General features: G+C 40.6%; 1 protein-coding gene and 1 pseudogene across 1 annotated transcript; both read left to right on the plus strand.

Moving 5' to 3' along the window:
- Positions 1 to 1,135: 1,135 nt before the first annotated feature.
- On the plus strand, positions 1,136 to 64,812 carry LOC126471631 (ATP synthase mitochondrial F1 complex assembly factor 1). The gene is made up of 7 exons (XM_050099867.1): positions 1,136 to 1,364; positions 11,586 to 11,739; positions 18,538 to 18,600; positions 47,668 to 47,766; positions 48,305 to 48,400; positions 58,531 to 58,635; positions 64,334 to 64,812. The coding sequence occupies exons 1-7, from the start codon at positions 1,216 to 1,218 to the stop codon at positions 64,487 to 64,489; spliced, it is 822 nt and encodes a 273-aa protein (XP_049955824.1). The 5' UTR covers positions 1,136 to 1,215; the 3' UTR covers positions 64,490 to 64,812.
- An 8,131-nt stretch (positions 64,813 to 72,943) lies between these two features.
- Positions 72,944 to 78,114, plus strand: LOC126470913 (uncharacterized; annotated as a pseudogene).
- Positions 78,115 to 144,179: the final 66,065 nt, after the last annotated feature.

A 144,179-nucleotide genomic window follows, 5' to 3' on the forward strand; every position in this document is an offset into this window, starting at 1 on the left:
TGTCTCGAGAGCTAAAGCTTTCAGGCACCAATTAGTGTTAATGAAATGACCAGTTACAGCAATATGTGCCTCACTATTGAGTCAGGTCCAAATATCGGTCGTTAAAGAAACAGATGTAGAGTCTTCCACAGCCAAGTTTACAGCCTCTTTCTGTTTATGGTAATCAACCTCAATGATGAGGCGCAACTTTTTTCGATTTGGTATCGAGTATTATGGGTCCAACAGTGAAACAAAACGTCGAAAACCAGTGTCCTCGACGATTGAAACCGGATGAAAATCGTCTGTTATCATGGCCACTAGTGCTTCATTTAGCTGCTGTTGTTCTCTATGAAGAGAAACGTAAGATTTAGATCAGTGCTCCTGCAATGGGATACATTATGCTCGACAACTAGTACAATAAAATTACATATCGTATCGTGCAAAAACTAGGATAGTATAGGTTTGATTTTGGGGTATGTTGTATGTTATGGGAGTACGATTAAAAAATCAATGTTTTTTAAGCGTGGCGGACCGCTTTGGACACTATCCGAACTTTTGCACGGAATTCACCTTTTGTACCATACGTACCTGGATATTTTGTCTCCCTCGCACTATTGGAAGAATGAGCCTCTGTACCCATGGACATCGCTGTTTTATTGCTCGATAAATTGTGCAGTTTAAGATATCTAATAAATGCCCGTTGTATTTTTTGATACATTACGGAGATTTTTACGACAAATGTTGCAAGTAACGTTATCTCCATCCTCTGCAAAGTATTGCCAGCACCATGATGTTCGTTTTCGAGTGTCCATAATGATTTGAATATCAACTTTACTCGAATGAAACCTGAGACATACTAGTTACGAGCACAGCGAGCATCGAGCGTGTTTGTCTAGCGGCGGCATTCGGTTCATAAAACAACAGCGGCGGGGCGTATGTTGCAGCCAACTGGCGCGCAGCGGCACACGCCGCCGAGCCGTTTCTCGTGAGCTTCTCAAGAATTGCTTGAGAGCTAGAGGCTCGAGGAACTCTCGGTGCGCTCGAGTCGCCGCGCCTCGCCATCCCATCACTGCCTATTGCTGCCTTCGAGAGGGCCAGAGGAGAGCCACTCTTAGAATATATAAATAGCGACGCATATTATGAATCTATGGACCCAACTGCTAGCATATAATAACTTTGATGTTGTTTGTAAACTAAATCTGAGGTGCCCTTGATGCACTGGGCTAAGGGCTTGCAATGTTGGTGTTGAAGCGACTGGAGAAATTAAGATTTGGTGCTTTTAAAACTTTTTTTGCGAGGACTATGGCTGATGAAAATTCGTTGGGTAGCCTGAAATCCAATCCTCACTATCAAAAATATGCAGAAAAAATAAAAGAACTTCAAAAGTAAGTTACCGGCAGTTTTTGTAACTATTGTGCCTCATTTTTTTTAAAGTACGTATTCTGCGGGCTTTTGCTGACTATTATTAAGACTTGTTCGACAGACACGAAGAATACTACCGGAAAGGCTATGCTAATTGTTCACTGGTTCAACTATCTATGTTGTTCGGAAGTAACATTTGACAAATTCTTCGCCTTGTAAAATCCGCAGTAATTGCAGTGCAAATAATGCGGATGTTTAAATTGTTCGCTGTTGATTGATACTAACCACGTATATATATTCTAGGGAATAATTTTATTTTTGTGCGTTAATAACTTACTAGGATCACTCTCATTTGCCAAGTAATGTAGGTTAAAATATTTTTGTAGTTTTAATCAGCTGTAGAGTAGCACACTGCGATGAACTGTTATGGTATAATCGTGTTCGTCCATAAAAGCTTAAGAACTTGATTTCTAGTCAATATTCTGTCACTGTAAAACGAAATCATAAGTTTAGTTATTGAAACGGTAGTTAGTTCTGATATTAAAGCCTAGATGATGATAATAGCTTTAAGACAAGAGGAAAGTGAATAGTTAGTCAGTTATAAGGCTGTGGCAGGAGAATTAATTTCCAGTGGCAAAGTGTTAGTAGTCCTATAGGTCAATCATGTTGCAGTATTTTTGTCCTTTCAACATTTCTGAAGACATTTCTCAACAAAGGAATTCGCTGAGGATGTTAGTTCTCCCTTGTACAAACAGTACAGTTATTGTTTAATATAATTTGGGATATTGGAGTATATGCAGAACTGGAGATACAGTTGCATTTTCCATGCAGCATCTCCAAATGAAATGAAGAGGAAGAGAAATAATACACCCATTATGTAGTTTTTGGCGTAGGCTCTGTGTAACAGCTGATGAAATGTGAGTGTAGGTGTTCGTGACACTAACATGAAGCAGTTTAGAGGGAAAACCTAAATCTAGATGGCTGGATATAAATTAGGACCCAGGTCCTTAAGCAAGAGCTCAGTATCCTAAACTTCGTGCCAGTTCAGTGCAAATAGTGTCAGTCAATACGCTGATCTATGTGTAGCTACCATTTTTAAACAAAATTGGAAACAATTGTATATCTGGACTTACGTTAGATGAGTTTCTCTGTGAGATTTGTATTTGTTCTGTATAGTGTTGTATCTAGCATGAACACACATTCTTCAAGTTATCACATGGCAATATATTGTTACTTGGGGTACCTTACTGTACCAGCATTATTTGCAACTTGTCCATTTGCATTCATTTTATGTGAGAGAATGGTTTTCTTTATGTTTATAGACGTGCCTGATATATTCACAGGAGGAGTGGTACATGAAGATAGATACTTTCAATTTAAGAAAATGTCTTCAATACTCTCTCCATCTACTCCAGCTCCATATAGATCTAGTGAACAATATGATCTAAGCCACCAACCACAAGAACTAAACAACACTGTAAGCAAAGAGCTGAACTGACTTCTACAGCTGGAATATACATACAAATAAAAACAGTAAAGATACCATCCACTCAACGTCCGATGTCACAGTTCGGAGAGTATACTGTTAGCTCGTGTTGTTCACTAACTGCCTCATCATGCATGGCTGTAAACATTGTATGAGAAAGCACATTGACATCTGGATACAGAAAGATGCGTTGGTATGTAGAGCTGTAGTGGAACTAGTTCAGTTGAAGGAACCCATTTGCAAAAATAGACAAAAAGTAGAATTTCCTCTACCATGAATGTTGTCAAAAATTCAGATTTTTTTTTTTTAGTTGAATTATTAAATAATTGGAGAAGATGCAAGCTTCATAGGATGATGGTGCAATTTAGTAAGTGAGCTCACCAGTATTTTCTTGTTTGTCATTTACATAAGGAAATTACATTACTCTTCTTATGCACAAGTTCATTTGAGCAATTATGTACGGACTACCTTTCTCATGACTTGGAATATGTAATTTTTTCACGTGAATGTTGTCCTTTGTGGTCAAACTACTATAAATTAAGTCCTTCATTTTAAGTAAACATAATTTTTAACCAGTGAAGCCTGACATGTATGGGGGCAGAGACACCGGAAATACGGAAGCGTCCGATTCCACCCGTCTGCTTTGACCCATGACGTCACAAATATGGCGGAAACAAAAACAAACACACACACTTTCCACAAGAAGCTTAATGACACTAACGGGACAAGTGCGGAAAATGGGGTGTTTTTGGTGGGGGGCAAACTAAATATAAACAAATTTAGACGCCTTGCGTAGCTACAACGTGTAAGTGAAGACAGCTGTGCATGAATACCCACCCACCTCCCCAGGGGTCGTAACCCCTGCAACCCATAGAAGATAAAGATGCTTCAGTAGCTGTTTAGTGTTTTTTGCCTTTTAAAAAAAAATCTCACGGGATAGAACGAACAGATCAGAAAGATAAATATAATAAACTAAAACAGAAATTCGAGGAAACAGATAATTAAAATAAGTAATAAGTGTTTTTAAATTAAAAAAAAAAATCTCACGAGATAGAATGAACAGACCAGAAAAGTAAATAAAATAAGATAAAACAGAACTGGAGACAGCCACACTCAAACCAAACTCCGTGCCGTCTTGACGTCACACACAACACCCTTACGTCACGGGTCAAAGCCGACGCGTGGGATCGGACGCTTCTGTCGACCCAAGACACCAGTCTTAGTGTGGTTTATTATTATTTTTTTTTTTAATGTAAAAACTTTTAATGGGTAGATTGCAATTTTTCTATCACAATTAAAGTTTGGTAACTAGTTTCGGTTGCTATCTGCAACCATCTTCATGTTGTTGAAAATAGAAAAAGGTTGTGAATAACCATTGGAAAGCATCATTAGCTGTGTTAGTGCATTCGTAAGTACCAAAACAATAACAGTATGTAGTTGGAAATGTCACCGCAAGCAGGCCGGGTTGTAGACGGTGATTTCACAGGTTGACGGTCATATAGGAAATTGTCCAGTTGCACAAAAAGAACTTGGAGCAAAACTCATTACTTGTGATAGTATTATAGGTATTATCGTGAGAACAGTATGTGCAGTGGTTCCAAAAACTGTCAGCTGTTCCATAGCCTGGGTTACATTTTTTAATTAAATAAACAGTTTTTTAATGTCGAAACATTTCCTTATTGTTCCACCATGAAACTTGACATTGCATCAACTGCAAATACTGTTGTATACAATTAAAGAGTGTTACAATAACCTGTCTGATGATGTGGCAGGCAAAGCACTTGAAGAACTACCAAAGCACAACTTTCATCACAGCTGGGGGAAAAAAAACTTTGGCAGTTTTTAACTCATTTTCCTGTAACATATTTTCAAGATTTACATCCCCTTGTATGGTCAAACTTTTCCCAATTTCTGCAAAATTCTGACAGCTTGGACAGCAAATATCTGTGCATTTCCATATGAGCCTGTAGTTTCAATGGCACCTATAAATTATTAACAGTATTGTTGTTAGGGAATGCAGTGCTAGTGTTACCTTGCCACTATTGTGCCAACCAGAAAAACTGAAAGTTACACTTATTGTTTCACAATAAACACCAGCTATGTAACATAACACTGGACCTGCATTCGGGAAGACGATGACTCAAATATGTGCCTGACCATCCAGATTTACGTTCTCTTTTAATTTCTGTAAATTGCTCCAAGCAAATGCTGGGATGATTTCTGTGAAAGGGCATAGCCGATTTCCTTCCCCAGCCTTGACACAATCTGAGCTTGTGCTCCATCTCTAATAACCTTGATGCCAGTGGGATGTTGAAGCCTAATCTTCCTTAACATTTTTGGCCATGTGATATGCGAGTTTCTGTGGTACTACCGCGGGCGCTGATGACCATACTGTTGAGTTCCCCACAAACCAGTCATCATATTTTTGTGGTACATGGGTCTCATTGATAAATAGAATATTTTAGTGAAAAAATACAAGTACACATGCTTAGTCACATGACCCATACATCGCAATTAGGAAGAAACTTTTTGATGTGAAATATGTTGATGGCACAAAAGTTAGACAAATTTCCTAAAAAATAAATATATTTATGTGGAACTGACAATTTCTGTGCAGTGAGAAAAGAGCTTTAAGGGAGAAACAGTGTTAATTTACATTTGAAAATGCCAATACTATGTGATGCTCTAGCCCTAGAAATGTCTGTCAAAAGCTTTGTTGCTATCTATTCAGTCCTCTAACAAAAAAGTTGATTGTTTGCTGTTGTTAGCTGCTGGGAGACCCCAAGGGATAAGTTCATGTACTTAATTGGGAAGTTTCGCATTGTTCACACATGTTGGCACCTTGAATCAGTGGTGACGTGTGTGTTGTGTTGTAGAGGCACCTGTTGAATGTTGGTAACCACCACGAGTGTGTACAAAACTTTAGTATTGTATGTGCATTGTTGATTATGAGAAAGGGTGATATCCAGCACCACTACTTCATATGCACCTCAAAAAATAGCACCCAGAAGACTGTTGAGTTTAACAATGAGAAGGAGGGTTTGTACACTGACTACTGTAGTACCACTGCCCATAGTGCTCCTTGTAATGTGATTTCACATTACCATCTAACATCGTGACTGTTGTCAGGTCAACTGAGAGAAGTTCTGCTTGCAGTACGTCAGTGTAAAAACTCTCGTTTGTTGCCGAAAGAGTGACCTATTAGCAGGCATTGGTTTTTGTAACTTCATGACCTCTCCTCTCATATCTGCTGCTCTGTGGGAGGTGGCTGTGGAACTGCACTTCATTGTGTATTTTTATATGTGAATACTACTACTTCCTGTAGTAATGCCAAATAGTGATAGAAACGTAAACTGATCCTCAGCAAAGCCAAGTTGACTAATGACGATATTTAACTGTTTTCTAATATTGAAGTAAGTTATTAACTTATTATTACCTCTTCACTCATTTTGCTACTTTAGGCATCTATTCCTAACTTGTTCAGTTACTCGTGAAATCGATCAGTTTTGTGGCAGGGTGAATAATTTAAACACAAGCAGTCGCTGGCATGCTGTGTTTACTAAACCTTGAATGTGGCTCTCAGTCATAAATTTTTTCCCCCTTTAATTTTTAGGCCAAAAGTTAGATGATACATTAAAAAGAATATTATATGGTTGTGGAAGGATTATCTGAGTTTTGTGAATAATTCAACTCCATTATACTGGAGTATTAGAATCAATGCAGAGACACTCAGATAAGGGTAATGAATTCTCCACAGCTGTATAAAATGGTGTCTTTCAAATGTCATTAGAAGACTCAGTGCAAAGGATAGTGGTATTTTTTATGCAACACTACCAGGGCATCTCACCCACAAACTCAGACTTTGAGGGAACTTGGCTTATTTATTCTCCATATGGATCTAAGTAACCACACTATATTTTAGCATTATATATCTCTCTGATTCCATTTTATGGCACTTTAAAATGTGGAAATTTTGTTTTTGATGTTGTGGTGCCACAAAATGAAACCTGTGAAAATTTGGAAAATAAATGACCATTTATTTATTTACGATCCAAACTGCATGAAGTTACTATTTATTACAAGGACTGTAAAAATACTTAATTAAAACCATGAAAACATGGAAAATGTAAACTCACTTTTTGTATTTTATTTTGTAGAAAAAACATAGTTCACCATTCCATCAAAGATCGCGTAAAAGAAAAGTGGTAACCCGTAATTTTTTTGCAAAATAATTCTCAAAGCATGGGCTGTAACTTGGGAAAATAAAATTGATGTTTTTTTTTTTTGTTATAGTTGTGAGGGGAAGTTAAGCAGGACTAATGAAAAATATATGCCATAGAGGATACTGCCACAGAATGCAAAGTCTTTGGAGAAACCTACTTGCAAACTACAAATTTGCAGAGAAAGCTAAAAATACACTGTAAAACAGTGGTCAGAGGAATGCAACAGGCAACACAGCAAATTCATGAAGAGATTCTGGGAAGAGAATAAGAAAAAGAACTGTCAGAACAGTCTAACAAGTTCAAATGCACTCTTCAACTGTTCATAATGGAGAAAGAAAGAAAGAAAGAAAGAAAGAATGGATGAATGACTAAGAAAGATCCTAACCAATATACTGTGACAAAAATGAAATTTTAGGTGGTTCTAGTAATAAAAGAAACATTCTTAACCAAGAGTATTAAAGAAAGGGTAAAGTTATTTCAATTAAGAAAAACCACATATGTGGTAGATGTAATTTACAACAGTAACATTTATTTTTCTGAATATAGCACTTGAACTCTTTTGACAAAATTATGAGTGTTGCTCAATGATATTTTATGAGTGTTTCGGTATAAGGGACGTGTGGTATCCAGTAGCTTGCTGTGGAGTACTAAAGTAGTTGTGTTTTATCCAGTTTGATACCCTGTCATCTTTGTTTCTGTGAAAATACATCAACAACAGTGAAATAGCATGAAATATGCAACTACCAAAGTTAAGGCAATATGGAGTATAGAGAAACAAGAGACAGGACAACCAACCACAGAAGAGGATAACATTACTATTGAATTGAGTGGAAGGGTTATAAATGACAAGTCACAGGTAGCAGATGTATTTAATAATCATTTGTTAAACACAGTAGAGAGCATAGGGACCAACAGTTCAAGAGAAAGATCCCAAAAATATGTTGAAGAAGTAACTCTCATAAAGTTACATCATATGAATGAATGAACCACCAACTTCTACTTCTGAAATTAAGAGGGCCATACATTCTCTCAAGAATAAAAGCTCTTCTGGTTTTGATGCTGATTCCAATGGAGTACTGAAGATTTGTTCCCATATAATAAATCTGGTACAGTCCGAAATAAACACTGCATCACTAAATCAAGGCATTTCTCCAGAGAGACTAAAATATGCCATTGTTAAGCCCCTCTTTAAGAAAGGTGATAAGGGAGACATCAGTAACTATAAACCTATTTCACTGCTGACATCAATTTCCAAACGTTTTGAGAAGGTCATGTATTCTAGAATAGTATGTGATGTATTCTAGAATAGTATCTCACCTTGTCAACAATAATATCATCAGCAAATCACAGTTTGGGGTTCAGAATGGTTGCTCTACTGAGATTGCCATTTACGTGTTCACACACCAGATATTACAAGCATTAAATAACAAAATAACACCGGTAGGTATTTTCTATGACCTGTCCAAGGCATTTGATTGTGTGAATCATAGTATACTCCTAGATAAATTGAAGTTTTATGGGATTGATGGTATAGCCAACCAATGGATCAAGTCATATCTAACCAAAAGAATGCAGAAAGTTGTACTTAGTAGTAATTCAACTAATAGAATCCAGGGACATAATTCTGACTCAGGAGAAATCATGTCTGGGGTTCCCCAAGGCTCAATCTTAGGTCCACTACTGTTTCTCATATATCTAAATGATCTACCGTCTAATATACAACAATCAGAATTAGTTCTTTTTGCATATGACACCAGTATGCATACAGAAATGGAAGAAATGGTGAACAAAGTTCTCCAAAGTGTCATTCACTGGTTTTCTGTGAATGGTCTCACCCTGAATTTCACAAAGACACATCATATTCAGTTTTGGAAACAACTTAGTTCAGCCACATTTGCATGTAGAATCATAGCAAATTTTGGGGAAAGAGAAATCAGTAAGTGGACATATTTTGCTTATTTTGATTCAGTAATGTCATATGGGATAATGTTCTGGGGTAACACATCTTTAAGAAAGGTGGTCTTCATTGCCCAAAATTGTGCTGTAAGAATAATATGTGGTGCTCTCCTGCGATCATCTTGTAGACATCTGTTTAAGGAGTTGGGCATTCTGGCTACTGCTTCACAGAATATTTATTCCCTCATGAAGTTCGTCATAAATAATCCACTACAGTTCAAAAGGAACAATGAGATACATAATTACAATACTAGAACAAAAAAATGGCATTCATTACTCAACATTAGGGTTGTCTTTGGCACAGAAAGGGGTGCACAGTGCTCCAACAAAAATTTTTGACCACTTACCCAGTGATATAAAATGTTTAACAGACAGCAAGGTAAAATTTCAAAATAAACTGAAAAAGTTTCTCCTTGACAACTCCTCCTATTCTGTAGAATTTCTATGTTTGTAATGGATAAAAAGTGATGAGTTGAAATTGTTAACTCAATGTGTATATCTTGATCTTATTTCAGGGAAAAAAATAATAATTATATGGTGATGCTTAGAGTACAAATAGATGTACAAATTAATGTGCAGTATGAATCTAAAATGAGTCATTCCACATCATGACAATTTATTATGCAAAATGATCCATAGTACATGAAAGTAAGTAACTAACGTACAACTGAGAACACAGAGTAATGCAAAAGTACTGCAATGTGCGTTGTATGCCACATAACTACTGCAGTAGATAAACTTGTAATGCCAGTGACTGTGAAGCTTGATTGCTCCATTATATGTCTGTATTGTTGAGTTCTTGAGCTCTGACCCCAAGGATTGCCATTCTAATGGGTGGGATTTGTGCACCATTTGAAGATGGATTAACAGCTGAGGCTGTAAAGTAATTGAAAGGGAATGAAGAGAAGTTCTATACCATTCCGTGCCAGCCAGTGTGATAAAAATTACCATTTGGACTATACATCTTGTCACTCAGCATAGCAATGGAAGCATTAGTGTGCCCACTGCATCTTGGGCATCTTTGGTTCCTAGACAGTGAAAGCAGGTGCAATGGGATTCATGTTACCAATCCATCCTGCAGCAGACAGGATTAAATTATTATGACAGACAGGCCTCTCATTTCTCCATCTTTTAGTCACCATTGTGAATGAAGTCTCATGGTCCTTTATTGTTATACAGGAAAGGTGCATGTCATTCTCTGGTACAATCATATTTCATTACTCATCTCAGCTTATGGCTTTCTTTTGTACTCTGGTTCCACACTCGAACTCATAATTATCGTAGACATGTTGTCTGTATCGCCAGAATGATGTGGTATAGAGGCCCAATACATGCAGACTGATATTCTGCTCTGTTAAAACTCTGACATGCAGGTATAGCACCTTTTGAGTTTTTTTAGGTATTTTCTCTTATGTTTATATATTGTTTGACAACTCTTCAGTGATTGAGTTTGATTTAACACTGAACTTTATTGTTACACAAGAGGTAGTGCTATGGAGCCTATCTGTTGGCCATCTTCTTGCTGTGTTAATCAGTTATTGCTAGTACACTCTTCATGTCCTCTGGAGTTGGATTTGTTTGTACTAAAGAGACTGCCTGCACTACACTTGTCTGTCCTCTGCTAGTGTATTGGGCGCAGTGTGAGATCTGCATCAAAAATAAGGGCAGCTCATTTTTTATTATTGCAAAGTAGGGGAAAGTGTGTCCTGGATATGATATGTGAGTTCGGGTGGCAATTGTTGAAACAAAGGGATTTTTTGTTACGGTGAGATCTTTTTATGAAATTTCAATCACCAAGTTTCTCTTCGGAATGTGAAAGTGTTTTACTGCCGCCAGCCTCCATAGGAAGAAATGATCATCATAGTAAAATAAGATAAATCAATCTCCTCCTCTCCTCTCTCTCTGTTCATCTCCCCCACCTCCCTCCCCCTCCCCCCTGTCTCAGTCCATCTCTTCCTCCCCGTCTATCTGATGCCAAGCCTTGTTTATTGTTATTGCAAATGAAACTTTTATTGGGAGTTGGAGTCACTTAAAATGAATGGGTAAATCGGTTGGGATCATTGGTGTATGGGGTTATGAGAGAGACCTCTCCAGCTGCTGGATCTGTGAGGGTAGTAGGTTCAGTGGCAGTATTTCACATTGTTTAAATCTGTGTACATGTAGTATTACAAAGTCTCTGACAATCTCTATTCCATAGTAGTATTTTAACAATAAGCTGATAAGCCATAAATATAACTTTCCTGTATTCTGTTAAAACTGTCTGCTAGGAAGAAAACAAAACAACTCATTTTGTATAAAATGTTTGTTTAGAATTATACATAAGGGGAAAAATATATGTGGGAGAAGCAGTTTGTCTAGTGGTTTAAAGTCCCTGCTATCACAGTCAGAACTAACTTTCACAAAGTCATTTTTAATGAAAAACCTGTAAAAAACATGTAGCTTATGTCTGTTGAATGTTTATTAGAGTATCCTGTAAAACAAGAACTTTTGACATTTTTGCTAACACCGTAAAACAATGTTTTGTCTTTGTGTAGTAGTATAGATTACACATTTTTTTCTAATAAGTTTTATTGTTGTAGATCATCTCCCGATGAATTTCTTGAGCGAATGGAAGCTCTTAAAAGTAAACCTAAAAAGGTGAAGGATGCTGTTAAAGGCAGAGAGTTCTCAACTGTTTCATCGCCGAAAGAAACATTGGATAGCACTGGTGCAGTGACCACACATAAACAGAAAGTGAGCAGTTTTATAAACATTGGTAAGCTAGTCAGCAAATAGTTTAAGTACTATTTATCTTGTCCTACATATTGCCTGCAACAATTAGACAGGAAAGATAAAATTAAATGGCTACTACGAGCACTTTAGTTTTTGAGTTTTCAAAAAAAGTAGCATGATTTCTTAACCAGTTTACGTATGCCTTCTCAGTGCTTATGTGACACGTAATTTGATCACAGGAGTGATTTTCAGTATTTTGCAAAATTCTTGTAGTTAGGCATTATTCACTTCTTTGTCTTTAGTTATTGCTCACATCTCTACTTACTAGTTACATGTTCCATATCTAATTTTACTGCCTCGTTTGTCAAAATGATGTGGAATGGGACAGTTTTTAGTGTGTGTATAAGTGATCAGTGTTAACATTAATGAAAACATTATTGTTTAGTCCTTCTCTTGCAACCTGAGGTTTCTTTCCACTGCAGCTGCCGTGGCACTTTTTTCCCCTCTAATCTTAAAACCACTACTCTTCAATCACTTTCTTTAGATTAGATTTAATTTTCATTCCATAGACCCAAAAATGAGATGATTCTCGTAGGTGTGGACAAGTCAGAAAATATAACATAAAAAACATAAAACATCTGAATGTAAAACTCACTACCCTGATAATTTTCTAGGACCTTGTCAAGATAGGTGAATACATCACAGTAAACTGGAACTGCTAATATTTACAGAATTAATACACTGTCAGAATGAAACATAGTTATGCACTTTTAACGGATTTATCATACAGTAAATACCTAATCTTGACTGTTGTGACCAAGTGCTGTCAAAACTGAAATCTAACACACATTTTTAGTTAAGCTCACCTAACAGTCCCTGTTAAGATATTCATGTGTAAAGTAAAAGGAGTTGCCTATCAAAAAGTCTTTCAAACTCTGTTTAAACTGTGCTTCATCTGAAACCAAGTTTTTTATGGTTGCTCACAATTTACTAAAATGTGTGTTCCTGAATATTTGACCCCATTTTGGACCAAGGTCAGTGATTTTAGGTGTTTCTATATATTGTTCTTATTCCTAGTATTGATACTATGTATTGAGCTATTGGTTGGAAATAGAAATATATTACTGACAACAAATTTCATTAAGGAATAAATATACTGAGACACAGTGGTTAGGATAGAAAGTTCTTTGAAAATGTTTCTGCATGATGTTCTTGAATGTACACCACAAATGAGTCTTATTACATGCTTTTGCATGCTTGGTTTGATGAGTTGCCTCAGAATATGACCCTCTGTGACGTAATAGAATGAAAGTAAGTAAAGTCTGAAAGTTTTTTATATTTATATCTCTTACATCTGACATCATTCTCACTGCAAAAACAGACTTGATAGACGCTTCAGCAATTCTGTGGTACGCCCTTCCCAACTGAATTTATTATCAAGTTGTAATCCCAGAAATTTAACACTGTCAACTTCTTTGCTCTGCATGTCTTCACATTTTATACACATGCTGGAAGGAAATACCTTACAGGTTCTGAACTGCATATAGTAGGTTTTTTCCTATCAGCTATCTCCTCCATGGGACCATATTAGTGGGTGATTGCACCCAGATGTACAGACATCATCACAGACCCAGATCCTGTGACTCCAAGATTAAAATATTAACCATATTGCAGAGGTGATAGTAGAACTTTTTGTGATGGTCACTGTGCTAATGCGGGCATGGAGGGGCTCCAGTTCTTATTTAAAAATCAGGCAGCCAAGTTTGAAAGCAAGGCATCCTCTTTTATCCAAGGTACCAGTTTTCAAATAAAAATTTGTTTGTGGAATAGAAGTTGCCCAGTGTAAATCATTTTAGGTTAGGTTTAAAACTTTCTTTGCTACCCATCAGAAATTTTGTGTTACTGGGTAAATGTTCAAAAAGTTTTTGTTGCTGCCTATTCAACTATTCAACTCCTTTCTGAACCACTGACTGGATAATACAGGTCATTTTGTCCGTTCTTTTACTGTCATAGGTGTGGACCTCACAGCTCTTTTCAAACTTTAAGGAATTATTTATTATGAATTTTGTTAACAATTCTATATGTATTGTGACAGCGCAGTGAAAATGCCTAACTCCCTGAAGAGGTACCGACGTGACAACTGCAGATGACCACCACTTATTAGTCTTACTGTTTGATTTTGTGCAATCAGTATCCTCTTTCTGAGTGATGAGCTACATCAGCAAATTATTGCATAAGATGTTATAGGATGGAAGTATCCAAAATATGTTCGGAGGTTGAGTCAGTTGTCTCCAAGGCTAACAGGTATATGAAGAGCAAAAGTGGTTGAGCTTAATAGTTTCAGAAGCTTGGTAATATGCTTCTCCAAGTTCAAGCTGTCATCAATGTGTTCAGTCAAAAGTTGATAGCATTCTACCCTATTTACTGACTCCTGTTCATATGATGCATCAGTTTTTGGCATGACTCTATTTGTTGTACATAATTGAATATGGTGTATCTTCTCAAAATTGAGGACCGAGCGAGGTGGCGCAGTAGTTAGACACTGGACTCGCATTCGGGAGGACGACGGTTCAATCCCGCGTCCGGCCATCCTGATTTAGGTTTTCCGTGATTTCCCTAAATCACTCCAGGCAAATGCCGGGATGTTTCCTCTGAAAGGGCACGGCTGACTTCCTTCCCCATCCTTCCCTAATCCGATGAGACCGATGACCACGCTGTCTGGTCTCCTTCCCCAAACCAACCAACCAACCAAAATTGAGGGAGAATCCATTTTCAGAGAACCACTTAACAATTCTGTGAAAAGATAATTAACAATCCCTTCCATTGCTTCCTCTCAATGGGATTCATTGTAACACTAATATTTTCTGTGAAAAGAACCAATTATTCTTCTTGAATGTTAAGAAGAAGATCATTCACATATAAAAAGAATTGGAGCAGACCCCCAACATTGAACCCAAAGGGACTTCTTTTTTGACTTCTCCCTGTCCACTAAAATTTTTTACCCTTCCAACATTGCTGGACTTAATCGTCACAACTTCTTGCATTTTGCTCAAGTATGATTAAAACCAGTTGTGTGTAAAGCCATAAATTCCATAAAACTTGAGTTTTTCAAGCTGTCAAATGCTTTGGAAAAATCACAAAAAGTGCCAATTGACAACGTTTTATTATTTAAGGCTTGTACTGTTTGGTGAGTGGATGTATAAATAGCATTCAATGTCAGGCAACCTTTCTGAAATCCAAAAAATTATATGCTATGAGGGTGGCCTGGAAAGTTCTCAGAATTGCCATGAGAGGTCAGTGCTAGTACAACGAGTTGTTCACGTGATATTCATTGGACTGTTGCCTGTAAACTCGTGCCACGTCAGTGCTCTTGGAAGAGAGCTGTGGCAATGATGTGGCTCTGTTGTTGTTCCCATATAGTGATTTGCGAAGATGGAAAAAATCGAGATTTGAGCAATGATTAAGTACTTCGTATAGAAAGGTATGAAAGCAAAGGACATTCATGCTGATTTCCAGAATACACTAGGGGACTGTGCTCCTTCATATTTAACTGTTGTCAAGTTAAGTTTGGTTGGGAGAGCTTAGATGCTGATCTGCGCAGCGGTCGGGAAATCATTGCAAAGTGCACAAAATGATCTTGAAAGATCGCTGATTCAAAGTGCGTGAAATTGCTCACGCTTGCCCGATGTAATCTGAAAGGGTATATCACATTTTAACTGAAGAATTAGAAATGAAAAAAATTATCTGCAAGACTCTTGATGCCGTTGCCATGGCAAAATTACACGAACTAGGGTATGAATTGTTGCCACACCCACCTTATTCACCTGATATGGCTTCGTCAGACTTCTCTCTCTTCCCAAAGCTGAAAATTTTTCTTGGTGGACGAAGATTCACTTCAAACAAAGTACTGATAGCCGGAGTTGACAACTATTTTGCAGGCCTGGAGGAAACTCTTTTTCGAGATGGGATCAAGACACTGGAGCATCATTGGACCAAGTGCATTAATCTAGGAGGAGACTACATTGAAAAATAAAAAAAAAAAAAAAAATCAGTGATGTAAGTACTTTTTTTCTATTCCGTTCCGAGAACTTTTCAAACCACCCTCGTAACGTAAATTGTTTCAGCTTAAATGTGATACTAATCTTGAGTACAGTATATTACTTTTTTGAATGTTTTGGAAAAAGATATCAGTAAGGAAACTGGATAATAATGATACAAGTCGGTCTTTTCACGTTTCTTGTGGAAAGGTTTAACACTTGTTTATTTTAATCTGTCTGGAAAAATTCTCTGTGCCAGTGATGGATTACATATCTCGCTAAGGACATTATTTATTTAAGACAGAACAACCTTTCATAATTCTCTGTGAAATTCCTTCAACACCATATGAACTTCTGGTTTCTTTAGAATGTTTTTAATTTTATTACTTTTAATGATGGATGTTGGTGCTACTACTAGCTGCTTAAAATTTTGTGGCGTGACATTTTAAATACATTCTCTGGCTTCTCAACTGAATCTCTTAATCCTGTTTTTGCTGCTACATGTAGAAAGTGATTGTGAAAAGTACTCACAACTTGTGATTATGAGTCACAACAGTGTCATTTAGTTTAATTGTTATGATATCTTGTACTCTGACTGGCTGTTTTGTCTGTATCCCATATGGTTTTAATCTTATTGCCTGCATTGTTAATTTCTGTCAGAATGTACATACTTCTTGAAATTTTGGGGGCTTCCCTTAAAATATTACTGTATCCCTCATAGTATGCAAGTAGTTTTGGATCTCAATTTATTCTGGTGATTATATAATTTCACTCTTCCTCGTACATGAGATTTTAATTTCTTTAGTTCTCAGAGGCTTACTTTTTTAATGGATTTTGTGTATAACCTTTTGAGAAAAGCAACTTTCAAATAGTGACACAAATCTGCTGCAGAATAAATTGAATTCGACATCACATCTTTCTACAGGGTGAACCAGAACTCGACGAACATGCTTTCAGAGGTTTTTCAAGGTTGCTTTTTGAGTATTTTGGTGTAAGGGACCCTTGGCTTCACATGGCTCATTGCAGAGTAGTAATATAATTATGATTGTTGCCCCATTTACCTTGTTGCAGGTGCTGTCACAACAATGAAAAAGACTGTAATATGCAATTACCAAAATGTACAACACATCCAGTTTCTCATAGATACCTATGTATAGATGCAAAAGAACTGTGATGTGGTTGTCATCACAGTGAGAACAGCACAACATAGGCATTGTTGTGCTGCTCTTTGACTGCATTCTGCGGAACCTAACATGAAGCGCATATCAGTCATCTCTTCGTCAGTAAACTAGTCCGTACTGCTGTGTATCACTGATAACGTGCAACTAACACTGTCAGAAAAACAAATCTGAGATAGAATAGTGCAGTAGTGAATGCAAGCTTGAGAGTGAAGAGTAAAGGGAACATAATTGTTGTCAACAGCAAGTACTGTGAGTACAAGTTTGTTTCCAAACAAGACACACAGCACATAATGTTGACTTTTGCACTGTTGTGCACTATTTTCAGTGCCATACAGATACAAATCCAATTGGGTCAAGGAATCAAATGAATGCAATAAATTTGTAATGAGCTACTGAAGATCATGGTCCCTTATACCATAATACTCAGAAGGTATCCTTGAACAACCTGTGAGAGTTTGTTATTGGAGTTGTGGTTCATTCTGTGCATATACCTCCTCCCATCCCACATCTTTTAAGTTACTCTTAAACACAGTTTATTCTGTTCTCCTTAGTAAACCTCTGCCACCTGGCTAAGCTTAGCACTATGTTTCATGGTACTTGTTATCTGGTATTCAACACCTAGGTTTTCCTGTAGCATTTGGCCATACCCTGCTACGGTGCAATAGGACTCTTTTCTTTCTGCTCTACTTTTCTACTGACCTAATGAACTAGTTGTTACTATGAGGCTGCTACTCTTTGTTTTGCTCAAAAACTTATTGAGGCTCTTCTGCTATTTCAGGTAACAAATCAAATGGATTGCTAATCGGAGTTTGAAATTTGGTTTCTGAGGTTTACTCCTTTTGATTATTACTTGTCACCTTTTCCCAGCTCCCATTCTCCCATCAAAACGTGCCATTTCTAGTTCCACCCAAGTTGCATTAATTTTTCTTCCCTGTTCTGTGATTCTCTTGTCTTGACTCCATATCCTACAACTCTGTGTGAGAGCCTCAACTTACGTTTTACTGGATTTCCTAGTGCAGTAATCCCAGTGGAACATCAACCTACTTTTACAGTAGACTAAAAAGCACTATCGTACATTTAAACTGTAACAAAGTAATAATTCGTGAAAACTTATATTTCGGTGAGTTGTGCGACTAACTTCCAGGCTGCAGGTAGATGTAGAAACACAAATGTTCTTGACCTTTATCATCTCTTTGGAGAACTTTCTATTAGTTTATCAGTCAGTGATGATATAAAATTGCACAAGTTTCACAAAGAGCCATCGTGGGGCATGTCTGATACATGTCAAACCATAATAAGGATCCATGTCTGGCTCAAATTGTGTGTGTGATAACTGATTTCAACTCTTACAACTTTTGGGACCAGTTATACATGTGAAGGAGGATAGTTTAGTATTGATTTCTGTTCAAACAATTAACGTGTTAAGACTTTCACACCTGAATAGTGTATTTTATCACACAATGTTTTCTCTCTCTATTGGAACCAGTATTTACATAGTTATATCTTTCTGCAGTATGTACATTAATATTGTTGAGTATTCAACACTTTCAGAGATCTCCACTTGTTTACTTTTTTTAACAGTAAAAAATCTGTTGTTTCAGAAATTATCCGATATTATGAAAATGGAATTAATTGAGAACAAAACTGCAGATGAAGTGAAGCATGTAAGTATAGTAATAATAATAGTATTCTTTCTTCAAAAATACTTTTAAAAAAACATGTGTATGAGTACTGTTTGAATGACATTCCCTAGATAAAGAGTATAAATTCATTGCAGAAAGTTTCTAGAAAAAGACAATGCTATGTAATGTAGACTCCAGTGCAGTAAAAAAAGGTCTTACTGCCTTTCTCTGTGGTGCCCTGATTCTAGCCAATACCAGTTTTGGACTGGTATGATTCTTTTTGAGTTTAATGGAGAACCAACCTTACAATGTGTGGCATTATGAAATTTATCACCTTCAGTGTGCTCTCCTCACCAAACCATTCAATGCTTCATACAAATTTTCCATTGTTCCTAGCAGCGCTGGAAGTTTGCTTTTGCTAACAAAGCTTCCACGCTGTCATATCTTGTCCCTTTAAGTGCCAGTTTGACCTAAAAAAGTCATAGGGGGCCAGGTGGAGTGAATAGGATGGGGTAGTCCAACCTGGTGATGCCATATTTCACAAAGGACACCTTTGCAGACAAGGCAGGATGGAATGGTTAAATTGTCTTGGTGAAGCATCCAGGATTTGGTGTTCCACATGTAGAATGTCTCTTCACTCATTTACGAATGGCAGTCAGATTCTCAATGTAATAATGTTGATTGACTGTGATCTTTGAGAATGATTTTAAGGGATCAGTTTATCAATTTTGTCAATGTTGTTTTCTGATTTTGATGTTGGAGCTCGTCCAGTATGGAGATCATATACAATCGTTTCATGTCCTTCCTTAAACCTTTTGAGCCACTCAAAAACTTGTGTTCCGATAATCATCCACTTCCATACATAACTGCCATGAGCTTCTGATGCAAGTTTCTTATGAAAATTGAGGTTAACTTTTTGCTCTGTCAGAACACTTTGCATTTTCTGTGGAAGGACTTCAATGGATGATTGCTACAGCGAGACTGAGAGACATATAACCATGCCCGTTGATCTCAGGGTGGGAGAAGCATCAGCTCACATGAACATGTTCAAACCAGCTGTGCCACAGAATGAGATTTTCACTCTGCAGTGGAGTGTGTGCTGATATGAAACTTTCCTGGCAGATTAAAACTATGTGCCAGACCGAGACTCGAACTCGGGACCTTTGCCTTTCGCGGGCAAGTGCTCTACCATCTGAGCTACCCAAGCACGAGTCACAGCCTGTCTTCACTGCTCTGCTTCCACCAGTACCTTCATCTCCTACTTTCCAAACTTCACAGAAGCTCTCCTGCGAACCTTGCAGAACTAGCACTCCTGGAAGAAAGGATATTGCAGAGACATGGCTTAGCCACAGCCTGGGGCATGTTTCCAGAATGAGATTTTCACTCTGCAGCGGAGTGTGCGCTGATATAAAACTTTCCTGGCAGATTAAAACTGTGTGCCGGACCGAGATTTGAACTCAGGACTTTTGCCTTTCGCGGGTATGTTTTAATCTGCTAGGAAAGTTTCATATCAATGCACACTCCACTGCAGAGTGAAAATCTCATTCTGGAAACATGCCCCAGGCTGTGGCTAAGCCATGTCTCTGCAACATCCTTTCTTCCAGGAGTGCTAGTTCTGCAAGGTTCACAGGAGAGCTTCTGTGAAGTTTGGAAGGTAGGAGACAAAGGTACTGGTGGAAGTAGATCTGTGAGGACGGGCCATGAGTAGTGCTTGGTAGCTCAGATGGTAGAGCACTTGCCCACGAATGGCAAAGGCCCCGCTTTTGAGTCTCGGTCTGGCACACAGTTTTAATCTGCCAGGAAAACTTTCAGCTGTGACACGTTTGCTGGGTGAAGGAGTGGGTGGGGGCAGGGGGGATGGTGGAATCATAGTACCTATTCTGTCTTGATCTAGTGTAATTGCATGATCTAGTGTGACATTATGTTTTGAAGTGTTTGTACATTGTGCGTCTGATGTGGGATGTAGGGAACAGCCTGGTATTTACCTAGATGGATGTGGAAAACCATCCAAAAACCACATTCAGGCTGGCCAACACACCAGCCCCCATCATTAATCCACAAGGCAGAGTTAATACAGCGATGGTGTGCCTCCCAGTGTCCTGGAAGCAAGCACTTTAATGCACTTGGCTTTCCAGGTAGGTTAGAATACTATGTGCACAATGTCTTAGTGTTTAGAGGATATAAAAGTGGCCGTGCAGTTCTGGCGCTGCAGTCTGGAACTGCGGGACCGCTACGGTCGCAGGTTTGAATCCTGCCTCGGGCGTGGATGTGTGTGATGTCCTTAGGTTAGTTAGGTTTATGTAGTTCTAAGTTCTAGGGAACTAATGACCTCAGAAATTGAGTCCCATAGTACTCAGAGCCAGCCAATTTAGAGGATATAAAAAGAAACAGTTTGTTATGTGACAAAAATGCCATAGGCGCTCTGTTTACCCTCTAGGGTTCCATGAAGGTTTTGACATTAGTGATATTCAAGTTGCTGTGTGATAAATATTGTTTTAGAGATGTTGCTGACCTCCAGTGGAATTCTTTTTGTGGCGAGAGATGAAGCGTTTGGTGTAGGAGACATAAATACACACTCCAGAAGAGCTTGTTGCATGTTTGGCTGAAACTACAGCCATTATTCATGAAACACCTGGCTGTTTTGAGCATGTTCGACACTCATTAGAATGTAGACGCCAGTTATGCATTAATGTTAACAAATTACATTTTTAGCAGCATCTCAAAAACCGTATTCATCATATGGCAGTTTAAACACCATTCCTAAATGTCACTAGTGTCAAAACCTTCAGTGAACGCTAGCAAGGAAATGGCGTGCCTGTGATATTTTTGGATATAAAAAGGGTGTCTTTGTATTTTCTCTAAAAACTCAAAAATTTTGTACACACAGTTTTTACACCCTTTTTATAAGTCAGTTTCATCTATATTAAACAGAATTTTTTAAATTTCCATCTCAGTGTATTATTTTAGCCTCAGTATAAAAAAAGCAGACTGACATGAAAAGGCTTCGTGACTCTTAGAAAATTTCATGTGGCATTTCATGAGGAATTGTTTTAAGAAATCTTGCAGTGTGTACTAATGGAAGTCCAATTTTTCAATAGGAAAACAAAATCAAGAATGCAAAGTGACTAGACATTACATATGAAATTTGATGGGGGATTGGGTGGGAGGGGAGGTGGGATGAATTGATAAACTTTCCCACTTTTTCCAACATTTTGTTGCAGCTTACAGTCTACTGGTATTATGAGACATAGGCATTTGATGCTGTAAACTGTGAATCGTAGTGAAGTCAGTTTTGTGATGGTACTGAAATTGTGTCCTGTTACATGGGGTTCTCTAAACATTTTAGGATTGTGATAGTTTTCAACTTGTCAAATGGGAATCTGAATTGTGTAAGCATGTAATGTACAGCTTTTTCCTGTCTGAGAAGATGGTCACTACAACTGAAACCTGTACGAAGTAAAGAATAAATTTTACAGGTGATGGCAAATTTACAGTTCATAAAAATTCCTAAGGCTGTATCAAGTCACTTCATTGAACTGTTAATTATGGAAGTTTTTCTTTAACAATTGTACAGACGGTTGGAGAAACGTACAGGAGAAACGAAAGGAAAAGAAAAGCCGTTCTCAGTATATGGATGAACCATGAAATCCCCCACTGTTCCCAATAGTGGCAGATTCACTTCACCAAGTCAGAGAGAAAAGAAGGAAAAAATCCTTATCAATAAATGGATCCTATCCCACAGAGGAACGTCAATGGATTCAGAAATTACACAGAGGAGCTAAAACTTGTAGCAGTGGAAAGACCATCGGCATGTGCCTACTCCTTAAAGAATCTAACTCTCCTGTGCTAAGAGGCTTTGCCCACTACAGGAGAGAGAATGAAAGACAATGTTGCTGTGTTCATCAGTGAGACGTTCCACTCCAGCCACGCTATCTTCACCACTCACTCTAAAAAGTTCATACTGTGGCTATTCACATAATGCATATCATCACAGTATGCTGTATGTACCTACATCTATACCTGCAAAACACCTTACTGTGTTTGTCAGAAGGACCTTGTGTACCAGTGTCATTTGCCCCTTTTCTTGTTCTATTCACATATTGTTTGTGGGAAGGACTAGTGCTTGTAATACTGCATGTGGGCTCAGATCTCGCTGATTTTATCTTCATGGTCTTTTCCCAATTTATCCATAGGAGAAAGCAGTATATTGGTTGACTCTTCTATCAGCGTACGCTCTCAAAAGTTTAACAGTAGACCAAACCGTGATGCAGAAAACCACTCTTGCAGCATCTGCCACTGGAGTTGACTGAGCGTGTCCATGATGCTTTCATGCTTATGAAATGAACCTATAATGAAACATGCTGCTCTTCTTTGGAGCTTCTCTATTTCCTTTATTAATGCTGTCTGGTACAGAAAATAGACTGACTAGCAATGTTCAAGTATTGGTCAAATGAGTGTTTTGTAAGCTATTTCCTTTAGTGATGGACTACATTTCCTGAGAATTCTTCCAATGAATCTGTCTGGCATTGGCCTTAGCTGCAATTAATTTTGTGTAGTCGTTCCCCTTTAAATCACTCCGTATGCATACTTTTAGATATTTTATGGAAGTAGCTGCTTACAGTGATTATGTGCAGTCGTGCAATCAAACAGAATAGGATCTTTCTCTCTATACGTTCACAGTATATTACATATATATTGAGGGTCAATTGCTACTCCCTGCACCAAGTATCGATCCTCTGCTGGTCTTGCTGCATTTTGCTACAATTTTCTAGCATTGTGACTTCTCTGGATACAACAGCATCATCCAAGAAAAGTCTCATGGAACTTCTGACATTATGTACTAGGTCATTTTTATTTATTGTGAAAAGTAATGGTCCTGCAACACTCCCTTGGGACACAACCAAAGTTACTTTCAAGTCTGAAGACTTCCCTCCATTCAGGGTGGCATACCATGATCTGTTTGCTAGAGATGCTTCAGTATGGTCACACCGTTCGTCTGATGTCCTATACGCTCGTATATTGTTCATTAGGTGGCAGTGCAGAATTGTATCAAATGCCTCCTGGAAGTCAAGGACACAGTAACTATCTGGGCTTCTGTATCTACTGTTTTCTCGGGCTTGTGGATGAACAGAGCAAGGAGTTTCATAGGATTGTTGTTTTTGGAACCCATGTTGATTCCTAAAGAAGAGATTTTTGGTCTCCAGAAATGTCATAATATGAAAACATAAAACATGTTCCAAAGCTCTACTGACATCAGACATATAGGCCTGTAGTTTGGTGCTTTGGTTGGATGACCATTCTTGAAAGTGGGAATGAGTCTCGCTTTTTTCAATCTTTAGGGAAACACCTCTCCTCTAGAGGCCTATGGTACACTGCTTCTGTAAGGGGAGGAAATTCTTTTATATATTCTGTGTAGAATCGAACTGGTATCCTGTTAGGTCCAGTGGCCTTTCCTCTGTTGAGCGATGTCAGTCGTTTTTGTATCCCTTGGTTATGTATTTTGATATTTGTCTTTTTGTCATTCATACAATGATTTAAAGAAGGAACTACAGTGTGATCTTAACCTGTGAAACAGTTTTGGAAAAAGACATTTAGTATTTCAATCTCTTCTGTGTCATCCTCTGTTTCAATCCCATTTCATCACAGTGTCTGGACAGATGGCTGGCTTCGATCCATTTATTGATTTAGCATAAGACCAAAGCTTCTTAGGATTTTCTGTCAAGTTGTTAGACAGAATTTTACTTTCAAATTCGTTGAAACTTCACTCATGGTTCTCCCTACAGTAATTTTGGCTTTGTTTAATTTTTGTTTATCTGTGAAGTGATGCTTTCTTTGCTTTCAAAGCAATTTCCTGACATGGGTGTCAAATCACGGCAGGTCTTTTCCATCCCTCACAATTTTTCTCAGCATGTACCTGCTTCAGCATATTGTATAATGCTCTTGGACTTTGTCCATTGATACTCAGATTGTTAGTGCTGGAGATGAAATTTTTGTGCTGAAGATGAAATTTTTGTGCTGACTGCACAGATAAGTTGATATTTGTCTCTTGTTGCTCTTGCTAAGCAGAAAGAGCTTGACATGTTGCAGCATATAGCCCTGGTTCCATTTGTGTTTGTTCGTCCCAATAGTGGATCCTAAGGAGTTAGTGGGTACAGAGACAGCGCACAAAATAATAAGGTGCACACATAGTGTTTAAGAAACTTCTTTTACTTAACTTGAATAGCAACAAGTCCAGAGCGCAGCCCAAAGTAAGTCCTTGAGAGAGGCCAGTTCAGTATCTACAATAACAACAGATACTGAATGACAATGCATGGCCTACATAGGCAGAACTGAACTGACTGCCAGACTAGACTTTTGTGCAGCATCCTTTATATTTGCTCTGTGGCAACACTGGCCGCATAGAATGAGGAGGGTGTGTCATGGAGCCAGCTGCAGATTGGCAGTGAAATCACACGGGCTACCACCAACTTCTATACGTGGACTGGCACAGCATGGTATAGCACAAGATACCATAATCTGCATTGATTTTCCCGGAAAAAAATCTCTGAGAACAGGTGCAGCATCTCTCCATAAACCATCTTTGCAGTAGATGCTCCAATTTCTGGTTTAAGGGCTGTATAAATCTGCAGCATTCTGGTGCACTGGATATATGACACTGGTAAAAGTTGACAATCGCCAGGAATATTTTTAATTTCTGGCAATACATCAGCAGACGAATGGTCTTGATGACCTCTATATTATCTTAGAGAGGACAAATACTGGCAGCTGAGACAGTATGACCGAGAAATGTCAATTTGTTTTTGACGCAGAACACTTTTTTCCTCATTTGCCACCAGGCCATATTTATATATACTGTCGAACATTGCCTTAAGGTGTTTGTTTTGTTATTCAGCTGTCTTTGAAAATATCAAAATATCATCAAGGTAGTTGAAGCAGAAATCCGAGCCCCTTAGTATTTCTCTACGAACCTCTGCTGTGACTGAGCTGCATTCTTTAAACCAAATGGCATGATAGGTATCTGAAAAGACTAAAAGCCATTATTACGACAGGAATATTTTCTTCTGCAACTTGAGCCTGGTTATAAGCCTCCTTACAATCCACCACACTGAATATTGTAGCTCTGGCTAAAACATTCATGAAACCCCTTAGGGTAGAAATGGGAAAGCAGATGGGGATTGTTTGTGGATTTAGAGTGCGGTAACCTCTGCAGGGCCTCCAGATGCTGTCTTTCTTTTTAGCTAGTTGTAACAGTGATGCCTGTGGGCTGTGGGATCTTCATATGATCTCTTCAAATTCTGCTTTTGCTATTGAGAAATGGTTGGGTGCTAGTCTTTGTGGCCATCTAGAAACTGGTTGGCTGGGTGTTGTCTTAATGGGATGCACCATGGTATGCAATACTTTCTGTGAAGTGGCTGACAACCTCTTGTCTAGCTTATGTACCAACCAAACTACTCAGTGAGGCCATGGAATTTTTAGCACTTCTGCGTGTAGTACCTATTACCACTTCACTGTACACCTTAATTCATACCATTCTTAACTTTTCCAGTCCTTGGTGGGGTATGAAGTCTGCACCTAATATCAGTTCTCTACCACCTGCCAGTGCGAACCTTTATTTGAGCTTTTTAACAAAGCCCAGGTCCACTGTCGATTCACACTGACCGTAAGTTGTGATGGGTGAGTTGTTAACTGCTGTAGGTTGAGGGTGCACTCACCACTGCAGTCCATCTTTGTATCTGAGCCCGGATTAGTAAGGTAGCACTGATCTGTGTTCCTGTCTTTTACATACAAATGGCATGATAATGTCAGCAAGCACACTTGCTTTGCTGTATGTGTGGATGTGGTTGATCTGATGCAAATAACGTGGCCGATTGTGAGTGCTGGGTCTTGGCTATTTCTGATAACATTGCTGTTGGCATCTGCGGGAGTAGTGGCAACTCACTCATCAACGCTTTCACACCTTTGTGGAACTTTATGACCGGTTGTGCCTACTGTAGGCTGCTGGGGCCTGGAAATTCAAAGTGAGATGTGCATCTTGTGGCCTGATCACCATGGCCGTCTGTTTGATTCTGATGACTGGGTGGATACCCCTCTTCTTTAACTTTTCTTGTGCGGGTCCACTTATTCATTTCAGACTTCTGAACTGCTTATTCATGTTCGTCTGTTGCTAATGTCGTATAGCTGCAGTATACCAAGTGTTGACGTCACTACTACCTGTTTCGCAGCTGAGGTACTTGTTTGCTCCACTATAGTGTGCACCTTGTCTGCAACTGCAAGAACAGAATTGATATCACACTTCCCACACGTCACCACTGCCATTTTCACTGAAAGTGATAGTTGTATTAGCCGTATGTGCTGTAGTGTTAAATCTCACATTGCTTCCTCTTCCACAGTGATCCTCAGATGTTGCCAGAGTTCAGATGGTGTTCTATTGCTGATACACTTGATCTGAATTACTTGTTGGTTCAACAAATCCGTCTGACTAGTGTCTCCTTCAAGTGAGGGTGTTTTCAACATAATATCCAACACCATGTTGACAGCTTGGGCATCAAAGCTGTTAACTTCTACAGGAAACATGGAATAATTGCTAGTAATGCTATTTTGTATAAACACCAAATCCAGCATTGTGAACCACAGCTCACGCTTCTCCGACAGGAATGCTGGTGTTTGTGTTTTTATCTTCATAGTGGAAACCACATTAGGCTCAGTGGGCAAACTGTCTGTCATATTCAACACCTGTTCGTGTAAATTCATCTCATCTCGATTTTGCAGATCCCTAATTTGCTTCTGCAGGTCCTCTTCTAGGCATAAGGACTGCCCTTGTATCTGACTTCACGCAACATCACAATGCGAAGTAACTGTTTCACTCTGTACATTGCTTCAGGTGTCTCCTGTCTTTTGTAATTTTGGGGTCACCAATTTATAGACAGCGTCCATCATTTCAGTCATAAATATGCAGAAACACACACAAACTTGAGTTAAAAAGATTTAATTACTTGATTGTAGAATTTTGGAACATGTATTATGTTCGACTATAATTACTTTTCTGGAGACTAGAAGTCTACTCTGTAGGAATGAGCATGGGTTTCGAAAAAGACAATCGTGTGAAACCCAGGTCGCGCTATTTGTCCAAAAGACTCAGAGGGCCATAGACACGGGTTCCCAGGTAGATTCCGTGTTTCTTGACTTCCACAAGGCATTTGATACAGTTCCCAACAGTCGTTTAATGAACAAAGTAAGAGCATATGGACTATCAGACCAATTGTGTGATTGGATTGAAGAGTTCCTAGATAACAGAACGCAGCATGTCATTCTCAATGGAGAGAAGTCTTCCGAAGTAAGAGTGATTTTAGGTGTGCCGTAGGGGAGTGTTGTAGGACCGTTGCTATTCACAATATTTATAAATGACCTTGTGGACAACATCGGAAGTTCACTGAAGCTTTTTGCGGATGATGCTGTAGTATACTGAGAGGCTGTAACAATGGAAAATTGTACTGAAATGCAAGAGGATCTGCAACAAATTGATGCATGGTGCAGGGAATGGCAATTGAATCTCAATGTAGACAAGTGTAATGTGCTGCGAATACATAGAAAGAAAGATCCTTTATTGTTTAGCTACAATATAGCAGGTCAGCAACTGGAAGCAGTTAATTCCATAAATTATCTGGGAGTAGGCATTAGGAGTGATTTAAAATGGAATGACCATATAAAATTAATCCTTGGTAAAGCAGATGCCAGACTGAGATTCATTGGAAGAATCATAAGGAAATGCAGTCCGAAAACAAAGGAAGTAGGCTACAGTACACTTGTTCGCCCACTTGAATATTGCTCGCCAGGGTGGGATCTGTACTAGATAGGGTTGATAGAAGAGGTAGAGAAGATCCAACAGAGAGCAGTGCGCTTTGTTACAGGATCATTTAGTAATCGCGAAAGCATTACTGAGGTGATAGATAAACTCCAGTGGAAGACTCTGCAAGAGAGACGCTCAGTAGCTCGCTACGAGCTTTTGTTGAAGTTTTGAGAACATACCTTCACTGAGGAGTCAAGCAGTATATTGCTCCCTCCGACGTATATCTCTCGAAGAGACCAAGAGGATAAAATCAGAGAGATTCGAGCCCACACAGAGGCGTACTGACAATCTTTCTTTCCATGAACAATAAGAGACTGGAATAGAAGGGAGAACCGATAGAGGTACTCAAGGTACCCTCCGCCACACACTGTCAGGTGGCTTGCAGAGTATGGATGTAGATGTAGATGTAGATTGATCAGGATGGCGCTTGATAATCAAAGTAAGCAGAGAACTGTCAAACTAGAACTAAAAGTAAAAATAATGATGCAACTCTGGCCAATCGACCAAAGAATAATATGTGTGTTCTCAATCACTGTCTGAAATTGGCATTTCCCACAAGTTCCGTGCATAATATCATTTATTAACCTGGTTTCTAGTGAAACTAGATACACTAATGGGATCAGAGCATTGAAAATAATAACCTGAATGATAAATGCAGATGAGGCAAAGTCTGATTTATGTTTCGGTAGATTCAGGTACATATTTCGTATTGACTGCATAAATAAATGAAAAATCAGTAAAGAAAAATATTAATTGTTAGCAGGAGTGCAATCATAGCAGGTGATGTAGTTCCAGCTTGCTATATTATGACCTGTCAGTCTTTGTCATAGCAAGGGCAAAGGCTCAGTGAAAAATTAAAGAATGTAGAAAGGAGTCATGACAAGAGTTTCTGAATTTGATATGGAAGGAAGGGTAGTATTACAGTAGCAGCTGTGCAGCAAAATTGTGTACTTACAGCATTGCCAAACATTATTGTGCAGATAGTGATGGATTATTTTTATACTGTAATGTCTACCACAAGATAAGATTCTACCTGCAAATATCATTGTGTAGCTGTGAAGAATGGGAGACCAGATTTAGAAAGTCCACTACACAGGTTTATAATCACTCATTTTCCATGAGGGAGTTAGAATCTGCCTTGTTTGTAGCAAAGAACTCAGAGTCTGACCCAGACAGATTCTGTATGAAATACCACTGTTGCTGCTGCTGCTGCAGCAGCTGAGTCCCAAATCAAGAGAAATCCTCCTAGAACTTCTTAACTTACTTGGGTCAATATCCCTGTTCCAGGAGTGAAGCTATCTTGAGCATCTCCTAAAGTGAGGGCAGGATTGTTGCTGCACAACTGTTGATTCCACTGGCACCTCCGATTTTTCATGTGATCCTTCCTAAATGATAGGTATTTTATGTACAGAATAGGGTGCATCTACTCAGAGCATTTTTTGCAGAATAATGTTGTCTGCAAGGCATTATTTTACTTGTTACCCTTTTTGCTGTTTCATGCAATAGTATTTCGTCCATAACAAAAGTCTTGTTTAGTTATTTCTGTATGGGGAAGGTTTTTCTATTTTCTGCCCATACTCTGTCTTGCAACTACTTGTCATTAACTTCAGCCGACACTCAAGAGGCCAAAGAAATGTGCAGAGAACACTGATTTCAAGTTCTCTGCAGACAAAAATGTGTGCATCAATTTCAGTTGCTCACATTGTGTTTTTAGTATCCCTCTTGCCTGTAGGACGTCAAAAGGGCCGACTTGGAACAGGAGAGACATCACAGAACATTTTAATCTCCAGTGTCTATACTTTTACAAATAAATTCATAAAACTTTGTCAGCATCACCAGGAAGGATTCAGAATTCACACCCATTGCAGTGGAAGTTAGAAAACATAACAAAATAAATTTTTTTATATGCAAAATTTCATCATTTTTTCAGTTACTAATGGCTGCATTTGTTGCTGTAGATACACTTTTCTTCATAAGTTAGAGAGATTCTTCGATGAATTTTGCACAGCATACATACCATACTTACAGGTGTATGAAACTCTAGAATTTATTTAATTTATGAAAAAACGAATGAGTTGTTGTATTTTAAACTTCATGTTTAGATAAAACACAAATTTTGTAGTTCATTATCTCAATTTTTACCACAGTTTTTAATAGATTTGGAAAATTCTAGAGTTTCATACACCTTTAAGTATGGTTATTATGCTGTGCAAAATTCATGGAAGAATCTGTCTTGCTTATGAAGAAAAGTGTACCTATGGCAACAAATGCTGCCATTAGTAAGTGAAAAAAATGATTAAATTTCACATGTAAAAAAAATTATTTTGTTATGTTTTCGAACTTCCACTGCAAAGAGTGTGAATTCTGAATCCTTCCTCGTCATGCTGACAAAGTTTTATAAATTTATTTGTAAAAGTATAGACAGTGGAAATTGTAATGTCCTGTGGTGCCTCTCCTGCTCCAAGTCAGCCCATTTGACGTCCTACCCCTCTTAATGTGCTTTTCATTTTAGTGAGACTTTGGCCACCATAATTGAAAGGCCTTACAGCTAGATCAGTAGGAATAACTGACATATTAAAATGCCTGAATGCCAAAACTGGGAGGCAGGCAGAAAACCTCTGTTGCAATTATAGAAACTTTGTTCATACCCCATCTGTTACAGTTGTAGCATATATTGATCTGCACTATTGTCACATCTAGAGATGTTAGATGCAGTCTATCATGAGGGCATTAGGTTAGCTTCTGGATGCAGAGAATAAACTTCATTTGCAACCTCTGCATTGAGGCTGCAGCAGCTTCTTCCTCATGTGAAGTGGCTACAAATTCCATTCCATTTCATTGAGCTGCTGGTCACCTGCATGTCAGTCTGTTGCCCATCTGTGTATGCAGCACTTATATGTGTGACATCCACATTATGCGTGGACATTTATGACGTGAACACTCCAGACTCTGACAGACTTAGATGTTACAAGCACAAGGGTTCTAGCTTAGTACTGGATTAGGTTTCATTTCTGGTTATTTAAAAGACCCAGGATATTTTTAAACTTAATGAAGTTTGATAAGTCCTGTGCTTTATATTTAAAAAATGACAATTTAAGTGAGAACAATGATTTTAACATTATGTACACAGATGGGTCGAAGAAAGGTGATAACCTAAACTGTGCAGTCACTTTCTGTGATAATATGTTGTGGACTTATTTCCTGAAGGAATTTACTACCTTAAACACTAAACACTGTAAAATCCTGTAGACACTGGAGCAGTTAAGATGTAATAGAGACACGAAATTTTTTATTTAGTCTGATTTCATAAATGGTGTATAGTTCCACCAGTACTTGTACTTAGCAACCAAAACTGTCTGTAGAATCCAGATCGCCATGTACCAGTTACATCAGCTAGCAAAGGTAGTGGCAGTCTGTTGGGTAACTTGCTGTGTGGGGAACCAGGGAAATGAAATAGTGAATACAGTAGTGAGAAGCCCTATGCGGAACTGACAATAGGGCAGTGCCCCCTGCACACTACTGCTGTGCTGGTCGTCTTTATAGTGATACTCATGTGTAAGTGCTTGACTGGCTGTGAGTGAGATAAAGCTGCAACGTATGAAGCCCACAAGACCACAATCAACCTCCATCCAGCCATGAAGAGCAGCTGAAATTTCTTTTTATGTGCTTGCATTTTGGTCGTTCTGCTTTAATGTATGGAACCAACTGTTTGTAATGCTTGTAAACATACTCTCTTCAGTGAAACACATTTTAACTGATAGTATTTTAGACATTGTCAGACTGGATACCCTTAGTTTAATTGAGGTCTTGCCTGCAATTTGAGGTAATGACAGGAGGAATGTAGTTTGTATTTTAAACTTTTGTCAATTGTCAGAACTCTGAAAACATTAGGAGACTGAAAGTGCCACTGTATTGAGGTTTCATCTTACGTGTTGCATGATCAACAAGCTACATACATCTGCATGTTTAATTTTACACAAATTCTCTAAGATTTTAGGCATGTCAGAGAGAGAGAGAGGGAGAGAGAGAGAGAGAGAGAGAGAGAGAGAGAGAGAGAGTGAGTGTGTGTGTGTGTGTGTGTGTGTGTGTGTGTGTGTTTGCGTTTGCACCCAGACATTTTATGTAATATAGTGACTGGCTCTTACCTGTTTGGTTATTTATTTATTTTTGGGAGCTGCATACATCTAAGAGACACTTCATGTGCAGTGTATTAATGCTGATTTGAGATACTGACACAAAGTTTTTACAAGTTCTGGACTCATTCGTCCAAAAACAATTTTGTACATATGCTGATGACCTCAGTGTTGTGCAAGCTAACCCTTAATAACACCACCACCATCATATGTGTGTGCACGTACACATCCCCCACCCCGCCACCCACCCACCCACTCACCCACACACACACACACACACACACACACACACACACACACACACGGCTACATTAAAAACCTTGGAAACAAAACTATTCCCCAGATCATGTTGACATTTTATTTACATTATTATAGACACACAAAAGACAGAATGCCTATGATATTGATGTTTACTTTGTACCAGGGCATTAATTTTTCACTTTGACTTCATATCCAGTGATAGCAGAATACTGAAGTATTGTTCCACATATGTTGGCTCAGTACTTAGCCATATCTGTAACTTTTCCTTTAGGAGTGGTCGGTTTCCTGACCGATTAAAGTACTCGGTAGTGAAGCCACTTTATAAAAAGGGAGACAGGGATAATGTTGACAATTATAGACCTATTTCTATGCCATCGGTGTTTGCTAAAGTTATCGAGAGGGTTGTATATACAAGGTTACTGCAGCATTTAAATTCACATAATTTGCTGTCAAATGTACAGTTTGGTTTTAGAAATGGCTTAACAACTGAAAATGCTATAGTCTCTTTTCTCTGTGAGGTTTTGGACGGATTAAATAAAAGGTTGCGAACGTTAGGTGTTTTCTTTGATTTAACGAAGGCTTTTGACTGTGTTGACCACAAAATATTACTGCAGAAGTTGGAACATTATGGAGTAAGGGGAGTAGCTTACAATTGGTTCGCCTCCTACTTTAAGAACAGAAAGCAGAAGGTAATCCTCCGCAATATTGAGAGTGGTAATGATGTTCAGTCCCAATGGGGCACTGTTAAATGGGGCGTTCCCCAAGGGTCGGTGCTGGGGCCACTGCTGTTTCTTATTTATGTAAATGATATGCCTTCTAGTATTACAGGTGATTCAAAAATATTTCTGTTTGCTGATGACACCACCTTGGTAGTGAAGGATCTTGTGTGTAATATTGAAACATTATCAAATAATGTAGTTCATGATATAAGTTCGTGGCTTGTGGAAAATAATTTGATGCTAAATCACAGTAAGACTCAGTTTTTACAGTTTCTAACCCACAATTCAACAAGAACTGACATTTTAATCAGACAGAATGGGCATGTTATAAGCGAGACGGAACAGTTCAAGTTCCTAGGCGTACAGATAGATAGTAAGCTGTTGTGGAAAGCCCATGTTCAGGATCTTGTTCAGAAACTAAATGCCGCTTTATTTACCATTAGAACAGTATCTGAAATAAGTGACATTTCAACACGAAAAGTAGTATACTTCGCATATTTTCATACGCTTATGTCATATGGTATTATTTTTTGGGGTAATTCTTCTGATTCAAAAAGGGTATTTTTGGCTCAAAAACGGGCTATTCGAGCTATGTATGGTGTAAGTTCGAAAACCTCTTGTCGACCCCTATTCAATAGTCTGGGAATTTTGACATTGCCCTCACAGTATGTATTTTCTTTAATGTCGTTTGTTGTTAGCAATATTAGCTTATTCCCAAGAGTTAGCAGCTTTCACTCAGTTAATACTAGGCAGAAATCAAATCTGCATGTGGAATGCACTTCCTTGACTCTTGTGCAGAAAGGAGTGCAGTATTCTGCTGCATCAATTTTCAATATGCTACCACAAGAACTCAAAAATCTTAGCAGTAGCCCAAATACTTTTAAGTCTAAACTGAAGAGTTTCCTCATGGCTCACTCCTTCTATTCTGTCGAGGAGCTCCTGGAAGAGCTAAAAAATTAAGCAAATTCCAGTGTTACATTCTTGATTTTCTTTATTTAAACTAACGACTTGTCATCTGAATATGTTTCTTATATTTCATTTTATCTGTTTCTACAATCGTGTTATAATTTCATGTATTGACTCGTTCCATGACCATGGAGACTTCTCCTAAATGTGGTCCCACAGAACAATAAATAAATAAATAAATAAATAAATAAATAAATTAACCAAATGCTGATGGCAAACAATTACTGTCTGCACACTGCTTCTGAGCCATTTTCAGAAGGGTGTAATAGGGAGAAAAAATAAGTAATCTTCAACTTGCACAATAAGTCCATAAGTGTGTGCTAAGAGGTAAGTGTGCACTTCACTACCTCTTTGTAATATTGGCAACAAACCAAGTTTGTACTGTTTTTTGCTTCCACTTACTGCATTAAAAGTGAGATACTGAGGCAGTGCACAGATAAATACTTTAACAAATGAAATTCCTCTATGGAGGAGTTGTGTAAGGACCAAAAATTGCTTCTTGACCCTTTATGTGCAATGATTATGGTAATTTAAACACAGCCCAACAAATGAAATACAACCTTCAACAATGACCCTATGGGACCATTTACATCATAATGAAATGGTGTTAAAGGCAAGTGAGCACATTATTGTTAATAATAATAATGATAATGATGATGATATTCCTATTTCTACTGATACAGGATTGGAGAGTCAAGAAGTAAAGGAATGCATGCAGGTGCTAAGTATAGTTTAAATTCGCAACCTCATTCCTTGTGTCTCATAATAGTATGTGCTACAAGACGGCTGTGTATTAGGCAGAATGAAATGGTGCAATGGTTAAAGTTTAATACTTGCTTTCAGTTGGAGGAGGATTCATCTCTGTTCCATCCATCCAGGTATCCCATGATTTAACACAATATAACAAAAATTTCCAAGTGAGTTTGCATGCTGCCTCTAATGACCTCTTTAGTGGGATGTTGAACCCGAATCTTTCTTTTCCTTCCTTTGGCTGGCCGCGGTGGCTGAGCGGTTCTAGGCGCGTCAGTCTGGAACCGCGCTGCTGCTACGATCGCAGGTTCAAATCCTGTCTTGGGCATGGATGAGTGTGGTGTCCTTAGGTTAGTCAGGTTTAAGTAGTTCTAAGTCTAGGGGACTGATGACCTCAGATATTAAGTCCCATAGTGCTCAGAGCCATTTGAACCTTCCTTTGTAGTGTGTCTGAAGAAGTTTCGCCTGCTAATAAGTATATATCTTCAACATCATTCCATCTGTTGTAAGAGTTATTACAACTTCTTTCTTTTTTTTAAAAAAAGTGGGGTGTAACAGAAATGAAATGCTTGAAACAACATTTCAAAGAAGTGTAATTTGATATGACTTTCTAAGTTAGTATGCTGAAGGCTATTAAACTTTTGCAAAGTACTAAGAATTCTGTTGAAACCTAGAAGTAATGGAAGGTTTTCAATATTCAAGAGGCCAACTCACAGGTTGATCCAGGCACCCTCATTTAAGCTACAGTATTCTAAATTTACATAAATTGAGATAGTTTTATATATGAAGCATTACAGTTTTGTATTTCCATTGCGTAAAAATTGATCTTCTGTCTGAGTTCTAATGATTGTGCTGGCAGCTTCACGTTAAAACATAAACAAAAGTGCATCCTTAGTATCTTTGTGACTGCATTGTTGTTGTATTTCAGCTTAACTGCAATAAAATATTCTGTTGATCACCTGCATTTTAATTTGCAGATGTGAATGAGAGTGATGTTTGTAAGTAAAGGATGGAAGAACAAAGCCCAGTAAAATCAGTTTCATAACAGAAGTGTTAACATAATGTTATAATTGATTTGAGCAGGTTCAGGACTCCACTTCTTAGACTTCGTTGCACAGTTGAGGCAAAATTTCCAGCAAACGGAGTGACACTGTTAAAAGTAAACTTCTAGTAACTTTATAATGTGGTCAGTGAAAGGAAGCCGGCCGCTGTGGCTGAGCGGTTGTAGGCGCGTCAGTCCGGGACCGCACGACTGCTTCGGTCGCACATTCGAATCCTGCCTCGGGCATGGATGTGTGTGATGTCCTTAGGTTACTTAGGTTTAAGTAGTTCTAAATTCTAGGCAGGGGACTGATGACCTCAGATGTTAAGTCCCATAGTGCTTAGAACCATTTGAACCATTTTGAGTGAAAGGAAACTGATGCAAAATGTTAATTATGTAGCTAATTAGACACTATAGATTTCATGATGACTCAGATACTGCTGTTATTACCTCATTGAAACCACACACACTTTCTTTGAATTCTGCAATGCTGACAGTGATATGGGAAGCTGAAAACTGTTTCATGTTAAAATAATAGTGTTGCAGAATGCTAAGAAAATTATATTTTATTATTGTGGTACACTGAAGTTCCAAAGAAACTGGTACAGCTGCCTAATATCATGTAGGGCCCCCGCGAGCACCCAGAAATGCCACAACATTACATGATAATGGACTCGACTAATGTCTGAAGTAGTGCTGGGGGGAACTAACACCACAAATCCTGCAGGGCTGTGCATAAATTCATAAGATTATGAGGGACTGGAGATCTCCTCTGAAAATCACATTGCAAGACATCCCAGATATGTTCAATAATGTTCATGTCTGGGGAGTTTGGTGGCCAGCGGAAGTGTTGAAACGCAGAAGAGTATTCCTGGAGCAATTCTGGAAGTGTGGGGTGTCGCACTGTCCTGCTGGAATTGCCCAAGTCCGTTGGAATGCACAAAGGACAAGAATGGGTACAGGTGATCAGATAGGATGCTTACGTACGTGTCACTTGTCAGAGTCATATCTAGATGTATCATGAGTCCCGTATCACTCCAGCTGCACATGCCCCACACCATTACTGAACCTCCACGAGCTCAAACAGTGCACTGCTGACATGCAGGGTCCATGTATTCAAGAGGTTGTCTCCATACCCATACTTGTCCATCCCCTTGTGGGGCGGCAGGTGGAATAATTGTTAATAAATGTGTAGAATGTAATGTAGATAAGATGCATTCCCGGCCGATTAGCAACATATGTGGGGCGGCGGGTGAATATATTTGTTAATAAAAATGTTCCTATTATTTATTTAATGCTGTTGGTTGCCGTTCTCAACACTGCCTCTCTAACTACAATATTGGCAACCAGAAAGTGATTAGCAAAACGTGAAGCCTGGAAAAGCCTGTAATTAGAATTCCTAGTGCCCACTTCATCTGAGAAATACACTTATAGCTACAGCTTATAGCTCTGAGGAATTAAGAGATTGTCTGGGATTCATAATCAAAAACAATTCTCTCTAAAATGTTCACTATATTCTGAAAGTTACAGACCAAAAAAGAATCCACACAATTAGACTACCAGAGCAGTTCAGAGTCTAATGTGCTGATGCAACTATAACTGTTCAAATTAAATGTTTAAGTGAATGCTTGCCATAATTTGACAATAATGTTCATCAAACGCCACACTAAATAATGGTAGAATGTCTGTCCCGCGACGGCACATGAAAATACGACATACACAAACTGAAGATAGATCATTACAGTCATCCCAGAATTAACACTTCACTTGAAAACGATTTCATGGTTACGCGTATCCCGAGTAACTTATTACGGCATCCGAGGCTGTTTATAGCAATGATACAGACGCGACGCGACTCCCGGCACAGGTGGTGCGCTAATCAGCGTCTGGAGAGAACTGGGGCCTTCTTCTCTCGCGCAGCGTTCTTATATATAAAGCCGCGGTGCGGACGGCTAAGGGAACGCCTGATCAGATCCGCTCTCCCGACTAGCCGCTGGGCTAGTAATGCACCACTTTAAGTTATCGAATAAATCATTGCTTCCTTTGCTGATGGCCGATGAAGCTCTCAATTTAAATGTGCAATCAGCACACAGGTAAGTAATCGTAATAAAAGTCTGACGTGGCTAAGTCAAATATTTTGGGCGAGAGAATTAATGTAATTACACTACACGCAGTAGACGAGCTCTGAACTTGCCCTTTGGAGATACGCTAGAGCTATAGTTTTATAGTTGTTCTGTTGAAACTTCTCACATCTTTATGATTATAGCGGATCTCCCTTCTACTTAAATTTAAACATCCTAGCCTTATTTATTCACCTACTTAATCTATCTTGCTTCCTCAATTTCTAAGACAAAAACCAGAAAATAATGAATTTCAACTAAAATTTTAATTTGTGAGATCCAGAATACTGTTTCTACTAAATTATTATGCAAAAGGAATCTAAATATAAATTTTTAAGTTTCTTGCTCTTTTCTGTTGCGCCAATGATTTTTACAGAAAAACGTCCGAATTTCGAAAATGGTTAAAGTTATTGAACTGATATTCAACACATATTGATTTAGTATTACTCCTGACATGCTAGAAACGTTTCAGGTTATTTACTTGATTTTTAAAGTATTGCCCAACATGTATGACGTCAGAGCTAGTTACAGCGGACTGGCTGGCACACAATGGAAAGACTGATGTGAATTTTATACGGCGTGAGTAGGCTGCTTCCCTACATCACCCTCTACTTAATTTTTTTTTTTAAATGTAAATGGAGAAAAAAAATTAATTATAAAAAGGGAAGCAAGAGTACAGCTTAACTCCCTATGAAAAATTAAAATTTTAATGTAAACCTATAGAAATATTAAAAGAAAACTTATTACCTACTTCAATTATTTAAATTGTTGGGATGTTCACTGCCATTTAAGCAACATTATCACTCAAAATTTAAGCAAAATCAATGAAACACGTGCCTTAGACAGACAAACACATAAAATATGTAAAATTATGAAAATACATTTTTGCATACACAAATTCAAAGAAAATAACACAGTTATTCATGATACATAAACAGATAATTATATCTTAGCAGTCTTTTGTAAACCTGAAAGAAAATTTCACAAATCATGACAATTTCATTTTTACGCACGTGGTTGTAGCCGCTTTGGCTGGCGTTCTACACTTTCATTCACAAGGGCAGAGGAGGGGAAGTTGATATGGTGTGTGTCCTTCAAGTTCACTCTAAATTACATGGGGAAAGGGGAGGGGTCACTGTAAGTTGTGTCCAAGTCACTCCACGCTTTCTCGCAGCTACCAGGCTGCCATTATCTGGTTTGTCCTGTAGAATAAACAAAAAGAGTGCCTCAGACTCTGTTCAGTTAATATCTAAGGGTGGGTCACAATGAAATGGGGATATGTACATTTTTATCTTTCAATATGTTACTGGTTACTTAACTGTCATAAAATCGGTAAACAAATGGTCAAAACGCCGTTAGTCACGTACTAGAGAAAATTTATGCTCAAGGCATACAATCATAAATCCTATTTAATTTCAATTATTATTTCTGGGCCGGAACACTGAACCAATGCTCGGTACATTCCTGATACATTTGTATTTTATTTACTTAGCTGACTCATCTTCGATTACCTTATTCTTAGAGATAGTGTGAGTATATTTGATTAGTAGTAGTCTTCTCAGCTTCTTTGTACATGTGAGTAACTTGTGGTAATAGTACAGTTCTGAGTGTTCAAAACACACTACATTTAGTTGACTACTAAATCCACTTATTTGTCCTCTGCTGCTGTGTCAGTTCCACATCTGCAATTATGTACCTACTTCATCGAAGTGTATTTATGCTGAACTATAAATAATGTTTCACGTCTGCCATCATGTTACTCAATTATGTTGCTAGTGTATGTATTTATTTAACACTCACTCTATTAACATTTAAAGCATAGGATAGCACATTTATTTCATATCTATAGTGTATTGCAGCTGATTAGTTTGCTCACGTGGCAATCCATTTCCACTCGATCGGATGCTGAAACCACAGGTAGTCTCTCTCGACCTACCACTAAAGTGCATTAAGTAATTATGGACGAGTGTAATGCTAAATTCCTTAAACCTATAGGACACCATGAGCTGCTCTGTCTCATCTAACATAAGGGTGCCTATGGTCGCATTCACGCCTCCAACTCATAACCTCAATAGATGTAGGTGTGTCCTGTCACACACTACACCAAATAACGGCCAGCTCCAACCTTATAAATATTTCAAGGACGTGTCCTTCACGTCTCAACCACAAACACTGTTCAATTCTATCACACTGCCATTCCTTGCTATACAAGGTGAGTTCATTCTTACAACTTATCTGCATATTTTTCATAACACTAAGCAATCTCTTTTACTATTAATTAGTTAGCTCAACAGCATACAATAGGTTTCACTGCCACTTCAGATCCTGCTTGTACACGACTTTGTATATCGTTTTAAATTACTGTTGGTGGACCATTTCCAATAAAACAACAATTTTGTACTTATAATATTACCAGGGTTCTATACATACTTGTTACTCAAATACATTTGTATCTTAATTACATCATACTTCTCTGTTGTTTATGTCACTTAGGTTTGTCACATTAGGTATTTTCTTTACTAATCGGTGGATAGAATGGTTACAGAACTCATGGCTTGATAGCCATGACGGAAAATTTTTGTGTTGCAAAGAAGGAGTCGAAACTTTGGTGGATAGGAAAGATGAAGATTGAGTGAGACCTGAAAAGGAAAGAAGATCTCACACAGCTGTGACTGCACAGCTGCCACACTGTGTAGAGGTTACAGAACAACATCCTCCCTACAGAATTCATTAGCTTAATGCTGGCTTGATAGTCATACCGGAAGATTTTAGTATTTGAGAGTAAGAGCCGAAATTTTGGTGGATAGGAAAGATGAAGAATGAGTGAGACCCGAAAAGGAAAGAAGATCTCACACAGCTGGGACTGCACAGCTGCCACACTGTGTAGAGGTTACAGAACAACCTCCTCCCTACAGAATTCATTCACTACCTATGAACTTCTTTAGGTCGATCACGTTCCTGAGACCTAATAGCTTTTTACTTTTAGGGTACTCTAGCCTATATGCATTGGCATGTGGTTTACCTATGATCCTGAAAGGTCCTTGGTATACGAACATTAATTTCTTTGTTTATGCATTTATTTTCTTTGATTTTTCCTTGGTTTTGACAAGGACTAACTGACCTATTTCAAAACTGGTGGGTACAGCTTTTGCGTCATGACGCTTCTTCATTTCCAATGCTCTTTTTCTTATATTTGCCCTAGCCTTTAACTTCTTCTCGTCTGTGGTTAGCTTACTTTTACTAAGATTAACACCTTCGTCCCAATATCTCCTATTTTTCAGAACTCGTATAGGCAGCTCCCAAGTTTCATCATTAGTTACTACATGTTTATCAATAAAAGGTACCGTAATTACTCCGGTTATCGGCAAGACCAATTTTAACTGGCTTCTTTCAAAGTCAACAACACTCTGATATTTCGACAAGAAATCTATGCCAATTAAAACCTCAATACTGAGATTGTTTACAATTAAGCATGGATGTTGTTGTTGTGGTCTTCAGTCCTGAGACTGGTTTGATGCAGCTCTCCATGCTACTCTATCCTGTGCAAGCTTTTTCATCTCCCAGTACCTACTGCAACCTACATCCTTCTGAATCTGCTTAGTGTATTCATCTCTTGGTCTCCCCCTACGATGATCAATTAAATTACCATTAATATCAAAGGCAGCAAAGCTTCTTGCTTTACCATTTTTGACACCTTGCCAGTAGCACCAGTTACTCTTAGTCCTGATACCCTCATTACGGTAAGCTTGTCTTTACCAGGTAATGCATCAAAGGAGGACTGAGATATCGCACTCACCTCACTTCCACTGTCTAAGAGACAACGTACATTGATACCCAACATATTCACTATTATTATAGGGTGGCTTATTCTAGGTTGTACAGGTGGTTCCACAAACTCATCCAATATTTCCTTTTGGATTTGTCTCCAACTAAAGTGATTGACATCTGTCTTCATTACATTTAGTTCAAAGTGTGTAGGGGTTTCCTGAATTACATTTTCAGCTGCCTTTTCCAGTCGGTCTATTAATTTCAAATCGAAACACCGCACGACTTCATTACATTTAGTTTGCTGAACGTACCCCAAATTGCTGTAGTCTGAGCGATTCTGCGCCTCCAGACCGGGCATAACACTAGTCACAGCTAAACCACTTTCACTATTATCGTCGGGTTCCTTCTCAAATGACAACTGGTCACAGCTACTGGGTTCATCGACCCCCAACAGGCTATCCTCTACATTCTCACATACCTCCTGTCCTAAATCTGTTAGTACAGTATCAACATCCTGCACAGGCACTTTAGATAAGACCACATCATCCGCATCGTAAATATAAGCATGAATTTCTTCTGCTTCTTCACCTGACAATTCAGTATTTTGTAGCTCCTCCCTATCATTACACTGCTGTGCCTTCTCTTTCTCTTCCCACTTAGAAAGCATCTCTAACACGGTATCTATCAAATACTGTGAGTGATCTAATATTTCTACTGTATCCTTAGATGCTACCGACCCCTCATCCACATGTTCAGTCTGAGTATTCTGATCTGTCTTACCAATTACTGTAATTACTGGCTTAGGAAAAGTAACTGCCTGGTGAGCGCCAATGTCCTCGTAGACGGGAACTAGTTTTCCTTCCTCGGCCTACTACTGTGTCCTCTATTTCCATTACAGTTAACTGGCACAGCATTGCTTTCTGCACTGTTGTTTACCTGCATAATTTTGTTCAGAACAAAATTACTATCATTTGGATGCCATTGTTGGTTCTGATAATTATTTCTCCAATTCCTACCTCTCTTAGGATGGCGAACATCTACTGTTCTGATGTTTACATTGCTATTCTGCTCGTTCTTAAAATTACTACTAGTGTTATTACCATTTCTGTTATTATGTGCTTGCTCCTCATTGGCAGCAACATGCTCTACATGTTCCAAATATTCAATGAAATGATCCAGATTATCTCTAGGCGCAGATATAATTCTAGTTTGCCAATACCATGGCAGTTTGGCTTCAAGACCTAGTATTATCATTTCAGGTTTTAGCTTTTCGGCCAAATGTGACAAACATGAGATCCATGACCTAGCAAACTCTTTAATAGATTCCTTGCCTACATTGAAGCGTTTTCCACTCCAAAATTCTCTCAACACTTCATTTTGCTTATTACTAGACCAATACTCATTAATGAAAGCTGTTTTAAATTCCGCTAATGTTTTACACTTCAACACAACATCAGCTGACCAACGCATGGCGTCACCTGCTAAATGGCTTCTAATAAATGAGATTTTCTCTCGTTCAGACCAAGTTAGTGGAATCACATCTTCAAAATTGTTCCATAAATCTAGCGGGTGGATATTTTTATCTGGATCGAACTTCAAGAACTGCCGACACCCGATAAAAACGGCATTTGCAGCTACAACTTGTTGTATAGTACCATTACCAGAAGTTACTGAAGCTACTTTACTCTCAATGTTAGCAACGTTAGTACTAATATTTTCTACTCTCATTTCAACATTATCTACTCTTTGCACAATATGAGTAGTATCAGTTTTGATTGCATCTACTTCTGCTTGACATATGTTTACTTTTATATTAACATCTTTAAACCTATCTGAGCACAGTTCGGATTCCGCTTCGATCTTTTCTGTTAACTTGTGCTCCAGCTTTGCATCTTCCATTTGGAAGTCTCTGCGAACCTCAGCAACTTCGGATTTTACTGTTTTATACATTTCAGAAAATTGTTGAGCAACCTTTTTCTTAATATCCTCATGATTGTAATCAATTTTATAATTCAAACTGTCCAGATCCTCTTTCAACTTATTGCAACCAGCCTTGAAGGTATTGTCCATTACCTCCAATCGTTTATTAAAATTAGTTTGGCTGGCCACAATCCTGTTATTTACCTCAATTATATCAGATTTTAATTCAGCTGTCATTTTAGCATTACTGGCTGATGTTTTTGCATTACTGCTTTTGACCTCAGTTATTTCAGACTTTAATTCAGCTGTCATTTTAGCATTACTGGTAGCTATTGCTTGTAATATAACATTTAAATCAATAGCCCCAGTATCTTTGGGTTGCTCACTAGCTGGCTTTTTATCACACTCAGGTGACGAAAAACTAGCTCCAACACCAGAATCGTCAAAACTAAGAGAAACTTATGATTGATCAGTCATATCTAACCTCTCCTTTTTAAACTCTACCATCTCTGATGACTGTTTCATTTTTAATTCATCAGAGAAACTATCATCCAATAAATTAACAATTTCTGATTTCTGCTTTACTAAAGGGGCCTCTATTATTGAATCATTGCCCCTTTTCACACTACTGTCAGGAGACAATACTTCATATTTCACTTTAACATTACTATTTTCATGCATATTTACACTTGAACTGTGTCTGGATTTACAGTTCCCTCAACAGACATAGGTTCTGATTTAAGTTCAACCACAGTTTCTTCTGGCGGTTCCATCGCTGACAGTCTTTTAGTGCAGGTTAGTAAAATTTTTAACAGCTTTCACTTAACTTAGTTCCTTCTGCACGATGTATGGCGTTGCCGGCGCGGCGTACCAGGATTACTGATGCGACGCGGGGCGTTGAACTGCAGACGGCACTTTGACAGCTGCTGTGTGTTTGCGTGGCCCGCAACTGCAGGCGCGGCTCCGGTTGCTCCGGCGGACGACTGCGGTGAGGCGAAACTGGCTTCTCGTGATGCCGGCAGCGCCGCTATACTCAGTGCCAGCTCCGTCAATCCAGATGCGTTGTTAATCCAATTGTGTCGTCCACATGCACACGTAACACTATCACTGTTCTATTACTCAGTTGCGTGTCGCATTTAACTCCCGAATCCGAATATTTAAAAATCACTTTCACTTTTACTCACTTTCTTTCCTGGCCGATGCACCATACGTGGGGCGGCGGGTGGAATAATTTTTAATAAATGTGTAGAATGTAGTGTAGATAAGATGCATTCCCGGCCGATTAGCAACATATGTGGGGCGGCAGGTGGATATATTGTTAATAAAAATGTTCCTATTATTTATTCACAATTCGTGAATGGAACAGGGAAGGGGGGATCAGATAGTGGTACAATAAGTACCCTCCGCCACACACCGTAAGGTGGCTCGCGGAGTATAGATGTAGATGTAGATGTATTTAATGCTGTTGGTTGCCGTTCTCAACACTGGCTCGCTAACTACAATATTGGCAACCAGAAAGTGATCAGCAAAACGTGAAGCCTGTAATTAGAATTCCTAGTGCCCACTTCATCTGAGAAATACACTTATAGCTACACCTTATAGCTCTGAGGGATTAGGAGATTGTCTGGGATTCATAATCAAAAACAATTCTCTCTAAAATGTTCACTATATTCTGAAAGTCACAGACCAAAAAAGAATCCACACAATCAAACTACCAGAGCAGTTCAGAGTCTAATGCGCTGATGCAACTATAACTGTTCAAATTAAATGTTTAAGTGAATGCTCGCCATAATTTGATGGTAATGTTCATCAAATGCCACACTAAATAATGGTAGAATGTCTGTCCCGCGACGGCACGTGAAAATACGACATACACAAACTGAAGATAGATCATTAAAGTCATCCCAGAATCAACACTTCACTCGAAAACGATTTCATGGTTACGCGTATCCCGAGTAACTTATTACGGCATCCGAGGCTGTTTATAGCAATGATACAGACGCGACGCGACTCCCGGCACAGGTGGTGCGCTAATCAGCGTCTGGAGAGAACTGGGGCCTTCTTCTCTCACGCAGTGTTCTTATATATAAAGCCGCGGTGCGGACGGCTAAGGGAACGCCTGATCAGATTCGCTCTCCCGACTAGCCGCTGGGCTAGTAATGCACCACTTTTAGTTATCGAATAAATCATTGCTTCCTTTGCTGATGGCCGATGAAGCTCTCACTTTAAATGTGCAATCAGCACACAGGTATGTGATCGTAATAAAAGTCCGACGTGGCTAAGTCAAATATTTTGGGCGAGAGAATTAATTTAATTACACTACACGCAGTAGACAAGCTCTGAACTTGCCCTTTGGAGATACGCTATAGCTATAGTTTTATAGTTGTTCTGTTGAAACTTCTCACATCTTTATGATTATAGCGGATCTCCCCTCTACTTAAATTTAAACATCCTAGCCTCATTTATTCGCCTACTTAATTTATCTTGCTTCCTTAATTTCTAAGACAAAAACCAGAAAATAATGAATTTCAACTAAAATTTTAATTTGTGAGCTCCAGAATACTGTTTCTACTAAATTATTATGCAAAAGGAATCTAAATATAAATTTTTAAGTTTCTAGCTCTTTTCTGTTGCAGAAAACATCCAAATTTCGAAAATAGTTAAAGTTATTGAACTGATATTCAACACATATTGATTTAGTATTACTCCTGACATGCTAGAAATGTTTCAGGTTATTTACTTGATTTTTAAAGTATTGCGCAACATTTATGACGTCAGAGCTAGTTACAGCGGACTGGCTGGCACACAATGGAAAGACTGATGTGAATTTTATACGGCGTGAGTAGGCTGGTTTCCTACACCCTCAATAGAATTTGAAACGAGACTCGTCTGACCAGGCAACATGTTTCCAGTCATCAACAGTCTAATGTACGGTTTGCGGGCTCAGGCAAGGTGTAAAGCTTTGTGTTGTGCAGTCATCAAAGGTACATGAATGGGCCTGCAGCTCCAAAAGCCCATATCATTTCGTTGAATGGTTCGTAGGCTGACACTTGTTGGTGTCCCAACACTGAAATCCACAGCAATTTACAGAAGAGTTGCTCTTCTGTCACACTGAACGATTCTCTTTGGTTGCTGTTGGTCCCGTTCTTGCAGGAGCTTTTTCCAGCTGCAACGGTGTCAGGGATGTTTTACCAGATTCCTGATATTCACGGTACACTTGTGAAATGACCGTACTGGAAAATGCCCACTTCATTGTTACCTCGGAGATGCTGTGCCCCATCGCTCTTGCACCGACTATGAAACCACGTTCAAGCTTATTTGAATCTTGATGGCCATTATAGCAGCAGTAACCAATCTAACAACTGCGCCAGACACTTGTCGTCTTATATAGACATTGTAGTCTGCAGCACCATATTCTGCCTGTTTACATATATCTGTATTTGAATATGCATGCCTATACCAGTTTCTTTGGCACTTCAGTGTAGTTACTATGTTTTGTCAACACACCAAAATTTTTGGAGATAGTTAATACTTTCATTTGAAATGATTTACCCAGTCGGTAACATACTTTCAATTGTTTCAGATTTGGGAGGATTACCACAAAACAAAGGAAGTGATTGCAGCTGTTATTCCAGTAGAGCTATATACAAAAATATATTCCAGAGGCAAGCAGTACCCAGTTGTAAGTAGGCGTGTTGTTAAAAGCTTCTTATTGTCTGCTTTTAGACTGCTCGAGCTGCCAGCCAGGGTGTTCACATGGGATGACTTGTAGAAGGGGGGAATATTCACTTTTCTGAATTTCACACAGTGATACCACACTACATGTGTTAGTGTAGCACTCCCACTCCACCCATCCCTCTCCTTTCTTCCCCATCCCCCTCCCCCTCCCCCATCCTATCCTATCCCCTCTCCCCTCTGCCCCCTTTCCCCCTCTCACCCCTCTTCACCCCCCGCCCTGCTCTCCCTCCCCCCCCCTGCCCCCAGTTTAATGTTATCTGTGTAACTGAATTAATGTGTATGGAAAGCTTCTAGAAGTACAGGCCAAATATAGAGTGACAGCAAGAGAGCTCACTAATTTAGGTACAAGTATTTTTATTTTAGAGATGGCATAAGCGATAGGGAATGTTTATCTAGTAATACCAAATAAAATTGTCATTTTTTGTTATTTTTATGTATGAAATTAATTTAATGCTCAGAAATATATTACTTTCTTTTTGCAGTTTCTGTTTCCATTGCCACGTGGGCAGGGGTATGAGTTCATTGTATCAGAAATTTCTGAGCATGAAGTACATTTCACTCCATTGATATCCTATCAGGTCAGTCCTTAAATAACTTACATTTGTTCTTTATAGGATGTGATTATGTGAAATTACTTAAATATGTATTTATTTACTGTAACTCATAGTATGATGGACATCTGCAATATGGCACAGACCTTGAGCTGCAGACAGGTACATAAGCAAATAGTTGATTATTGTAGTTCAGCTATAGAACTGGCATTGCTTGTCAGCTCTCACATGAATTATTGCGTTTCCTGGTACCATTTATATTCCATCAAGGGCTTGCAAAGTAAATCTGGGGCATAACTTTAAAAGAGTAAAGCATGTCAGCAATGTAACATGCAGTTTCTTGATGTGTGTGATATACTGTCGGTATATATTAGTAAATCTTCAGAATGTTTCTAGGTGAGGGTAGTACCACATCCTGAAATTTATTGTGAAAACTTTTATTTTTTATATGGCCTTATGTGGTTTATTTTTGTTATGTATGTAAACCAGAACCATGTTTGCAATGAACTTACATACATGTATGTGAGTTTTGCATTAACACACTGTGACTTGCAGTATTATCTCCTTGTGATTCAAGTTTTTCATTTGCTGATATACTTAATTGAAAGATCTTCCTACTTTGCTGTATGTTTCCTTTGTATCACTTTGACTTTTATATTATGTGTCAACCAAATCTGTAGCTGAGGTTGCTCACACACACCTGTGTGGTGGATGGCACTCATCTTAAAGATAAACCAATTTGAATCCTGGTGGTGGAACATTTTCACTGCCAGTAATTGGCTGGAAAGGGGAGGAGAGGTGGTGATCACTAGTCTTGGAGCCAATCCTAGATTAAATTCCAAACGTCCCTGCAGTGTCTCATGAAGTGAGGTCATGTGACACTGTTTATGGTGATATGTCTGTTGGTTGGGGATGTGAAGTTCGGTAGTCCTCTAGGTGTTATTCGAGAGGAGTGGTCTACGTGCCAGCCCTGCATTTGATCCTCTCGCTTCCCATCACCCATGACAAGACGTGCCCAATGCTACACTTTATGAGCACTTATCACTGTAGTCTACATGACACAGATACTTACCACTTCATAACTGGTGGGAGTAAGGTAACAGCAAACAATTTCCACTAGAAAATATGCCTAGAACAGTCATGCAGTATTGCTTATCCCCATTTTCTTTGGCACTGTCTGGTGGTGACCTGTTCTATTTTACTTACCCAGATGGGCGAAAACAATATGACCACCTGCTTAATAGCTTGTTTGTCCATCTTTGGAATGAAATAAATCACTGATTCTGTGTTTCAGGGATCCAACAGTATGTTGGTAGGTTTGTGGAGGGATGTGGCATTAGATGTCTGTGCACAGGTCATGTAATTCGCATAAATAACAGGCTGCAGATGGGTCCCATAGGATTTACATCAGGCAAATTTGGTCACTGAGACAGCATTGTGAGTTCACTATAATGCTCCTTAAACAACTGTAGCATGGTTCTGCCTCTTCAGACACAGACAGTTGCACTACTGAAAGATGACATCAGCACCAGGGCAGGCATTAAGCATGAACGAATGCATGTGGTTCACAGGTGTCAGTGTGTCTTCAATTACTACCAGACGTCCCCTGCAAGCACGGGAGAATGTCTCCCATAGTGTAATACTACTCCCACCCACCTATGTCTGTGGTGTCCTGCAAGTTTCGAGCTTCCATTCACCTCGATGATGATGTTTATGGAGGCGACCATCGACCTAGTGTAGTAAAAATGTGATTCACCCAAAGAGCCAACATGTTTCCATTGATCATATGAACACATAGGGGTGGTCTGCTGCTGGCTCCATGTTCAACAATGTACGATGAACAATGTGCTCCAGAACACTTTTGCATGTGCCAGCATTGTGCTCTTTCGGCAGAGATGTCACAGATAACCATCTATCCTACTTTACAGAGCAGACAAGCCTCCTAACCTCTCATTCTCTGAAGAGCTGTGTACATCCAACCATTTCACTGCTCTTCTACCTCTTTCTGTTAATGCTCACAACAGTAGCACATGAACATTCGACAGCATCACTGTTTTCGAGATACTTGTTCATAGGCTCTGCATTATAAAAATCTAGCCTTTTTCAAAGTCATTTACTTTAATGTATGTCCCCATTTGGAGCCCATATCTCACTAGGGTAGTCCCCGTCCACATCTGCTCCGCTTACGTACTTTTGTTACTGTGTCATGTGGTCGCAATGCCACTAGGCAGCATCCAGCATCACGGTGGGCAGTGGTTCTAATGTTTTGGCTTATCAGTGGATAGTGAGCTTAATGCATGTTTGTTAATCTGCACTTATTAATGGTACTGAAAGACACTATTCTTGATGTGAGACATTCCTTCTGTTGTTTTCTTATTAGTATGCATATCCTTGCGTATATGTGGGCATTATGCGGTGACTAGGTACACTTGACTGCACAAAAAGTGTAGACAGGAAATCGATCCGGTACAGCACGTACAAAAATGAAATGCATGTCATTTTATTGGGTTACAAGGTAGTTATAATTAAACTTTCACTACTAAAGAGGGCCTGTATGAAAAGCAAGTGCTCTTAGGACAATGACACTTTGTGGAGACATTTGTAAGAAGATAAATAATGAATAAACCATTGAAAGAAACATTTGTTAATTTCATAGAATGCGTACATTCCAACTGCAAAGTTGCTTAATGTGACAACCATCTGCAGCCATGACAACTTGGAACTGCACTAGAGATACCATTTTACGATTCTTCACAAAACTTTTCGAATGGTGGGCCATGAAATGTTCAGCTGTTGTGATACAACTCGAGCATTGCTTGAAGATCACATAATGCACGAAGCATACTCATCCATGGGAAGAGTAATTTCTTCAACAATTTGTGGTGCAGTTGACCATCAGCCTCTCCCAGGAACAATTTCCAAATCACCAAGTAATTCAAACTTCTTAATCATGTTCTTCAACTCCGGTACAGAAAGAGGACCTCTCCATATCCCTTTAATGTATCAATACTTAAGAAGAGCAGCAATACTATTGATGTAGTTTTGGTAAAACAACTTTATGAGTGAAGCCCTCCTCACGTTTTCCAGACTCATGTTGACCGTCTGCTACTGTAATGCCCACTTCATGGTCACATTTCAACCATATGTCGCCATACCAGAACAGGTGCCTAATGGCAAGTCATGACACTACATGCAAATTCTGCTGCGCATAGTGTGAGCACCATTCCTATAAAGTTGGGTATCTGTACTGTAAATAGTTTTCTGTATACACTGGCTCAAATAGTGGAAATTTAGTTGTAACCACCTTGTACATTGAGAATGTTGTGGGTTGGCAGGAGAGCCAACACCGGGTACTAGAGGAAGCCGAAAGGCACGCGTTTTAGCTCACGCAGGCTGGCGTGAGGTCTGGAACAGGACAAGGAAATTAGACTTTAGAAAAACGGACGTAGCTGATGGAATACTTAACTTTAATCCAGTAATGATGAGCGTTGCTCTTGACTGTACATGATTCAGTATCAATAGTAACTGGTAATGGCACCTTGCTAGGTCGTAGCAATTGACGTAGCTGAAGGCTATGCTAACTATCGTCTCGGAAAATGAGAGCGTATTTTGTCAGTGAACCATTGCTAGCAAAGTTGGTTGTACAACTGGGGCGAGTGCTAGGAAGTCTCTCTAGACCTGCCGTGTGGCGGCGCTCGGTCTGCAATCACTGATAGTGGCGACACACGGGTCCGACGTATACTAACGGACCGTGGCCGATTTAAAGGCTACCCCACCTAGCAAGTGTGGTGTCTGGCGGTGACACCACAGAGAATACGTGGGATATTGATTATTATTTGAAATATTACAAAAAAAGTGGTCGCTTCTTGAACTTCACCTTGACAATGTGTCAGTGATTAATTTCACAAAACAAATAAAAATGCAAAAACCGTCAGTGGCGGCCAAGATTTTGGCTTGTGGGCCATGCCTGGGCACCAGTGCCATAGTGCTCAGCCTTGCTGCACATTTTCCCTACTGCCAAGCGATGCTCGTGAGTGCAAGGAGGGGGAAGATGGGAAAACTGTGAACGCATTGCGTTTATATGGTTATGCAGTCACACTGAATAGGACTTGGTTTTGTATTTCGCATTTCTCAGCAACATATATCACAAACAAAACACATTTTCAGTATTATTCAATTGCTTTTGGTATGCTGAAGACACAATATAATTTGTATCTGGTACAAATTGTCAGCATACAAACAGATGCCTACAGTTTCACAGATTTTTGCATTCAAGTTGCCACAACTGGGGCTAACTTAATTTCATAGTTGAAAAAATATCTTTCACACAGATATGTTAATCAAAATATTGTTACTCTTTTGCAATCTCATTATGGAGACATGGATACTCTACCTGAGAATATCAATGTAGACGTCCTGCGTAGTTTTAATGTTAAAGGATTTGTCATTCAAGCGGGAATTACCTTGCAGGTCAGTCAGCTACATCTGCACATGTACATGCACAGGGACGCTTTCAGCTGAAATAGCAAATGGGCCTGAAAACAGATGTAAGAGTGGCAGTGTCCTCGAAACATTTAGGAGACTATCCTTGTAATTCTTTCAAGGCCACACCTCGCATTTCTTTAAAGACAGTGAGGTTAGGGAATTGGACACTTTTGTCAGAATGTGTCCCTTCCATAACCCATTTTTTTTAATGCCTCCCCATCAAACTAGAAATAAGTTGTTTCTCACCTTGCATTGTCTTACTTTGGGCAGTATGCAGTCAAGTCCACTTCAATTGCGAGGTTCTCAATCCATTCCGGATGTTATAAATTTTGTTTCTGCACTACTTTTTCTTTCACAAGTTCAACAATACTAAGTTTTAAATCGAAAAATCATTCCTGGCATGCCCCATGGGTCAATAAAATTGCTTTGCAGTAATATATAAAGCCTCCATTCTCATACATTTCCATCGAAAACCATTGCAGTCAACAGTAGAATAATGCATGCGATTTCATAGATATTAATATTCATACCACCAATTTCATATCGTGCTGCACACCTACAAATTTAGCACAAAGTGCTTCTTGATGTACTGAACAGTGAATCCTGTCTGTCAAACATTGTAATATTTTGCTATTTCATTGCCAACTAAATCTTTAAATTCTTTCTGCATGGTATTGTAATATTGTTTTATAGCAAATTTATGGTACCCATCACTTCTGTGGCTGCATAATACATATTTTCATTCCACGAACAAATAGCAAAGGGAAAGCAGTGCTAACATGAGTCTGCTGAACTGTAGAGAGTTGTGATGACTGAAATATGCCACACTGCAACACTGAATGAAATGTTGCACTGTAACGAGCACTTACAGGAAGTTACTAACAAAGCTGAGACAGGCCAAAGTGTGGCCCACGCACGGCCGCACACCAGGCTCACGTAAAGTTTGGCTCGCTGTGCCTGGCCCTGTTCTACACCATGCATGTTGAATAAAAGGCACTTTAGTGCCTGCACATTTCTTTTGCATAACAGTTACTCAAAGAAAAAAGCTTTGATTATATTCATGAAACACATCCATGTGTAATTAGTTAGTGGTAACAGATGCCTGAATGGCAATACTAAACAATGTGTGTTACAATCATCTATAACAATATATTGTATTATTCATACCTATTGTTATAGAAAGAACAAACATGATTTATGGCACACATTACTTTATAGAGCAATATGTAAGATACAATGAAGTACTGGTTGTATGTAGCACTGAACACATCAACTGGACAACAGTAATGCATTTTACAGAATAGTCTGAGCACTCATTTGTAATCACTTAAATAATTCTGTTTCTTTGGTGGCTCACCAGAGCATGCCAGGGAACCGACCCAGGTGGCCTTTATAAGTGGGCCTGTGAACTGTATGGGTGTGATCTCTGAAATTGCGTGCTTCATGGGTGAAGGTAAATCACTCCACTCTTCTATGGGGTGGGAAAACCACATACATACATACATAAAAACACTAGGTGTTGAAGAAAAGCACTGGTATGGAAAAAAAGCACTGGAAAAAAAAGCACTGAGACTACTGGCAATGGAAAACACCAATGATGGCGCTGAAGTCCATTTCAACGCCTGACGCCTGACATGCTGCAGCATGTGTCAGGAAGGAATCAGTGAGTAGGGGCAGAAGTAATGAAAGGGCACTTTGGTATGGCATCCCCCCCCTCTCGTGAGAGGCCTTAGGGCAGGACAGGGGATAGTGTCTCAATAGTGATGTCCCCATTGAAGTCAGGGGGTGTGCTAGGGGCTTCAGCTGAGGCGTCGGAGATGATGGCCACACAGGACCCAAGAACAGAGGTGGAGGTGGAGGTGGCGGTGGCGGTGGCGGCGACAGCTATAGCATCAGGGGCAGCACTCTCTGCATTGTTGACAGGAGTCAGGGAGTGGGAGCAGAGGCAGGGACCTCAGACAGCGATCTGCCAGACAGCAACCCCCATGATGGTGTGAACTGGGCTGTCTGCGACACAGGAACAGCCATCGGCGGGGCGGGGAAGACAGTGGGCCTTCCGGAACAGACCCTGTTATGCGTGGCCAGAGCTGATCGAAGTGACGGGACATCTGCCTGTTGGGAGTGCAGACGATGTGCAGGCACTGGTCCTGGCAGTGCTCGATGATGGCAGGAACTCAGTTTGACTTGCAGCCAAAACCACAAGTCCAGACAAGTGTACCCGGCCGGAACCGTCGTGGAGCTGATGATGCAGTGATGGATGCAGCAGGTGAAGGAGGGTCTGTGGCATCCATGTAACAGCTCTGCCAAGCTCTTGCCCCCCCCCCCCCCCCCCCCACTGTCTAAAACAGCTTCAGGGGACCTGCAGCATACATAATTCTGCATTCAAGTTTTAAATGACCAAACCGTGTGTTTGGCCTCACAATTAGATTGAGGATGAAAGGGAGGGAGGGGACTATGGATGATGAATGCCAATAGCCTGACAAAAAGATGCACATTCTTGAGAAACAAACTGAGAGCCATTATCGATAATCATGGTATACGGAAGTCACTCAGTTGCAAAAATCTTAGACTAGGCTGAAATAGTAGCCACCACAGACAATGTGCCATATAGGCAAACTTGGAATAGGTGTCCACTACAATGAGCCAATACTGATTTAGTAAGGGCCCTGCAACATCGACATGTAGATGCTCCCATGGGCACTACAAAGTTGGCCAGGGGGTAAAATGACACCCGAGGGGCTGCCTGTTGTTAAATACAGTGAGTGCAAGCGACAATAAGCCACGTAATGTCCCCCATCTATGCCTGGCCAATATACATGACAACAGGCCAAAGCTTTGGCGCGAGAGGTCCCTCAATGGCCAACATGCAGCTGCTACAATACATTATGACATAATGAAGTGGGAATCAAAACCCAGATATGAGTGTCCTCTGAAGCTAATGAAAGAACCACATCAAAAAGAGAGAGGTGGTGCTGGAAGGAGAAGTAATAACACGAGGGATCCAAGACACGGCCTGAGGATTTTTCCGGCCACCTGTACTGCACAAAAGACAGAACCTGACTAAGTACAGGATCTGCGATGAAGACCAATGCTATTGTGGCACTAGTGATGGGAAAACTAGTGACCGCATTCTGGTTCTCAATATCTAAATAGAAACAAAGCAACTGGTCCTGATCAAATGTCAGGTCCAGCCCGATCAGAAGATAAGGCACTGGGATTGGCGTGTTATGCCATCAGCCGGTAATGGATCTGGTAAAGATAACGGGAGATGAAGAGAGCTCACTGCTGCAAACAATCTGCTGTTCTGTGTGGCACGGAAGCTGAAGGGTTAAAAAGTGCAACCAGTGGCTTGTGATCAGTGATTAAATGGAACTTACAACCATGAAAGAAGATGTGAAATTTCTTCAGAGTGAACAGAATTGTTAAAGTCTCCTTTTCAGTCTGAGAATACCACTGCTGTATGGGAGTTAAAGTCTTAGAAGCATAAGCAGTGGGTTGTTCAGACCCCTCCGCGTATTTGTGGGTCAACACCATGCCAAGACCATGCTGAAAAGCATCTGTAGCCAAAATGAGATGCTGACCTGGCTGAATGGTCACAAGCTAGGGTTCAGCTGAATGGTCACAAGCTAGGGTTCAGAAAAAAGGCACATTTTTATGCAGTAGCATGTGCAGGGACTGAGCAAAAGTAGATGCATCCAGTAAAAACTTACAGTAAAATGTAAATTTACCTAGAAATGGCCTGCAGTTCCTTAATGGAGGTCGTTGCAGCAAAGCCATGATTTTGTCAGTGTGGTGACGCAACAACTTGACCCCTGTGTGAGAAACCTCAAAATCTAGGTACTCAGTTGATGGCTAAAAACATTGAGATTTGGCAAGATTGCACTTTAGACGTGCCGAAAGTTAAACAGAAAACAATGATCAGAGACTGCTAAGGTGGTCTTTGGTCAAAGAACCCGAAACGATGACATTGTCAAGGTAATTGGTGCAATGTGGGCTTTCTTTTGGCACTTGTTGCAAACAGCGGAATGCTAAGGGCACGTGGCAGCTGCTGTGAGGCAGTCTGTGACCATAACCAGCACTGCCTCATGCGATGCTGAGTTGAAGGTTGTACTGCTGCAATGTCTTCCCCGTCATCCTGAACACTTGCAACGTACCAAACATGGGTTGACTGAGCAACTTCAGATACCTCCCCCCATGCAGCAATCTGATCGTCTGTGGCTCACGATGCTTCAAAGGACTGTGCTGTATTGAGCACACCTGTAAGCATTGGATTTTCACATTGAAGTGCTTTTTCGTGGACTTCCCTATCCATGGCCAGACAATTAATATCAGGCATCTTGTGATCAATGTATGAATTGTGATGGGCTTACAAGAACGGCTCAACCCATGTAATTCTTCAGTCCAGGCATTGTAAGAGTGGTTTGGTTGTTTCTGACAATGGTAAAATTCTACACACATCACAATGGCATATTTTCTGTCACAGTAATAGGTTGAGAAAAGCTTGCACATTTCATCAAATGATAAGCTGGCTGGTTCTTGCATCAGTGCAAGTTGGCCCACAACTGATACATGCAAGGTGAAATCCAGGAAAGAAAGAAAGCCCTACACAGGGTTGCATCACCCGTGCAAAAAATCTGGAAATGTTTGTGTAACCGCATCTCATAGGAGTCCCAATCTTAAGCCAATTCATCATATGCTGGGAAGGGTGACAGTTGCACTGATGGAAGAGTAACCTACCACAAACATGCAGATGTCACTTGACTGAGAGCAGTGGTGAGAGCCTGCTGTTGTTCTGCGAAATCTTGCTGCTGGATAATGATAGGTTTGAGTATTTCTTCCATCTAGATGTTTGTTGGGTGACTTATAACTGACACTAACACATCGAGAAATTATAACCCTCACTCATCGCCAAGTTTGTTATAGCAAGAACCAACACTATTTATGGAACACAGTACTTTATAGAGCAATATGCAAGATACAATGAAGTACAGGTTGTGCACAGCACTGAACACATTGACTGGACAACAATAATGCAGGTTACAGAATAGGACGAGCACTTGTTTGCAATTGCTTAAGTAATACTGGTTCTTTGGTGGCTCTAAAATCTCACACTTCATGAGTGAAGGTGCATCACCTATTATTATATTATCCTGTAATTATTGCCCAAAGCAAATTAAATGTTCAATCTTAATAAATATATATGTGGTGTGTGTTCTTTTGGCATTGATTTAAATCAAGGGGAAAAGTTGGAAATTTGTGCTGCACCAGGATATGAACCCAGCTCTGCTTATCAGTGCCCACTTGCAGCCAATGTCTGTAACTTCTTTGTGTTTTATGAAATCCGTTTAATGATATATGTGAAAAATAATAATAATAATAATAAAAAACAAACAACTTAAGCATGGGGTTTGGAATGCACATCTTAGTGGTAGTGTACTAGAACAACAGCATTTGTAATATTAGATATAGAATATAGCTGCATCTAATATGTCATTGAGACCAGTTTTCAAACAGCCACCAAAACAACAACAATAATAAAATTGTATGAAAATCCTGGAAACTAAGTATTACAGTGTTAGGTGTCAGTTCATATTATTTTTTTCTTTTTCTCAGCAGCCAAGCATGATCATTTTGCTATTTGTGTGCTTCATACGTATTCTCTTTCTTTGCAGGCCTATAAAGAAAATGCACCAGAATGTCTTACACTTGTTCATTATGCAGAACTGCAATCCAAGGGGATTATACTAATGCGCGGAGATTACAATAAAGATATTTTGGTATGTATCATGAAGTGATCATGTTCAGGTTTAAACATTAGCATGTGACCACTTACATGATTAATGAGTAATTGTTAGTTATTGGCTTGGAGACATTGAAGGCTACCTGACCCACCTAGTGGAAAGACTTAAACATTTTTTCTGTGTTCAAATGTGCCTTTTCTTTAAGAAGTATGTATTTTAAGTTGAGATGACTGAAAATAAAGTATTGTGATTGAGTTGACAAGGAGAGAGTGACTTGTGATGCTATCACATAACCTGCTCTTCCCAAATAATTCCAAAGTGACTTCCAAGCCTGAAAGCCCCATCTGACAGACACAGTGATACTAACTTCATGTTATGCCCTTATACCTTAAGAAACTCTTATGGGATTTGGAATTTAGTCCAGCAATGATGGAGAAATTGTGATCATCAGGGACTGTGTGCTGCCATTCCCCATTCTTTGTCACAGACAGAGTTGGTGCAGTGGTTAAGATGTTCACATTCAGGAGCAGCAAGGTTCACCTCTCTATGTGGCCATCCAAATTTAAATTCTGTATGTGTTCTTTAAACCGATGGTCTATAAAGAATGATCAAAAGAGGGTCGGGCATGACACTCCATCCTGGAGTATTGTTTGTGGTTGGTACAGAGTCAACAACACCAAATTAATATGTTTTAGTAACTAATCAGTTTTCAAGCTGAAATAAATGTATATAAGTTGTCATTAAATAACAGTGTGTGACATTTGCTTTATTGAAGTTCAATCAATGCTCAGTTTATTTAACACCTAAGTCTATATGTGCAGCTATAGTTCTTCAGTAGTGGAGCAAATTATATTTCACTAAGTTCATTCCCATGGAAGTATAGAGCTTAAGAAATAATGTCAAAGCTCATTTGCTTAAGTTCCAGGCACTATCTCACAAAGAAATAAAGTTTGACAACAATTATCTGTGTTCTGTTTGTGAGTTCATGGACTGACTTGACAAAATTCTAAGTCCATGCAGGGCCAGCTTGCTGCCCACTGTGTCACAACTCCTACAACTACTTAAGTGTATAGAGAAACTAAACCTATTAAAATTTGCATTTGAGTGTTGATTCCAACAGCACCAAACACTTACGTTACGCATATATTTATTGCATAATGAATTGTTGAAATTGTCTTGTTGTTGTCAAATAACTCCAACAAAAAAACTCTCAAGTTGTCAGTCGTTCATAAACATAGGAGGATCAACTCAGTCGAATTTTCCTCTCTTTTGGCTGGTGCCCCTAGACTCATATAGTCTCCCTTCTTTTATTAATATTATTGATTAAGATTTACAATTTTTGGTGTCCGTAACTGCCATAAAATGCTATACATGTGAAAATATTATCCTCAACCTAAACAGTAAATATATTGGAAATGAAACTGATTGTTGTTTAGCCACATATTGGATGTCTCCATCCTATAACCCAGGTATTCAACTGAACATTGCCATGGAGCAGTCTTAATTTGTAGGTCTGAACAAACTTGCAGAGGGCAGGTGTGGATGAGCAGGCAGATTCACTTAAGTTTGGGCGTTGTTGTTATGAGTGAAATGAGCAAATGACATGTAGATTGACTGATTGGTTGACTTGACTGTTTAATTTGTTGCAAATTGTGATCACTTTCACTTGTTATTTGAGGTTACTACTGAAAATAATTTGTTAGTTGTATGACAAATTATGAAAACTGTCAACAATAAACAAAATATCGCCTGTCTGGGAATATTTGTATGTAAAGTGTGACAGTAACAAGTTTGATGTTTGTTTGTTGTGCCGAGTTCAAATTTCTCATGGTGCAGAAGGAAAAATAACTGTTTTGACTTGTCTTTAAGTCTTTCATTTTAAATTGTTTTATTCAATCGATCAACAAAATGTCATTGCAAAGATAGTAATTATCACTTCCTCAAGTACGTGCTAATTTATTGAATACTCATTTTAATTATGCTTGTTTGGGTTACATGAATGTTTTTGTGAAACTTATAAAAAACCATTGAAACTGATAGAAAATATCTAACATACCTGAAACACAGTATAATATTTGTTGTCTACAGGTACTTCAGCTATGAAAAATCATTTGAAAATGAAACATCCAGATAAATTCCAAGCAATTAATACAGGCACAGGTGCTGCTGTGCCTACACCGTCTTTAGCCACCTCCAGTACACACTCATCTTCAGTATCACCAGAAAAGCAATAGACTGTCAGAATTGTTTTGGGATATAAATGACACAAAAGCCAAAAATATCATTGTTTAACAGCAGCAATTATTGCACTAGACAGTGAGTCATTATCTATTGTAGAAAGGACTGGATTTATGACACTCTTTGAATAAACTTTACCAAACTAATAAAATGCCAAAAAATTGTTCTTGGCATCTATGACAGAATTTCTGAAAAAATGAAAAGGAATGTTTCAAGTGCTCTCTTGATTTCTGTAACTTCTGATGCATGCATCTGTTTTCAAAATAGTACCAGTGTCCTGAGATTTACAGCTCATTGGTTTCCTACTGAATTCCAGCTGGAGCACTAAGTTATTATTATGAAGCCTTTTGTAGGTTCTCACACAGGAGAAAATTTAGCATTGGAGATTAATACTATCACAGATTTCTGGGTTACTGACCAAAACAAAATACATTTAGTCATTGATGACAGTGGTCCTAAAATGGTGATTTGTGTTAGATGCTTCATCCATTTGCTTTGGAGTGTACACTTGCTTGGAGTGGAAGGAATGATTGCTTTGGTACACAGTCCATAACCTTCATGTCATTCCCTTGTCAGTTTGTGTGACCCTTTTCTATCCATTGATTCCACACATGCATCACTGCCATATCACACTCTATCAAACTCATTACCCAGTACCTCATTTGAACTCACTGACATGCTAATTTATGCCATTTGATGCCAGTGAGGTGAGCTAGTACAAGCTTCCAACTCTCTTAAGACACGGTGATAAAGGCACAGTGACTGTGTAACAACAGGATAGGCTGCAGGCAATGACTTGCTGTTGGCCCATATGGGAAGAGATCCTTTCATTGGGGGCATAGAAATCAGCCATGATGGAATGGCTTGGTTGGTTGCACTTACAAATATAGGAAAGTGGGAGAGATAGGAGGCATAGGTGTTTTGGGATGAGCTCAGCAATTTAGGAAGCAATTGAATCTCATGTAGGACTTTGGGGATATGGTTGCCTCTGCTGTTATGTACAGGTGCCAGCCAGATGTTTGTGTGTATTTGTGTCGTGTATTTGGTAATTTGTGTTCATCTTCTTATAAACAAACACCACATGAGAAGTAAATGATGAGTAGTATACACTGTATTTAATAACTTTTTGTCCATCTGTATTAAGTTTAATATATCACATGTAAAATTTAAAAATTTCCCAGCAAATCAACTGTTCAAAGAGATTTTGGGATTGCAGCCATTTGTCGTAAACTTAATTCCACGATATTTCGGCGGGACAACTGCCAGCCATCTTCAGGTGAGCTGAACGAGGACTGACAAAGACGTTCTCCGCTCCATCTTATATGGTGCGCTGATGGTACTGCCGCACATGTGTTGAAGTCGCGGAAGGACCACACTGCCGGGCGGCAGCACCCTCGCTGGTGGAACTGCAAAACTCAGCTGCCATCAGTATTGTCATTGGCCGCAGCTATTGAAGTCTTCTGACATCTTCGTCTCGAGCAAATTTCAGAGATGATGGGAATCCACGCGTTATTCAGTTGGTAACCACTGTCACGGTTCATTAGATTGTCCGCAATGCGTATTTCAACGGATTCTTTGATAATGGAGTCCCAAAAGGTTGTTGCTGTGGCCAAAATCGAAGTTTTGTCATACTCCATTGAATGAATGTCCGTTGGAAATACAATGTTCTGCAACTGCAGACTTAATGGGTTGGAGTAGGCAAGTGCAACATTGATGTTCTGTACAACGCTCTTCCACTGTATGTGTTGTCTGTCCTATATAGCCCATACCACATTTACACAGTATTTTATAAATTCCCGCCTTCCACAGTAACAAATCATCCTTCACCCCAGCAGATTCAAAATCTTAGAAGGTGGACGAAAAACCACTTTCACATGAAAATGATTAAGAAGACTCGCAATTTTGAAGGAGATATTTCCAATCAAGGGGAGAAAAGCTAGGGACTTGTTTGGTGCGTTCTCCTCTTTATCCACTTCCCTGTTCCTGGCTTTAGTTGAGAAAGCCCTGTTAATTTGCCAGATTGAGTATCCATTGTCTCTGAACACCGTCCTTAAAAGTGCAAGTTCCTTAGGCAAATTATTTGAATCCGACACCGTATGTGCCCTGTGCACAAGGGTTTGGGATGGGTGATGGCAGCTTGAAGAATGCAAGTACAAATCACTGTGAGTGGGCTTAGGATAAACAGAATGTCCCACTGAGCCGTCAGTCTTCCATTTAACCAAAACATCCAGGAAAGGAAGGCAACCATCTGTCTCTAGTTCGATAGTAAATCGAATATTCTCATGGATGGAGTTAAGATGGTGAAAAAACTCCATTAACTTTTCTTCTCTGTGGGGCCACACTATGAAAGTATCATTGACGTATCGCCAAAAAACAGTTGGTTTACAAACTGGTGATTCAAGTGCTCTTTCCTCAAAATCCTTTGTAAAAAAGTTAGTCACCAGAGGAGACAGAGGGCTGCCCGTGGCGACACTGTCAGATGGTTCAAAATATTCCTGGTTAAACATAAAATAGGTTCCTTAGGCAGGAAAGAGCGTCTCGAAACAAAGCAGTGATGTCCAATTCAAACTGTTGACGAATTAGCGTCAAGGAATCCGCAAGAGGTACTTTTGTGAAAAGGGAAACTACATCAAAACTCACTAGAAGATCCGAGCTACTTAAGTGCAGAGCCCCCAGTCTGTTGATAAAATCAGCAGAGTTCCGTATATGGTGTGAACATTTGCCAACCAATGGTCTCAGCAAAGAAGCCAGATGTTTGGCTAAATCATGTGTGGGTGCGTCAATATTACTCACTATGGGCCGTAAAGGAAGACCTTCTTTACGTACTTTAGGAATACCATACAGTCTCGGTGGTATGCTGCCGTGTGGTCTCTGGAGCTAACGAGGAAGAGTTCAAAAATGCGCACGTCTCCCATTGCACAGGTGCTGTTGGGTCTTGATCAGTCTTCCTGTACGTAATATCACTAAGTAGACTATACATCTTCTCCAAATACAACCTACAAGGTAACAAAACGGTAGCCCTTTCTTTAACGGTTATATTACTGCGCTGGGGAGGGGCTTTCAGGAGAACCCGACCAGTTTCCCTTCTTGTTTCTTCATCAGCATCCATAGGAAGGCGATGTACAGCTTGTTCAACACCACTTACAAAACATATAAGAGGTACTGACTGCACTTGGTGTAGGTGCAAACTTTAGACCTTTGCCCAAAACTGACAGTGTCATATCACGTAAAATCTTCTCCGTGAAAAATTTCGTCTTAATTTTCCACCTACACCAAGTGCATTACCTCTTATAAATTTTGTAAGTGGTGTTGAACAAGCTGTACGTCGCCTTCCTATGGACGCTGCTGTTCAGCGTGTTTGCTAGTCATTGAGTCTTACTGCTCGACATGTTGTGGAGTGTTGTCTTTACTTTATCCATTGTTTTGCTCTTTTTGTATGTGTGCCTGTTGTTGGATTGTGATTTGAACATTTCACTTTTTTTTTTTTTGTTTTCAGAATGGAAAGGAATCCCAATGTCTGGCAAATCAGCTACAGATGTATTATGGCCAGGACAATGAGAAACGGCTAAATCTATTGGAGAGATTTACTTCAAGACCAGATGACTTCAGACACATGGATCTTATTGCAGAATTAGAATGTCTTAGTCTATAGATATGGAGGAAAACATATTCAACAGTGCTGTGATAGTTTCACTTAGAAATTGTTTTCCTATTTTTGACAAATAAATTAAAGTTTCTACTATAAATACACTGCTAATTGAGATGAGAATCATATGCAGTGTATATTGTGCTTTGTGATGGTGCAGTGGAAATGGCAGGAGGTCTACTGCATCACCATGGCTGAAATTTAATGTTACCACTGGTTGTGAATGTCAGGATCTCATGGAATTAAATGCCACATCTTTTTTGCCAACTTGAAAAAGAAATAATACTATGTGAGTTGAAAACTGGCAGTACAATATAGGCCACAAAATACTTCTTACTATTTCATTTAGTGTCACAGTTCTAATTCTTTTGGTAGGAAAATTTTACTGCTTCCCAATTATTGGTGTGATGAAACTGTTCAGATTTTGCTGCTTTCACTTTGATATGGTGCCCTAAGTATTGCATGAAACTGGATTAGATTTGTCGTAAATAAAGTTTTGAGGACACTTTTCACTAAATGAGTTACTTGATACTGTAAAACACTGTTAATGTTGGTTCATTCGAAGACTGTGTAAAACAGGAAGCATCAGTATAACTGTACTTTGTCTTCATTTTTATACTGCAATCAATTGCATATTGTTACATGACTAAGGTGATGAAGCATCATTACTCCATTTGAATATTTTTGTTGGAAAGTGTACAGAAAAAAATTCTAAAAGTAATGCTTGTGTTTGGTTTCCTCGTTTTCACGTTTCAGTGAAACTTACATGTTCGTTCATGTCACTTATGTATATGATTTGCATATTATGTTTGCTGCTTCAAATGAAGCAGTCGCTTGTTAAATGTGTTTATATACTCCAGCATGAAAGGGAAATCCCATTATTTAGCCATGTTATTTTGAAGTGGATTCCAATGCTGAAGTTTCTTTCCTGTTAGAATAATACATTTTATGTACGAGGGTTATTCCAAAAGTAAGGTCCGATTCGCTGTAACTATTGAAATTTGGCGCCAATGACAAAACACGCATGCGCGCCGACTCCCGGCAAGCCTTGCTCGTCAAACGCCGCCATTCGCTTTGTTACTGTTGCTGAGTGTAGTTCACAGTGTCACTTTACAATGTTTAAGACAATTGATCAGCCCGCCGATTGTGAAGTAAGGGCAGTGATATGGTTTTTGTCTGCAAGAAACAATTCAGCGGCGGAAATCCATCGGCAGATTACTGAAATGTACGGTCCTAACATAATGAGCAACAGTAAAGTGCGCAAGTGGGTGCGAGCTTTTAATGAAGGACGGGATAATGTGCACGATGAACCACGGTGTGGCCGACCATCAGTGATTTCAGACGATTTGGTCAATGCGGTTGACAAAAAAATTCGTGAAGATCGCCGATTCACTATTACAGACGTAGACATGAATTTTCCGAATGTGAGTAGAACAACTTTGTACAGAATTGTGTCTGAACATTTGAAGTTTCACAAATTGTGTGCCCGTTGGGTTCCCAGGCTGCTTACTGAGCCCCAACGAATGAAAAGAATGGCTTTTGCTCTTGATTTTTTGGAGCGATATCGTAAGGAAGGTGACAGTCTTTTAGACAATGTTGTCACAGGGGATGAGACATGGGTTTCTCACATCACTCCAGAGAGTAAACGTCAGTCAATGCAATGGCGTCACACGTCATCGCCAGTCAAGGTCAAGGCAAAGCAGACAATCTCAACATGTAAGGTTATGGCGACTGTGTTCTGGGATAGACGTGGAGTATTGTTAGTCGACTTTATGGAGAGAGGAACAACGATTAATAAAGCCGCCTACTGCGCTACCCTGACTAAACTTCGACGTGCAATCCAGAATAAGCGACGTGGTTTTTTGTCGTCTGGAATCTTGTTGTTGCATGACAATGCCAGACCCCACACTGCAAATGAAACGCAAGCTCTGATCAAGAAATTTGGATGGGAACAGATGGACCATCCTCCTTACAGTCCGGACCTGGCGCCAAGTGATTTCCACCTGTTCCGTTACTTAAAGGAGTTTCTCGGCGGCAAGCGCTTCGACACAGATGATGAAGTGAAAGAAGCAGTTAAGGACTGGTTATCGTCACAGGCGGCCGATTTCTATAACATGGGCATTCAAAAGCTTGTTGAACGATGTGACAAATGTTTAAATAAGTATGGAAGTTATGTAGAAAAATAGATAAAGATGTAAGGAATGTAAATAAAACAATTGTTTTGAAAAAACATTTTAGTTTTGATTTTTTTTTTTTATAACCGGACCTTACTTTTGGAATAACCCTCGTATAAATAGCCATTGCTAGAACAGTAATCCAGTTAATTACTATATCTTCTTTTCTGTGGATACTAGCATATCAGACATGACCATAGAACTGACTGGCTGTTCGCTGGGCAGCCATGTTTATATCAGCTACGATGAACACTATGGGCCAGCGTATTCACGTGGGGAGATGAGTGGGGCGCGTTCATGCTGCAAGTGCAGTGCTGCGATGAGACTGTGCCCTCTAATGGTCATCTAGGCTCATTACCTTTGGCAAGCATCCACCTTCCGTGGAGCCAGATACAAGAATGAGTAGGAAAACCAATCCCGTAATGTTTGAGTGTAGCATTAGTAGTGTGCTGCTTGACACAATCACATTTTTAAATAACTAGCCACAATAGTGCAAAGTGATATGAAATGGAATGAGCATATAAGGACTGTAGCAAGGAAGACAAATGATTGACTTCAGTTTATTGGGAGAATTTTAGGAAAGTGTGGTTCATCTGAAAAAAGTGTGACACATTATTGAGTACTGCTAGAGTGTTTAGTATCCCCACCACTTTGGAATAAAGGAAGCCAACAAAGCAATTCACAGATAGGCTGCCAGATTTTTGTTTCCAGTAACTTCGATCAACACCCAAGTATTGTGGACATGCTTCGTGAATTCAAATGGGAATCCACGGAGGGAAGACAATGACATTCTTTTTGCAATACGCTATTGAGAAAATTTAGGGAACTGGCATTTGAAGTTGACTGCAGAAAAATTCTACTGTCGCCAACGTTCATTTCGCATATAGATTACGAGGATAAGGTAAGAGAAATCAGGGCTCGTATGGATGCATGTAGATAGTCATTTTTTCCCCCGCTCTTTATATGAGTGGAACAGAAAGGGAAATGACTAGTAGTGGTACAAGGTACCTCCTGCCATGCACCATACAGTGGCTTTCAGAGTATGTATGTAGATGTAGATACCAGATTAACCTGTTAGTGCCATTATGACTGCATCGTCAATTAGCTATCTTCTGCCTCCATCAGAGGTATTCCCATTGGATGTGCCCTTCACTAATGGTGAACCACTTTCTCCTGTGGTACTGTTATTAACTATCCCAATGGTGAAAAAAGAACCACTGATGTCACAGTTAAATGGGGCTCATCAGCTTAGGGGATTTGACAAAGGAAGCATGACTGCTACTTTTTCCAGCCATGTCTTCCAGAAATGTGCCAGATATCTTAACTTATTTAAAATGAAAATTCCTCCTCTCACTGTGGTGGTCTTTCATGTTTGTCTTAAATTACATTGCCTCAAAGAGGGCTCATGAATTATATGTTATGTGTGTAACCTATCTTCATGTTGTTGACTGCAAGGAAAGATTTTCATGTTTCTTGATGGAATTTTATAAATTATTTATAATATTCTAAAATTATAAGCAAGTAAAGAATTGCCGTCCAGACAGAAAAAGTATGAACCAGAGTAATTATATTATGGTTGACTTATAGCATGAGTGTTTCAAATTGGTATCAAAATATACAGGAGACCAGAATATAGCTCATGCCATTTTCTGTTGATTCCTGAAATGAATTTAAGAATGAACTTAAGACAAAATTCACAAGCCTTATATTTACACAAACATGTTCAATGATCCAGTGACAAGATAAACTTATATTCTAATTAGGAGCTAGTTCAGTCATTGGTGGTAATGGAATTGATAGAAAGGACAAGTAGAGAAAAAAGATCAAATAAAAGAAAATGATGTGATGAAGTTTGTCAAAAAGGAAGTGGAGAATATGGTCTAAAGTATTGTGGTTTGAAGACTGAAAATGGAGACAAGAGTTACCTCCGATAATGTATCAGATTAACCATTTGAATTCTTAGAAGAAAGAAGAGGAATTAATAGCTTTGCAAAAGCCTTGTGACTAGAAGGTGGAAAGAAAAGTAAGGTCGTAAGAAAGCTTTTAGGTGCTCCATAAAGTGTCACAATGAAAGCCTTTACACCAAATACAAAAATTAAAATTTGTTGACATTCTTGTCCAGTGAACAAAACTTTTTCTGTACTACTGAATTTCCTACTTTTGCAAGAGACAATGGCAAAGACTGAGGATCACAACTAACACTTAACAGAACAGGAGGTAAGCGATGATGTGTGAATGTTGAGGAGGAGGAGGAGGAGGAGGAGGAGGAGAAGAAGAAGAAGAAGAAGAAGAAGGCACTTGGTATAGTTTAACACATTGACTGCTGTGAGGCTCCCAGCGGACACAGCAGGTGATGCTGTGTGCCCACTGGTGAACACACGTCACTGTTTAGTACAGTATACCTTTGTTTATTGTATAAAGTTGCAAAAAACAAAGTTCAAAATGGTGATCAAGATACTGTACCTGATGTACTGTACACTGGCATCAACTCAAGAAATACAGATGAATGCAGAGTACTGCAGTATATATGCTTCCACTGATCAAATATTAAATGCAAGGAATTACTGAACATCACCCATTGGGATATTTTGTGATATCTCAAAGACTTCTGATTGTGTGAATCATAAAATTCTTCTAGATAAGCTTAAGTATTGTGGTATGAGTGGGACAGTGCACAAATGGTTTAATTCATACTTAACTGGAAAAATGCAGCAGGTTGAAATTAACAATACAGACAGTCTACAAAAAAACAGCAGAGTCCTCTAACTGGGGAGGTATCAAGAATAGTGTCCCACAGGGTTCAGTCTTGGGTCCCTTATTGTTCTTAATATACACTCCTGGAAATGGAAAAAAGAACACATTGACACCGGTGTGTCAGACCCACCATACTTGCTCCGGACACTGCGAGAGGGCTGTACAAGCAATGATCACACGCACGGCACAGCGGACACACCAGGAACCGCGGTGTTGGCCGTCGAATGGCGCTAGCTGCGCAGCATTTGTGCACCGCCGCCGTAAGTGTCAGCCAGTTTGCCGTGGCATACGGAGCTCCATCGCAGTCTTTAACACTGGTAGCATGACGCGACAGCGTGGACGTGAACCGTATGTGCAGTTGATGGACTTTGAGCGAGGGCGTATAGTGGGCATGCGGGAGGCCGGGTGGACGTACCGCCGAATTGCTCAACACGTGGGGCGTGAGGTCTCCACAGTACATCGATGTTGTCGCCAGTGGTCGGCGGAAGGTGCACGTGCCCGTCGACCTGGGACCGGACCGCAGCGACGCACGCACGCACGCCAAGACCGTAGGATCCTTCGCAGTGTCGTAGGGGACTGCACCGCCACTTCCCAGCAAATTAGGGACACTGTTGCTCCTGGGGTATCGGCGAGGACCATTCGCAACCGTCTCCATGAAGCTGGGCTACGGTCCCGCACACCGTTAGGCCGCCTTCCGCTCACGCCCCAACATCGTGCAGCCCGCCTCCAGTGGTGTCGCGACAGGCGTGAATGGAGGGACGAATGGAGACATGTCGTCTTCAGCGATGAGAGTCGCTTCTGCCTTGGTGCCAATGATGGTCGTATGCGTGTTTGGCGCCGTGCAGGTGAGCGCCACAATCAGGACTGCATACGACCGAGGCACACAGGGCCAACACCCGGCATCATGGTGTAGGGAGCGATCTCCTACACTGGCCGTACACCACTGGTGATCGTCGAGGGGACACTGAATAGTGCACGGTACATCCAAACCGTCATCGAACCCATCGTTCTACCATTCCTAGACCGGCAAGGGAACTTGCTGTTCCAACAGGACAATGCAAGTCCGCATGTATCCCGTGCCACCCAACGTGCTCTAGAAGGTGTAAGTCAACTACCGTGGCCAGCAAGATCTCCGGATCTGTCCCCCATTGAGCATGTTTGGGACTGGATGAAGCGTCGCCTCACGCGGTCTGCACGTCCAGCACGAACGCTGGTCCAACTGAGGCGCCAGGTGGAAATGGCATGGCAAGCCGTTCCACAGGACTACATCCAGCATCTCTACGATCGTCTCCATGGGAGAATAGCAGCCTGCATTGCTGCGAAAGGTGGATATACACTGTACTAGTGCCGACATTGTGCATGCTCTGTTGCCTGTGTCTATGTGCCTGTGGTTCTGTCAGTGTGATCATGTGATGTATCTGACCCCAGGAATGTGTCAATAAAGTTTCCCCTTCCTGGGACAATGAATTCACGGTGTTCTTATTTCAATTTCCAGGAGTGTATATTAATGACTTGTCACTCTATATTCATGAAGATACAAAGTTGGTTCTTTTTGCTGATGATACAAGTATAGTAATTACACCCAAGAAGCAAGAATCAGCTGAGGAAATTGGAAATAATGTCTTTCATAAAATTATTAAGTGGTTCTCTGCAAATGGACTCCGACTAAATTTTGAGAAAACACAGTTTATACAATTCTGTACAGTAAATGGCATAACACCATTGATAAATATAGATTATGAATGGAAGTCTGTTGCTAAGGTAGAATACTCAAAATTCCTGGGTGTGTGCATGGATGAGAAATTGAATTGGAAGAAACACACCAATGATCTGCTGAAATGGTTAGGTTCAGCTACTTATTCTACTAGGGTTATTCCAAATTTTTGTGATAAACATACCAGTAAATTAGCCTGCTATGCCTATTTTCATTCACTGCTTTCACATGGCGTCATATTTTGGGGCAATTCATCATTAAGAGAGAAAGTATTCATTGCACAAAAGCGTGTAATCAGAATAATAGCTGGAGCCCACCCAAGCTCACCTTGAAGATATTTATTTAAGGGACCCTGTATATTCACAGTACCTTCGCAATATATATATTCACTTATGAAATTTGTCATTAATAACCCATCCCAATTCAAAAATAACAGTAAAGTGGATAGCTACAACACTAGAAGAAAGGATATTCCCTATTCTGGATTAAATCTCACTTTGTCACAGAAAGGGGTGAATTATGCTGCCACAAAAATCTTTGGTCATTTGCCAAATAGTATTAAGTCTGACAGATAGCCAACCAACATTTAGAAGCAAATTCAAAGAATTTCTGAATGACAACTCCTTCTACTCAATAGATGAATTCTTAGATATGAAGTAGTAACTGTAAAAAAAAGAATTAATTATTTAATTAATTTTGTGTAAAGAAAACTTATGTTAAAGTGACACATTCCACATCATTACGAAATGTCGTATTCATGATCTATGGAACAAGGATTAATTTATGTATGTATGTATGTATGTATGTCTACTGTACAAGGCGATGTGGAGTCTGTGACCATCAGTGGGCACAGTGTTAGGTGTGAACCTCTGCTGTGTCTGCTAGCAATAAACGTGTTAAATAAAGTGGCAGATGATAAAGGAAAGCTAATCATCCTTTCACAAAGCAATCCATAAATTGGTGAATGTTACACAGGAAACTGAGATTTTACCTGTCGAATAAAGAACTGCTAACACAAAGAATTAACAAAATCAGTGGCAAGTGTGGAGGAAACAGGTAGGTGAACCTATTGTCACAAAGTTTCGTAAATCGTTATTTTATTGTACTTAAAACCAGTAAAGAATATATTAAGGTTAAAGGAAGATATTAATCACCACCTTTAGAAGAGCATTTTTATTGCCTTGGAGTGCTGTAGATGGTGAATAACTGGTATCAGGCTAACCTGTGATTTTGCACCTTTGGCCAAAGTCATGGCAGTGAACTGTCTGTGCGCCCATCGGTTGTTTGGAGTCGTACAATACTGTGGGTTAACATGGAGGCATGACAGAATGGTAGAAATAAGATATCATCTTTCGATGTGCCCATGATCTCGCTGTGAATGGGGTTGCCTGATTTCTTAATATCTCAGTATGGACCGTCCAGTATGTTTAATAGGAACACTTGTAGCCATGTAACTTGGTGTAAGAACAGTGGTCATAGGAAGGTGTTAATGTCAGAACTGGAGGCTAGTGTTGTGCCTCCTCAATGGCAATTGGTTTCAAACTGACCAGTTTTTGAGGGAGCGCTGTGCATGCAATAGACATTTGAAGTCAAATTCCACACAGCCAGCCTTTTTTTTTTTTTCAAGGCACCAAGTGCACTGACCACCCAATGGGCATTTGACCTATAGTGTGGAGAGGGTGCAGATCAGGCTGGAGGTGATTCTGTGATCTTTTAGTGGTGGTTTTGTACCATGACTTGGGACCACTCAGCATGATGTCTCCTGAGGATGACAAATTTTTTGCCCAAGCCTATCAAGCTTGTTTGAGATGTAGCAGGATGGCATTCAGCTCTCATACTTGGGCAGTGAGGGTTCAAAGGGTTAGCGAGGGCTGCAGGAGTCCATTGGAGGAGTAAGGTGGCTCAGCAAGATACACGACATTCATGAAAATGTTTTATTGCTCCAACAAGCTTACAGTAGGTACAGGTGTGCGCAATTGTCATGTGGCACAGCCAAGTATCAGTATATAGCATTCATTGTTCCATGAGCATTGTCAGTCATTGATCTTGTGGACTTCAGCAGGAAGTGTTGTCTTGAAGACATGAATAATTGCTATGCTCAGCATAACCCAGCAGTGCCATGACCTTGCATGGTTGGTGTTTCTCAGCAATGTTGTGATTGTTGGTCTGGAGTTGTTAACACTGCTAGGTGGCCGAATCTGCCCAACTGAGGCAGGTGATATGTCTACACATTTGGAGAGTAAACAGGTCAAGGGACTGGCTGGTGGTTACGGACACTGGTGGATGACCCAATAGCTCAGTGGCTAGGAGCATCTCAGCTTGACCCTCAGCATGTCTGGTGACAGCTGGACCCTATGGCTGAGTGACCTCATATTGGAGACTGATATTGTGATGGACACCAACTCCATGACTCGCTGATTTGATGATCTGCCTGGCAGCGACCTGTATTGACACATGCCAAAGCTAGTTTTTTGTGGTGTCAGTGCTGCAGATGTCATGTACACTGCATGCCAAAGTGTTCCAGGTTTTGGTAACTATCTGGGCACTGACTGGCACGATGGGTGCTGTGATGCAATGCTATGTCAGCATAATGCTAAAAGTGACCCTTTTTACAGTGTCAAGCATTCTTGCCAAGTCCCACGCCGTTACACTCCTTTTCTCTCTGAAGAATTTGGCTCAAAAAGAGACCACAATGTCATTTATAAAATTCCACATGGTTGTGAACCAGTCCCATCCATAAAGTATAAATGAAAAATGTTGTTATCTCATACTCATATTTTGCATTTTTGTGCTATATTTTTCGAATTCTGAGTTTACTGCCAGGCCGCTAGGAGTGATATTTTCATTCTCCATTTCTGTATTGTAACCTGGATCTTGCACTTCCTACAATTTGGTATTCTGTGGTGACAACAGTAGTGTACTGACTGCATAAGGTATGTAGTTTTTGTTTTACTCTTCGAGTGTTTTTTTTTAAAGCCTTGTACCGTATTCTTCAATATGATTATTATTCTGCTTCCAACTATTCTATTTGGTGATTTTTTTTTTTTTTGTTATTTTATTTTACAGGAAGTTTTCACCATTGTTTTGCATCCCCATTTAATAAGTTCTGTGACTATAAGTAGACGTCAGCAGCATATGTTTTCACAGCTGTCTCTCCATGAGAAAGTTATGGTTAAGAAAAGAGGTCATTCAACACTTAATAGTTTAACAGCTCAGCCAAGAATAAAACTTGATGTTAAATCCTGAGCGTGCTGGGGCTGCAGCTCATGATGCCAGACCATGAAGTAACTGACACTAAGCCATTCTTTCCAAAACTTGTAAAAATGACTGCAATGTATTTGACTCACTGGTGGATTTGTTATGCACTCTTGTATGTTTGGACTTGGGCCGGACAGCAGGTTCCATAGATTTTTATGCCTGTGAGCATGTACATGGTGTTTCTATGAGAGCTGCAAAAAAATGTAACAGAACATAGAGAATGCTCCACTGAACAATTTGAGGTAGGGAACCTGGGGTCAGAGAAGCCAACTTATGGAGAAACTGAAGTAAACTTGTCTACTACCTTGTCTAGCATTAGTCTTTTCCAGATTACGTACAATTAATATGCGTACAAGTTAACACATACTGTACTGTTTATTTGCATGTACATTCTTTATTTCCTGCAAGGAAACAAGGATTACTAGGAAGTCGTGATACAGGCTTTGTTTACTTTACTTACGCATAACGTGGCTGTGTTGTATTTACATTGTCCCATGACAGAACATGCTATGAATCAATGGCAGACCCATTCATTACTCAGTGCTATTCAGAGATGTACAGTACAATACAGTGGATCAGTATCAGTACAGTTTCGCAGGACTCACTGACATGCACCTTATGTATGGGGAAGCACGTTGCAATGCTCTCGCTGCTGGAAGGCTATACAGGGAACGATACCCTAACAGGCATCATCCATCATAGTGAGTGAGTGTTTATTTCTCTCGATCAATGAATGTAAGAAACTGGTTCTTTGGAAAGGTCCCTGAAAATGCGATGACCACTAGCACACCAGATTTTGCGGAGGTGGTACTGGAATGAATTTTATCAGGCTCCCTTACAAATACTCATGATGTTGCACTTTAAATGAGCACTGCACATACTAGCGTATGGTGAGTACTCCACAAACAATAACTACGCACGTATCATGCACAAGAAGTCCATGCAATGCTTATCACTGACTTTGCATCAAGGGTCATACTGTGTCAGTGGTTGTTCCAACAATGGACTCATTGACCAGATTTCCTCCAAACCGTACTGTTTATTGACTAGGCCTCATTCGATGGTAATGATACTTCAAACAGCAGGAATAGCCATGTGTGGGATGAGAAAAACTCTTAATGCTGTGGTAGTCACACCACCAAGTATGTTTTCCTGTGAATATCTTGGCCGGTATTGTAGGCAACAGTCTCAGTGTGCCATATCTTTTACCTGGCCGTCTGAATGGCCACCTGTACTTCAGGTTTGTGCAAAGAGTTCTGCCCGAGTTGTTGGAGAATGTAGTCTTAGTTGTTTGTGGGATGATGTGGATACAATGTGACAGTGCACGGCCGCACTCCAGTGTGAATACCCTCAACCACCTCAATGCTCTATTTCCTGGTCACTGGATTGGAAGGGGAGATCCTTTTCCAGGGCCTGCGAGGTCACCTGATGTGAGTCCCCTTGATTATTTCTTAAGGGGATCTCTAAAGTCAATTGTATATGAGACACCAGTGGATATGGATGGAATTAGTTGCCAGAATTGTAGCTGCCCATGATGTGATTTGAAATACACCAGGGATATTTGTAAATGTACTTCAGAATCTTGTTCGCTGCTGTCATGCTTGCATTGAGGTTGATGGCCATCAGTTTCAGCACATTTTGTAAGATACAGTAGAAATGGTCCCTTCAGTGTGTCAGTGATGGTATTTGCAGTTAACTGTAAATAATGTAAATAAAAAAGTACACCTTAATCTAATTTTATTCTTATCATCTTAATAAGCTGACTTCGCTGACCCAGTTTCCTTACCTCAAATTGTTCAGTGGAATATTCTATATGTCGTGTTAAATTTTTGCACACTTACAGAAACACCCTGTATATGAGCTTTAATGTTATTTGTACCTATAACAATAATGTTAATAATAATACTATTATGGTCATTATTATTAATATTATAAAAACATTAGATAAGAATGGGCCATGTTTGATTTTATGTATGTATATTTGTAAGATTTGAAAGTCTATCCCCAGACATCAATATCCTAAAGCAGTGCAACACAATTAACTCAAAAAAGTTGCCTCTAAAAATGAGTAAGTATGAAGGAGAAACTGAGATTTTTAGTTATTGAGCGTAATATGAAGGTTAATAGAACCATTAAATTCTGTCCAAAACAATAGATTGCATTTTCTTGTGTGGAAACTTTGAAACTCTGTTATGTGGATGTGATGGAAAAAGGCGATCCAGTAAATCTAAGAGACATTTAGAGGATTAATGAATTTTGCATCTAGTTATGTTCAGATTTGAAGACTCACTTAGAAACCAGTGAAGTCTTCAAAGATGTTTCTAAGACCATTCGGAATGAGATACTTGATCGCCTGCAACAAATATACCATGAGGAGGTAATAATGGAAACTAAAAAAAAGCATCCTTTGTTGCTGTCATGGCTGATGACACAACAGATCTTTCAGAACACATTGAAATGATCCTCTTTCTTTTGCTATGTATTGAATGGAGAAATATCTGAGTGTGTTGGGGATGTTTTCCGAGAAAATCAAGCTGCAGATGGCATGCCAAAACATATTTTGAACAATAGGACATAATCCATCAAGTAAATGGACTAAACTGGCACCTCAGACATTTACTGGTGCAAATATCATGAAAGGGAGAAAAGCAGAAGTTCAAGCAAAACTAAAAGCAGTTTATATTAATGGACATAATATTCATTGTTATGCACCTCCACTTAATTTAGTAATGAGAAATATAAGTATTATATGGAATGTAAGAATATTTTTCTGTAATAATCTGACTGTATCCCAATACCCTGCTTGAGATCACAATATGTGTCCATTCTAAAGAAGCATATTGATGCCAGCATTCCACATCCATCCCCCACAAGGTGGTACTTCGACATACGACCCATAAACAAAGTTCAACAAAATTTTTAACCTTTTAAAAAAACCAACTTATTGAAATTCATTCAACATCAAATGCAGCTCAAACCATTGCAGAAGCAACAGAAACTTTAAAATTTCTGGTTGCTGATTATTTTAAGTTTTGGTTAGAGCTTTTCCTCAGATTATGTTTCATGTTAAAAGTAGTTTACAACTAAATGCAATTTCAGAAAATAGTATGTTTAAAATTGATGAACATTTTACAAATTTCAAACTGCTATTTTAAAATTAAGAAGCTCAAAGTACTCTAAGAGTCCTTCAAAGGAAGTTAAGGAAGTATGTGACTTTATAGATGTTGATGTAATGGACAGATATTCTTCTACTAAACACTTTGTATGTGCTAAATTGTTCAACAAGAAATGCTTCACTGGGTATAAGGATGAACACCCTCCAGAAGAGATAGCGCTGACCAGTGAAGCATATTCCATGACTGACAAAGAAAAGCTTGAAACGGAACTAAAAACATTCTGTCACAGGAGTGATGTTCGTGAATATTGCAAATTAATTCAGCTGCAGAAATTTATATTGAAAAAAATAGAAATCCAGATGATGCTCTTAGCGAAATTACAAAACTAATAAAAATCCTCATGACATTTCCTATCACTATATCACAGGCATACCACTGCTTTTACATTGAAAAGAATAAAAAAAATTTTAAGAGGCACTAAGGATTTGGAAAGACCAAATGCACTTGCAGTTATTTCAGTGGAGACAAATTTACTCAGTTGTCATCCAGAGTTCAAAGAGAAATTTATTGACCTTTTGTGTAAATTGACAAAAGAAGATAGGATTTCATTTTTAAATGAGTAGATCAAGCTTGAACTGTAACAATTTAGGTTAAAGTAATTAAAAATATTTGATTTTGTTCTTTATTGTTGTCAAATTCCAGAAAAAATTCCTTTTTCTGAATTTTTGTTTCCTTTTACATGATTTTAAAATAATGCTAAAAATTTTCTGAAGCAGTACCTCCATAAATTTTAGCTATGAGCTGTCACTGCTTTTATATCAAGGTCATAACTCATATCCAGGAAAGTGCCTCCCACAGACACCGTAATTTTTGAGCAGCCACATTGAACACACATTTTCTCTCTTCTGATAATGAAAGTCCACCTCTCTTTCCCTCCCTCCTTGATTTTTTTAAGTCTCATGGGAACTATGTATGAGGAATAGAACATACTGCAACTTGTGAAAATATTATTTGTTATTGTTTATTGTGATACAACTTTCATACAGTGTTAATATACACCTCTGTGCTTAATTGACTGTGGAAAATAAATGACTGCTATTAAAACACTGCCATCCTTTTTTTTTTACACAAGTTTCATTTATTACTCTGCAATACTTCCCAAATACCTGTTTTTTACGTGCTTCAATTTAAACTCGTATTTCATTTAAATCAATTGGAGCATTAATAGGCGTAGGTACACCACCTGTTAACTTCACTTGTATGGAATTTCTGTTCATAGGAGTAATACTAGCAGATTTAGATATAACACACATGCATGCCCTTGCACACTTATCTAACTCCTCATCCTCCTCACAAACTTTTTGTTCCAACACATACTTGGCAACATCACTGAAGAGTGCTTTAACATATGCTTGCCATAGATTGAATCTGTCCACGGAAATGAATATTGCAGTACACAAAGTGAACTCCATTATTGTACCCCATGTGATGATCTCTACTTCTACTATAACTTCAATATCTATGTCACATGCTAAACTGAGATTAACATGTTAGTGGTCTGTTGATAAGTAGGGGTGAACAGCAGCTTTCTAAAATGAATTACCTGTAGCCTGATGTGTGGTGCAGACCTTGGATATAGTGTAAACTTAACGTCTGGAAACAGTTTTGTGTGCTGACTTGATTTCCACTCTAGTGTCATGGGAGCTGCACCAAGGAGTTTGTGTGGGTGCACTGACTTGATACACGCCGCTGGTCAGAGGTATCAGGCACTGCATCATCTACATCAGGGGGCTGTTTTAATGGAGGAGGATTAAATGAAAACCATAAAATAAGTACACATATACAATGAATAATAATAAACATTGAGAGAGAGAAATGGGTTGATGCAACTGACTGTGCAAGTCAGTTTTCTCTGTCTGTAGGTGGTGGATCTTGCTTTGTAATGATCAACCTTTCACTATGGTGTACGCAACATGAGTGTCGAATCCACGTGATGGCTAGAAGCCTGGATGCTATGGACAAATGGTGGGGGTAGGTGATTGCAGTGCCATGCAAACTGGAACAACTACAATCTAACATACACAAAAAAAATCTATGCTCCATGGAGAAATTACCCAAATGTGACAGAACTTGGTAGGCATGATGTACATTCACTGACAAACAAATGATTACAATTTTTTAAAAATCAGATGATTTATTCAAGAGAAAGAGTTCCACAAACTGAGCAAGTCAATAATGTGGTCTTTGCATTGATTGATAGAGTCGTTGGCTGCCCTCCTAAGGGATATTGTGCCAATTTCTGGTAAATTGATGTGTTAGATCGCCAAAAGCCCTAGCTGGTTGGAGGACCCTGCCCGTAATGCTCCAAATGTTGTCAACTGGGGAGAGATCTGATCACCTTGTTGGCCAAGATAGGTTGTGGAAAGCACGAAGACAAGCAGTGAACACCATGTGTGGTTGGACATATCTTGCTGGAATGTAAGCCCAGGATGGCTTCCAATAAGGGCAACGAACCAGGGCATAGAATATCATCAACATAATGCTGTGTTGTAAGGGTGCTACTATGAAAGGAAATGGCACCACAGATCATCACTACTGGTTGTCAGGCTCTATAAGAGGTTACAGTCAAATTGGTGGGTCCTCACTGTCTGGTGCATCTCCAGACACGTCTTTGCTGGTCATCAGAGCTCAGTTTGAAGTGAGACTCATCACTGAGGACAATTCTATTCTGGCCAGCAAGGTCCTGGATCTCTGCCTAATTGAGAATGTTTGGAGTGTTGTGAACAGGGCCCTCCATCCATCTTGGGATTTTGATGAGCTAACGCACCAATTGGACATAATTGTGCACAATATCACTCACTAGGATGTCCAACAATTCTATCAATCAGTGCCAGCCAAATAACTCCTTGTGTAAGGGTCAAAGGTGGACAGGTGTATTATTGACTTGTTCAGTTTGTGAAGCTCTTTCCCTTGAATAAATTATCAATTTTTTTTAAAAATGCAATATTTTGTCAATGCATGTACATCACTTCTACCAATTTTTGTCCCATTTGCATAATTACTTCATGGAGCATCACTTTTTTTTGTCATAGAGTGTATTTTGGACTGGTAAAGCAAAAAAGGCTGTGCCTGTATCCCCAGATGAGCCACAATGGATCACCATAATGGATTCTGACATCACTGATGATGTCTTGAATCACCATTTTGGCTTGTGATGATGTATGTCATTCATAAGGTTCACCATCTTGTGTTGAAATCTTGGATTTTAAACTTAGTGGTCAACTTGGATTTTTGCAAGGGTGCACTTGAGTCCTATAGTTAGCACACATGATTTACTTTCACTGCGATGTCTTAAGAAAACCTAGTAGGGCAACTGAAATTTGGCAACCATGCAGACCACACCAGCTGTGGAATGTTTGTGAGCTATAAATACATCCCACAACTGTTACATTGCATGACACAGGAAAGAGCCCAATAGGATACGACTGCGCTGGAGCGAAGAGGTCTTTGGTTACAGCACTGAACACTCAGGAAAACTTTGACATTGCATTTAATAATAGCTCCATCTAAGCATGATAAGTATGTGAGTGATGCAGAACTTGTACCAGTTTGTTGTGTTAAGTCTGTGGTTTACCTTACAGCTCTCACGTAACTCTACAGCTTGTGTGCATTCAGCGAATTTTGGTGTAACATAATGGTGTATAGGTAATTTGTTACAATTTTTGCTACAACAAGAGCGTTTTGTCAGAACATTGCTGTAACGTAGGGCATTATATCACAATTTTTGCCATAACACGGGGCAGCTTGGTAAAATTTCACTGTAACAGAGGCGTTTTTTTGCAATTTTTTACTGCAACAAGGGGGATCTTGTTGGGATTTTTTTTTCTGTAGTATGGAGCATTTTGTTACAACTGCACTGTAATGTGGGGTAATATGTTACAGTTTCACAGTAATGTGGGCATTTTGGTATAATTTCACTGTAACATGGGTAATTTGTTACAACTTTGTTGTAACATGGGTCAATTAGTTAAAATTTTGTTGTAAAAGTAGATGTATGGGGTAAATTTTCATGTAGTCTCCATGGTGAAACAAGATAAGTTAGCATTATTAATGCATTGCAGTTATTAGTTCCTCAACACAATCACACAAAACCAATTTTATGTAACTTAAATGACTACTGAGCAGCACACGAATTGTTCAGTAAGCCACCATATTCCCACTTCACAGAATTATATTTAATGTCTGACGTTTGTTTGATTTTATGAAGGCTGGTCTCAAATATTTCAAAGTCCCCACAACATTGAGTAATTCTTAAATTTGGTGAATGTCATAAATACAGAGTTATTACAAATGATTGAAGCGATTTCACAGCTCTACAATAACTTTATTATTTGAGATATTTTCACAATGCTTTGCACACACATACAAAAACTCATAAAGTTTTTTTAGGCATTCACAAATGTTCGATATGTGCCCCTTTAGTGATTCGGCAGACATCAAGCCGATAATCAAGTTCCTCCCACACTCGGTGCAGCATGTCCCCATCAATGAGTTCGAAAGCATCGTTGATGCGAGCTCGCAGTTCTGGCACGTTTCTTGGTAGAGGAGGTTTAAACACTGAATCTTTCACATAACCCCACAGAAAGAAATCGCATGGGGTTAAGTCAGGAGAGCGTGGAGGCCATGACATGAATTGCTGATCATGATCTCCACCATGACCGATCCATCGGTTTTCCAATCTCCTGTTTAAGAAATGCCGAACATCATGATGGAAGTGCAGTGGAGCACCATCCTGTTGAAAGATGAAGTCGGCGCTGTCTGTCTCCAGTTGTGGCATGAGCCAATTTTCCAGCATGCCCAGATACACGTGTCCTGTAACGTTTTTTGCGCAGAAGAAAAAGGGGCCGTAAACTTTAAACCGTGAGATTGCACAAAACACGTTAACTTTTGGTGAATTGCGAATTTGCTGCATGAATGCGTGAGGATTCTCTACCACCCAGATTCGCACATTGTGTCTGTTCACTTCAACATTAAGAAAAAATGTTGCTTCATCACTGAAAACAAGTTTCGCACTGAACTCATCCTCTTCCATGAGCTGTTGCAACCGCGCCGAAAATTCAAAGTGTTTGACTTTGTCATCGGGTGTCAGGGCTTGTAGCAATTGTAAACGGTAAGGCTTCTGCTTTAGCCTTTTCCGTAAGATTTTCCAAACCGTCGGCTGTGGTACGTTTAGCTCCCTGCTTGCTTTATTCGTCGACTTCCGCGGGCTACGCGTGAAACTTGACCGCACACGTTCAACCGTTTCTTCGCTCACTGCAGGCTGACCCGTTGATTTCCCCTTACAGAGGCAACCAGAAGCTTTAAACTGCGCATACCATCGCCGAATGGAGTTAGCAGTTGGTGGGTCTTTGTTGAACTTCATCCTGAAGTGTCGTTGCACTGTTATGACTGACTGATGTGAGTGCATTTCAAGCACGACATACGCTTTCTCGGCTCCTGTCGCCATTTTGTCTCACTGCGCTCTCGAGCGCTCTGGCGGCAGAAACCTGAAGTGCGGCTTCAGCCGAACAAAACTTTATGAGTTTTTCTACGTATCTGTAGTGTGTCTTGACCATATGTCAATGAATGGAGCTACAGTGAATTTATGAAATCGCTTCAATCATTTGTAATATCCCTGTATTTCAAAGTCTAGTTGCATTTGAACATATTTCAGTGTTCCACAAACTAGCAGACTTGCAGAATTTCCGAAAGTCCACATGTGTAGTTGTTTCACCACTTATCTCCTGATACTCAGAAATGTGACTGGCAAAAGACTTACCGCACAAATGCCCTTGCTGAAGGAATCATACCAGAATTTGTTAGAAATTATTTAGAAATCCTGTGGAAATGTGTAAGCTCATCAAAACAATAAGTTTCTAGCCAATAGACATCCCACTATCCCACCAATTGATTATGACAATGAAAACATTTTATATACCATTCACACTTTCAGAGTGCTCAACTGTCTCCATATAGAAATTTGTTGGAAATGTTAGATGTTCTATGTACAACATGAAACACTTAGTATTTATATTATGAATCATGTAAAAATGCAATGTTCGCCTGAACACTAGATCTCTATTTATAGGAGGGTTGACTGGGGTTTAACATATTGTCTACATCGATATTATTAGAGACAAAATGCTATCTCACAGTGACAACAGTATAAATCTGTAGTGACCTCCTTGAAGGAGGCATATCAAAATAGCCATTGGATGTCTGCAATTTATGGAATATGTCAAAAATGGGGTAGAAATCCTATGGAATTAAGTATGCTTGCTAAAAACACATCTTGCCAGCAGTACACTGCATGCCAAAGGACCATTGCATCTGGTTGTTTCACACCACATTATATGAGCCATATGTGAGGTTTAACTACTCAACATTCCATTCTACAGACCTTTATGACATGTGTTCCCATTTCTATAATGGTAGCAATGTTAACACTGGCACATGCATGGGTCGTCGGCTGTGGAGACTCATCATTACGTGTGTTTGGTGCACTGTGCGTTCAGACACACTTATATTCTGCCCATCATTAAAATCTGATGTTATTTCCGCCACAGTCCACCGCCTGTTCTGTTTTAGAAAGCTGCCCAGCCTACGACAGCCGCTCAACCCGACTATTCCTTGACTGGACATTGCACACCCCACAGTCACCCGTTGAGGGTGAAGGGACTGCTCGAGCGCGAAATGTGGATTCTCGGTCCCCTAAATTCGCCAATTGTGCTTATTGACGAACCCATCCAATGAAAGTGGGCTTCGTCGCTAAACCAAACCGTATTCACAACAACTCCTGTTCGTCAATTCTGTGGACAATAGAGGTGGCGAAACACGACCACTGTTCCATGACCCCGGGGGCTTAGCGGCTGATTGGTTTGAATCTGTATGGGAAGAGACGCAGGTCTTCAACTTCAATTTGTCACAGTGTCTCCCGGTTGATTGCCACCTGTTGTGCAGCTCGTCTGATCGATCTCCTAGGGCTGGTTTAAAACACAGCGCGTGTCTTCTCGATGTTTTCACGCGTTTTCACCCTTTTGGACGACCAACATTACCAACACTGTCATCACGAACACTACCCGTTCTCTCAAACATGGGAATCAAATTATTGATTGTTAGCACACTTGGACCAGTTGTCTTCAGCTTGAACTCGCTCGCAAACTTCCTTTGAGCCGCAGGTGGGCTGTTATTGCTCGCATAGTACGCCTTCACAAGCACTATACGCTCAGGTACGCTGTACCGTGACATTTTCACGCGCAAGTGGCCAACAAAAAGGCGCGTGCGCATGCGCATACTAATTCCCATCATGCCCCGCGGTCTACCGTGCAGTTTGAACGTCATAAAGCAAACCGTTCACAAATTATGACGATTTTATTCCATATAGTCCAATAACTGTCACCCCGTATGTCGGTACGTGAGAAACAACACAGTGTAATCGAGTTTCTAACCGAAGAGTTTGTAAACGCGTGGAGCACCCTCATCTTCAGCGTGAGTATGCAAGATTACACACGAGCGCTGCGTTATAAGGAACAATCCGACACCTTGTGTTCACTGTCATCGATCATCCCCTATACAGTCCCGACTTGGCTCCATCCGATTTTCATCCGCTTCCAAAACTTAAAGAATATCTTCGAGGACTTCACTTTGATAATGATGAAGCGGTGCAACCAAAAGTGAAGTTGCTCCACAAACAATGTCAAATATTCTCTAGTGACGGTACCGACAAACTGGTCTCTCATTGGGAGAAATCTTTGTTGCCAGTGTGACTACGTCGTGAAATCAATACGTAGACATGAAGAATAAAGCTGTAGCATGTTAATAACGTTTGTTTTATTTAAAAGATTTTGAGTTTTCACATAAAAATTCGGAGGCATTACTTTTCAGCACGCCCTCGTACCTTACATTCAGCATTTAGTTCAGTATCTAATTTATATTCTGGTTTAGTGCGTAAGTCAGATTTAATTTCATTTCTTAATGCCTGCAGCAGGTTGATCATTCCGAGCAACACACTAGACGGCTCCTCCGTCTCATATCCTCGATTACTTTTTTGTTTCACCTACCAATGAGTCCTCTGATCCTGTCTCACTCTCTCGAAGTTTTTCTTTTCCTTCTCTTTTCCTTCCACAGCACGATGTTCCCCATGAACCATGAACCTTGTCGTTGGTGGGTAGGCTTGCGTGCCTCAACGATACAGACAGCCGTACCAAAGGTGCAACCACAACGGAGGGGGATCTGTTGAGAGGCCAGACAAACGTGTGGTTCCTGAAGAGGGGCAGCAGCCTTTTCAGTAGTTGCAGGGGCAACAGTCTGGATGATTGACTGATCTGGCCTTGCAACACTAACCAGAACGACCTTGCTGTGCTGGTGCTGCGAACGGCTGAAAGCAAGGGGAAACTACAACCGTAATTTATCCCGAGGGCATGCAGCTTTACTGTATGATTAAATGATGATGGTGTCCTCTTGGGTAAAACATTCCGGAGGTAAAATAGTCCCCCATTCGGATCTCCGGGCGGGGACTATTCAAGAGGACGTCGTTATCAGGAGAAAGAAAACTGGCGTTCTACGGATCGGAGTGTGGAATGTCAGATCCCTTAATCGGGCAGGTAGGCTAGAAAATTTAAAAAGGGAAATGGATAGGTTAAAGTTAGATATAGTGGCAATTAGTGAAGTTCGGTGGCAGGAGGCAGGAGGTTTTAAATTGTAAGACATTTCCAGGGGCAGATGTGGACTCTGAATTAACGAGATGGTACCTGGACAAACTGAAAGAACCAGAGGCTGTACAGAATTTCAGGGAGAGCATAAGGGAACAATTGACAGGAATGGGGAAAAGAAATACAGTAGAAGAATGGGTAAGTTTGAGGAACGAAATAGTGAAGGCAGCAGAGGATCAAGGAGGTAAAAAGACGAGGGCTAGTAGAAATCCTTCGGTAACAGAAGAGATACTGAATTTAATCGATGAAAGGAGAAAATAAAAAAATGCAGCAAGTGAAGCGGGCAAAAAGGAATACAAACGTCTCAAAAATGAGATCGACAAGAAGTGCAAAATGGCTACGCAGGGATGGCTAGAGGACAAATGTAAAGATGTAGACGCTTATCTCACGAGGGGTACGATGGATACTGCCTACAGGAAAATTAAAGAGACCTTTGGAGAAAAGAGAACCACTTGCATGAATATCAAGAGCTCAGATGGAAACCCAGTTCTAAGTAAAGAAGTGAATGCAGAAAGGTGGAAGGAGTATATAGAGGGTCTATACAGGGGCGATGTTCGGTAGCGTTCTCGCTTCCCGCGCCCGGGTTCCCGGGTTCGATTCCCGGCGGGGTCGGGGATTTTCTCTGCCTCGTGATGACTGGGTGTTGTGTGATGTCCTTAGGTTAGTTAGGTTTAAGTAGTTCTAAGTTCTTGGGGACTGATGACCATAGCTGTTAAGTCCCATAGTGCTCAGAGCCATCTGAACCAGGGGCGATGTTCTTGAGGACAATATTATGGAAATGGAAGAGGAGGTAGATAAAGATGAAATGGGAGATACAACACTGCGTGAAGAGTTTGACAGAGCACTGGAAGACCTAAGTCGAAACAAGGCCCTGGGAGTCGACAACATTCCATTCGAACTACTGACAGCCTTGTGAGAGCCAGCCCTGACAAAACTCTTACCATCTGGTGAGCAAGATGTATGAAACAGGCGAAATTCCCACAGACTTCAAGAAGAATGTAATAATTCCAATCCCAAAGAAAGCAGGTGTTGGCAGATGTGAAGATTACCGAAATATCAGTTTAATAAGTCATAGCTGCAAAATACTAACGCGAATTCCTTACAGACGAATGGTAAAACTGGTAGAAGCCGACCTCGGGGAAGATCAGTTTGGATTCCGTAGAAATGTTGGAACACGTGAGGCAATACTGACCCTACGACTTATCTTAGAAGAAAGATTAAGGAAAGGCAAACCTACGTTTCTAGCATTGGTAGTCTTAGAGAAAGCTTTTGACAATGTTGACTGGAATACTCTCTTTCAAATTCTGAATGTGGCAGGGGTAAAATACAGAGAGCGAAAGGCTATTTACAATTTGTATAGAAACCAGATGGCAGTTATAAGAGTCGAGGGACATGAAAGGGAAGCAGCGGTTGGGAAGGGAGCGAGACAGGGTTGTAGCGTCTCCCCGATGCTATTCAATCTGTGTATTGAGCAAGCAGTAAAGGAAACAAAAGAAAAGTTCGGAATAGGTATTAAAATCCATGGAGAAGAAATAAAAACTTTGACGTTCGCCGATGACATTGTAATTCCGTCAGAGACAGCAAAGGACTTGGAAGAGCAGTTGAACGCAATGGACAGTGTCTTGAAAGGAGGGTATAAGATGAACATCAACAAAAGCAAAACAAGGATAATGGAATGTAGTCGAATTAAGTCGGGTGATGCTGAGGGAATTAGATTAGGAAATGAGACACTTAAAGTAGTAAAGGAGTTTTGCTATTTGGGGAGCAAAATAACTGATGATGGTCGAAGTAGAGAGGATATAAAATGTAGAGTGGCAATGGCAAGGAAAGCGTTTCTGAAGAAGAGGAATTTGTTAACATCCAGTATTGATTTAAGTGTCAGGAAGTCGTTTCTGAAAGTATTTGTATGGAGTGTAGCCATGTATGGAAGTGAAACATGGACGATAAATAGTTTAGACAAGAAGAGAATAGAAGCTTTCGAAATGTGGTGCTACAGAAAAATGCTGAAGATTAGATGGGTAGATCACATAACTGATGAGGAGGTATTGAATAGAATTGGGGAGAAGAGGAGTTTGTGGCACAACTTGACCAGAAGAAGGGTAGGACATGTTCTGAAGCATCAACGGATCACCCATTTAATACTGGAGGGTAAAAATCGTAGAGGGAGACCAAGAGATGAATACACTAAGCAGATTCAGAAGGATGTAGGCTGCAGTAGGTACTGGGAGATGAAGAAGCTTGCACTGGCTAGAGTAGCATGGAGAGCTGCATCAAACCAGTCTCTGGACTGAAGACCACAACAACAACAACAACAGCACGGTATTGATTCCTAAGCGTCTAATTTTACTTATCTTAAAATAAATGGCACACTAGTCGGTGTACGTGACGATGATGACAGCCGGTGCGATGCGGTGGACGAGCTGCAGGATATCGGGCTGTCGTACCGCAACCAGCGCTCTCTGACGACCACTCGCAGCTGTGGTCAGCAACGATCCGCGCCTCGCCCTCCCGGCTCCGCACCAGATGCTCTCGACCGGCTGCTGCTCGCCCCTGAATTAGCAGGCACGTGCACCTATGGCAATTCAAGACTGCCCAGGTACCCTTGTCTTAGCACAGGACTGTGCAGAGTAGATCTGACCGCCCTGAACGAGGACGCCACTGCACCGCATCCGCTCGCTCGGGTAACCTACAATTCACAAGACATCGTGCAAACTTGACATCATTTTGTCGCCACTCGCTGTATCGAAGACAAAAAGAGCTTCTGTTGACTTTCGTGATTGTTCGATTCACAAAATGCGAGGCGAAAATGACGTTCAAAACAATAACATTCACCTAAAGTAGAGAGAACAGGAGGTTACGCTTTTTATTTACTGCAGGGTACGTTAACCTCGAAGTTACGTTATTTATAAATATGGAAAGTTCTGGGTTCATGTGGACAGTGAGAAATTAAAGTGTTAGCAAGAATTAACTCTGAAACTTACTGAAAAAGTTTTACTATTTTTCCTAATACGCCTTCATCAACCCCGACAGTGAGACGACTTACTGATTTACAAGAAGAAAAAAGCTGAGACAGCCAGCATTGAATCCAATAACGCATATATTGAACAGTGTTCATTAAGGCGCCTCAACAAAATAAGCCTGTTTTTAGAAACTATGAAAATTAGTCTGAGGAGTTTGTCTGCAATTAGAAAGGATTGGTAGCCATTCCAGGGCACAAATTAAAGCTGTAGCTTATTTATTTTATTTCCAATGAATAAATACTCTTTCTAAACACTGAGGACCTCCCGAAAACGCGTCGGTATTGGTAAAATTTGTTGTAACAAAATTACAAACAAACGTAAGATTGGTGGTTAAAGGTGTGTTGCAACCGAACCCACTGATTGCAAAGTGTGACCGATACGCATAATTTATTGAAGTACACGAATTGCCTGTAATCAAATTTTATGAAATTTTTCGGAGCCGGGAAAGAATTTCTTTTTAACCGTGAAAATCGCAAGTTTTAGCTGATAGGAGAGGCGTGTTTGCTCTTGAAATGCCTGACACATGTAGAATAATAGGTTATGTCACTGGAGGAAAACTTGATTCTCTGACTTCGCGTTCCAAGAATTTCTGACGCTGGCCACCTTCTGCGGCGACCGAGATGCTAGCGAGCCGACCCTCCGCGTGCTCCTCCCCACCGGTTAAACGGCTCCTTTCTCCCAGTGAAACCGAAAGCTTTTAGCGCTCAGTTGAGCATCGGCATTTACTCTGTACTTCAAAACTCTTAATTTTATATTGACTTAAAGGATGTTTAATTATTTGTGGCCACACGCAATCTAACAGTCCTCCTGCAAAAAATATTATTTCTACGAAGATGTGCGTTCGTCAGCTCTGAAGAAGCAATTCGGCTCTGCTGTTTCTGAAATTGTTTTGCTTCAGTATGTAATGAATTTCCTTAAACAAAATTTGTTTGAATTTTCCTACCTACAGTAAGTTGGGTACAAGCTGTGAGACTGACATAGCCCAATGGCTACAATCTTGAAATATGACTTATTAAGAAAGTAATATTTTATAGTTTGAAATAAGTATATTAATCTCGAGAAAATTCTTAGCGAATGCTTTAGCAAAGCGACCTCTGTCTTTATGTTTAATACTCGTAGAACTTTGAAGCTGCTTTTACTGGCTTCGCTAACTTTAACTGAAATTACGACAATCTTGTACAGTCGCGATTCTGAAACGTTTTCTAACGACCTTTTGATCGTTTGAATTTACGCAAAATCTGTTAAAAGTATTGACAGAGAAATGAGGATATAGTTTTTTGGAAATGTCAGTGAAATAACTTGGAAGAGAATTTTTAAATTCACAGTTTCTATACAGAAAATGAACACATGAGAAATTGACTGTAATATTCGTTTACAATCCTATTCAATTGGATTTAATAAAAAAAAGTTCTTGTCTTAGTGAACCTAGCGGTGGTTGTGCTGTAGTTGTAGACTGCAGTATGAGAAATGGTTAGGCTCTCCATGTCTCCAGTAAGATGGAATTACTATATTGCTACCACGCCACTTGCTGTAGTCGTTTTGTTGGTGTACCAAAATTCCCTTATATATTATCTTTGGATAATCTTACTTGCTGAGAGTCGTAATTTACAGGGTCGATTTTAGTACACAAATATCGCTGCCCTACACCAATAACCACAATTTTAGCGCTTTGTAGCACTTAACATCGGCCGACATGACCCGCTAAGAATTCGAAGCAGGCTTCCTCGCCTGCGGCTCTGCTGTAACTCTCTTCTACTTACCTCTTTTTCCACTCTGCCCACGCACCCTGGGCGCCAAGGTCATTCACATAGCCGCGGGTTGAAAACTTGTAGTGGACCCTCTTGTTTTCTATTTACGTTGGCAAATATTTGTGCATTTTTAAATTAACTCGTGATTATTACAGCCTTTACAGTCATAATAAACATTCATTATTTTAGTCTTAGTTTAATAAGCAGATACTCTTTCCTGCTTCTTATAACTGTTAGGCCCATACTTTTAACATCTCGCTACATCTGATATCTAATGATAGGTTTTCAAAGTGTTTTCTTAACGAAAAAAAGTTACAAATCTTTTATCAAATTTATGTTGTATCGTTACATATGCCATATATTTCGTTGAATTATCCTGAGTATCAATTCAAGAAAATTTATCTTCAGACAACGTAACTCTCATTGAATCATTAGGGCGTTAATTGTTTTACATCTTCCAACAAGATAACATACCCAGTCAAAAAACCCTACTGCTCACAATGTAATTAAGAAACTTATTAACCAATACCTTTTTTTTCATAATAGTGCCCCTATTTATCATTACATAGGGCAACCTATTGTAAAAAAAATCGTTTACTGAACAACGTCCATCATAAATTATCAATTTCGAAAATCTACTGACTAAGTTATTAGTTGCTAATTCTGCTTATCTACATGTACACACAGATCATTCGCAGCTACGGAAATAAACTGTTCTAAATATGAAATTTAAAATCAAAAGGAGGCAGTGCGTCCTAGATCATCCCTTGCTTACACTTCATTTTTACTATGTGTATTCACCTCTTTACTGAACTTAGTGAGTTTTTTCTCATTTTGTCTGATGTCTCTGTTCTCACTATTTTGTGAGTCTGTTATCTCAACTCCCTTAGCTATTCCTTTGTTTTCAGTCTTCGCACACTTACATTTTATAAAATATTAGGTTTTTCTGAGACTTGATGAACATATAACATAAACATACAAAATTATTTTCGTGACGCAATGTTAATAACTTCACTATTGGTTTTATCAATATATCTCCGGCAATTTTCTTCCGTCTGTAAATTATTAATTTGAACTCTTAGTTCATATTTTCTGAAATCGACTATGTTCCTCAAACCTAGTCTTTTACCAGATCTAGGAAATTTCAAAAAATAAGCATCGGCGTGAGGAATATTTACATTCTTGTAAGGTCCATTGTAAATGAATTAAAATTTGCTAATATCATAATAAGTTTCACAATGTTTATTGTGAGTTTTCACAAGGACCAAATCGCCTGTCTTGAAGTTAGGAAATTTCAGATACTCCGCATGCCTACGAATCCTATCCTCAGCTTGCTTTTTCATCTTGTTTCGAAGTTCTTGTTTTTTCTCGTCTATTGTAATTTCATTACGAGGAGCCAAATCTAGTACGTCTTCTACCGGACAATTTGATTTCTCTTTTTCCAATATCTCTTCTGGAGTAAAACCAGCCGACCTTGTGGCCGAGCGGTCCTAGGCGCTTCAGTCTGGAACCGCTCGACCGCTAAGGTCGCAGGTTCGAATCCTGCCTCGGACATGGATGTGTGTGATGTCCTTAGGTTAGTTAGGTTTATGTAGTTCTAAGTTCTAGGGGACTGATGACCTCAAAAGTTAAAAATGGTTCAAATGGCTCTGAGCACTATGGGACTTAACATCTGAGGTCATCAGTCCCCTAGAACTTAGAACTACTTAAACCTAACTAACCTAAGGACGTCACACACATCCATGCCTGAGGCAGGATTCGAACCTGCGACCGCAGCGGTCGCGCGGTTCCAGACTGTCGTTCCTAGAACCGCTCGGCAACCCCGTCCGGCCTCAGATGTTAAGTCCCATAGTTTCCAGAGCCATTTGAACCATTTTTGGAGTAAAACCTGTAGTCTCATGAGTTAACGTGTTCATTATTTGTTCGAACTTTGTTACATAATTTCGAATTAATCGCCCAATCACTCGCATATACATCCTACCAGATTACTTGACGGGTGGTAGGCAGAAACATACGTATAACCTGTACTTGGTTGTTTGCCACACCATCTGTCCATAACTTTGAACAGAACTGCGCGCCATTATCCGATAATACACTTTTCGATTTACCTATTTTTCCAAAATAGGCTAGGGTCATTTCATTATGTACTCCTCTAGCAATTGCTTTTCTTAATGGATGTAGCTATATAAATTTAGAAAAAAGCTCTACCTCTATCAAAATGTACGAAAAGTTCACTGGAGTCGTTGGCAAAGCGCCGAAAATATCCAAAGCGACTGTATCCAGCACATCATCTGGTTTGATAATCTGCACTGGACCTCTACTGGTGGCATTCACCACTTAAGCCTTTTGACAGATATCGCGCTACCTTTTTACCAGATTATTAAAATTTTTCTGCACACTTCTTAGCTACGCAGTGGCCATATGCCAAATGAAAATAGTCTATAACTTCATTCACAAATTGCGAAGGCCAAAATACCCTCCACATTCCTGGGTTAACTGTTTTTTGTAAGTGCAATATTCCTTGTATGTCTTGTAAGATGCTCTAATGTTTACCGCATCGGCATCGTCAAATTTGACTTTCACTGACTTTAAATCTTCGTTTGCGTTCTGAAAGTATCTCACATCTTTGCAAATATCTTTTATTACATCTTTGCATTCTACATGTTTAAATTGCTAATCTGGAACGTATATTATTTTCGTCCATATTATTTGGGAATCTGAATTTTAGGGTAATCTATGTAAAGCATCAGATACATAGTTCTCTGTGCTCTTCATAAATCTAATTTCGGCTATCTTTTAACAAGGTCAACTGCCGATGATTGGTGTGAATTACGGTTTTATTTCTCCATAAGTAATTCTTAAAATTTTATAATCCCCAAACAATCACCAATGTTTCATTCTCAGACTCAGTATAATTTCGCCCAGACTTACTGAGGGTTCGTCTAACAAAAGCTAAAGATTCTTGTTCTAGCTTGGCACCTATTTCCTTTTCCTGAAACAAACGCACTTCTAATCCGTAATCCGAACTGCCCGTTGTCATGTGGAAAGGTTCCCTTAAACTTGGTTGACACAATTTAATCTCTCTAGCCAAACACTCTTTAAAATTGTTGGAGGCTAATTCACACTCATTTGTCCAAATGAATGCACTGTTCTTTTTAAGTAAATAATTTAAATTTGGATCAATAAATGCTTGGTCATTTACATATTTAAGGCAGAATGAACACATTCCTAGAAAAGACTTCAATTGCTTTCTTGACCTTGCTCTTGAAAATCGCGGATAGCCTTTACTTTATCAGGATCCTTTTCAATACCGTTGACTGTAACAATGTACCCCAGGAATTATATTCGTTTCCTCATAAAATCGCACTTCTTCGGTTTCAACGTCATGCCCCCTTCTATCAAAGCTTTAAACACCTTACCTTATGGAATTAAATGTTCCTGCCAGGTTTTACTGACAATCATCAGATCGTCAACGTATGCGGACATTTATGAATTTAACTCATTGCCCAGTACACTATCTAGTGCTCTAATAAACACCGAAACCGAAGTGTTCAACCCAAAGGCTACAACTTTTTAATTATAACACTTCCAGCATAAAGAAACGCGGTATACTTTCTCGATTCTTTACCTAAGGCTATCTGCCAATACCCAGCTGTCAAATCGAGACTGGTCATGTAACGTATATCATGGAAGTTCTGGAGTAATTTGTCAAGAGCTTCAGGACGATCTGTCTCCCGTCTCCCGTTTTAGTATTTTGTTTGGTGTTCTTGCGTTAATAACTAGTCTTACGCTACCATCTTTTTCATTCGCTAGCACTATTGCTGCATTCTAGTACTCCCCACTACATCATTCTATGTCTTTTCTGGCTACAGCTTTCTTTGATATTGGAATAACGTAAGGTGGTTTGAAAAAAAGGTTTTTGTTCTATTACATGCAAATGACGTTCGTAATCTACTATGCTTCCTGGTGATTTGAGAATACCTTTTCATTCTTCATTAGAACTTTGAATAACTCCTCTTTTTTTCGGCTGATATTCCACCAGTTGAGTCTAATATCCTCCTAAACTCATTTTCTTTGAGGTCATTTTCGGCCAAATGCTGAACATGATATCTGACCTACGGTTGCTTCCTGTTGTATGTCTCTAGATTTTCTCCTCCGCTTCTTTTCTGCGTTTTTGGCTACTTGATACATATCTTCTCCCCCTTCTTCGCTATCTCCGTCCTGTATTAAATTAGTATCACATGGCGTTTCAGCAACTTAATTGGCAGCTTTTTCCATTAACGTTGTCTTTCTTATTTCTTCTGGAGGAAAACTAAACTCGCCATCGCTACTACATTCCGCTGCATCGATTACTTGAGGCAAAACTGTGCTGTCTCCTTTGGCTTGACATGCTGCTAGAAATTCTGCAGTTAATCGGTAAATCACTTTCTCGTCTTCATCTTCTTGTAACAAGTTCCCATCGGAATCATAAGAAATTTTCTTCGTCATCCTGCACTGACAATGAATCTTCCCTATTTTCTACGTTTTCACCAAAACTACTATCAGCTTCCTGTTCTTTCTCTTCATCGATTACACATCTTCTGATCTCCTTACTATCTTCAGAATCGCTTACATCATGATGAACATCAGCCTCTGCTGAATACACATCAACCGCCACGGTGGCCGAGCGGTTCTAGGCGCTTCAGTCCGGAACCGCGCGACTGCTACGGTCGCAGGTTCGAATCCTGCCTCGGGCATGGATGTGTGGGATGTCCTTAGGTTAGTTAGGTTTAAGTAGTTCTAAGTTCTAGGGGACTTATGACCTCAGCTGTTGAGTCCCATAGTGCTCAGAGCCATTTGAATACACATCAAAACCGAAATCGATTCCTACTAATTTTGTTCTAGGATCTTCTTCATTTTCCTCTGCGAAAGCTGCCCTCCTTTTGAATATCTTCTCTAAAAATTGGTCGGTTTCGGAGAATAGGATAATCTCATCAAAATCTATTAGCTCTTGCATTTTTGTGCACAGCTTTTTCCTTTCCTTCTCGTCCGATCGGTCTGTAACAATATGCCCCTCATTCGGTACTTCCAAAACACCTTTTCCCTGAACCACAAGCTCTACCTCTCTTCTTGCCACTAACCCCTCTTCCGGCTGATGATCTCCAATTCCATTTAGCTCCGTAGTGATCGTTTCTTCTTTATTTCCATGCGTATGTATCCCGACGTTTATCATTTTATTGTCTCGGTTGCGAAATGAGTTTCCAACTGGACAATACACGACCTCTCTACCCCTATCTTCGTGCGAATAGTATTTTTATCATCTTCTTCTCTTGTGCCAATTTCGACACTCCACGCCTGACAGACCCTAAATGAATACAGACTTTAATTTTCCGCTTCTCCATGCCACCTACAATTGTTGGAGTTGCCCCCTCCACAGTTTCCAAAACCGCCTCTACCACGTCCTCTCATCACATTTATTTGATGACCATTTCGGCCACTTCTTCTAGGCACATTTTCGTCCCTGAAAGTTCTTTGGTCGCTTGTTTGATGCCACCGATCTTCGTCTTCGACCTTCTCTAAGAAATCGTCGACCGTCTTGTGATAGCTACCGGTGTATCGTTTTGAATCATCGGGCAATTTCTTCCATAATTCCCACACTATGTCTGCCTCTGAACGCCTGTCTTTCAAATATTCCAAACTCTTAAACCAGGATTCACAGTAGCTTTTCATGTTACTGCATCACTGATTCTCTGACATTTTCGCGACAACGAACTCTCGCCACAACCTATCCTGGTTTTGGATAGACCAACACTATTCTAAAAAGTTCTCTTTTAACTCAGAGAACGTCATATTTGTCGTGTCTAAGTTTAACTCCCAGGTCTTAGCACTACCTGTCATAGCATCAATTGCTAAATTAATCTTTTCCTGTTGTCTAATTTCCCTTGGTAGCATTTCCTTCGCAATTCTTTACAAAATCAACAGGGTGCCAGCCTCTTGATTTGGCTTGTGCATAGTATCTCTCCTCCTTATTCAAAAACTCCGTTTTATGCATAACCAAAGGAGTACTACTCCTTTGTTTTGCAGTTGCAGTTGTAGGCGTAATGATTCCATTTCACCACAGAATTGTGTAGTCATATTTGTTACACCACCTACACTGCTTTGTACTTGCGATGAAGTGCTTTGTACCTTCGTGAAATGATCTCTTAATGCCACGACGTCAGCTTTCTTTTCTTCCGCAATTTCAGTCTTTATTCATGGAAGGAGTGCATGTAATGTATTCCCTACTATCGGTTCTACATCCTCTTCTATTCTTTGTAATCAGGTATTAAACCTTTAATTAATACCTACTACTTCACTTTCTACTTTTGCTAATTCAATTTTTACTGAAGAAATGGATGTACTGAGTCCAGTAATCCTCTGTCTCCGTAATTTCGGTTAGCCAAGTTCGCATCTATCTTTTTCGTTAAGTTCGCATCTAGATCAGAGATATTCTTATCTAGATCAGAGATTTTTACATCCAGCTTTTGGGTCTCCGTTTTCACTTGTGTTTCCAAACTCTGGTTATCAGTTTTAATATCTGTTTGTAGCACCCGCATGTTGCGGTTCATTGTGGTCATATTAGTCGCCACCTTTTTCAAGATTTCCATGATTTCAGAAGCAGAAGGTTCCCATCCTACTTCCATAGTTCGATTCTGTTCAGCTTCTTGCTGATAGAAAATTGTTGGCTCATCCTCTAATTTGATCACCATTGGTGTGGATCCACTTCATGGTCACGTAAGTTTGAGCGCACTGTCACTTGCTACTGGTGTTGCCAACTGTTGGCTAACGTTTCCACTATCTCTGCTCGTGCCAGTGCTATCAGCAATCGCATCATTTTTTGCGAACGCTATAGGCTCCATCTTGATTGTTACGCTACAGGCTCCATCTTGATTTTTTCGGGCCCCTGATTATTGTTAGGACTCGTGATTCTCTCAAATTATTCTTAATGCCTCAATCATACCTTTATACTATCAAATACGAACTGTCGTATGATATGCAAATGATTAGCTTTTCAGAGCATTCACACAAGGTTGGCGCCGGTAGCGACACCTACAACGTGCTGACGTGAGGAAAGTTTCCAACCGATTTCTCCTACACAAACAGCAGTTGACCGGCGTTGCCTGGTGAAACGTTGTTGTGATGCCTTGTGTGAGGAGGAGAAATACGTACCATCACGTTTCCGACTTTGATAAAGGTCGGATTATAGCCTATCGCGATTGCGGTTTATCGTATCGCTACGTTGCTGCTCGCGTTGGTCGAGATCCAATGACTGTTAGCAGAATATGGAATCTGTGGGTTCAGGAGGGTAATACGGAACGCCGTGCTGGATCCCAACGGCCTCGTATCACTAGCAATCCAGATGACAGGCATCTTATCTGCATGGCTGTAACGGATCGTGCAGCCACGTCTCGATCCCTGAGTCAACAGATGGGGACGTTTGCAAGACAACAACCATCTGCACGAACAGTTCGACGACGTTTGCAGCAGCATGGACTATCAGCTCGGAGACCATGGCTGCAGTTACCCTTGACGCTGCATCACAGACAGGAGCGCATGCGATGGTGTACTCAACGACGAACCTGGGTGCACGAATGGCAAAACGTCATTTTTTCGGATGAATCCAGGTTCTGTTTACAGCATCATGATGGTCGCATCCGTGTTTGGCGACATCGCGTTGAACACACATTGGAAGCGTGTATTCGTCATCGCCATACTGGCGTATCACCCGGCATGATGGCACACATCTCGGTCACCTGTTGTTCGCATTGACGGAACTTTGAACAGTGAACGTTACATTTCAGATGTGTTACGACCCGTGGCTCTACCCTTCATACGATCCCTGCGAAACCCTACATTTCACCAGGATAATGCACGACCTCATGTTGCAGGTCCTGTACGGGCCTTTCTGGATACAGAAAATGTTCGACTGCTGCCCTGGCCAGCACATTCTCCAGATATCTCACCAGTTGAAAACGTCTGGTCAATGGTGGCTGAGCAACTGGCTCGTCACAATACACCAGTGACTACTCTTGATGAACTGTGGTATCGTGTTGAAGCTGCATGGGCAGCTGTACCTGTACACGGCATCCAAGCTCTGTTTGACTCAATGCCCAGGCGTATGAAGGCCGTTATTACGGCCAGAGGTGGTTGTTCTGGGTACTGATTTCTCAGGATCTATGCACCCAAATTGCGTGAGAATGTAATCATATGTCAGTTCTAGTATAATATATTTGTGCAATGAATACGCGTTTATTATCTGCATTTCTTCTTGGTGTAGCAATTTTAATGGGCAGTAATAACAAACGTCTGGTGTTTTTGCGAACAGAACTTAAGTACCTTTTCTCACCAAAAAAGACTTAAAAGTCCTGTCACGGCCGGCACGTGTAACCGAACCCACCGACTCCAATAAAAATGGCTCCCATCTCCCAGCGAAACCGAAAACTTTTACCGATCAAATGAGCATCGGCGTCTAATCTACACTTCAAAACTGTTCATTTTATATTGACCCAAAGGATGTCTAATTATTTGTGACCATGCGCAACCTAATAGAATGTAAATTTAATTTTAAGGCTGCTAATTTATTATGAATCTCTTTCCAAAGCGATATGTGAATAACGGAGCTCGATTTGCACTTATTTCGGCACACAGCGAAGGGAAATATACTGTACAATGACTTCACTGTCTACCTTATTGTTTCATCCAAACCTCTGCACTGGGTTGTAGACTGGTTCTTATCCTATCCAACGACGGTCTTCTTGCAAAAAATGTTATTTCTACGAAGATAAGCGGTCACCAGTTCTGAAGGAGCAATACAACATTACTGTTTCTGAAATTATTTTACTTCAGTATCTAATGAATTTACTTTAATAAAATTTGTCTGAATTTTCCTACCTGGAATCAAGATGGACGCAAGCTGTGAGACTGTGACATAGCACAATGGCTACAGTCTTGAAATAGGGCAGTTATTAAGAAATGAGAATTCTATAACTTTAAATAAGTAAAATTAATCTCAAGAAAATTCTTAGCGAATACTTTAGCAAAGTGACCTTTGTTTTTATGTTTAATACTCTTACATCTTTGAAGCTGTTTTTGCTGGCTTTGCTAACATTCACTGAAATTACGACAGTCTTGTATTGTCGTGATTCTGAAACATTTTCTAACGATCGTTTGAATTTACACGCAATCAGTTCAACCATTGACAGAGAAATGAGAATATAGCTTTTTGGAAATGTCGGTGAAATAACTTTGAACATAATTCTTAAATTTGTGGTTTCTATACAGAAAATGAACACATGAGAAACTGACGGTAATATTAATTTACTAGAGTTGCCCAGAAAGTAATGTACCACATTTTTTTCTCATCCGAAAACAATGCTACGAATGTGAAACGTTACGTATGTATCATCTGAAGTCTCCTGAGTGAGCGCGCCAAGTTTCTGTCACTTCCGACAAATAGCATAGCTGCGGGACAGTTTCAAAATGGCGTCTGTAGGTGACGTACGTTATAAGCAACGTGCCGTCATTGAATTTCTCACTGCAGAGAAAGAAACTGTGGGGAATATTCACAAGCGCTGGCGCCAAGTCTATGGAGTATCTGCTGTCGACAGACGTACAGTTAGTCGCTGGGCACGGAGAGTGAGGTCATCAGAAGGCGGTTCGGTGGAGCTCCACGATTTGCAGCGGTCGGGGAGACCATCCGCTGCTGTCACACCTCCTCATGAAGAATACATGTCTCAGTTCGAATCCCGGTCTGGTACAAAAGTTTCCATCGTTTTAGTTCTAGTTGTAGCACGCGCACAGCAAACTACAGATGGCAAATGATTATGATTTTTAACACCTCTCCGTGCGTTTTCAACAATAACGGTTGGTACAAGTTTCGACTTCCAGCCAGACATAGAACTTTTCGTCGTATCAGTTATCTCTTGTGGCCTCTCGTAAAACCATGTTGTACAGTCAAACGACTGTACAGAAAAGAGGGCAGAGGACCAGCAAGACATTTACGTTATGTGAGTTGCACAAAAATCAGGCGAAACGCAATTCGTTAGGATACTTTTGAACATGATAGTACAGTCTCTGTTAACAACGTTATACTGTATCGTCCTCTTTAACGACAATGGGGCGGCTTCGTGAGGAACATTGGTGTCCAGACCTCTCTATACAGATCTTCCAAAGTTGCGCTCACAGTGGCTCCGACAATGTCGCCAGACGTCGCCCGATAACATCGGCCGACAGGATGGTTACAGTGCGTCCGATCTCTCTCGCTAGTCTTTGAAGGGATCAAGGAGGTCAGAATCTGCCAGTAAAACCCCGATTCAAGAATCTAACTCTCACGTGTAAAGGAGTTTCAAAGTCAAATTATTTTACAAATGACTTAATTAGTTAATGTGTTAAATGTTTGACGGTAAGCTTATAAGCCAGGAAAGCTTTCGGAAAGGTGTTGGAAATCGCTAAGTGTTCTCATGATGAAATATTGAATCAATATCGTGTGGGTAATGTGCGCTACATTTCATGAAAAAGCTAATTTTTCACGCGTCCCCATGATTGTGACTTCATATCTCCTGTACTAGGTGTCATACAACGACATACTTTTGCAGGTACTATAACACGAAAGCCGTAAGTTAGCGCCAAGTATAACGCTATGCTCACAGTTTAGCGTTACTCTCTGGGAGGATTTTAGAAATGTTTTGACCGTGTGTTTACCTAATGGGCAGAGGGTATCAAACAGTAATTTCGTATTTATGACAATTAATAGAAAGCTGAACAGGCTTTGCTCTGGGAGTAACGAAAGTCGGAAAGTTCATACAAATGAAACTATAAACGGTCGCCAGCCTAATTAGGCATAATAATTTGAAACATTATGTTTTAAGTAAAATGAATATGAGTTACTAAATTGACTTCCATTAACACTCCTTTTGAATAGTGAAATGAATAGCCGGCCGAAGTGGCCGTGCGGTTAAAGGCGCTGCAGTCTGGAACCGCGAGACCGCTACGGTCGCAGGTTCGAATCCTGCCTGGGGCATGGATGTTTGTGATGTCCTTAGGTTAGTTAGGTTTAACTAGTTCTAAGTTCTAGGGGACTAATGACCTCAGCAGTTGAGTCCCATAGTGCTCAGAACCATTTGAACCATTTTTTGAAATGAATACACACGGTTTCCGGACGAACTGAGTAGTGGGTAGCAGTAGTTACTGTTTACACATATCAGCAATCATAGGAAATTTAAAAGTTATTTCACTCGTAGTAATAATAGTTACTGTAGCAATCAATAGCTAACTCGGCACTAACATGTTATTAAAGACTTCATGAGACTAAAATTGGGCATGACAAAAGTCCTGGTTTAACTAACATACAGATACCACAAATGAGGTTAAATGACATTACACACTTTTTATACTCACACCTTTATGGAAATGCTTCAGTTTTTTTTTTTTTTTTTTTTTTTTTTTGCAAAAGCAATATTTAGTTTATCTTTCTTATAATAGAAAAGAATATAGTGGGGACCCATAAACTGAAACTGTCTTTACAGGCAAATTCTGTGACTATTTCAGAAACAAATTGCAATTTGCCGATATTGATTTCCAACCCCACTTGAAATAGTTTGTGTGTTCATACTTTAAAGCAAGTAATTCAAATATTAAGTTCAATTAACTTCATAAAATAGTTCATGGTAATAATCAAAGCAAAATTACTTTTCATATAGGTGCAATTTGTGTGCCTTATCCATTACCTGTGAAACAGGTATTTTTACAGTAACGCTACACACTTTGGCACTGAACTTGAGCACATTTAGTACAGAAGCAAACCATTAATTAATTAGAAACAGGATACTCGGTTTCTGCACATTTAGGAAGGGACCCTGCACTGGTTTCATGACCAGGACAATTTTAAGGTTCAAAAACGTTTTTATCACTGGAATTATTATTGAAAAACACTCACACAAACATACTGGTTCATACTATGATACATATCTGAGTTCCTGAAGTGGACGGAACAGTGGCGCAACAGTGGTGGCTATCTGGTCTCACACTCTTGATGTTGAATGCTATTTTTCTTGGTGACATATTATCCATGTTTTAGAGCCATTCCAAAATAACAAGAGCACCGTACGACAGCCAAAACCACATCCGAGACAATTTCAATATAAATTGGCTTTCAAATGCCTCACTTGGCATCCTCGATGTTAACCGTACAACGGCTAGCCACTGACTGCTTAACGTGCTCACCCAGTAGCCGCCCAGATTGGCCGCCAAAACCATCTTCTAACGCGCGCCAGGCCACTTCCGTAGCGGAGGGGTTCCCTACACCTTTTGTACCATACAATACAAGATCCCTAACCATGAACCAGTTTTCAAAGTGCAATTTCTCTTTCTGAACGTGCATATTTTTTAAAGTTTCATTATTTTTAAGCATCATTTTAGTTTCCGTAATACATATATTACAAACTTCCACTTTCTCTCTGGCAGTTCAATGACCCTCATTAGTAAAGAACAACCACTTCATAGTTACATATACATAATTACACAGTATAAACTACTTACAATCGATATTGGTGTAACAGTACCTTCAGTGGTATACTCTCTGCAAACTATAGCGAATAGAATCTGTGATAAAGAAGTAATCAAGTAATACACACATCAAAAAAAAGTTTTGAATCACCTCGGTTCCGAGAGTTCCGGAACCTGTACAGAAAACTGGAATAGAGATCAACATAAACATCATTTCCGCCCTTTTTATTGCTCACGAAAACCACACATTGCATGTTGTACCAAAATACAGCGAGACCTTCAGAGGTGGTGGTCCAGATTGCTGTACACACCGGTACCTCCAATACCTAGTAGCACGTCCGACTTCATTGATGCATGCCTGTATTCGGCGTGGCATACTATCAACAAGTTCATCAAGGCACTGTTGATCTAGACTGTCTCACTCCTCAACGGCGATTCGTCGTAGATCCCTCAGAGTGGTTGGTGGGCCATGTCGTACACAAACAGCCCTTTTCAATCTATCCAAGGCATGTTCGATTGGGTTCATGTCTGGAGAACATGCTGGCCACTCTAGTCGAGCTATGTCGTTATCCTGAAGGAAGTCATTCACAAGATGTGCTCGATGAGGGCGCGAACTGTCGTCCATGAAGACGAATGCCACGCCAATGTGCTGCCAATATGGTTGTACTATCGGTCGGAGCATGGCATTCACGTATCGTACAGCTGGTAAGGCGACTTCCATAACCACCAGCGGCGTACGTCTGCCCCACGTAATGCCACCCCAAAACAGTTGGGAGCCTCCACCTTGCTGCATTCGCTGGACAGTGTGCCTAAGGCGTTCAGCCTGACCGGGTTGCCTCCAAACACGTCTCCGACGATTGTTTGGTTGAAGGCATATGCGACACTCATCAGTGAAGAGAACGTGATGCCAATCCTGAGCGGTCTATTCAGCATGTTGTTGGGTCCATCTGTACCGCGCTGCGTGGTGTTATGGTTGCAAAGATGGACCTTGCCATGGACGTCGGGAGTGAAGTTGCGCATCATGCAGCCTATTGCGCACAGTTAGAGTCGTAACACGACGTCCTGTGGCTGCACCAAAAGCATTATTCAACATGGTGGCGTTGCTGTCAGGGTTCCACTGAGCCATAATCCGTAGGTAGCGGTCATCCACTGCACTAGTAGCCCTTGGGCTGCCTGAGCGAGGCATGTCATCGACAGTTCCTGTCTCTCTGTATCTCCTCCATGACCGAACAACATCGCTTTGGTTCACTCCGAGACGCTTGGACCTTCCCTTGTTGAGAGCCCTTCATGGCACAAAGTAACAATGTGGACGCGATCGAACCACGGTATTGATCGTTTAGGCATTGTTGAACTACAGATAATCCGAGCCGTGTATCTCCTTCCTGGTGGAATGACGAAGTGATCGGCTGTCGGACCCCCTCCGTCTAAAAGGCGCTGCTCATGCATGGTTGTTTACATCTTTGGGAGGGTTTAGTGACATTCTGAACAAAGGGACTGTGTCTGTTATACAATATCCACGGTCAACGTCTATCTTCAAGGAGTTCTGGGAACCAGAGTGATACAAAACTTTTCTTGGTGTGTGTGTGTAAATTAATACGTCATGTCTGTTTCTGAAGTTTCAGTGCAGAACAGCGAAAACGTAGTAAGCAACAAACTTTTTTCCTTTCATAATTTTGTGGGGAGGTGGCCGCGAGAAAAAGCTTGGTAAAGGTCTAAAATTATGTGGAAAGTTTGTTGGAAGTCGCTAACTGCTCACCTTCTCAAACACTTGGTGAGTGAAGTTCGGGTATTTGCGAGCCGAGATTTACGCTACCTCAAGACAAACGCAGTTTTTAACTATAATACTTGTCTTATTGAGTTAGGCTTTTAACATAAGAGTAGACATCTTAATGAGTAGATTATGACAGCATTTTAAATTTGCTCAATGATTACGCGAAATATTGAAAATCAGATTTATGTTGGCCCTGTATGCCATTCGATGGGCAATCTGCAGTCGGTCTTGGGTTTCGGGATAATCACGTTAAAGTGAACACCGCCTAATTTCGACGTCAGCGTGCAATAAGCACTCACACAGAGCAGGCAGCAGCATTAGCAGTGGAAGGGATATAAAGCATGTCGGGAGTCATTGTAATGCGAAAACCGAGCGATTTATCTGACGTCCAAAACGTCATGATCATTGGGTTTCGGGCCATGGGTGGAAGCATTTCTGAAACGGCTAAGTTTGTAAACTGCTCGCGTGCCGCAGTGGTTGGAGTATAGCATGCGTGGCAAAATGGTGCTATCCAAAACCAGCACCGAGGCAACAGTGGCGCACCAAGGACCATAGACGATAGGGGTTAACGATAGCTTTGGATGTGTGTGCGGGCGTAGAGACATGCAATTGTTGAGTAAATGACCACTTAGATGAACGACCATTCAGTGAATGTTGCTGAGTATTGGCCTCTGCAGTAGGTGTGTGGCTCATGAACCTATACTGACTGCAGTTCATCTGCGACGAAGGCTGGAATTTGTACGTCATCACCGCAATTACACGTTCACTGAGTGGCGACAGGAGGCCATTTCAGATGAGTCACTTTTTATGTTGCACTGCGAAGGTAGCCGCTGGCATGTATGGCATGAAACCTCTGAAAGCCAACACCCTGCAACAGTGAGGGAGCATTCTTTTCTGGGGACAGATTCGTGGGATTCCTGGGTGACCTCGTCGTTCTGGAAGGCACAATGGATCAAACCAAGTATACACATACCCTTGTGGACCATGTCCATTCCCACATGGAGTTTGTTTTTCCCTGTAACGATGGCATCTACCAGCAGGACAAGGCAACGTGTCACAATCTCACGCTGTACGTGCATGGTACGAAGAGCACCAGGATGAGTTCACAACAATCACCTGGCCATCAAGCCTCACTTATTTGAACTCAATCGAGAATCCGTGGACCATCTCGATCGGGCTGTTCGCACAGTAAGTCCTCAACTGTGAAACCTAGAGCAGCTGGCCACGATACTGGAGTCGGCATGGATCCACATCCCGATCAGTACGTTCGAGAACCTCACTGACTTTCTTCCTGCATGTCTATAATGCAAGAGGTAGTTATTCATGTTTTGACAGGTGGTCACATTAATGTGACTAGATCATGAAGATTATAACCTAGATCTGACTGGAAAAAACGTGGCGAACACTGTAGACTCTTTCCTCAGTTATTCGAATAACTAGACAAATTTTACGAATATATGAAATGAACACATATCTTCTGTTACATACTCGAGATGGTTTGTGGTGACATTGAAATACAGTATTATAAACACTCTGCACAATTCAAATAAACTAGCAAAACAGACATACGTTAATTAACCTTCCTTGATTTTCATTCAGCGTATGTGTGACAGATAAACATAGACTGTAGAGTAAGATGCTTTGAAAACTTAAAGAATTGAACATTGGAAACACCTTTATCACATCGTCAAAGCACCTTATACAACAATCACCTCACTTATAGCATGAAAACACCAGTAAGTAATAGTAATAATTGGTTGGTTGGCTGATTTGGGGGGAGGACACAAAACTGCGAGGTCATCGGTCTCATCGGATTAGGGAAGGATGGGAAAGGAAGTCGGCCGTGCCCTTTCAAAGGAACCATCCCGGCATTTGTCTGAAGCCATTTAGGGAAATCATGGAAAACCTAAATCAGGATGGCCGGACGCGGGATTGAACCGTCGTCCTCCCGAATGCGAGTAATAATTGGTAGACATCAAATGGCTCTGAGCACTATGGGACTTAACATCTATGGTCATCAGTCCCCTAGAACTTAGAACTACTTAAACCTAACTAACCTAAGGACATCACACAACACCCAGTCATCACGAGGCAGAGAAAATCCCTGACCCCGCCGGGAATCGAACCCGGGAACCCGGGCGTGGGACGCGAGAACGCTACCGCACGACCACGAGCTGCGGACTGGTAGACATCTAAGGCTCACTTACCACTACCCAAAAAAGATCCACTACAGTAATTTCAGACATAAAAATTGAGACACCCTACCTTTCTCAGTTGAAGAAATAATTATTTGAGGTAATAATCTAGGTCTCATATTTCCGATACAGATTTTACCTATGTTGCAGATGCCAAGCTTCATAAAGAATAGACATGAGGCTGAAGTGGCTAGACAACTACAGAACATACAAAATGTAATACACTGTCCAGTCACATTACTGTGACCACTTTTCAAAAGCCTGAATAACTACCTTTTACAGCGCGAGACGCGAAGAAAGAGAGTCAGTGAGGTTATGAAAGGTACCGACAGAGATGTGGAGCCACGCCAACTCCAGTGCCGTGGCCAGCTGCGCTAGATTTCTCGGTTGAGGATTCATGGCCTGAACAACCAGATCGAGGTGGTCCCACAGATTCTCGATGAGCTTAAATCTGGGAGTTTGGCGCCAAGGAGACGCACCACGCATGTACGAGTATGTTGCGAGCTGTGTGACACGTTGCATTGTGCTGCTGGCGGAGGCCATCGGGCCGAGGAGAAACAAACTGCATGTAGCGGTGAGCATGGTCCCCAAGGATAGATGAGTGCTTGTGTCAATTCATTGTGCCTTCAAAAATGGTTCAAATGGCTCTGAGCACTATGGGACTTAACAGCTGTGGTCATCAGTCCCCTAGAACTTAGAACTACTTAAACCTAACTAACCTAAGGACATCACACACATCCATGCCCGAGGCAGGATTCGAACCTGCGACCGTAGCAGTCGCGCGGTTCCTGACTGAGCGCCTAGCATTGTGCCTTCCAGAATAACGAGGTCACCCAGGAAAGGTCAACGGCCATCCGTCCAATAGAGCATAAAACGTGATTCATCTGAAAAGGCCACCTCTCGACACTCAGCAGAAGTCCAGTTGCGGTAGTGCCATGCAGATTCCAGCCTTCATCGGCAGCGTAAGTGCGTGAACCAGGCGCTTGCTGCGGAGGTCTATACGCTGCAACGTTTGCCGAACGTTCGTTGAGGAGACAGTTGGTAGCCCCTCGGTTCATCTGGGTGGTTAGTTGCTCAACAGTTGGACGTCTATTCGCCCGTACACGTCGCCGCAGCCATGGCTCACCCCTGCCATCTGTGGCTTGTGGCGCACCACAGTTGCCTCGGCGCAGGTTTTGGATAGCCCCGTTTTGCTGTGCATGGTATACAGGGTGAGCACAAAGTCTTGCCATGGTTATAACAAATTATTACGGAATAACCGTTTGACATAATAATTTACATTTGATGCCGTTACATAGTTTTTTTTTTTTTTTACTATCGTATTGACCAACTAGGATCACGTTAACAACATCAGTTCCTCTTCTTCCTTTGTTGTTGTTTCCTATTTTTCCAATATTCCCTCATTTTCTCCCCATGAAGTCTCTTCCTTTATTTTGTCCATGTTGTTACCGATTTTTTTTTCTTCTGCTTTGAAAGCCTTCCAAATTTAGTATTTTGTTTTTAAAACGGTTTCTTTCTGCTATTTCTGATTCTTTGATGCTGTTTCTTTCAAGATATTTTCTTACTTCTGAAATCCATGCTATTGTCGATTTCTTCTTCCAGAAATATAGGACTATTTGTTTTGTTAGTGTATTTCCATCCATTCGGTAGAGATGTCCAAAAAAGGTTAATCTTCGTTTGGCCATTACTTCAGATATTTACTCTATATTTTTGTAGATCTCCTCATTACTTCTTATTTTCCAACCATCTGCAGTTTTTATTGCACCCATTATTTTTCTAATAATCCTTCTTTCCAGTACCTCTAGTTTGTTCATTTTATAGTTCATCGTTAGGCATTCAGATCCATATAAACATTCTGGTCGTACCACTGTGGAGTAGTGTTTTAGTTTTGTTTTTCTAGATATACATTTCTTGTTGTAAATAGTTTTGGTCAAACCATATGCTCTTTCCATTTTGTTAATTCTTACATCTATTGCAGATTTTTCTAGTCCGTTCTGTTGTATAGTTTCTCCAAGATATTTAAATTTATTTACTCGCTCTATTTTACCTATTTGTGTTTCTATGTATTTTGGTGCATTTTTTATATTTGTCATGAATTTTGTTTTTTCAGCTGAAATTTTCAGACCAGTTCTGTTTGCTAACTTTTCCAGAATGTTTATTTGAGTAACTGCTTCTGTCAGGTTTTCTGAGAGTATTACGAAATCATAGGTTAGTGTTACTAGTTTTTTTAAAGACCACTTACGTTAGTAAACCTTAACATGTGCTCCCTTGGTAGCTCGGAGAATGTCGCGGCGGTATTCAGTTCTTGCCAGGTGTTTCGTAACATGTGTCCTGTCACAGTGCCCACAGCAGCTTGTATCCTAGCCTTCAGTTCGTCGACGTCAGCAACTGGTGTGACGAAGATTCTGTCCTTGACATAGCCCTAGAAAAGAAAGTCAAGGGGCGTAATGTCTGGAGAGCGGGGCGGCCAGGGTGTTGGACCGTTCCTCCCAATCCACCGATCCGGAAATATTTCATCCAGGAAATCACGCCTTACTAAAGCCCCACAGTTAGAAGAATATCAACCATGGATAAATTTCCAGCAAGATGGAGCACCCCCCCCCCCCCCCCCCAAAAAAAAAAACAAAAAAAACACCACCACTGGGCTTTGATAGTGCGTGATTTCCTGGATGAAACATTTCCGGATTGGTGGATTGGAAGGAACCGTCCAACACTCTGGCCACCCCGCTCTCCAGACATTACGCCCCTTGGCTTTTTTTTTTGGGGGGGGGGGGCTATATCAAGGACAGAGTCTTCGTCACACCAGTTGCTGACGTCGACGGACTGAAGGCGAGGATACAAGCTGCTGTGGGCAATGTGACAGAACACATGTTACGAAACACCTGGTGGGAACTGGAATACCTCCTCGAAATTCTCCGATCTACCAACGGAGCACACGTTGAGGTTTACTAACGTAAGTGGTCTTAAAAAAAAACTAGTAACACTAACCTATGTAATGGCATCAAATGTAAATTATTTTGTCAAACGGTTATTCTGTAATAAATTGTTATAATCAGGCCAAGACTTTGTGCTCACCCTGTACTTTAAGCACAGCGGCACGCGAACAGTTTACAAACTTCCACCCTTGGCCAGAAAGCCACCGATCGTTCCCTTTAGGACGTCAGGTAAATCGCTACGTTTTCGCGTTACAACAACGACTGCACTCTTCCCCGCATCCCCTTCACGTGCTTTATATACCCTCCACTGCTGGCATTGCCACCTGTCGTCTGAGTGGTTACCACACGTTGACGTCGAACACAAGCGGTGACCAGATAAGTGTGACTCGACCGCGTACAAGGTAACGTTAATTAATTACTTAAGTTGTTCGAAATTTGTGGTTGCCAATAACGTAGCGATTTCAGACAATAGAGTAAGAGACATATCCCTGATATCATATTTCTCATCCTCGGGATCCTACAAACGTCTTCTTTCTAGTACTAAACTTAGAAAAAAATCCTGACAGTCCACGGGAATGTCGGTCGTTTCGACCACAGAAAACTAATGGATTTGAGTTCCGCCGACCATCGTCCGAAATTTGTATGTTCGGCCGTTGAGATCGGTTGCACTGAGTTCGAGCACATACAGGTGCATTGATTTGAAAAGATAGGTTGTCTTCGGCCGATGTCAGTGGCCGGCGGAATCCCACGATGTGGATGCCACTGTGACTTCAGCCTAAGTCTGCTAATATTAAGCTCCGCAGAACTGCTAAAAATTAAGAGCAGCATAAAAAGAAAAGAAACAAATGTCCGGTCACAGCGTCAGAGTTGATACTGAATAGAACTTAACGTTTTTCAGCACGCAGCAAACACTTTTCGTACCAGTACGTTGGAACATGATGGCTGAACTTCGGAACGTTAAAGGCCACACAATCCCAGACAATTAACTTGAATTTCATAGCTCACTGTGCTTTTCAACGTTTTTCCGTTCTCTCTCATTACGTGATAACCTTTCTATGCGAAATGAATCTTGCCTTCTTTAATGGAATATGACGATGGCATTATCCTTAGTGCTTAACCTTACTCGAAAGTCTTTGGCAGAAACTACTGGAATAGTGCCTCCCCACTTCGACCTGCAGCGTAAATTAACGATGTCGAAATGGATATAAAAATGTCTCAACGTTTAAAGATTTTCAAGCGTGTAGGGACTGCTGAGTTAACGGTGTTACGTTTCTTTCCAGAGTTACAAGCTGAGCGAAGCCGGTATCGGTTATCAGATTGTTAAGGCAATTTTAAGACGCTTCCTGCCTCTACGATTTCAAGTGTCTTATCAAATAAGAAACTTTAGTCTCCTTTACAGACCAAGGTAATCCAACAAGATCAGTAATTTTAAGCTCTATAAGACGACATAATTGTTAGCAGCATTCTTAATTCCGTACTGGGAACTGAACGAACTCTTAAAACGACCACAGAGATCAATAATTAACACACACTCACTACCATTCTCACGGTATCACTATTTTTAATAATACCTCATGGATTTCTTCTGTAATTAATTTGAAATCCCTATTACCACATAATCAGTGACGCCTGGCAGAACAGCAACTCGATATTAATGGATGATTGCAAATAACACTAACAAACAATAAATTTATAATTGCTGAGCTTTCAAACGAATAACAACATAATGTTGAGGCAACGCCTCTAAACGTTTGTGTTCGTTGTCTTTACAGGTATGCGCCTTACTTGGATGAAATCCTACCGAGAATAGAATGGGATGCCTATGGGTTATAAATGGTACGGACAGAGAGACAGTCTTGTGAAGCAGTTCTGAAAACGTTTACCGAAAACTGTTTAGAGCATATAATTCAACAGCCCATACACAATGGAATTATATTTGAACTTATAGCTAAAAACAAACCTCACCTCATCGGCAGTATTCGTACACGGAAAGGAATTAGTGATCATGATGTCACGGTATTACAAACTCTCCCTCAGTTACTTCTAAACAATAAACCAATTGTTCATGCGCAATTTTTAGGAATAATAGCTCTAAGTCAGTGCAGGCATTTTATGTGAGAAAGAAGTTCGAAATAATACTTAAAACTAAGATGTTCTCATCTGGTTCTCGTGGCTCTTCTTAGAAAATATGGCTCACTGAAAACATGGCTCACTGGAAGCAATAATTTTCTAGATGGTACGATCAGGGTTGTACTTAAAAATTTGAACACTGCTGATTTCCATTTCTTCGTCATTCCTTTTTTTTTCTTCGTCTCATATTTCAGTATAATGTCGCGAATCGATTTCCATTCTGATACAGTCCATTCAAATGGCTCTGAGCACTATGGGACTTAACTGCTGAGGTCATCAGTCCCCTAGAACTTAGAACTAATTAAACCTAAGCAACCTAAGGACATCACACACATCCATGCCCGAGGCAGGATTCGAACCTGCAACCGTAGCGGTCACGCGGTTCCGGACTGCAGCGCCTAGAACCGCTTGGCCACTCTGGCCGGCACAGTCCATTCATTTTAGCATAACAGTGTCATAGCAACTCTATGACAGCCAATTTATTACTCCATAAATGACAAACTCCTGACCGACTGAAACAAAGATGTAACACAAAAAGTCGCAATGCATCGATATTACGTTCGAAGAAATTAATACGCAATTAGTTCTTTTTCAAATATTGCCAAACTATTACTGAAAACAAATTATAGATTGACACTGATAATTTGAAATATGATTATAATTTTTAATTAATTTGAAGTATGGAAGATAATTGTGACTTCTGAAAATAAATATTATGTCAATTCTTATGAGTAGTTTCTGTTTGTAAAAATGTAAGACTGAGTTATGTTATTCAGACTTACAATAATTAACAAGTTATGATTTTGATTCAGTTCGATCATGTTATCAAGTTAATGTGAATACCGTAGACTACGTGACAAAAACAACAGCACTGACCAGTTCCATTACAATAGCGAGGACGGTTGTCAAAGTTAATAAATCCACCAAGAGAGCTAGAAGAAAATTTTTTCTGGAAGAACAGATAAGCAGTTGTTAGTATCCTAATGGACATCATTTAGTTCCAATATGATGGACGTAGAGGAATTATGGGCAAATTTCAGACTGATGTAAATGGTTCTCAATAGAAGTACCCATCTAATAAGTGGATTAAGTACGGAAAAGACCCGCCGTGACTTACAAGGGGAGGCCACAACGTTTGGGACGCGGATTTACTGCAAACTTAGTACACTCGTAGTACTCCTTGAGGACAACAAAATGTGTAAGCAGTAGCGTGTACTTCTTAAGGGTTATTGAGAAAATCGCAAGATGATTTCGGTCGTCTGTGCGTGGCCATTTTTACCATGAAGCGGCGGCAGCCGAGTGGTGCCGGCACGGTAGCTCAGAGTGTTCGGTCAGAGAGCTGGTTCGTTTCTGTAATAAAGAAAAACTGAGTGAAAGGATCAACAACGAACTTACGCGGATGTCATGTGACGACCGCAACTACCAAACACAACAACGAACAGAATGAAAAAAAAAAAAGAAGTGGTTAGCGTTCAAGCACCGTAATGGCTGGAGCGCTGGATCGAGTCCCGTTCGTAATCTTTTTTTTTTAATTGCAACACAGTCATTTTCTTTACTATTTATATTACAATTGACATAATGGGAAAAATACGTGCAATAGGATGAACTTTTATTAAATCTTCAATGTTATTTGGCAGTCTACAAATTTTTATTATCAAAAATAATATAATATTCATAACTAGTAAACGACCAAACGCATGAAGTGATACTGAAAATGTATGCTTGTCCGTGATTTGAGCAATCCCTTATACTTGGAAGGAGCCCGAAACTACTTGTTACCTCCAAGTTTTGACCGGCACAGACGACTTTCGAAAGATGTACAATTAATCGTCGCTTTCGACATTACGAGTACAAGTTTTAGGATGGTATTTTTTGTAAAAACATGGAAAACAAAGTTAAACGGCACCAGCTGCATTGAATAAATGCTGTGTTTCCGCATACGCAAGGTCTTTTGAGGTTTTCCGTGGAAAAACAAACTTCGTTAACATTTTCAAAAACCTCTCTTTCAGCCGATAATTTAGAAGCAAACTATGCATAACGCAGTATTTCCTTAAATATCGGCGCTGATAATTGGTCATGCAGAATCGAGTATATTTTAATAGCGTCTTCACGAGAAGCAATTTCTCGTTCTCTTTTGATTAAATACGAACAATTTTGAAGACACGGACAATCATACATTTTCAGTATCACTTTATGCGTTTGGTTGTTTTCTAGTCTATAGTTATGAGTATTAAATTATTCGTGATATTATAAATTTGTAGACTGCCAAATAACATTGTAAATTTAGTAGAAGTTCATCCGATTGCACGTATTTTCCATTATATCAATTGTAATATAAATAGTAAAGAAACTGTGTTGAAAATAAAAAAAACTGACGAATGGGACTCGATCCAGTGATCCACCGAATACGAGGCTTGAACGCTAACCACTCGGCTGCCACAGCTTCCTGATAAAAATGGCCACGCACAGGTATATATTTGACGACCGAAATTATCTTGCGATTTTCTCAATAACGCTTGAGAAGTACGCACTACTGTTTACACATTTTGTTGTCCTCAAGGAGTACTACGAGTGTACGAAGTTTGCAGTAAATCTGCGTTCCAAACTTTGTGGCCTCCCCTTGTTAGTAAGAACATTTACAAAATGCTGAGGAAGCGGGGATTATAGCACTCTCAGTTCAAAAGAGAACGTGGAGATGTAGACTGTCCAAAGTTTGTAGAAATATGCGCATCTATAAAAAGATCGATGCACTAAGCAAACGACTTTCACCGCCATAATTTTGCGAAAGATCTTGCCGAGAACCCGAGAAAATTCTGGTCCTACGTAAAATCACTAAGCAGATCGAAGGCTTCTATCCAGTCACTCGCCGGCCAGTGTGATGTGACTATAGACGACAACAAAAAGAAATCTGAAGTTTAAGAAATCATTTATGCAGGAGAGAAATTGCACAAATACGCTGTCGATTGACTGTCTCTGAGCCTCCGTTATAGAGGACATAGCAGTCGGTATCCGTGGCGCAGAGAAACAGCTGAAAGAATTGAAAACACGTAAGTCGTAATGTCTGGATGAAATCCCATTTCTGTTTTACAGAGAGTACTCTTTGGTACTGGCCCCTTACATAGCGTTTATCGCGAATCTCTTACCCAACATAGAGTTAGAAACGACTGGAAAAACAGTGTAGGTGACTCTTGTATATAAGAAGTGCAAAAGAACGACCACAGAATTACAGAGATCGGTTTTCTGCAGAATTATTGAGCATATAATAAGTTCTAATGTAATACACTGTCCAGGCACATTGATGTGACCACCTGCCAGAAGCCTCAGTATCCACCTTTTGCAGCATGGACAGGTGCGAGACGTGCTGGAAGAGAGTAAGTGAGGCTCTAGAAGGTACAGACAGGAATGTGGAGCCGTGCCGACCAGCTGCACTAGGTTTCTCGGTTGAGGATCCACGGCCCGAGCAGCCAGATCGAGGTGGTCCTATAGATTCTCGGTCAGTTTGAATCTGGGGAGTTTGATGCCAAGGGGAATATGATAAAGTCATCATGGTGCTCTTCAAACCACGCATGTATGCTGCAAGCTGTGTGACACATTCCTGTCCACCCGGTGGACCTCCTGTTGCAGTATTGCCATGCAAATTCCAACCTTCGTCGTCCGCAGCTCGTGGTCGTGCGATCGCGTTCTCGCTTCCCGCGCCCGGGTTCGATTCCCGGCGGGGTCAGGGATTTTCTCTGCCTCGTGATGACTGGGTGTTGTGTGATGTCATTAGGTTAGTTGGGTTTAAGTAGTTCTAAGTTCTAGGGGACTGATGACCATAGCTGTTAAGTCCCATAGTGCTCAGAGCCATTTGAACCATCTGAATCCAACCTTCGTCGCCGATGAACACCAGTCAGCATGAGTGCGTGAACCAGGCACCCGCTATGGGAGCCAATATGCAACAACATTCGCTCAACGTTCAGTGAGCAGACACTGTTGACAGCCCCTCAGTTCATCTTGACAGTCAATCGATCAACATTTGCACGTCTATTCGCTCATAGACGTCTGTGCAGTTGTGGTTCACTCATGTCATGACCCATGGTTCATCAGTGTTGTCTCTGCCCCGGTTTTGGATAATGCCATTCTGCCACACATTGTATACTTTAACCATGGCAGCACGCAAACAGTTTACAAAAATAGCCATTTCAGAAATGTTTCCATCCTTGGCATGAAAGCCAGTGATTAAGCCCTTTTTGATACTAGATAAATTGCTCCATTTCCGCGTTACGACAACAATTGCATTGTTTTCCATGTCCCCCCTTGACCCATCTTATATACCCTCCACTACTGGTGCTGCCACTTGCCGTCTGTGACTGGTTATTCCAAGTTGACGTCGAACATATATGGTGCTCACATTAATGTGACTGTTCCACGTAAATTTCCTTGAGACAGAAAAACTTCTGTCCGCAAATCAGCACAGATTTAGAATAGACTGCTCATGCGAAACTAACCTTGCCCTCTTTTCATATATCCTGCGAACCACGAATAAAGGGCAACAAGCAGATTCCACATTCCTAGATTTCCAAAAAGCATTTGACATGGCGTCCCAATGTAGACTGTTAACGAAGGTCTGAGCATATGGAATAGATTCCTTGAAATGTGAGTGGCTCAAGGACATTTTAAGTAGTATGCAGTATCCCGAAATAAGAGAATTTTAAAAGTCTTCATTTTGTAACACAAGAGGCAAGCAAAGCAGGACAGTTTGCAACAGGCAGGGGGAATTCCAACAAGGAAGGACTGCTGATGTTACATGTAATACGGCTATAAGACAGAGTTCATTGCTACGCACTGTAGAAACTGTGTGTCCAGAGAAATAGGAGGATGCAGTCATTGTGTTGACCTTGGAGAGTGAAGCAACAAGACCTAAATCTGATGTAAGAATGGCTATCCAGAGCACCAGCACTAGAAAATATGTCCACCACTGCTTATAAAAGGCAAAGTTAAGACACCTTTCATCTACAGCTGAAGTATCCATAAAGCTGAGCAGTCAAGAAAAGCAGGGCAAGTAATGTCATTGTCACTTCACAACAGCACATACACAAGATAGTTCTTGCATATTACTCCTATTCAGTGACTTGATCTACTTGTGGTCAGTTCACAGCTTATTAACCTGGAGGTAGAACGTGGATCAATCCATCCTCTTTTCATTGAGAATGTCTTCAAACTCTGATGAAACAGCAAGAGGACTTTGCTAATCCAAGCCACAGTGCTACTGTTCGTGTGAAGACTGATAGGAATTTGTGGATGACATCCACCATTAGGCCTTTTGGATGCCTCACCAATGAGGCCACAGAGCAGTTAACAATTGTCATTATGGAGGGGCATGCTGCAGCTGCTACCTGCATTCCGTTACTGTAGACATACTCAGATGCCGTGGGCCTTCCACCTGTCGAAGGCCGCAGTGTGACACAACCCAACATCTCACACTCCATGCAGAGACAGTGGGAGCTTACTGGAATGCTGTCTGCGATGTTAATGAGAGCACTCTGGTTACGCAGGCCCCCAGAAAATAACACCTGAGGCTGTGGCCAACGTGCTGTGACATTGCAGGGAACTGAGTAGGAATGTCCACTGCTGCAGTGGTCGAGACGGTTCTGTGTGCAGGTTAGGGTTTCCTTATTTTCCCAAAAAAATTTTTCGAAAAATTTTTATGCTCACCCATTTAGGTTTTACAGTTTTTAGTCATTTTAAATGTTATTGATGACTGCATGAAATCATGAAAATTAAATACATTTGTTCTTTTTATGATGAGTTTAGTGTTCTTGCGAATATTCTCTTTTCAGTGTTTCTTTTCTTACAATCTGGTTACCAGTATACGATGTTCTTGAACAAAATGTAATACAAATTGCTTTTACTTCTCATCTATGGTCAGTAGTTCTTAAACTGTTACATTGATGTAACATACCTTTTAGCAGTGTCATTAACAGCTTCTGACTCCTTATTATTCTTTTAGTGTCTAATTATGAAGTGCTGTACGTCCACGCCGAAGGGTATTCTTGAATAAAACCATTATCCATAATCTTGAGACGAGAGAACAGAACTCTCATCTTGTTTGACACGAAGCTGGCTGATGTTTTTTCTGAAATGAAGATGAGAGTGGATTATGAGATGTACATTAACGAATTAAAATCAGTAATAAATGGTAATCAGGATAATATTAGCCTTACCGCATAATTAATGGTAAATCCAATTTTCTACCAAAAGGAATATATCTCTTTTCCATTTCTAGATTCCCTCTGTACAAATTTGCTACCATTTTGATTTTGATTTGTATGTCTACATCATCAAAGAGAGAAAGACAGATAAGAGAGAAACTGTTTCACAAATATCACAAATTATGACTAAATTTCCTTATAGTTGCTCTTGAAGTGGTGGAAGCTGTTCTTTCATATAATTTAAAATGTTTTAAGAAGCAAAAATCGAGATGAGGAGCTTTTATATTTCTACTGCACTGAAGCCACAGTCTAATATAAACACTTACAATGAAAAGAAAGACATCTCTCAGTGCGTTTTCTAGTTCAAGTTGTGATCATAGTAGAAACATTTTTAAGCTATAAATTGCTGTTGCCACCCATCTTGCTTGATGCATTGCTCCATGAGGCTATATTTTCAGTTTTTTTTCCAAAGTCTCCTCCCAGAAATATTACACAGAGCTCTATGAGTTTACGGTAATCACCTCTCACAGTTGGTATGTCTCATTCACTTTCGTAAAAGTCTAACATCTCCTTAAATTCTGACAAGCTAAAAAACAAATCCACAATCTTTTTACGAGTGTGAAAATTACTGACATCGGTGTTTTTCCAGTTTTCTCTCAGATGTTTAAGAACTGGTATGTCAGGACTGGTTGTTACACCACGTACTGTACATTGAAACAAAATTTTCAAAAATAAGTTCATGTATGTGATGATGGCAAGGAAAACACAACTGCTTGCCCGATTTGTGTTCAAGTTAGATGCATGCTCCATAAAGACGGCCAGTGTTTAAAGCAGTTATGTCGCAGCAGAGAATTTGTACATTGTCTTCAACAACTTAGTACGTTAATGCATTCCAAACAGCGTTCGCTTGCGCTTTACCAGAACCATTGTGTAATTTTGGAAAGCCAATGAGTTGTCCACAAATATAACAATGACTGGAAGTCTTTCTTTCTTCTTTTGAGTATCTGACATTTAATGCTGCAATCAGTTTACCAGCAGGGATATCATTCCTGCAAGCTGAATTTGTTGCAACCGAACGCTCGATTCTCTTCTTCTGCTTGATTCTACGATAGGAAGAATTATTAGCACAGAGCTCTTCAGTATTGCAACCAAGTGCCTTTCATGTTACCTGAAGAATATGTACGAAATCTCTTACACTCAGCTAGCATCTATCCAAAGCAGCCACTAATTTTTCAGTAGTAAAATCTTTGGTACGTCGCCTTGCAGCAGGCTCCAGTCAACTAGTCTCAGAAGTACGTTCTAAAAGCTCAGCATCACTAACGTCAATTTCATCTGAACTTGAAAGTGCCTTATCTGATTCTTCAGATGACGAAGAAGGCAGTATAGCAGAAGATATAGAAGTGGACATTGTGCACTTTTGCTTCTCTTGCCTTTTCTTTTCTTCCAATTTCTCTGCCCCGTCGTTTCTACTTTATCCACAAGCATTTGGTCTACTCCTGCAAGTTAGTCTTTACGGCCTGGCTCTCATTGTCTAAGCAGAAACATCCTGTCTATTTCCAACTGGAATATTTGTAGAGAAATGGCACGTGCAGTATCACATAAGCTGTCCAAATTATTTATAAACTTCTCTTCACGGCTCAAACACATTTTGACATTTTTGCGTTGCTTTTGCAATTTCCAGCAGTCCAAATGCAAATAAATAAGTTTTTGTGAACAATGGTCAATAATTAGAATGAAATTTTCACTCTACAGTGGAGTGTGCGCTGATATGAAACTTCCTGGCAGATTAAAACTGTGTGCCGGACCGAAACTCGAACTCTGGACCTTTGTCTTTCGCGGGCAAGTGGTACAGCACTTCCCGGCGAAAGGCTAAGGTCCCGAGTTCGAGTCTCGGTCTGGCACACAGTTTTAATCAGCCAGGAAGTTTCAATGGTCAATAACTCTTACCGGAATTCTTGCTTTCTCCCAAAATACAACGCACTCACGACAAAAAAAAAAAAAAAAAAAAAAATTAGCACTTTCCCTAACGGTTAATTTTATTTACCTTATTTTATAAAATAAAACTTCCAGCATTGTCTGTTTGATAGAAATTTGTGTCCATATTTTTAGTTAATATCTCCCATTAAAAACACACCTTCTTGGCATTGTGTGATTGAAGTGACATCTTAGATAGCGACTTGAAAATACGTGTAATACGATCGTTAACAAATAAACAACTGACTGCACTGCACGTGGACGTACAATTAACTGAAGTGACGTCAGCGCGACATCTGTGAACAATGAGAAAGATCATGTTGCTCATGCGAGTTCGTGATCAAGTCGGCGCGGGTTACAATGCTTCGAGAGCAACAAAATTTTTTACAGACGTGTTTTAGAATCATTCAAACAATGCTGAAAGGTGAGCGCTCAAAAATATTGAAGGCAGGGAAGAAGGGACACCTTAGCGCGGGTGTCAGCACTTCCGGAGTGGCTAGTGCCCTTCTGCACGCCGCTATTACTGACGGATATGAAGAGAACAATGTATTTTGGAACAATAAACGCTTCATTGTTAAAGATGTATCATTAGTGCCTCCGGGCGCCCCAAGGAGCTACGGCAGGGGTGACTGTACGGCCTGTTCCTGACATCGACGACCTAACACCGTCACCTAATGTGCGCTGCAGTCATGGACTGTGCCGCTGATCCCGGCGGAGGTTCGAGTCCTCCCTCGGGCATGGGTGTGTGTGTTTGTCCTTAGGATAATTTAGGTTAAGTAGTGTGTAAGCTAAGGGACTGATGACCTTAGCAGTTAAGTCCCATAAGATTTCACGCACATTTGAACATTTGAACTTAATGTGCTGCACGGCTCCCGGGCGGTTACGTTTAGGACTCAGTACGTTGTCCTCGACGGAGAGTGTTTATCAGAGACAGGGGTATCTTCAAGAGTGCCCCAGGGAAGTGTGATAGGACCGCTCTTTTTTTCTGTGTACGTAAATGATCTGATGGATTGGGTGACTGACAATCTGCGACTGTTTACTGATGACGCTGTAATATACGAGAAAGTATCGTTGTTGAGTGACTGTGGAAGGATACAGGCTGACTTAGACAGAATTTCTATTCGGTGTGGTGAATGACAGCTTACTTAAAATGTAGAAAGATGTAAGTTAGATATGATGTGTAGGAAAAACAATCTGGTAATGTTGGAATATAGCATTAGCAGTATGCTGCTTGACACAGAAACGTCGACTAAATATCTATGCGCAACGTTGCAAAGATTTATGAAATAGAACGAACACGTAAGGACGGTAGTAGGGAAGGCGAATGGTCGACTTTGGTTTATTGAGAGAATTTTATTCATCTGTAAAAGGAGACCGCGTATGGACACTAGTGGGACACATCCTTGAGTACTGCTCAGGTCGGATGAAAGGAAGACATCGAAACAATTCAGAGGTTGGCTGCTAGATTTGTTACCTATAGGTTCGATTAGTACACGAGTGCCGGCCGTAGTGGTCGAGTGGTTCTAGGCGCTTCAGTCCGGAACCGCGCTGCCGCTACGGCCGCAGGTTCGAATCCTGCCTCGGGAATGGATGTGTGTGATGTCCTTAGGTTAGTTACGTTTCAGTAGTTCTAAGTCTAGGGGACTGATGATCTCAGATGTTAAGTCCCATAGTGCTTAGAACCATTTGAACCATTTTAGTACACGAGTATTATGGAGATGCTTTGTGTACTCCGTTTCGCGGAACATTATTGAGAAAATTTAGAGAACGTGCATATGAAGTTGACTACAGAACGGTTCTACTGTCGCCAACGTTCATTTGTCGTAAGAACCATAATCTTTTCGTATACAGCACTTGCCAATGACAATATTGCATATATGTATATACCGGATGAATCACATAAAATTTGACCACAAATATTGCGGAAATGGAAAGTGATATTGATGTGCGATTTTCACAGCATGAATTGATATCTAGGGGCACGTATTGTTAGCCAATAACCCAATTGTAATGATACTTAGAAAGGGTACTTTTTGTACAGACATACACTTTTTTAAATGGAACAATGACTATTGACATTAATAAACCAAAAATAGGGTAAATTAGAAGTCAGTGGTGGTTTTTGCAGGATTCGAGTGCGAGTCGTTTAAAAGATATCATATTTTGAAGAGTTTGGGCACCGACACTGGTTTGTGTCATTCAACCTGTGTAGCTTCTAGGAACGATGCTATTACGTTTGCTTACAGTGTGCTTGAGTGTTCCTTCAGTGAACTATGTGATTTACCAATGCAGAAATAACCGACTCGCTCATGGTGTTTGGAGAACGTAGGAAGAATGCAGTTCGTTCTTGTACGGTATGTGGCAAGATATCGTAATAGATGTCAACCATTTCGGCAGCTATTTATCTACCTCTTCAACCAGTTACGTGAAAGTGGTAGTTACGCAAAGTAACAGAAGGAAACAAGTGACGACAGAAGAGGGGGAAATAAATGTTTTTGCTGTTGCTGCTGTTGATCTGCACGTTAGTTCCCGCACAATCGCAACAGTAAGTGACATGAGTCAGGCAAGTGTCCTACCCATTCTCCAGCGACATAGGTTTCACCCCTATCACATCTGTCTCCATCAAGAGATGCATGGAAACGATTATGAGACTCGTGTTAACTTCTGTAGGCGGGCAGTAAGACAGAGTACAGAAGATGTATAATGTATCTAGTTTAGCGATGAAGCCACCTTTGCCAATTATGTCCAGGTAAAACGCCAAAACATGCACTTCTGGTCTGTTGACAATCCCCGTTGGCTTCGTCAGGTGGAACGTCAACATCTATGGAGAGTAAGTGTGTGGTGTGGGACAGTCAACCATCACCTCATAGGCTCATTTTTCATAGACGGAACACCGAACGCACACAAGCACCGCAGCCTACTAACGGACCATCTTCCATGGATGCTAGAAGATGTTCCTATGCAGACTAGAAGGAACCTGTGATACTAACACGATAGCTGTCCAGCCCATAGTTCACAAAGTACTACAGCATGTCTTCACAAATTGTTCCCAAATCGTTGAATTCGACGCAGATGACCTTTACCTTGGCCGACCCATTCCCCGGATTTGAAGCCTGTAAATTTTTTTTGTGGGGAAAGCTGAAAGGCGCTGTCTACAGGGACACATCAACCACACCGATGATATGCAACGACGTATTACTGCAGCCTGCTCAGACAATCCTGCTGAAAGCTAGCAACTGTTGCAGCAGTCATTCCACCAGACTGGAAGCGTGTATTGCCGTTGCCGGTGGTCATTTTTAACAAAACCTGTGATGGTCAGTTATCTCGTTAGAAGCCAGAGTCCACATAACCAGCGTATGCACTTGTGCAGTCCTTTGGTGTTTGCTGCCACAAGTATTATACAAGTGGCAGTTTGGCAACTTTTCAAAATACGATATTTCGTAAACGACTCACACTAGAATCCTGCAACAAACACCACTGACATTCTAATTTACCCTGCTTTTATGCCGATAATGGCAACAGGCATTGTTACATTTTAAAAAATGCATTTTTGCACAAAAAATACACTTTTTAAGTATTATTACACTCTGTTGATTGGCTAACAATACGAACGCCTGACTACCAGTCTATTTACGCAAAAACCGCACGTCAATAACACTTTCCATTTCGTAATATTTGCGGTGCAACTTTTAGGTGGTTCACCCTATATAAATCATATTATCGTATTATTACATGGCCGGCCGGTGTGGCCGAGCGTTTCTAGGCGCTACAGTCTGGAACCGCGCTGCCGCTAAGACCGCAGGTTCGAATCCTGCCTCGGGAATGGATGTGTGTGATGTCCTTCGGTTAGTTATGTTTAAGTAGTTCTAAGTTCTAGGGGACTGATGACCTCAGAAGTTAAGTCCCATAGTCCTCAGAGCCATTTGAACCATTATTACATGAATATTACGAAATATTATCAATGACATAAACTAGAAAATTCGTGTAAGGCAAATCACATTGCAGTAATTCGAAAAATCACTTGTGCCTAAAACACCACTGTGTGCACTGTAAGTAACGTTTTATAAGAAATATGCGTCTTTTGCAGTACATATAACGTCAGTGATGGGCAACGCACGAAACTTGTCCGGTAAAATAATAAACTGCTACCACCAAGCAGTTTATGTCAAATAATTAATTATTAATATGACATTGTACAGTTTCTACAAGCCGCAGAGCACCAAATGTAGAAGACTTTCTTAGTACTATGTACTAGCGTTACAGGTGTCTAAGCTTTACCACAAATCAGTAAGCGGAAAAGGCGTCACACAAGTTGATCGCAGAGGCTGGTGATTTCTCGTGAAAACTGCTGTGACGTTCAGGAGGATTTGGGGGGGGATCAGCTCTTGGTGCGATGACTGTCAACGCTCTTTGAACACAAAATACGCCAAATAACGAGAGGAAGTAGCCGACACTTTTCAGTCCTGCTAGAATGTAGTGCTAGAAACAATGACTTCGTTTAAAGGTAAAAGTTGAAGGCTCAATGGGAGCTGAAATGCAGCGACTCTGTGAATCTTGCAGTATAAAAGGCAAACTGCGAACCATTGGGCAGGCTCGGAAATGTGTAGCTTTTGTACGATGAAAGCATTTGCAACATATTCATGCAATCCATATTCGAGTACTACTCGACGTTCCGGAATCCATATCAGTTCGGAGAAAATGAAGAAATTAGAGAAAGGCATGGCTTTGAGATACTGATTATGCTGGGTTGGAAGTTCGTATTGACGTCTTTTCCCGTGTTTGCGAATTAAACTTGGGTTTTTAAACTTCGCCTTCTGGAAAACGCAATATATATTATTTTCTGTTAACCCGAACGTTTTTCGACGGCTGTGTGTCATCTTTTGTGCGTCTCGATTTGTTTCTGTAAAGTATCGTACAAAGTTCATGCTTGTTTTCTATTTTATTTCTACAAACTATAACCTGTACATTTCATTTATTTTACATTATTTTACATTTCATTTATTTTACATTACTCGCAAAAGTGGATTTCACCCGGTCGGCTTGTTTTTATGCCTTTTATCGCTTGACAGCATATTATCTGCACAGTACTCGTAAAGAATTTGCTTATTTTTGAAAATACTTTTTTGTGAATAGTTGTTGTGTATGTCTTCTATTTAGGGTTTTCGTCAATTCGTATCTTTGGGGTGTTTTCTTTGTCTGTTGTAATTGTGTACACCGTTACACGCACATTTTTATACCGCACTTTTTGCCATTTTCACGCGATTTTTACACGAAACGAGATTCAGGAAAATTCAGGGGCCGCTATGTTATTTCGGCGACCATAGGTGTTTTCTCAAATATCGTTTTTGTGTGGAAATCGTTTGAAAACAGGTGAGTGTGAAGTATAAAAATGGGAGGAAAACTGTGTGTGTAATTACAATAGAAAAAGAAAACAAATCGAAGATGTACAACTGGATAAAAAACATAAATGCAGGACACAAACTACTACTCACGATTCAGTATTTTCAAAAATAAGAAATTCTTTACTACTACTTTGCAAATAACATGCTGTCAAACGATAAAAGGCATAAAAAACAAGCCGACCTCTAGAAACCCACTTTCAGAAGTAACGTAATTTCTGGTGAGCAATCGAAAAAAATAAATAAAGTGCACATGTTAAAGTTTTTAGGCCTAAAATATTCCCTGAAAAACATCCATGAAAGTTGTATGATATTTCAAAAAAAGAAAAGGTCGAGACCCAAAGAGCATTACATTTAGATGTCGAAACATAATTGGGTGAATATATGCTTTTTTGTAGAAGGTGGGCCGGAAGGAGTGGCCGAGCGGTTCTAGGCGCTACAGTCTGGAACCGCGCGAGCCGTACGGTCGCAGGTTTGAATCCTGCCTCGGGCATGGATGTGTGTGATGTCCTTAGGTTAGTTAGGGGGGGGGGGGGTGATGGCGCGCTCCGCTTTAATACTATCATCCCATGTAACGGCATACGGAAAATGGGAGGTACTGCTTCCAGTAAGGGATTGGGTATTCTGTACCTGACGTCTAACTGGTTTAACCTGGAGTCATTCACAAGAGGTAGAGAGACATCTACCTCTCCCGTATTCAGAGTGCTTCGTACACCTGCGCCATGAAGCATGCGCTGACCTTCTCGCACTGTTGCGTTCTCTTTATCTACCGCTTTCCGCTTCAGTCTGTCAATCAACGCTGGCCGCTTGCATCTCTTGAAAGATATAGCTCACTGTGCCCGCTACGGTACTCAGTCAGTAGCATTTCCTTGTTCGCAAGGCTGCAACGTGCACTCTTTTGTACTGAAAAGTTTATAGAGAGTAACACAGCGAAAACCATGATGCGTGAAGTGTATGACAACAGAAGCATAACCGTTTCAGTAAACATGGATCCGCAAACGAACCGTGCGAATGTATGTTTACGAGTTGCCACTGACTTCAGCACCAAATATTGCCTAGATTGTGCAGAAGTAGAAGGGCGTGTTGAAAAGTAATACCTCTGAATTTTTTATGTGGAAACTGTAAAAGCTTTTTAATACACATGGAGAACCCTCTCCTTCGGCATGACAATGCCAGAACACACACGAGCGCTGTGACATCTGCAACAATTCGATGCCTTGGGTTCACTATCATCGGTCATCCTGCGCACAGTCCCGACTTGGCCCCATCCCATTTTTATCTAAAAAAAAAAAAAAAAAAGTGCCTCCGAGCCCTATGGAACTTAACATCGGAGGTCATCAGTCCCCTAGAACTTAGAACTAATTAAACCTAACTAACCTAAGGACATCACACACATCCATGCCCGAGGCAGGATTCGAACCTGCGACCGTAGCGGTCGCGCGGCTCCAGACTGAAGCCCTTAGAACCGCTCGACCACATCGGCCGGCGATTTTTATCTGTTTCTAAAAATTAAAGAACACCTTCGAGGACTTCACTTCGATAGTGATGAAGAGGTGCAAGCAGAGGTGAGGTTGTGGCTCTGTCAACAAAGTCGAACATTCTACAGTGACGGTATCAACAAACTGGTCTCTCGTTGCGAGAAATGTGTTCGTCGCCAGAGTGACTATTTTGTTAAATAAATATATACATATGAAGAATAATGTAGAATGTCAATAAAGTTTGTTTAACTTAAAAATTTTTTGAGAGGTTTCACATAAAAAATTTGGAGGTATTACTTTACAGCATACCCTCATACTTGAAATGTAAACTTCTTGATTAAGTCCCCAAACAGTTGGGCTCAAATTTCACTTACGACCTACCTTAACGCGATATGCAGCACTGATTTAGATCGTTACATGTTAATGGTGTTCCACATTTTGTCCTCGCCTTTGGCTGCAATGCTGCACATTTCTTTGTAGTGAGTTAAGAATTCTTTCAAACGTCCCCGGACCGTCTAGTAAATCTTGACAAGATGGTACAATCTGCTGCTGCAGTTCTTCAACCTTACTAACGAGAGTGCTATACACTACAGTTTTGAGATGACTCCAGTCAGAAAAATACAGAGGACTGAGTTCAGATGACACTGAAGGCCAAGGTATAGAGGCCTTGCTAGACCTATCCATCTTCGACCATACTAGCACGTTTGATACCGTCTTACAACAGCAGCAAAATATACCTGAGCACCATTGTATCTACCACATCCCCAACCCATGGTCCAGAGATGAAAACTGTCTGCAATAAGATGGGGTATTTTTTTTTTTTTTTTGAAAGTTAACATTTCAGATACTTTTGTACAATATTTAATACTGAACCCTATGGCGGCTTGTAACTAGACATTCGCAGTTATCTCAGAAACGGCATGTTTCCGGACCCATGTTTACAGGAATGTCCTCTACTTTCACCCCTATCAGTTCCAGCCTAATCATCATACACGGGGTGGACAAAAATATGGAAACACCAAAAGCACAACACACTACCACGCCTAATACAGCGTAGGAAAACCGTTGGCATTCAAAACAGCTCGCAGTCGTCTCGGAATGGATGAATAAGGGTCCTGTATGGCTTTCGTGGGAAGCTTATACCATTATTCCCGAAAAACAGATGCGAGTTCAGGGAACGACGATGGAGATGGCTACCAATCACGCACCATTCTCTCCAAAGTGGACCACAAAGGCTCAATAATATTGAGATCTGGTGACTGTTGTGCTCGGGGGAGATGTGACAAGTCATCCTCGTGCTCAGGAAACCAGTTCTAGACAATGGGAACTGTGTGAATAGGGGCTCTGTCTTCTTGGAACACAGCTTAGCCACTGGGGAGCATACATTGTACCATAGCCAAAACAGTCACATAATCCTTGGCAGTAATGTGACGTTACAAAGTAACCATGGCGCTCATGACATAATATGATGTGGGTGCCCAATCTTCACCAAACCTCCGCAATGTGTCACTCTCGGAAAGTAAACTCGGCCACAACTTGGAAACGCGTGAAACAAGACTCATCCAACAAAATGAGATACTCCCATTGCTTCATAGTCCAGTTTTTATGGATTCCGCATCACGTTTTCCTCTTATGGGCATTTGCATCACTGATGTGTGGTTTTGGAATTCCATCTCGCCCTGTAATTCTTTGCCTATGGAGCTCTCTTCTTGTTTTTGGTGCTGACAGGGATTAAATCTGAAAAAAGGAAAGATAGCAAATAACGAAAGTTTTACTTATTATGTGTATACAGTATAGTACAAAAAGCAGATGATTACATTTGAACATGATACAGGGTTATACATAAAGCAATATGTATTGCACAGAACTGCCAACTTTGACAGGAACAAAAGCTGTAATCCAGCTTTGCATCGAGACAGACAGATTGGTTGACGCATACTGGTAACTTTTCCCAGGCTGCTTCAGCTTTATAATCGTAGTGGCTTGTAAGTGGTTGCATGCCAGTCTCTTGGCAACCCATGACCAGATATTTTCAGTGGGTGAGAGATCTGGAGAACGCGATGGCTGGGCAACAATTGAACACTATCTGAATCAAGGTAGGTCAGGACGGCATAGGCAATATGAGGTCTTACGTTATCGTGTTGAAAGACAATATTACGGAGAGCTCAAAGATAGGGCATTGTCGCCAACTTCAAAACGTTAGAAGCAGGGCCGGATCTAGAAGGGGGGGAGGGGGGAGGCAAACCGGAATATCTGCTCCGGCGGCAATTTCAGGCGGCGCCAAATTCTTATTTTTGAAGAAAAAACCCTGTTTCACAAAGCGCCTAGCATCTAGCGCACGTTAATCTATTGATTATTTATATGATTTGCAAAAGCACCCCTGTTAGTTTTGAATATTTTTGAACGCATTCTAAGTGATTTCTGAACGAATCATAAGTTGACTTTTGAATGTGTGCATAGCGTACGTGATGTTTCTGCCAGGGGAATCCCCGTGGGAACTAGAAATAAAAAGCTTTCCCGCAGAGCAGACAAAAGGGGACGGGGCTATACGAGCTAAGCAAAATAAACGCGAATGGGTGAATACCAATCGCTGTTTGTTTATGTGGCTGATTGGGTGTGCGAATGATCAAAAAATGGTTCAAACGGCTCTGAGCACTATGGGACTTAACATCTATGGTCATCAGTCCCCTAGAACTTGAACTACTTAAACCTAACTAACCTAAGGACATCACACAACATCCAATCATCACGAGGCAAAGAAAATTCCTGACGCTGCCGGGAATCGAACCCGGGAACGCGGGCGTGGGAAGCGAGAACGCTACCGCACGACCACGAGCTGCGGACTGCGAATGATCAATTTTTATAATTATTAGCGAAATCCGTAGGCACAGAGTATCAGAGTGGAAATAAACAACTAACAGTAATAAAAGGTAAGAAAGTTTACATGTTAATCGTCTCAGTGTAACCAATAAAATGAAATTGTGACAGAAAATTTTTGCCGGATCGCTACACTACTAAGGGCCAGTTTGACAGTCCCCGGTAGTAGTAGATCCTTCATTTTGATTGACAGGCACTTAACCTATTGTTTCCGCACCCCCTCCCCCTCCCGCAACCCCCCTCCTCCCTCACTGCTACAGGTACACTTTCAGGTCTGAGTTGTTGGAATAGGCCCCTCTCACTCTTATCAATTTGATTGCCCACTTAATTAAATTAATTAACCTCCCCCCTCTGGTAAACCCCCCTTCCCTCCCACCCACCATCTCGGAAAATGGCGGGAAAAAGACTCACTTGATCGGTCATTTGGAGGGAAATCGATTGCTGTGTATGGAATATTGTTTAAACAATTTAGACAATGTGTGGAATATTGTTTATTTCAACAATTTAGAGGATTCAAGGCAGTGAATAGAATATATGGAAATTGGTGGAGAGGATGTCATAACAGGGAATTCAAGCGTCTATTGTTTGTTTATAAAAAATCAGTTTGGGGGGTTGGATTTCTCTTGCTCATCATTCTCTGCTGTTTGGAAAGATGTAGGTCTCGTAAGAAGCAATTACATGGGGCAAACATGTTGCATAACCTAATGTTCGTCACCGTACTCTGGGAGTTTTAAACTAATGTTTGGGCCTTTGTCAGCACTTAACTTATTGTTCTGGTAAGTGGATTTCCATGTCACCCCCATTTCCTTAAACTACTGTACCGCCTTTGATACCAAATTAAGTTGTTAGTTTTGCCCTCCCACCATTTTCTACTACACTTTCGAATTTCACATGCTTTTGAACGCCATTTCTGGCGCATTCTTCGTTGTCACCCACCCCTTAAACTATTGTCCAGCGTTTTACATAAAAATTATGCAAATTAACCTATTGTTCTGCACTTAACCTGCTCTATATCATCCACTCACGCACACCATCCCCTTAATTGTTGTACCGCTAGCATCACGCTGATATAAAAAAACATTTATGCAAATTTATTAAGTCGATATTCTTCAATTGTATGGGGTAGTTTTTCTTAATTCGCAGCATCCTATTGGTCGGTGAAATCGATGGAATATAGTTTTTTTTTTAATTTTTTTATTCAATTCATTACATTATACATAATAACCCACTACCTGACTACATTAGTGGGTCCTAATAATGATACAGAGAAAATGCAGCTATCTTTCTACACTACAGGTAATTTTATTATTATTGTTATTACTCTAATCTTACCGCTATGAGGTTCTAAGCTACTTAATCTGCAAGGAAACTACATGCTACCTGCAGCGTTACAGGTGTGCCAGTGCTACTATAAACCTACTGGGTGTTGGCCAGGCCCACTGAGCTAATCCCAGTGGGCATGCCCCTGGCACTGGGCTGGCCCTTCACTTAGTATCGCGGCAGTCTATTCTAAAATGTTATCCTATCTTCTACATTTAATCTAATCTAATTACGTATGTCATAATCGGTGTGCGTTCCAGTCCGGTGTTTATGTACCCCCCTCCCTCCTAGTCCAGGGCAAGGCGGTTTCCAGCCGTGAAGCGGCTGGCCAAGTCCTTACCCGGCGGTACAGGAAGGGTGCACGAAGTCTAAGTCGGTGAAAAGTTTTTGCCTTTACTGATGATTGTCCCTTAAAAAGTTCTTAAGTACTTTTTTGGATATTTCATCAGTGAGTTTATTTAAGGTGTTAAAAGTATTGTCGTGTCTTAATAAGTGGTATGTGTCATTATTTGGTAGCTGTTGTCTTAGATCATGGGCTACGTCATCGAAGAGGTGGCACTCATACACCACATATTCTGGGGTACCTTGTACTGCACCACAGTCACACGCTGGTGTAGCCTGCTTCCCAAACCGACATAAATATGTTGGGTATGGTCCATGTCCAGTAAGAAAGTGCAGCATTCCTCTCGTAGGTGTGAAAAATGTAAGTCTTATCCTTTCCTCTATATCCGGTAGCAGCTCATAAGTTCTGCGTCCCGTATCCTCATTGTTCCATTGTTCCTGCCACAGTTCGATCCCTCTCTTTTTGATGGCGTACTTATCCCCAGCATAAACCCCAAGTATCTCCCTGATTTTGTCCCTGTTCTTCTTCGCCCAGTACCAAGCGGCCTGCTCACGAATTTTTATGTCCAGTGGACAGATCCCCATTAGCACTAACAGCGCTCCCCCAGGTGTTGTCCTGTAGGCCCCTGCTGAACGTAGAAGCATGTTCCGCTGCACTCTTCTTACGGCCATGGCAGGCATGACCCTCGTGAGTCTGTGTGCCCAGACTCCTGATCCGTATCCTACTATTGAGGTCAAGATACTATTCTGGTATAATTTGATTAAATTGGGTGGAAGGTGAAACCGCTTATGACCAATTCCAATGAGATTGTTTAATAAAACCAAAGATTTTTGAGCTACGGTATCAATGTGTGATGCAAAGTTCCACCTCTCATCGATGATTACACCCAGGTATCGGGCCTCGCGGCGCCGAAGAACTGGTATGCCATTAATTCTGACAGAGGGGTTTCTGACCAGTTGGCCTTTGAGAAGTAGGTATGTGGATTTATTGGGCGCAATCGTCATTTTGCTTTTATGACACCATGATGTAAGTACGGTTAAGGCTCTCTCCACTTTCGGCTCTAAGTCCTCGCGGCTTCGGCCGCCGACCAGCAGGAGGAGGTCGTCAACGTATGCTATGACCTCTAGCACATCGTCACAGTTCTTTAGGTCTTCAAGTAGTGGCTCCATGTTGATGTCCCAAAAGAGAGGTCCTAGGACAGAGCCTTGAGGACATCCTTTGGTCACAGTCTTCCTGACTATGCCGCTAGGGGCCGATAGCCAGACCTCCCTGTCTGCACAATAGCTCCTCAGACAGCCGTATAGTTGCCCTGGGCTGTTCTTCTCCCGCAAGCAGGAAAAGAGTGAGGGCTACCACAGGTAGTCGAAGGCGCCACTGATGTCCACCTTGCCGACGACATACTTGTGTGGGGTGGAGCTACAAACCTCGGCAGCTAGGGTGATTGCGTCAGACGCAGAACGCCCAGACCGAAAACCGAATTGTCTGTCACTCATCCCGCACAGCATGCGGTTTGCTGTCAGCCTGTTTGCCAGTAGCCTCTCAAAAAGTTTGCCCAGTATGTCTAACAAGCAGATGGGTCTGTAAGACTTAATTTCTGTGGGATCTTTGTCTGGACCCTTTTTGATGATGATTACATTTGCCTTCTTCCATATTTCTGGGAATTTCCCGAGTTTCAGGCACTCTTTGTATAACTTAGTGAGAAGAGCTACGAGCTGGGGGGCAAGGAATTGCACCACTTCCGCAGTAATGCCGTCCGGGCCAGGAGCTTTTCCCCTTTTGAGGGCCTTGATCTGGGCAGCAACCTCCTACTCAGAGAAGGGGTAGGTTCTAATGTTATTGTTGTAGTCCCTTCGGTCTTCTCTCCTTATTCTTTTCTGTTCTTCTGTCTCGTTTTCCTCCACATCGCCAGGTAACAGGGCCCGAAGGAGGGCCTCAGCAGTTTCCTGCCACGTGCCCGTCATCCGGTCCCCATCCCTGACGGTGGATAGCACCATAGGTGATCTTATTTTTTCCCGTACCAGTTTGTACGGGACTCCCCATGGATCTGTAGCCAATTGGCTTTTCACGTAGTTTTCCCAGCTTCTAAGTCTGACTGCCCTAAGCTCCTGTTGAAATTGGTCCTTACTTTCTCTATAGATCTGCAGCCATCTTTGTTTTTCTCTCCAGACGACACTCCGCTGGTAGTACCTCCTTGCCCCCCTCACAGCCTGGCGCATCTGTCCTAATTCGACCGACCATGGTGTGGGGGTGGCCGCAACGGCTCTCCTCCTGGTTGGTACAGCAGCTCGCACCGCCCTGGTGATCGCCTGTGCCAGTTCTTCGGCGCACTCTTCCACGTTTTCGTCTCCCTCCAGCAATGTCGGGATGTTGCACTCTTCCACGAGACGGTCCCAGTTGGTCTTGTTATAATTGAGCTGCAGCTCCCACCCCATGTCCCAATGACATTCCCTGTCCCCAATAGTGAATGTGATTTGGTTATGATCACTGGTGGTTGCTCTGTCCCACACTTTCCAGTTGTTGACTTTTGTAATAAAGTTGGGTGTTACTAACGTAACATCAATGTTTGTGCCTTCTCCCCCGCCGCCAGAATAGGTGGAGGGCGGGGGGGGGTTCCCTTGTTGGTTGGCAACCACCAGTTGCAATGCCATGATTGTCTCCTCAGCCTTTAGCCCCCGCGTGCCACTGAACCATAGGGGGGACTTTGCATTTATATCCGCCGTCACGAGCATCCTGCGCCCCCGCAATGCCGTGGCGACTTGCGTGAGTGTCTCCAAGAACTCGTCTATTTCCCTTCCATATTGGAAGTATATATTGGAAATGTATAACACTCCTGTAGGTGTTTGCAGTTCCACGACATTGCAGTGTTCGCCCGAAAACTGCGCAAGGACTGTGGCTCTAAATATTCTGTTAGTAATTACTACTGCAGCTTTTGGCTCTGTGTCAAAGTGTATTACTTGCCAGTTGGCAGCCATGAATGGGATCGGCCCCGCTTGGGAGCACGGTTCCTGTAAACAGTACATCTAGACTCTTCTCTTCCACCACCTTCCGGAGTTCCTGCAAGACTAGTTTACTATTGTGGGTGTTTATCTGACCCACGTTTAGTTGGCTCACGTGGGAAGTAAGTATGAATATGCGATTCTGGCCAGTTTTTGGACCAGTCGTGGGATACTCTGCCATTAGTTATTACTGCTTGATAGTATAATTCTTCCATGTCAAATATCTCATTTCTTCTTTCGAAAACCTTTTTTACTAGATCTCGCAGGGCTCCGAAATCGGTGGGGAGATTCATTGTCTTGAGCTGGATTCTGTCCACAGCCTCCATTACTGGAAAGGTGACATCTCTACCATACTCGTGGCCGACACGTACCACATGTCTCAGTGCAGTAGTGAGGATTGCCGGCTCCTCTAGTCTTGATAGTTGCAATGCATGCTCCAGGTTGGGGTATATTCGTTGGGGATCAATTCCCAGTCCTCTCTGGGATGGTGAGTCAGAGGATGAATCTGAGCTGCTCACTTCGTTATACTGGACCTGTTCGGTGGTTACTAATTCATTGTTGTGAGGTTGTGAACTCCCAAGTACAGGATGCCTGCGTGGTCGAGAATGCTCTTGGTTCGACCTAGGTCCCCAGCAGGGAGGAGAGGGAGCGTTTTCTTCCGTTTGTATGCAAACGTCTTTCATTGTTGTCACCAGAGGTCTTGTTTGCGTGAGTTTTTGAATGAATTCTTTAAATTTGTTCGCCCTCAGAGCGTCCCTCAGCCTCTTGCTTGGGGATATGGAATATAGTTTAAACAAAATCTCGCTAGTAAAAAACACATCCCGCCACCCGATACCCGACGCTGACGTTGGAGTCCGGTAGCACCAGCGGCTCCTCGCGAAGTGACGACTCAGTCGTCAGTTGCCATGTGATGCCAAGGAATCTGTTCGGGTGCCACAAGGATGAGGCGGCGGCATCTCTTTCATACTTGACACCTGAGAAATTCCTGTCGAAATACGCGTTCACCTAGTTACCGTTGCTGGCACGCCGACGCATAATTGCGGTGCGGGTCCAGGGCCAAGAGATATGTTCCAGTTCTTCCCAGAATAGCATACGGTGCATTGTTCCTAGCGATCCCAAATGGACAGCCCATTCATCACTGAATTTACCTGTCAAACTGCTGCTGCTGCTGCTGCTGCCAGTGTGGGAGCACCATCTACCATTGTTTTCTGCAGACGAGACTTTCAGTGGTAACATTATTTTGTACAGATCGCTACATTGCACTGACAGTTAAACCCTGCAAAACTTTTCTATAGATCGTCAAATACGTACAAGATTCACAAGAATATTGGGTTGGCTCTGAGCATTATGGGACTTAACATCTGAGGTCATCAGTCCCCTAGAACTTAGAACTAACCTAACGACATCACACACATCCATGCCTGAGGCAGGATTCGAACCTGCGACCGTAGCGGTCGCGCAGTTCCAGACTGAAGGGCCTAGAACCGCTCGGCCACTTCGGCCGGCAAGAATGTTGGGAACCAGGAACATATTTACCAGTGTAACTACAATTAAATATTAAGATTCCTGCTGCAGTCCGACACCGATCGATGTACAGATAATCTCCTCTTGACAGCAGACGATCCTATTAAATATACAGGTATTTATCCACTGCACGGACCAGTTTAAAGTTTCACCACCTGTACTGTAGGAGGGTGACTGTATCCCACAGACTATACTGTGTCATAAGAGACGCTCCCTCTGACCCTGTGTCATTGTTTGAAACATTGTTTTTTTCTGCTGTAATACGCTTTGTACACTGACATATATTTTGTTTTTCCACCACGACTTCGAGGTCTGTGTCAAGTTCTAAACTGACATTAAGACTTTCTGATCCATTGCCTCTCACAGAAAGCTAGACGTCGCACATTGTAAATCATGTTGTTACTGCGGATACCATAACATGCCACACAAACTGGGCCGGCCGGAGTGGCCAATCGGTTCTAAGCGCTACAGCCTGGAACCGCGCGACCGCTACGGTCGCAGATTCGAATCCTGCCTCGGGCATGGATGTCTGTGATGTCCTTAGGTTAGTTAGGTTTAAGTAGTTCTAAGTTCTAGGGGACTGATGGCCTCAGAAGTTAAGTCCCATAGTGCTCAGAGCCATTTTTGAACACAAAATGGATGATTTTAAATAACAGACAATTACAGCATAAGGATGCTAGAAGAGGTTGGCGATGTTGTGGAGAGTTTCCAAACTACTGTCCGAAAGTGTCTGACGACCTCTACATTTAAACTCGTCTGTCACAGTGACGGAATACCTGATGGCTCTGCGTTCCAATTCGACTGATTCCTCATATTGCAGTCATGTGAATGATTACTGTTTCAGTGTTACCCATGCCCAGAAGGTGACGTCCAGCCACCAAAACTCTTTCTCCAACTCAAACAAGTGATGTCAGTCAATCATAATGTCGTAACCAATTGCGTATCAATGGACAGATGGGATGGAAAAGACACCATCGATGTACTCTAATAATAAGCATCGCAGTTGATAGTATGAACAATTTTATCAATTTTACAGTAATTCCAACACAGAGCAAAGATGTGACAGCATGTTTCCGAATTTCAGGATCATAGCTAAACATCTCCCTCTCTACTTTGTATCATTGCGAATGTAGATAGATGACTGTGCAGTTTGTCCATTCATTGTTAATTGTCGAACACATAAATCAACAAAGTATACCAGAGAGTTTTCTGGCACCTCGAGCATAGTGTATAATTTACAGTCTACCTCTATGCGGATGGGAGTCACAGAGGATTCTCGCAGTCTTAGGATAAAATTAGAGACTGAAATGTCCCCCCCCCCCCTCCCCGCATTGTCTTTGACCAGCCTGCCCTGCAGCACTATTACCAATTTAATCTGCAGCTGCTGACCAGAAGTAAACTGCTACATCCGTGTTTTGTGAATGAATGGAGCTAGCCGAGTCTTCGCCCATCCAAGTACACAAGATTTCTCCAGATGCACCCATATCAAGGAGGTTAGCAGCCCTTATCGGTGTATAGTAATAAATTTGAAAGTGTTGTGATGTAATAGCAAAGGGTTAAGAAGAAGAAGAAGAAATGGGTGATTTTTATGCATGATGGGGCTCAAGATGGATGGAGTTCAAAGCATTTTATGTAAATCAACTTCGCTATTAACCCTAAAGTATCAGTAGGATCAGTACCTGGAAGGTTTGGGTAAGAGAGGACATAAACACACACAACCCTAAGGCTACAACGTTCCGCACTGAAAACAGGCTATAATGTTAGATCACTTGAGTTTCCGACCTATCACCCGTGTGGAATGCAGCGCTTTTAATATGCCGATGTAAGAAATATATCTTCAGTGCATGACATACATCCTTCTTGTAGGTTTATCTGCAATAAACTATGATTTCAGACCGTAAAACAAGAAAACTACTTCCTTAAAACAGTAGCTCTGTGTGATACATACACAATATAGCTTTCCAGAGATGTAAAGCGTCCACTGTCCACATCTGATCATGGTTCAAAAATTATACTATGTCCACATCAGTCTTAAAATGATTGTTAGTAACGGAGAATACCTCTTGCAAGGAAACACATAAACGCATGGCTGCGGCGTCCGGCATGTGAAATTACAAGTCATGCTGCCACTAACTCTGTAAACAGCACATCTGCTTGACAGATGTATACACAGGGGATTGCAGTGTCTCACAAACATTTATTGCTAACTTAGTTGTGAAACTGAAGTATTGATTTTACACTTAAGATGCGACAGGGGAATGGAGTAAATCGCATAAATCTTCATTCGTTTAGAGGAATGTGTCACGTTTCATCACATGTGAGATGGAAGTCCTCTGATGACCGAGAGGTTTACTGTTAACGATCGCAAGTAGACACTGCTATAATACCCACACAGAAAAAACGGTCGTATACAAGTCGAACGCAGGCTATGTCACATAACTGATGCATCGTGATGGAACATCAGGAAAAAAATGGTCAAATGACCTGCAGCAACTTCTCCTTCTCTATCTCTCTAGAGTGCATCATCAGTCTACTATTAAATCGTACCTTGTTACAACTCCATCTCAACCGACCAATCCATCCACTCTATGTCACCCTTTAACTCAGATGCAAGTAAGTTTAGAGGCAGATGGTTCTCAGTCTTCCTGAAAAGCGTCAAATACAGTAGCCAACTCGTGTGTATCACTGTTACCTCAATAGACATGCAGTAGAATGCTGCCTCGATGGAAAAGAAAAGTGACTGTTTTCCTGGTTCCCTTCAGACCCATGTCGATATTTTCTCGCATTCCTCTTGTTATCGCATGCTTGTTCCCATGTACAAATTGTTCTGCGCCAAGCAGAAGACATGCAAGTACTTCAATTTCCCCTGCATTTTGGTGTATATTCCATCAATATTTACGTATTTTCCGCAGTTCTATCGATTTTTTAATGTCAGTTCTACTCATGCAATGATGACATAACCTCTCGTTCCGTGTTCTAAAATTGCTTGTAAATGTAGTACAGCTGCCAACACCTATTCTCCGTTACTAACGATCATTTTATATAGAACTGATGTGGGCGTAGTATAATTTTTGAACCGTGATCAGATGTGGACAGTGGACGCTATACATCTCTGGAAAGCTATATTGTGTATGTATAACACAGAGCTACTGTTTTAAGGAAGTAGTTTTCCCTCTTTTACGGTTTGATATCATACTTTATCGTAGAGAATCCTGCAAGAAGGATGTATGTCATCCCCTGGAAATATATTTCTTACATTGGAACATTAACAGCACTGCATTCCACACGACTGATAGGTCAGAAACTCAAGCCATCTAACATGATAGCCTGTTTTAAGTGCGGAATGTTGTAGCCTTAGGAGTGCTTGTGTTTCGGCCTCTCTTACCCATACCTCCCAGGTACTGATCCTAGACTCTAGAACACACTTTAGAGTTGATAGCATAGTTGATTTACGTAAAATGCTTCGAACTCCATCCGGAGCTCCATCATGCATAAAAATCACCCGTTTCTTGTTCTTCTTAACCGTCTGCTATTACATCACAACACTTTCAAATCTGTTACTATACACCAATAAGATCTGCTAACCTCCTCGACATGGGCACATCTGGAGAAATCTTGTGTACTTGGAATTGGCTAGCTCCATTTATTCATGAGATGCGGAATGTAGCGGTCTAATTCTGCTCAGCTGCAGATTAAATCGGTGATGGTGTTGCAGGGCGGGCTGGTCAAAGACAGTGCGGGGGGGGGGGGGGGGGGGGCATTGGTACGCTGTTGGTTACCACATAATGATTGAATGACATCGCTTGTTTGAGTTGGAGAAAGAGTTTTGGTGGAGGGACAACACCTTCTGGGGATGTATAACACTGAAACAGTGATCGCGTACATGACTGCAATGTGGAGAATCAGTCGAAGTGGAACGGAGAGCCGTCAGCTATTCCGTCACTGTGACAGATAAGTTTAAATGGGACAGCAGTTTGGAAACTCTCCACAACGCTGCCAATCTCTTCCAGATTCCTTATGTGGTAACTGTCCTTTATTTAAAATAATTCAGTTTATGTGGCGTGTTTTGGTAGCTGCAGTAACAACATGATTTACACCGTGCGACATCTAGCTTTCTGCGGGAGGCAATGGATCAGAACGTGTTAATGTCAGTTCAGAACTTGACACAGACCTCGAAGTCATGGTGGAAAAACAGAATATATGTCAGTGTACAAAGTGCGTTACAGCAGAAAAAACAATGTTTCAAACAATGACACAGGGTAACAGGGAGCGTATCTTATAAGACAATATAGTCTGTGGAATACAGTCACCCTCCTACAGTACAGGTGATGAAACTTTAAACTGGTCCGTGCAGTAGATCATTACCTGTATATTTAATAGGATCGTCACGTGTGCTTGATTCTGGCATGCATGCGGTATTTGCGTTGATGTATGGGAGGAGAGAGATGCGGTAAAAATCTTATCAATTTCTCTATTGGATGAAGTTAGTGCAGATTTTATAGTTCATAATTTTTCTCTGGTGGATGGTACAGAATAAACATGATAGAATGTTGGGGTGATAGATGTGAATGGGCCCTGAGGGACGAGAATCTGGAGTATCTGCTTGTAGTTTGGAAAAGCACCACAATACAGTAGCAAAATCCACGTCCTTCCATCAGTTCCCACACTGTCTTTTATACTAACTTGCGTTGCAGGAGCAGGCTTCGTTTCCATCAAATGGTCAAAACACAATTCTGTCGTAGTAACTCACCTTTGCCTGTTTCTACATGGGTTGAAGAAAGTGGTAGATATAGCTCTCTGCGACTTCTACTCAGTTCCGTCTTACATTTGAATGATAACATGCTCAACGCTGCAGGGACGGAAATGCAGAGTCTGAGGGGTAGTTGCAAGATGCATCAGGACTACCTAAAACCATGTTCGAATTTTACTGTAGCAGATAGGTTCGAGAAAGGTGGTTCGTTTCGAGATATGAGAGTGCCAGAAATAGGATTCACTAGTGGCTGAAATCATTAAAGGACTTCTCCATAGGATCCAACAAAAGTATGTGGTCGAATGGAAAGACATGACTCCAAATCATAGACATCATTTCTACCGAAAGTGTAACACTAGATATCTGAAAAGCTAATGTACATTTCTTACTACCTCAATCATCACACCATCTACTAGTGTTTGTGATCCTTCTCAATCAGTCACCGCCTTTAACTCAGTGGATATATTGCAGAACCTCTGACATGGTATCGAGATAGAATGCATTACAAATACTGGAGAAATATCTAGTGGCGGTGGTGTGAGGGAGTTGCAAATACTGGTTTCATGCCACGTTTCTTAGCCGAATCACTTTCAAAATTCAGTAATTTTATTATGTGGGTGCACCGTCAGCGACGTGTAACCGCACTGCTGGTCTGATAATATACACTCTGGCGATCACCATCTATATTCCGTGTCATGGTATTTGTCTGGAAAAACCATATCATTCATACGTAATGCCATATGTGGATTTATAAAGCCGGTATAGCTTTTAACATGGATACTTGTGTGCACCTGTAGAACCAAGATCACTTGTGATGGTAACATGGTTGTGTGTTTTTTTTTTAAATATAGCTGTTTGTAAGACGATTATGCCTCCCTTTCTAAGACACGGTGATAGCACTCGCAAGAAAAACTTAGGTGACATGTCCACCCATCGTTGATTTTCGGTCAGCATTATTTCGTATCGCCAGCAGTCAGTTATTGACGAAGTATTATACCTAGTAGTAGGGTATGCATGATATGTTTGTTTAGAGCATCAGGCTTACAAAGTATTTGTTTGTGTTCTGGCATGTGCAAAGGAAATTAGAATGTCCACTCGTAAGGAAGGTATGAATTTGACGTGGAGTACTGCGATAGCAAAGGGAAAGTCATAACAATGGTACCGATATTTCTATTTCTAGAGCCACAGCCATCAGCAGGGTGTACTTCTGACTCTTCACTCACTGTCAAATGTCATTCAACTGAGACTTCAATCGTAGCATTTACTTGTAAGTACAAGGATAAAATATATATGAGGCTGATTTTTTTTCCTAGTACGATTCTGTCTATGCGTGCATGGCGTGCAGCGCCGGTGACCAGAGGAATGATTCACGTTTCCCATTAACTGTAGGAGCTGTCCGAATGGAGAGGCCTGTTGGAGTGTAGCTGATTGAAGTGTGTTGTCCACTAGACGGCAGAATAGCGAACTAATACTTAGTATGTGTTGGATAGCTTTCGTGATCGCTTGGAAATTGGAGAAGATTTAATATAGACATGTGTTTGCGCTGGAGCGTTATTCCCTCCCATGTAAATCGTTCGGTATACTGCTTCTGCACATTTTGCGCCTTTATTTAGTTGAGGGAACATCGATTGTGGTGTGTGCACATAGAAGGTGAAAGACGGATGGAAGACATGTTTGCTTTGTCTCTAAACATGAGAAACACCTTAGTTGACTTTGTAAATTATAGGGATGATTTGGAATCTGTTACATAACTGACATCGGGATTCACGAGTGGAAATATCAGTTTCCTCTATTTTTTTCGATTCTCAAGTAAAGGTATTCATAGACGGGATAAGTTTCTAGTTATTCAGTGATTTACAGCACGGTCCACCTCGCTAAAGTTTCGGGTTTGTAGAGAAATAATTTCCAGTTTATATTTTCGGAATTATGTTGCACGATCGATCGGTAGGATGCTGCTGTGTACTTGATATCGAGAGTTTCACGAAAATGGTATAATATTCTAGCAAACCATGTGAAATTACATATGTTCTTGTAATCCCAGAATCTGGAGATGTGTCTAGAAAAGAAAGCAAACAAGCAGGTTGGGTCCAGAAACAGTTACGCGTTTATGCCGAGGGGAAATAGGCCCATCATTGCACAACAGTTCTGAGAGTGACTTCGATCCACTGAAGGTGCTCTGGTTATCCGTTGGGAGTGGATGACTTTTGACTGTCGGCTGTGGGAAAATATCTAGCGCTGCGAGAGGTATATAGGGTGCTGTCTGTCTTCGCGGTAATTGTGGTCGATAGCCATACGAATGATGTAAAAGGGGCAATTTTTGTATGACGCAGGATACAAATTGTATGTTTACTACATCGACACGGTACGCGGTGATATGTTGCTGTGTTGGAGATTGGTTTCACGCTCTAATATTCAAACGCCTGTGCTCAGTGGCACTGCAGTGTCTTTCCGTATTTGACGATCTGTGGGCCACTTTGCAAGGTTTAACTGTCGGTACACATGCTGCTGCTTTAATGTAAAGGTACCGTGGATTATGTTCCGAGATACGTTTGTGGGAAGTTATCAAACCACTATTTATGTAAAAACTAAAAAGAATTACGTATGTCTAGTCATAATGGAAGGGTAGATTAGACATGGTGACTTGTGATTTCAGTGCACTGAGGAGTATATTCGAATGTAAGTGGTGATGGATTCATTTCGTAAACAGATGCACAATATAGCAATGCATGTGTTCAATTGTACCTGCTATAGTGTAA

This window comes from Schistocerca serialis, chromosome 3 (assembly GCF_023864345.2).
Source record: "Schistocerca serialis cubense isolate TAMUIC-IGC-003099 chromosome 3, iqSchSeri2.2, whole genome shotgun sequence".
In the NCBI taxonomy this organism is placed as follows: Eukaryota; Metazoa; Arthropoda; class Insecta; order Orthoptera; family Acrididae; genus Schistocerca; species Schistocerca serialis.

Bases quoted from the DNA above. Each gene is read 5' to 3' on its own strand.
- LOC126471631 (XM_050099867.1), top strand. From the start codon at position 1,216: ATGTTGGTGTTGAAGCGACTGGAGAAATTAAGATTTGGTGCTTTTAAA. The intron at 47,767-48,304 runs GTAAGTAGGCGT...TTCTTTTTGCAG, and splicing joins GAGGCAAGCAGTACCCAGTT to TTTCTGTTTCCATTGCCACG. The intron at 48,401-58,530 runs GTCAGTCCTTAA...CTTTCTTTGCAG, and splicing joins CTCCATTGATATCCTATCAG to GCCTATAAAGAAAATGCACC.